Raw genomic sequence first — 144179 nt, 5'->3', positions numbered from 1 at the left:
TATTTCAAGAACGCCAACGAACATCTTTATATCTTCATTCAGCCCATCCTCGAAGCGTTTACACATAATAGCTTCGGACGAAACACATTCCCGAGCGTATTTGCTAAGTCTAACAAATTTTCGCTCGTAATCAGTAACCGACATGGAGCCTTGCTTAAGCTCAAGAAATTCCTTCCGTTTTTTGATCAACAAATCTCTGACTGATATACTTTTTCCGAAACTCAGTTTGGAAAAACTCCCAAGTTACTTGCTCTCGGGGCACAATAGAAGTCAGAGTACTCCACCAATAGTAGGCAGAATCACGTAGCAAGGAGATAGCACACTTTAGGCATTCATCGGGTGTACAAGATAGCTCATCGAGTACCCGGATAGTGTTGTCCAGCCAAAATTCAGCTTGCTCGGCATCATCGCTATCCATAGCCTTAAATTCAGTAGCCCCATGTTTTCGGATTCTGTCAACTGGGGGCTTATTTGACCTTATTTGGTCCGTTACCGGTGGTATTGTAGGTGCGGGGGTAGTATTTGTCGGGAATGGAGGTTGTGGAACAGCCATATTAGTTCGAATGTATTGGTTAAACCAATCATTCATCACGCTATAGAATGCTTGTCTAGCTTCATCATTCGGATTACTAGCATTAGGTTGAGAGTCTGCCGGCACTGTCCCTTGTGCGGGAGCAGGCGCTACACTCTCAAGATCATCAGCTACCTCTCGGTCACGATCGGGATCCATTACTATAAACACATTTACAATTGTCGGAAATCACCACACTATCAAGTAATCACATAAAATGGCATGTATGGCTAGACCCAACACATTACGGTAGTCCTAGAATCGACTAAACCGTAGCTCTGATACCAATAAAATGTAACACCCCGAACCCGAGACCGACACCGGAGTCGGACACGAGATGTTAACAAACATTGAAAAATTTTTCCAGACACTGCCCAGTCTGAGTACTAGTCGCTTCAAAAATCATATCTTGAGTTTCACAACTCAAAAATCAGTTTTGTGATTTTTCCCTGAAACTAGACTCATGTCCCCACCTATGGATTTTTTTCTAGAATTTTTGGTCGGGCCAATTAGTACAGTTTATTAGTCAAAGTCTCCCATGTTACAGGGGTCGACTACACTGACCTTTTACCATTACGACTGGGATATCTCTCTGCACAGAGCTTCAATACTGATGCCGTTTGTTTCTATGGAAACTAGACTCAGAGAGGAATCCATACATATATGGTATGACCCCTAATTATCTCTGGTCAATTTATAGTGAATTTCCAAAGGCGGAACAGTGAATCCAGAAACTGTTCTGGCCCTGTTCCACAAGAACCCGAATATCTCTTTCTGTACTGTTCCTATAATTGTTTCGTTACTTCCATATGAAAGTAGATTCATCAAGGTTCGATTACATAATTTATTCACTATTTAATTCCACTCCTACGAATTCTTGTGATTTTTCCAATCCACACCACTGCTGCTATCAGCTTCTGTTTTCAAAGTGAACCTTACCTAATTTGGGGTTTCATGGACCAACTAGGGCCTTGTCATACATAAGCCCACATATGATCATACTTAGCCATTCTAGTGGCTGATCATTTGCTCAACACTTCCATTCCAACATAGTTACATCATGAAACCATCTATACATTCATAAATACGAATGGTCTAATGCCATACTCCACTTCTACAAGCCATTTTCGCATGGCTGTACACTTATACATTTCATAAATTACTCGAAAGACAACAATGGGTAGTCCTATACATGCCATAACAAAATTCAACCAAAATAGTACCCAAAGAGCCTTTGATAGTGTGGGCGACTTCGACTTCAAGATCCCGAGTCCGATAGCTGGAGAACCAAAAATCTATAAAACAGAGGAGCAATGTAACGAGTAAGCAATTTATGCTTAGTAAGTTTGAGCAAGGAATTCCAGCATGCACAAATAATAGCACACATTTAGCTAAACGGAATATTTCATAATACGCAATTTACCGATATCAAACTTGCTTCACAACATTAACAACCCTTATGTACATACACAATAAACTAACTTGGCCGAAGGCCGGTAGCTCGTTTATCAACTGAGCGAACATTTATTTGTAAGGGCTCGATTAATATTTAACACATACGTAACATATCCCCATATTGGGATGTTTTTCGAGTATTCGCTGGAATTTTACAGCAAGCTCATTCATTACCAAATCACGTACCTTCGGGATTTAACCGGATATAGCTCCTCGTTCAAATGCCTTCGGGACATAGCCCGGTTTTAGTAACTCACACAATGCCTTCGGGACTTAACCCGGATTTAACAACTCGCACGAATGCCTTCGGGACTTAACCCGGATTTAACAACTCGCACGAATGCCTTCGGGGCTTAACCCGGATTTAACAACTCGCACGAATGCCTTCGGGACTTAACCCGGATTTAGTATCTCGCACAAAGGCCTTCGGATCTTAGTCCGGATATATTCACTTAGCACAAAGCCTTCGGGACTTAGCCCGGACAGCATTCAATTAATCATGCACATCTAACAATAATTCATGGCACATTCATATTTCATTTTCGTTTACGAAACTCAAACACAAGGCACATATTGTCCTTGTACATTCGGCTCAATAGCCACACATAGAGCATGATTTAATCACATCGAAATTTAAGCTCTCTTACTCAAGAACTTACCTCGGGTGTTGTCGAACGATCCCGCTAACTATTCGACCACTTTTTCCTTCCCTTTATCGGATTTATTTCCCCTTTGCTCTTGAGCTTAATCAAACAAATAAATTGATTTCATCATTTAGGCATCAAAAGATGAACACAAGGCACTTAGCCCATATTCATACATTAGACATTAAAGTCTCATACATGCAAAAATCATGCATCAACACAACATATTAGCTAATTTCTTTCCCCTTGGCCGACTATGCATGTCCATTTTTGGGGTCGATTTCAACACTTAATACACACATATACACACTAGTAAAGCATCCTCCCCCTTTTCATCGATTTAACACATGCATTGCTCATCAACATGCAAAGTTACATTCGGCCTTAGCACACATCTTGCTAGCCGATTCTTCTCCCTTTAGCAACCAATGCACATATGTGCTCACACAAAAATGCTAAAAAGGAGGTTCAAGAATCATCAAGCCATCATCACATGCATCATTAACAAGCTTCATATTTTGCATGCAATGGCATTAACACAACCTCCACCTAGGCCGAATCTTAACTCATCCTCATGCCTCATCACCACAACATCAAACACCAACCAAGAATGATGCATCCATGGTCAAGTTCCATTTCCATCACATAGCAAGATTTAGACCATGGGCTAGGTAGAACTCAAGCTAACAACTAAAACATGCATGCATCTCATGGAACATCATTAAACATACCTTGGCCTAGCTACATGCATGGCCGAATCTCTTCACCTTTCTTCTTCTTTCCTCCTTAAAATTTTTGGCCAAGGATGAACCAAAGGATGAGAAATTTTTTTCTTTGTTTTTCTTTCTAATTTAGGCTAAAATGGAGGTGAGAAAGGATGAACACAAACTTTTCTCCTTTCTTCTCTTGAGCTCACGGCAATGGGGGGGGGACAAACACTACACACACATTTTTTTTTCTTTTGTTTTCCATTTCTTTATTACCCATACTTCTTATTTATTCTTCACTAACAAAACATGTTTCATGACATGTTTTGCCCATCATTCTTTGTCATGGCCGGCCACTACTCATTAGGGGGGGAAATTTGACATGCAAGTCCCCCCTTTGTCCACATGCACTAGTAGGTCCTCACACATTGACCTATCACATTTTAGAATTTTCTCACATAAGTCCTATTGACTAAATTCACATGAAATCAACCAAATTGAAGCTTGAAATTTTCACACATTCATAATTACATATTCTACACAATAAGTATCACATTCAAACATTTCGGTGACTCGGTTTAGCGGTCCCGAAACCACTTCCCGACTAGGGTCAACTTTGGGCTGTCACATGAGACATGTTTGGAGAGATAAGGGAATTTGACCTAAGCTCCATTCAACAGGACATGTTTGGTGTGCTAGAGAGTGTTAGCTTTATGCTTCACTTTTTGGGATATGTTCAACTCTATGAGTCAATTGGTGTGTTAGTGATCCGTGTATCCGATGTTTGGTGGTAGAGCCTACTTTTATGTTTCATAGCCTCAAATGCCAAATCATTGTTTAAATGTGATCTTATTTATTGTGATAATACAATGTGAGAGGGTCACATAAACATGTAAATAATATGCTAAATAAGTTGATTTAAGTTCCATGAAAATGATAGTATATTCTCGTAGTAAATTGCATATGTAATTATAGTTTGGGTCATTTTCATTTAACTCGTGAATGCATGAGAATATATCAGCTAGACTTATGAGTTATTAAAGCATGTATACATTATTATTCTTGATGAATTATTGTAAAATGAATTATTTGAATATGAGTGGAATGTAGATATACGTGGGAGTATATGCTAGTTTTATGATTTAATGAAGCGTGAATATATTATCGTGACATGGTTAGGATATGGATGTGAACTTGTTATAGTATGCTCTTGTTTAACCTTTGATATTGTGTATACTTTGTGGTTACCCCGACATTCACTAAGCTTGTTAAGCTCACCTACTCCTTTTAAACCATTGCATATTAGTAGCATCTCGATAGGAGCGGTGTGGTTTCAAAGGATTGATCCAAGCAAGACTATTTTATTATCTCATAGGTTTTATTTATCCATTTTTATTTTAGGGAAATAAAGACAATGTGGCAGACTTTGTGCTAGTTCTTTCCATGATGTTTTGAATGTTCCATAGCTTAATTGCTCTTAGGATTTTGAGATTTAAACCGTGTTATGTTGATTGCTACTCGGACTGATTTTCGATGTTGAAACTATTATTATGGTCATTTTGATGTTTATTTGATGATGTGATAGTAACATGATGAATTAGTTCAAGTTAGAGTGATCTTTATGCTAATGTTTGTTGTATTTTTATGGTCTGGAGCAAAGGTATCTATATTCATGTTGGAAAAACGACACCTCTATGATTTTGAAATGTGCAGGAAGTCAGAATTTTAAATTGGTATCGATACCCTATCATGAGTATCAATACTCAGGGTAATTTTACCGATACATTTTCAATTATACCGATATTTTCTTGTGTTTTTTATTTAGACGAAAAACAAAATGCTGAGTTGGTACCTATTTTCCATACAATATCGATACCATGCAAGGAAAATATTAATACCTAAGTGAATTGTTTTGAAATTTTTCTAAATAGACCTTATGTGTGTTTAATTATTAGTATAATACTATCTGATGTATGATTAGCTAGTAACAATGATAACTAAAGAGTAAGATTGACTTAAAACCTATACGAATGATAATATAAAAGACATTTCTTTTATAATAAGTTTTTATTTGTTGTGTACGACATGAGACGGTGGTGTGGCATCCTGATATTCGATCTCGAAGACTAGGCCGAGAATAAGGTGTTACAATCATAACCATTTCATTTCATAATCACCATACAAAATTTTCTTGAGTCTTTTACGAGCTTATGTATGATCTAGAATTGAACTAAAACCGAACAATGACTAATTTGCAACATTTTCAAAATTTCAACTTAATGTAACGACGTGAAGGGATTGACTCACTGACTTGGCCTTATTGTGACAATTGGGTTTTTCGTCATGTCGTGTCTTAAAGTTTAGAGCTCGTCGCAATGATAAACGCTCGACGTCGTGAAGCAAACTCTATTTTTGGCGCAAATTAGGCCATTTGATGCTTATTTCAACCAACCAAACCAATTTTCACATTTGGTACACTTAGCACAACATTTCACTAGCACAGTACATGCCATAATACATACCAAAGAGCTCACAACATCATTTCAATTCAATCTACCCAACATATCTTCATTTGAACAACAAAACATAACAAAATAGCTTAATCAATTCAACTAATCATCCTTGCATTTTACCATTCTTTACCATAATTTTTACTACCTCATTTTATACTCATCTTGCCATCTTAAATGTCAAATGCAAAGTCATGCAAGTTACCAAAACATACATCTACATGTATGAAGATTAACATTTCATAATTCAAACATTAACCAAGTTCAAAACAAACTATCCAACCAACGTAAACTCATATATTAACACCTATGTACATGCCACATAACCGGACTATAAAATGGTCAAAAGACTATCGAGTCAGTAGTAGGATAGTGTGGTGTTCAAGCTGATCCAATCGACAGGTTCCACAAATCAACAATCTATAGGGGAAAGGAAAAGTAACGAGTAAGCATATCAAATGCTTAGTAAGTTTATAGGTATTTAAAAATAAATTTACCTTGATTTACAATTAAACATATTCAACTATTTATTTTGACAAAGTTTGCCTAACATAGCAAATCACTACAATAATGTGAGCTTCATTATATAATCAATCATATAATGTGCCAATTTTATAACATGTCAATACATATCATCTAAGTAATCATATCAATCTCATGTTATTCATGGATAAAGTATTAATACATGTATATCAAATATTTATATTCAAACCATTCATTAATATTGCATAGAACATCAATTACATTTTGTCACATTTCAATTTCTCATTCTTGTTATCAGTATTACCCGATAAAACTCAATAAATAAACTAGAATGCATTGGTACTAATCACATCTGATGCTCGTCTGTCATACCCTGATTTGGCCAATTGAATTGGCTCAAAAGACTATGTTGGTGAAGACCGCCTAGGTAACGAAACTTAGACCTGGTAAGTGAGAAAATTCATGGTGGAGTGCTACGAATAATTCGCCATTACTGCAGAGTATTATTCTAAGAGATAGTGGGATTGTAATTAGGGCGAGGACTTTATTAGGCTGACTTTTCTGCTAATAAGATCACCACTTGTGTTTTGGTGTCATTTCCTAAGTAAGTACGAAGGCTTGTAGGATATGTTTAAGTCATCTGGCATCTTAATGAAGGTAACGTGTCAGTAGTTAGAACACTTGTAGAGCCTCTTAGGATATGATTAATTAGTGGAAGTGTGTGATAAAGAGTAATGATTAGGATAATCCTGGTTGGGATTTGGACGAGGTTTATCTATAAATAGGATAATGTGATAGTGGAGAGAAGATTTCTGATTCATCTTCTCCATTAGACTTTGTTATCATTGAAGAAACCAGGAGAGTTCTTCTTTGCTAACAAAGGTGTTAACCGTAAAAACTTAGGGGAGTTTTTGTGATAGTTGTCTACTGGTAAATTCTTAAACTTTCCTTTAAAATTTTACTAGATAGATAGAAACTAATTTAAGAAAGGATTGGTAGGATTTCCTTGTATACTGGGTATGAAAGAAACTTCTACCCAAGAACTATTTGCATGTCTATAGATTCTTATTATATCATAAAGTTTTAGTTATTTTCGATTATTAAAGAAGTTGTTTTCTTGTTTTAGCCAAAGAGATAAGAGAATGTCTCAGTAATAAAAGAAATTAACTAGTAGAGTAGATAAAGCTTTAGTAAATTATTCTAGTGAGTTCCTTTATACCTTGTGTTTGAAATCTGTGTTAAATCATTACTCCTAAATACTGTACAACTAGGTAAGAGGTTTTGTCATTTGTCTTTGATGTTCATGTCTAAGGGAATTTATTCATAGATTCAGTATATGCAAGGTATCATACATATAAACAGGATGGAAAACCTGGTATATACATGGTGTGAGTACTCATTTCTTGGTGCACAAGCTCCATATCCATATTGGTGTAAGGAGGTAGTGGGGGGATGTTATGTATAATGTTTAAGAAGATGTAGGATAACTGATTTGCCTCTGGTATGGCATATTGATGCTAACCGTGATTGGAAAAGACCCGACCTTGTGGGGGACACTTATGTGTTCAAAAAAGGAAGAAATTTAGGAGGATATGGAGGAACGTTTGTTAAATAGCTCTGATGAGCAAATATGAAGATACAAGAAAAATGAGGTCTTTGGAAACTAGGATCAGAAGCTAGCACAAGGAAGGGTGTACAAGGGATAAGGGTGCATATGGTAGTGCACGTTGCATGAAAATGAAATTAGTAAGCATGACAATCATAAATGGTAGCCCACACGAATGACATATTAGCGAAGCAGATGTGCTTGTGACTATTACATATGAGTTTAGAAACTAGTGTTATCGATAGCATGTAGGTTTATTTCTGATAGTGTTTACCAACTAACCTCCAAATTAGAATAACGTATTTGCCAAAAATGGTGAGCTACTCTGATATATTCAGTTCCTGCTCTAAATTTCTGATGGTAATCTTAGTGGGTTTAGTCTTCCCAGGAACTCACTAAGTTCTCACGAACGTACTCAGTTTCCCTTTCCTTTCAAGTTTTTAGGTTGAGCATAGTGATTCAGGGGATATAACCAAATTTGCAGCCGTTTGCGAGCCTTTTTATTTGTGTGGTTAACATGTATTTGCTGGGGGTGTTAGGTCAACTGTTAGATGCAGTCATTTTGAAACAATTAATTTGTATTTGAATCGTTAATTAGAAATTATTGATCGATTGATCCAAGGCGTCCTTGGCTAAGAACTTTTATGAATTTTGAGAGATTGAATAAGTTGCCGCCAAAGGCTAAATTTTGCATCTTTAAATCTTTAATGTAGCTTTAACCTAATGGAATGCTACTATGGGAAAAAAGGGGTATTCTCCAAAATGAGTAATAGTTTAATAAGGTAAAAAAAGTGCATTTCCCACTCTGGTCAACCTGTGATGCTCCATACCCGGATTCGTCGATCGAGTTGGCATGGGGGTTACATTGTCTGAGCTGAACATATATTAATGTCAGGTTACCCGTCCAAGCTAAACCTTTGTAATGACACATCTAATAGCTTAGCCAAAGCTATGAATTTACGTATCAGGTTACCTGACTGAGCTAGACCTTTGAAAGAGACCAAGTTACTTGTCCGAGCTAAACTCGTATCACATGTATCTTCGAGTTCAAAATGAATGTTGGATATCAGTAATCGTCGATAACCACCCTGTATCCATGTGTACAAGACATCTACGTTGTTTCATCAAGGCAATTTTGACATTTAAGTTCATTTATGTTTCTTTATAATTTTGTCCAAATCTCACCTTTTGTACCAAATCATAACAACTCAAATTTCAATTAAACATACATATATTTACAATTTAAAATATATAAAAATATAAATTCAATACACCATATAAATTTACTTGATTAAATAAGCAGACAAGTTGAATTGAAAAGACTATTCGATAATTTTACCTTTTCCCTGGTTATCCTCGACTTGGTAAAATTCTCGATCTAAACAATAATTCAATTCCAAATACTTTATATCATACTATTATATGCATATGACAGTTCAATTTCATTTTTTGAATGTTCCCTAAAGTTTTATATTTTATTCAATTTACTCCATGAAATCGAAATTGTTGTAAATTTAAAATTTGAGCCTCAATTTCGAAACTGATCTCAATTCCATCCTTCTACGTCCCTCTAATATCTATAATTACATAAATTTAACATCAATTTCAAATTCTTTATGCTTTAGTCCCATGTTTAAAAGTAACAACTTTCACTTTTCAATTTAGTCATTTTCCATATCTAGGCTTAAAATCTAACAAATTAACAACAATTTCATCAAGCATTCAACCATGGAAACTTTAGAAAACTTTAACAGTTTTATAAATTGGTCTAAAAGCTAGCTAAATCAAGCTCATGGGACCTTAAAAACGTAGACATTACAAGAAAATGACTGAAAAATCACTTACCAAATGGAGGACCGAATGCTTAAGCTCATGAAAATGGCTTCGTATGTTTTTCTTAAGTGGTTTTGGTTGGAGAAGAAAGGAAATAAAGATGATGACTTTTAAATTTTAGCTTATATACATATGATTAAATTAATTAATCTTAATTATTTTAACTAAAGATTAACTAATTAATTCTTAAGCTTTATTAATAAATTAGTGGATAAAAATGTGCACCCACCACCGAATATCTATTTATAAATGGATCAATTACCTAATTGGTCTTTTAATTAATTAAAAATCAATAGCGATTAACTTTTACAATTTAGTCTATGTACCTTAATTGACTATCTAATTAACAAAATTAATGGAATACATTTTAATTAAATTTTACATTGACCTTGTAAATATTAAATAATAATATTTATGTACTCGATCATAAAAAATGGGGTTCCGAAACCTCCATTTTTGACACCTTTGAAAAATGGGTTGTTACAACTCTCCTCTAAGGAAATTTCGTCCTCGAAATTTTTGCCTGAGAATAGATTAAGGTATTGTGATTTCATAGCTTCCTCTTACTCCCACATAGCCTCCTCTACACCATTTCGATGCCATAATATGTTTACTAGTGATATCTGTAACACCCCTAACCCGTATCTGTCACCGGACTGTGGTTAAAGGCATTACCGGACAAATCGAAACATTTTACGAATAATTCATAAACTTCATTCAAAAATCTTAGTCATACATCACAATAGTGTCCCTTATATAGGTCATCAAGACCTTAAACATGCATTAGAAAAGGGGTTGGGACTAAATCGAGCTCATACAAAATTTTTCAAAACTTAAACATTTTTCAAAGTTGTACAGGCAACACGCCCGTCTAAACAGGCTGTATGCCTCACATGGCTTTAGACACACCCGTCTGTCCAGGCCATGTCAAAACAGGGCATACATACTGACTTGTCTACACGGCCACAAGACACGCCTGTGTGCCAAGCTGTGTGAAAATTAGGGAGGCTATTAACTTGGGTTACACGACCAGTCACACGCCCATGTGTCTAGCCCGTGCTTGAAACTGACTTGGCCACACGACATGCCCATGTGTACGACCATATCGTCTGCTTAGGCTCATTTCAAAATGGCCCTTGAGCAACACGGTTGAGATACACACCAGTGTCTCTGATCGTGTGGGCTAAAATATGCCAATTTGCCACCCATTAAGGGTCCTCCCTAGAAGCATCAAAACCACAACATTTTATACCAAATTCTCAACCATTTCACAACCAAATCGTACACCATTCATGCCATTACATTATCAACAAATTCCATTCTCAATTCACCAACCAAGTCATACCAAATCCAAACCAAAATCATACCAAAGCATATGTTTCGATACTTCAAATTTACATCATTCAATCTCATAACCAAAACTTACCACTTTCTCAAATAAACATATACCAATACTTACCAAAATGACCAATTTCTATAGCCATTCCAAAACACATTATATTGATCATATTAAATCACATATTTCATACCAAGAACTCATTCATATACACAACCATAATCAAGCCAAATCACATGGCTAGATATATACATCACTAAACATAATCAAAGTACTTCTAGCCTATACATGCCATACTTTAATATTCACATTTTCAAAAGGCACCAAAAAGAAGTTCGATAGTGTGGTGATGGTTCTTGACGATCCCCGAGCTCCCGATAGCTATGATATCTATAAAATAGTGCAAACACACACAAAGTAAGCTTTCAAAAGCTTAGTAAGCCATATACAAAAAAACATAACATTCAAAACATGAAAGCATCATCAAATTACATACACTCCATTGTCAAATACTATTACAAACCACATAATTCATATACATTTCTCATATACTCAATTTATTTGCACATATAGCATAATGTCTCATACTTATATCACATATCATCACTTGTACATATACTTACCTTTTATTCTCAAACATAGTATGCATTTCAAACGTACCTGAATTGAATACATAACTCATATATTCATTCAGTTCTCAAAATTCCTATTGAACCATTCAGAATCATAAGGATACGTAGCTAGCTCAAAAATCTCGTACAATGCCAATGTCCCAGACGTGGTCTTACATGTAATCAAATATCGATGTCATTGTCCCAGACAGGGTCTTATATGAAATCTAATACGATGCCAACATCCCAGACGTGGTCTTACACATAAATCATAAGTTGATGACAAACGTCCCAGACGTGGTCTTACACGAAAACATATCGGATCCTATGTCATGACATATGTATCCTAACTATTCCTATAGTTCGTACGGGGCTTTTCGAACGTTTGAACTTTGTAGGAACTTTCTCGGATTTCATATATTCAGCTCTGATATCCATTCACCACAATTGAAATATCATATAAGCAATAATAATTCAATTTAACACATTTATTTGTCAACTTACCTCGTACAGATTCAGATAGACGGAATCGACTACTCAACGACTTTCGACTTTCCCGAAGCTAATTCTGTTTTCTTTAGTTCTTGATCTATATAAATTGAAATTTAACCTTTTTATTCAAAAAATCATTCATATCAATCCACAAACACACATTTAGGGTATTTTACAAAATAGCCCTCATATTTTCATGTTTTGACAATTTAGTCCCTAATCACAAAAATCAAAAAATACAAAAAATTTGCATATACTTATGCTTAGCCAAATAATCATAGCACTCATCCAACTCCACATGTTTCATTTATTTTGCATTTTAGTCCCTCAATTTACAAATTTCATAATTTAGCCCAAATTACTCAAATTCATCAAAAATTCAAAGACAAAACTTAGTAATCTAACACATATCTTTAATTTACTATCATCAAACTTCATAAAGCTCATAGTTTCATCAATGGAATAACTCAAAATCATCAAAAAAATCAAAAATTAGGACATGGGCTTGATAGTATACTAAGAAACAATCATAAAAACGAAGAAATTATCAAAAACCAAACAAAACACATACCTTAATCAAGCCAAACCCTAGCAAACTTTTATCTTTTCTTTTTCCTTTGATTGTCGGCAATATAGGATGTTTATGGCGTAATTTCATACTTTGTTTTATTTAATTCTTATTAATATATCATTTACCATATTAACCTTACTAAATCATTAACTTATAACATATAAACCATGGAAATAAATGTCCATCAACCTATAAAATGGTTAAATATCAACATAAGGACCTCACAATTAATAAGCCAAATCAATTAAGCACTTTAACAAACAACAGCCAACTTTTGCATTTAACGCTATTTAGTCCTTTTATCAAATTAAACACACATACGATTAAATTTTCATATGAAACTTTTACACATTCTAATTCACATATCACAAACATAGAAAATAATATTAAAATATTTTTTTGACTCAGATTTGTGGTCCCAAAACCACTATCCCAACTAAGGTCTAAACCGGACTGTTACAATTATCCCCCCTTAGGGATTTTCATCCCCGAAAATCTTACCATTGAACAAATTTGGATAATGTCGTCTTATAACATCTTCAGGCTCCCACATAGCCTCTTCAACTCTGTGTTGATGCCACAATTGTATCACCCTAAACCCAGCCTAGAAGTTAGGCCCGAATCTGACATGTCACATTGAAGTGTTTTTCAAAAACCATGTTTTTATTGAAAATCTTTCTTATTTGAAAACTTGAGTAAAATCCCAGATACGTTAGTTTATTTTATAAAGTGGTACATTGAAAAGTTATTAATTCTATTCCCAAAATTTCTTTTAAGTTGCAGAAGCTAATTTTAAAAGTAACTAATTTACTAAAATGTGATGTTAAAAACAAAGTTGCAAAACCATTCCGAGAATGTTGCGGAAAAGTAGTGTTGTTTAAAAAAAGTTATAAATCGAAGTAATTAAAACCCAAAGTTAAAATCCAGAAACTTTAAGAGGTCTTATTGCAAAATTTGAAAACCCGAAATGAAATCTAAAACATAAATAAAGTCTATAGGCAGACGTGTTGCCATCTTCGAGTCCCTCGCAGCGCCGATCCTCCTAATTCTAGGGATTACCTGCACAGTTAATAAATGGGGTGAGTTTTATGAAAACTCAATGTGTAATCCCCTTACTAGAGTAGCAATCAGTATACAGAAACAGAAACCGGAACAGTTTGGGCCAAAGCACTTTTAACAGTAACAGTACAGTCCTGTTTAGAGCATACGTGGTCTGAAACCCACTAAAATATCATTTGGGTCACAGCCCATAATAGAATCAATTGGGCCTAGCCCAAACCAATAATAGAACAAGTGGGCCTAAGCCCAATACAGTGATAGAGCTCATAAACAGATATGCAACAGTGTGAGGATGCATCCCACCCCGATCCAGCCAACACACCATCCGAACCAACCCTACACTTACGTGGGGATAAAATTGACCCACCCAACCAGTACACCAATGTTAGCATTGGATGCATCACTAACTGAAATCGCAGTAAAGTTGCTAGTATATATGCGGCTCTAAGCCTTTAGTAGCGGTATTATAATTGGCACAAAGCCATAGGTAACTATATTATGTTTGGCACATAGCCATCAGCAATGGTAATATAATCGGCACACAGCCTTGGGTAAATATGATCGACACAGAGTCATCAATAAGTATGTTAGGCACATAGCCACGGGTAAATACGTTTGGCGCAAAGCCATAGTCAAGATGGAATAGAGCCATTTTTAGGTTGGCACAGAGCCATAATCAGATTACGTGACTTTAAGCCGTCCGTCGGTCCACAGTCGTCTTGTGTGACTCGTGCTACCTTAACAGATCAATACTGGGTCTACAGTCGTCTCGTGTGACCCGTGCGACCCTATCAGAACAGAATTTCCTCCATATCAATGTCCCAACCCCATGCAATATGTCATGTATATCATGCTCAATCATCATACGTGCATGCAGAATGGCCATACTCAGTAATAGTCATTTAAACATATATTAAAAGTATATCAGTCATATAACTACAGTCAAGTCAATTAAAATGCAGTCAGACATTCACAGTCAAATCAGTCATTTACCTACAAGGGAAAAATAATCATTTTACTCTTTAGGGCAAACGGTATTTTACCCTACAAGGGTATTTCGGTAATCCTACCCTATAGGCGTATTTCGGTAATCCTACTACACAGGGGTATTTTAGTAATTTTATAAATCAGGGGTATTTCAATAACTTTACAAGTCAAGGGTATTTCAGTAATTTCACAAATTAGGGGTATTTCAGCAGTTTTACAACCTGGGGTATTTTAGTAATTTTACAAAGTAGAGGTCTTAACGACCAACCAAGGGTCCATTATCACCCCGAGTGACCTAAGCAACCTAAACAGATACGGTGCAAGTGGGCCTAAGGCCCATTACTCGACCCAAGTGGGCCCACACACTCCTGTGACCCATTTAGCCCAAATTTAGATACGACTATGTGTACACCATAGCCCGATTCATTAATAGTCACTTATCGCAGATTTTATCCGTGTGGGCCCACGAGCCCATTGGGCCCTCACGGCCTATTTTGGCACATCAAGGCCCAAAATAACCTAAGTCATGTGCGCGACATGACAAGTCTATCTACTTCCCGCTTAACAGTGAAATTTACCCATTTAGGCCCACAAGCCTATTGGGCTCATACGGCCCATTTAACCCAGAACTATTCACAGCTGTACAAATGACGTAGCCCAATCCAAAACTTACCACATAACATACATTTTATCCGTATGGGTTCACAAGCCCATTGGGCCCACACGGCCCAGTCCAACGCAACGTGGCCCAGAACGGCCTATGCCATGTACGCGACATGACAAGCCCAACCATTTTCCACCTAGTAGCTGATTTGACAAAAATGGGCCCACAAGCCCATTGGGCCTATTCGACCCATTTCATGGCCTAAGTGGTCCACTACAGCCTAAGCCCCCGAATTCGCTTATGGTGGCCTTTCTGGTCATATGCCCACATTCCGTGAGCTCGGTTCACCACACGCGTGATTGCACACTTATGTGGCACCATACGCCATATTTTCAGTGTTTCGGCATTTTGCCGATCTACAGTCATAACAGAGTAAACAACGCACACATTTTTGGCTTTTTCAGTCGATTATCAAAACAAGGCATACGGTTACACACCTCTTCGTGAAGCCGAGGGAACTGCTCACACCTAAAGCCTTAACCGGAAGGAGTGTGGCTAACTACACCTAGATTGGTTAAAGCCGATCGCACGTACTCTAACACTTAACTGCACACATAAGAGATTAATAGATAGAACCCGCTAAGAAATAGCCTAAAACCCATAAAGATAATACTTAAAGAACTAAGAGTAATCGGCCTATACCCAAACAAACAAGGTACCGAGATTACTTTAACCCAATATTGGAAGACCGGGTTTTGATGCTTCGAGAACGTTCTGTACCCTTCACTCTTCAGTAATACCGATTCATCAAAACGCTTGTAGGTCGAAATGTTTGATCGATAGAAAAGGGAAAAAAAAGAATGAAGGTAGAGAAAGAGAGGTTGAATTCGGCTTACATTAAGAAGATTAGAAAACAGGGAAAAGAGAATAAATAAAACCAATGGGAAGAAATAAGTTTAGGTAAAGGAAGAAAAGAAGAATAAGTGCACGAAAAGAAAGACAATTCGACTAGATAAGAATAAAGTAATGAGAGAAGCAATATTGAGAACAAGGAGGAAAGGAATTTGGCACCTTATGACTTGGGTTTTGGCAAAGTGACCAATAGAAATTTGAAGATTACTAACCAGAGAAGGAGAAAGACCCGAATGGTCAAAACGCAAAACAATCAATAACTAGAATGACAAAACTCCAAAAGAAAATGCTCCCGAAACAAAATGGAAAACTACTTAATGACCTATACTAATTCGATACCCCAACACCCCCAAATTGCTGAAAAATGCACCATAATGGACCCTTAGCCGAATTTGCCTAAACAAACTTATGATATCCCGAATTAGGGCCTAAACAGAATAGGGTTTTGAAACCACAATTCTAAAGTAGAAAAATTTATCCCGATTAATTTATATAATTTATTGAGTGATTAGATGCATGTGTTAGAATATCGATAGAAAATTTCATGAATTGCATGTCTAATTTGCCTATTAGGACTTAATTGCAAAAGTTGATAAATATGAGTTTTAGATGTTAAAGGATTTAATTGAAAAACATAATTGAAGTAGAGGTCCTTAAATGATAATTATACCATTAGGTTTTCATGGACAAAAGTGGACATACATAGGTAGAAATAACCAAAGTTTTTAATGAAGGGTATTTTAGTCATTTGGTAATTAAAAGATTAAAAAAAAGGGAAAAGATGGCAAAATATGTCCATCTTCTTCATTAGGACGAAATTTCAAGGGTTCTCCATAGCTAGGGTTTGTTTCAAGCTTCCAAGCTCCATAGTAAGTGATTCCAAGCCCCGTTTTTAATGTTCTTTATGTTTTTTGGAGTCCCGGTAACTTGATTTAGCTTATTCTAGCAATAATTTAACCTAGGGTTTATATTTGAAAAAATACCCATAGATAAAATGTGTTTATTTTTATTTTTAATGGTAGAATATGAAGCTTTAAATTGTGTTAAACAACTTTTGCACAACGATTTTACGTGAAAACGAGTAAAATGACATAACCGGTAAAAATACCTAATGTTTATAACTACATGTTAGAGTGAGAATTTGATGTTGCCATAGAAGGGAAAAATGATCAGCATGCCATAAAACATAATAATTTTGGAAAAAAAATAATTTTTGAGCTTTGGGGCAAAAGTGTAAATAAGCAAAAGTTTAGGGGCAAAATTGTAATTTTTATAAAGTTAGAGTTAAGGAATATTTTGATAAATGTGAGTATTAAATCAGCTAAATGTGTTATTTTAGACTAAGAAAGACGTGGAATCGACCTTGATCGGGGAAAGGAAAAGATTATGGACTAAATTGCAAAATTTCTTTATTTTGTACCGAGGTAAGTTCAGGTGTAAATGTAGTAACATAATTGTCATTTTAAGTAATTTAATGTTATTTATATGATATGATGATTATTATCATGAAATATTATGCTTTGTGGATTATTATTTAGTAATATGCAAATTATGTGAGCTACTTAATAAATATGAAATGCTACCAAGTATCGGTTTCGATATTCCGTGGAAGACGGAAAAGATGTGTGATCGAGGAAAAAGCCCATTTGAACCTTGGGAATAGATCAGAATATAAGTGACATGTCACTAAGATATTTGAGTTCTGAGCTCGTTGAGTTGAGTCCGAGTTCGTGAGATGTAACTAGGCATCCGAACTCGTTGAGTTGAGTCCGAGTCCACTTATGGATGCGAACGCCCTAGCTTGTTGAGTTGAGTCCGAGTTCACTTATGGGCGGGTTACATGGTAGCTTGGCTACATAATTTCTGCAAGCTATTGAGTTTGTCTAGCTGCGGGTATGACACTTATGTGCATGAAATTCGTGTATTCGAATCATATTCCAATGTGTTCAACGGGTAAATCTTAAGTGGATAAGGGTGAGTACATAAAACGAAGGTGACATGTTGGTAAGTGTGGTGAATGAGAAAATTTGTATAGGTATTTACTTAGCCCTCGGGTTGAGACTTCAATATAACAATAATATGGTAGGATCATGAATGAGAAATATGATATGAATGCTTTGGTGATATTATGCAAATGTGGATTTCGTATTATTGCATGGTTATGTTACTTGCTATTTACATGTGAACTTACTAAGCAATTATGCTTACTCCCTCCTCTCTATTCTTTGTAGTTTTGTCAAGCCGTCTAGGAGATCAGGAACGGTCAGAGGCGCACTCACACTATCAACAAACTATTTCGGTATAATGACTTGTATATTTTGGGAATATGACATGTATAGCATTATAATCATTTTGTGTATATAATCTTATGATATGGCACATGGATGGCATGGAAATGTTTGAGAATGATTAGCTATTGGAGTGGCTAATCAAGATTATATTTGATAACACGTATGCTTTATGTGCTAACTAATCTATGGAAATCCATAAAATGGTGAAATTGGCTATAAAACAGAATCACACAGCAGCAGTGACGTAAGTTTGAAAAATCACTAAAAATAGTAGAGATAGAATTATATGATGAATAAAATATGGAATCGAATCTTAATGAATATATTTTCATTTGGAAGAAACAAAATAGGTAAAAGAGTTGTATTTTATTATATATTTACGTTTTGGTGAAATAGGGTCAGAGCAATTTCTGGATTCCCTGTTCTGACTTTAGAAATTCATCATAAATTGTGTAAAAATAATTAGGACTCAAACTTTATATGTATGGATTTCTTATTGAGTCTATTAGTAAGAGAAACAAATGACATGTTTCATTGGATCTTTTATAGGAAGAAATTTGATTTGTAGTGCACAGTGGTCAGAGTAGCCGAACCCTGAAACAGGGGAGACTTTAACTAATAAACTATACTAATTGGCCTACCAAAAATTCTAGAAAAACATTACTGAGTAGATATATGAGTTTAGTTTCAGGAAAAATTTACAGAATTTGATTTTGAGTTTCGTAACTTGAGATATGATTTTTTTAGTGACTGTGATGCAGATAGACAGTTTACTACGAGAATTGTTTGAACTTATTTTAAATGCTAAAATAAGTTTAGTAATGTCTCATGCTCGACTCCTGCGACGGTCTCGGGTAAGGGGGAATTACATTTAATGGTATCAGAGCTACAGTTTAGTCAATTCTCGGACTACTGTGGCGTATGTACGGGTTTGGCTATACATACCATATATATATTGTGATAGTGTGACAACTCCTAACTTTTAAAATGATTTTTTTTATAGTAAATGGATCCCGATCCAGCTGTGGCTGATGATGTAGAGAGCAATGCGCCAGCTCTTGCTGAAGGGGCAGTGCCGACTAAAAGTCGACCTCCTACTGTTGGTCAATGAGGAGGAGAAAGGGATCGGGAAGCCTTTCTCCAGATGATGAATGTATGGTACACCGAGTTCGTTCGTACGAACCCGAATGCTCAACAATCTCCCCCACCTCCCCCGATTCCTCAAGGTATGGATCTGATGAAATTTCATAGAACCCCAGTTGATAGAATTCGCAAGCAAGAGGTTGAAGAATTCAGGGCAAATGTTGATGATGATGCCAAGAAAGCAGAATTTTGGCTTGAGAATTCTATTCAGGTATTTGATGAATTGTCTTGTACACCTGAAGAATGCTTGAAATGTGCTATATCCTTGTTGAGAGATTTAGCCTATTATTGGTGGAAGACGTTGATTTCAGTGGTACCGAAAGAGAAAGTGACTTGGGAGTTCTTTCAAGAAGAATTTCAGAAGAAATACATCAGTGAAAGATTTGTTGATCAGAAGCGTAAAGAGTTTCTCGAGTTGAAACAAGGCAACATGACAGTTACTGAGTATGAAAGGGAGTTCGTTCGATTGAGTAAGTATGCTAGAGAATATATTCCTTCAGAGCCTAAAATGTACAAACGATTTGAAGATGGACTCAATGAAGACATTAAAGTACTTGTGGGAATTCTTGAGTTGAAATAGTTCGTAATACTTGTTGATCGGGCTTGCAAGGCTGAAGAACTAATTAAAGAAAAGAGAAAGGCTGAGGCTGAGACTAGAAATTTGAAGAAAATACCGATGAGCAGTGCATTTCCACCGCAATCTAGAAATTCCAGAGATACGTATTCTCGTTCTCATGTTTCGATCAGACATTCGTATGGGAATCGTAAGAAGCAAAATGTGGGTTTTAAATCCCAGACTACTTTTGTGGCTAGTGTGGGAAATTCGAGATTTGTTAGACTCCGAGTGCCAATGATATGGTAGAAGTCACCTTGGTCCATGTAGAACTAATGAATTTTATCAATGTGGTTCTCCAGATCATTTTATTAGAGACTGTTCTGAGAGAATTGAGAAAGAAAAATTTCAGAATGCAAAGCCTAGTGGTGCAGTTTCGAGAGGAAGATCTTCGAGAAATGCTGGGAATGAGGCAAGCAACAAGAATGTAGTCAGAGATTCAGCGTTTAAAATTGAAGCTAGAGCTCTGGCTAGAACTTATGCCATAAGGGCGCGTGAAGATGCTTCATCTCCCGATGTGATCACTGGTATTTTCTCTCTTTATGATGTTAATGTTATTGCTTTGATTGACCCCAGTTTTACTCATTCATATGTGTGCATGAAATTGGTGTCTATTATGAGTATACCTGTTGAGTTTAGGGAATTTATGATTAAAGTGTCAAACTCGTTAGGAAAATGTGTTATAGTTGATAAAGTATGCAAGAAATGTCCTTTGATGATTAGAGATCATTATTTTCTGGCCAACTTGATGTTGTTGCCGTTTGACGAATTTGATGTTATTTTAGGTATGGATTGGTTGACATGGCATGATGCTATAGTAAATTGTAAACAAAAGGTTATTGAATTAAAATGTGAAAATGGTAAATTTATACGGGTCGAATCAGACGAATCAGAGGCATTGCCTAGTATGATTTCTTCGATGTCGGCTCAGAGATATTTGAGAAAGGGTTATGAAGCTTATTTGGCGTATGTGTTGAACACAAAGGAATTTGATAAGAAAATTGAATCAGTGCCGATTGTATGTGAATTTACCGATGTATTTCCAGAAGAGTTGTCGGGTTTGCCTCCTATCAGAGAAGTAGAATTTCGTATTGAGTTGATACCAGGAACAACTCCGATCTCGATTGCTCCATATAGAATGACACCAACAGAGCTGAAAGAATTAAAGCCGCAGTTGCAAGAGTTGACTGACAAAGGTTTTGTGAGACCGAGTTTTTTGCCTTGGGGTGCTCCCGTTTTATTTGTGAAAAAGAAGGATGGTTCAATTAGATTGTGTGTAGACTATTAGTGGTTAAATAAGGTGGCAGTCAAGAATAAGTATCCGTTACCGAGAATTGATGATTTATTCGATCAGTTGAAAGGAGCGACATGGTTCTCAAAGATTGACTTGAGCTCTGGGTACTACCAGTTGCAAGTAAAAGAGTCATATGTGCCTAAAACTGCTTTTAGAACAAGGTACGGCCATTATGAATTTTTAGTTATGCCATTCGGTTTGACAAATGCTCCTGCCTTGTTTATGGATTTAATGAATCGTATATTTCAACCATACTTGGACAAGTTTTTTGTGGTATTTATTGATGATATATTAATTTATTCAAAAGATGAGATAGAGCATGTTGAGCACTTGAGAATAGTTTTGCAAACTTTGAGAGATAAGTAGTTGTATGCTAAGTTCAATAAAAGTGAGTTTTGGCTTCGAGAAGTCGGATTCTTGGGTCATATAGTTTCAGGTGATGGTATACGGGTTGATCCCAGTAAAATTTCAGCTATTGTTGATTGGAAACCACAGAAGAATGTAACTGAGGTTAGAAGTTTCTTGGGTCTAGCTGGTTATTATCGACGGTCTGTAAACGGATTTTTTATAATTGCTACTCCTATGACCAGACTACTCCATAAGGATGTTAAATTTGAGTGGACAGAAGAATGTCAACAGAGCCTTGAGAAATTGAAAAAGTTACTGACTGAGGCACCAGTGTTGGTATAAACCGAGTCAGGTAAAAAATTTGTGGTGTATAGTGATGCTTCTCTAAATGGCTTGGGATGTGTACTTATGCATGAAGAAAAAGTTGTGGCTCATGCTTCGAGGCAGTTGAAACCTCACGAAAGGAATTATTCGACTCATGAGTTGGAACTAGCTACTATAGTGTTTGCTTTGAAGGTTTGGCGACATTATCTGTATGGTGAAAAGTGCCGAGTATATACCGACCACAAAAGTCTCAAGTACTTGATGTCACAAAAAGACTTGAATTTGAGACAGCGGAGATGGTTAGATTTATTGAAAGATTATGAGCTTGTGATTGACTACCATCCGGGGAAAGCGAATGTGGTTGTCGATACTTTAAGTAGAAAGTCATTGTTTGCTTTGAGAGCTATGAATACTCAATTGATGGTGTCTGATGATGGTTAGATTTTAACAGAGTTGAGAGCAAGACCGATGTTTTTACAAGAGATTTGTGAAGCTCAGAAAAATGACCAAGATTTGTAAGCCAAGAGAAAGCAATGTGAGGCTGATACGGGATCAGATTTCAAAATCAGTTCTGATGGTTGCTTGATGTTTAAAGATCGGATTTGTGTACCGAAGAATGATAAGTTGATTCAGAAGATCTTGCATGAAGCACACAGTGGTTGTTTGTCAATGCATCCGGGCAGTACAAAAATGTATAATGATTTGAAAAAAATGTATTGGTGGAACGGAATGAAAAGAGATATTTCCGAGTTTGTATCGCGATGCTTGATTTGTTAGCAAGTAAAAGCTGAACACCAGGTGCCTTCGGGTCTACTTCAGCCTATCATGATTCCCGAGTGGAAGTGGGATCAAGTTACTATGGACTTTGTGTCTGGGTTGTCGTTAACTCCAAAGAAGAAAGATGCCATCTGAGTAATAGTTGATAGATTGACTAAATCAGCTCATTTTATTCCGGTACGTACTGATTATTCTCTTGATAAGTTGGCTGAATTATATATCAGTGAGATTGTTAGACTTCACGGAGTACCTTTGTCGATCATTTCAGATAGAGATCCAAGGTTTACCTTACGGTTTTGGCAAAAGTTGCAAGAGGCATTAGGTACAAAGTTAAATTTCAGCACTGCCTTCCATCCGTAGACTGATGGACAATCAGAAAGAGTAATTCAGATTCTTGAAGACATGCTCAGATGTTGTGTATTGGAATTCCAAGGTAGTTGGGAAAGATACTTAGCGTTGGTAGAATTTGCCTACAATAATAGTTATCAGACGAGGTTGAAGATGACACCTTATGAAGCATTGTACGGTCGTAAGTGTCGGACGCCATTGTGTTGGACTGAACTCAAAGAAAATCAGATTTACGGAGTTGATCTAATTAAAAAAACCGAAGAAAAAGTGAAAGTGATTCGAGATTGTTTGAAAGCTGCTTCAGATAGACAGAAATCCTATGCGGATTTGAAAAGAAAAGAAATCGAGTTTCAAGTCAGTGATAAGGTATTTTTAAAAGTGTCTCCATGGAAGAAAGTTCTTAGATTTGGTCGGAAAGGCAAATTGAGTCCGCATTTTATTAGACCGTATGAGATAATTGAAAGAGTTGGACCAGTAGCATATCGGTTAGCATTACCACTTGAATTAGAAAAGATTCATGATGTGTTCCAGGTATCTATGTTACGTTGGTATCATTTGGATCCTTCACGTGTAATTTTACTGACGGAAATTGAACTACATCCGAATGTGACTTACAATGAAGAACCGATTAATATTTTAGCTGAGAAAGTCAAGCAACTAAGAAATAAAAGTATCACTCTCGTGAAAGTATTATGGAAAAAGCATGGAGTAGAAGAGGCTACATGGGAGCCCGAGGAAACTATGAGAAATCAATACCCACACCTGTTTACTGGTAAGATTTTCGGGGACAAAAATCCCTAAAGGGGGGAGAGTTGTGATATCCTGAATTAGGGTCTAAACGGAATAGTGGTTTCGAAACCATAATTCTAAAGTAAAAAATTTATTCCGATTAATTTTTATAATTTATTGAGTGATTAGATGCATGTGTTAGAATATCCATAGAAAATTTCATGAATTGCACGTCTAATTTGCCTATTAGGACTTAATTGCAAAAGTTGATAAATATGATATTTAGATGTTAAAGGATTTAATTGAAGAGCATAATTGAAGTAGAAGTCCTTAAATGTTAATTATACCATTAGGTTTTCATGGACAAAAGTGGACATACATAGGTAGGAATAAACAAAGTTTTTAATGAAGGGTATTTTAGTCATTTGGTAATTAAAAGATTAAAAAAAGGAAAAAGATGGCAAAATATGTTCATCTTCTTCATTAGGACGAAATTTTAAGGGTTCTCCATAGCTAGGGTTTGTTTCAAGCTTCCAAGCTCCATAGTAAGTGATTCCAAGCCCCGTTTTTAATGTTCTTTACGTTTTTGGAGTCCCGGTAACTTGATTTAGCTTATTCTAGCAATAATTTAACCTAGGGTTTATATTTGGAAAAATACCCATAGGTGAAATGTGTTTATTTTGATGTTTTATGGTAGAATATGAAGCTTTAAATTGTGTTAAACAAATTTTGCTAAACGATTTTACGTGAAAACGAGTAAAATGACATAATCGGTAAAAATACCTAATGTTTATAACTATATGTTAGAGTGAGAATTTGATGTTTCCATAAAAGGGAAAAATGATCAGCATGTAATAAAACAAAATAATTTTGGAAAAAAATTTAATTTTTGAGCTTTGGGGCAAAAGTGTAAATATGCAAAAGTTTAAGGATAAAATTGTAATTTTACCAAAGTTAGAGTTAAGGACTATTTTGATAAATGTGGTATTAAATCAGCTAAATCTGTTATTTTAGACCAAGAAAGACGTGGAATCAACCTTGATCGGGGAAAGGAAAAGATTGTGGACTAAATTGCAAAATTTCTTTTTTTTGTACCGAGGTAAGTTCAGGTGTAAATGTAGTAACATAATTTTCATTTTAAGTAATTTAATGTTATTTATATGATATGATGATTATTATCATGAAAAATTATGCTTTGTGGATTATTATTTAGTAATATGCAAATTATGTGAGCTACTTAATATATATGAATTGCTACCAAGTATCGGTTTCGATATTCTGTGGAAGACGGCAAAGATGTGTGATCGAGGAAAAAGCCCATTTGAACCTTGGGAATAGATCAGAATACAAGTGACATGTCACTAAGATATTTGAGTTCCGAACTCGTTGAGTTGAGTCCGAGTTCAATTATGGATGCGAACGCCCAAGCTCGTTGAGTTGAGTCCGAGTTCACTTATGGGCGGGTTACATGGTAGCTTGGCTGCATAATTTCTGCAGGCTATTGAGTTTGTCTAGCTGCGGGTATGGCACTTATGTGCATGAAATCCGTGTATTCGAATTATATTCTGATATGTTCAACGGGTAAATCTTAAGTGGATAAGGTGAGTACCTAAAACGAAGGTGACATGTTGGTATGTGTGGTGAATGAGAAAATTTGTACAGGTATGTACTTAACCCTCGGGTTGAGACTTCAATATAACAATAATATGGTAGGATCATGAATGAGAAATATGATATGAATGCTTTGGTGATATTATGCAAATGTGGATTTCGTATTATTACATCGTTATGTTACGTGCTATTTACTTGTGAATTACTAAGCAATTATGTTTACTCCCCCCTCTCTATTCTTTGTAGTTTTGTCAAGCCGACTAGGAGATCAGGAACGGTCGGAGGCACGCTCACACTATCAACAAACTATTTCGGTATAATTACTTGTATATTTTGGGAATATGGCATGTATATCATTATAATCATTTTATGTATACAATCTTATGATATGGCTCATGGATGGCATGGAAATGTTTGAGAATGATTAGCTATTGGAGTGGCTACTCAAGATTATATTTGATAACACGTATGCTTTATGTGCTAACTAATCTATGGAAATCCATAAAATGGTGAAATTGGCTATAAAATAGAATCACACAGCAGCAGTGACGTGAGTTTGAAAAATCACTAAAAATAGTAGAGATATAATTAGATGATGAATAAAATATGGAATTGAAGCTTAATGAATTTATTTTCATGTGGAAGAAACAAAATAGGTAAAAGAGTTGTATTTTATTAGATATTTATGTTTTGGTGAAATAAGGTCAGACCAATTTCTGGATTCCCTGTTCTGACTTTAGAAATTCATCATAAATTGTGTAAAAATAAATAGAACTCACACTTTATATGTATGGATTCTTTATTGAGTCTATTTTTAAGAGAAACAAACAACATGTTCATTGGATCTTGTACAGGAAGAAATTTGATTCGTAGTGCACAGGGGTCAGAGTAGCCAAACCCTGAAACATGGGAGACTTTAACTAATAAACTGTACTAATTGGCCCTACCAAAAATTCTAGAAAAAAATTAGTAAGTAGATATATGAGTCTAGTTTCAGGAAAAATTTATGGAATTTGATTTCGAGTTTCGTAACTCAAGATATGATTTTTTAGCGACTGTGATGCAGATGGACAGTTTACTACGAGAATTGTTTGAACTTGTTTAAATGCTAAAATAAGTTTAGTAATGCGTTATGCTCGACTCCGGTGACGGTCTCGGGTAAGGGGGCGTTACAAAACTCCCCCAATCGGCTCCAACTTCTCCTATTTCAAAATCCTTCAAAAACTCCACCAATCTCTCCACCAAATTTTCTCCTTGATTTACTCCAACTCCCCATTCAAATTCAATTCAGATTCTTATGACCAATTCAACCACAGAGTTCCAGTCCAGTTCCAACACCTCCCCAGCTCAAGCAGCAAAATAAACATACAATTGTGCATGCCATGCCTCGAACCTCAAACTCCTTGCCATACATGTAGCACCACCTTGCCACTAGATCCCTTCTCTCTTTGTGTAATAAAATAGACCTGCTCATGGGTCGGGTTACCCGGCCTGGCCCGAAAGCCAGCCCAAAATGTGGGAGGATTTGGGCTAAAATATAGGCCCAAAAAATGGGCTTGGACAAAAAAATAAGGCCCGTTTAAAAAACGGGTTGGGCCTCGGGTAAGGTATTTTTGGCCCGAGCCTGGCCCGGCCCGACCCGAATTCATTAAATGACAAAAAAATCTACTTTTTTTAATGTTATTTTCTTGTTGTTTTCTCCATATTTTGCTACCATATTACTATTATGTTGCTACAATTTTGTTGTTATTGTTTGGATATTGTATGAAACTTATTTTATTATTAATTTTGTTATTATTTTAAAGGCATTTGTTAATTTTGTTATTATTTTAGAGGTATTTGCTTGTTAAGTTGCATCTATCTTAGTGCTATTTAAGTTTACATATTTTTTAAATTTTATTTTCAATTTTTTGGGAAATATTTATTTTGATTTTTTTAGTATTTTTGATGTATTATATATATTTAACAATTATATAAAATAATATAAAAAATTAATACGAGCGGGCCGGGCTGGGCCCGGGTTTTAGAATTTTTATTTGAGTCAGACTTGGGAAAAATTTTAGGCCCTTTTTTGGGCCCGGTCCAGCCCGAACCCAATGAATAGGCTTAAATTTTTAGTTGAGCCCGACCAAAACCCAATCTGACCCGGCCCATAAGCACTTCTATAATAAAACAAACACTAATTATTATAAGTCCTACAAGCTAACATCTAGTTTCACTTAAGAGCCCAAAAATTAAAATTTTGCAAACACCCAGACTTGAACCTAGGCTTCTCAAGCACTCCCAAGTATGCCCAAATACTTAGCCACTAAGCTACACATAATTTGTGATATTTCTCGCACACCTAAACTTTTATACGTTCCCACACTCAAGGCCCATTCTTTCTAGGCCCAAATTTGGGGCGTTACAACATTACTTTTACTAACGTAATTTTCTTATTTCTTAATTCTTTAATCTCACAAGCTAAAATACGAATCGGATCTTCTTCGTAGGTCATATCAGACTGTATCTCAATCTCAGACGAAGAAATCACATGTGATGGATCAGATCTATATCGTCGAAGCATCGATACGTAAAATAGATTATGAATCTTTTTCAGCTTTGGTGGCAACAACAATCTATAAGCAACTGGTTCGATACTTTCGATAATCTCATACGGCCCAATGAACCTCAAACACAATTTCCTTTTTTGCCAAATTGGGGTATTTTCCTCCACGGTGAGATTTTCAAAACACTTTTTCACCGATCTCAAATTCAATATCTTTTCGTTTCAAATCTGCATATGATTTCTGACGATCAGAAGCTACTTTCAAACTATTTCGAATCACTTTTACTTTCTATTCAGTCTCTTTTATCAAATTGACCCCATGTATCTTATTCTCACTGCGCTCAGTCCAATATAAAGGTGTATGGCATTTGCAACCACATAAGGCTTCATACGGTGCCATTTTGATGCTCGATTGAAAACTATTATTATAAGCGAATTCAATCAAAGGTAAATACCATTCCCAACTACCTTCAAACTCAAGAATGCAACATCTCAACATATCCTTGAGTATCTGAATAATCTGCTTTGGATTGACCATCCGTCTACGGGTGAAAAGCAGTACTGAAGTGCAATTTCGTACCCAGAGCATCTTGAAATTTCTTCCAAAATCCCGATGTGAATCTCAGATCTCTATCTGACACAATAGATAATGGCACACCATGCAACCTCACAATATAAAAAATGTATAACTCAACTAACTTATCAAGTGAGTAATTTAATCGTACCGGAATAAAATGGGATAATTTCATTAATCTATCAACCACAACCCAGATAGCATCTTTCTTTCTCGGAGATAGGAGCAAACCTGAAACAAAATCCATCGTCACTCTATCCCATTTCCACTCTGGAATCATAATCAGTTGTAAAAAACCAGATGGCACTTGATGTTTAGCTTTAACTTGCTGACAAATTAAGCATTTCGCAACAAATTCAGAGATATCATGCTTTATACCAGGCCACCAATAAAGCTGTTTCAGATCATTATACATTTTCGTACTACTCGGATGAACAAAAAAACAACTATTATAAGCTTCATTCAAAATCATCTGAATCAATTTTAGATTTCTTAGAACACAAATTCGATCTCGGAAACTGATACAATTATCTTTATCAAATCTAAATTCTGAATCAGAATCTAAATCAGACTAAGCTCGTTTTGCTAAAATCTCCTTATCAACCTTCTATGCTTCGATAATTCGTTGAATGAATAACGTCTCACTTTCAACTCAGCTAAAATCAAACCATCATTGGACACAACCAAATGAGCATTCATCACACGTAGAGCAAATAGTGATTTTTCGAATCAAAGCATCAACAACAACATTTGCTTTTCCCGAATGATAATCAATAACAAGCTCATAGTATTTTAACAGTTCTAACCATCTTCTCTGTCGCAGACTCAAATCTTTCTGAGTCATCAGATATTTCAAACTCTTATGATCAGAATAAATGTGACATTTCTTACCGAATAGATAGTGGCGCCAAATCTTCAAAGCAAACACAATCGTAGCTAACTCAAGGTCGTACGTCGGATAGTTCTTTTCGTGTAGCTTTAACTGTCTCGAAGCAAAAGCAATGATTTGCCTTCCTGTATCAAAACACATCCCAGACCGTTCAACAAAGCATCACTATAGATCACAAATTCTTTACCCGATTCGAGTTGTACTGACACTAGAGCTTCAGTCAATAGGGCTTTCAATTGATCAAAGCTTTTCTTCCACTTTTCAGACCATTCAAACTTCACATCTTTCTAAAGCAGTTTCGTTAACGAATTTGCAATCATAGAAAAGCCTTCGAAGACATTCCTCGGAGGCTTCCAATCCAAAATAGCTAAAATTTTGCTCAGATCAACTCGAATAACTGATGCTAATACAATATGGCCCAGAAAACTGACTTTTCATAACCAAGATTCACATTTTCTAAACTTCGCATACAATTGCTTATCACACAAAGTTTGTAGCACTATTCTCAGATGCTCGGGATGCTCGGATACATCACGCGAATAAATCAATATGTCATCAATGAATACGATAACAAATCGATCTAAATAGGGTTTGAAAATTCTATTCATCAAATCCATAAAGATAGCAAGCGCATTTGTTAATCCAAAAGGCATAACTAAGAATTGAATTCATAGAGGCCATACCTCATTCTGAATGTAATTTTCAGAATATCTGAGTCTTTTACTCGCAATTGATAATAGTCTGATCTCAAATCTATCTTCGAAAACATGGTAGCTCTTTTCAACTGAACAAACAAATCATCAATTCGAGGCAAAGGGTATTTATTCTTGATAGTCACCTTGTTCAAATGAAGATAATCAATACACATTCTCATCGTGACATCTTTCTTTTTCACAAACTATTCAGGAGCACCCCAAATTGAGAAACTTAGTCTAGCAAACCCTCTATTGGTCAACTCTTATAACTGAGACTTTAATTCTTTCAGTTTGGTCAGAGCCATTCTATACGGAGCTATCAAAATTAGAGTAGTTCCTGATACTAACTCAATGCCAAATTCAACTTCTCAGATCGGAGGTAATCCTGGAAGTTCTTTAGGAAACACATCAGGTAATTCACAGACAACAGGTTCTGATTCAACTCTCGTTTCTGACACTTTTGAATGAATCACATATGCAAAGTAAGCTTCACAACCTTTTCTCACAATACTCAGAACTTTGATTGATGAAATCACAGCCGGTAACCCATTTAAATCACTGGATTCAATTCAAACTATTTCATCATTCTTGCATCTCAAATAAATAGTTTTCTGTTTGCAATTCACAACAGCATCATGAAAAGTTAACCAATCCGTACTCAGAATTATATCAAACTCATCAAAGGGTAATAACATCAGATTAGCCGGAAAACAAATGTCTTGAAACATTAACGGACAATTCTTGCAGACTTTGTCAACTAAAACATTTTTACCTAGGGGGTTCGATACTCTAATCACGAATTCAGTAGACTCTATAGGCAAAGTCTTATTGGATACTACATTCATGCATATATACGAATGTGTTGATCCAGAATCTATCAAAGCAATCACAGAAGTATCATAAAGTGTAAATGTACCCATTATAACATTGGGAGACGAAGCTTCCACATGAGCTCGGGTGGCGTAGGCTCTGGCAGGTGCTCTAGCCTCAGATCGAATAGTAGTGTCTTTAGTCCCTTTTTGGCTACAACTCACATTTCCCAGATTTTTGGGAGGTCTACCTCGAGTTGAAGTGTTACTAGGTCTCGGGTTTTGTACAATTTCTTTCTCGACAGATTCGAGGCAATCACAGATGAAATGGTCTAATGATCTACATTTGAAACAAGCCCGATCATACAATCTATAATTGCTGGGATGTCTTTTACCACAGTGTTTGCATTCAGGGCAATTAGATCAAACATTTCCAACACTGGCAACAGATGTAGCTGGAGCTCTGAAACTCGAATGCGATCTCGTACGATCTTTACTCGAATGTCCCACATTAGCCTTTGAACGGCTATAATCATCTCGAAAGTTCTTTGATGCAGATTGAAATGGCTTGCTCGATGATCTCTTTCATACTTCATTAGCTTTTGAATCAGCTTTTCTTTTCTCTTTCCCGAGCTCTTCAGCTTTACATGCTCGTTCAACAAGCATTACAAACTCTTTTATCTCTAGAATCCCGACTAACAAACGAATATCTTCATTCAGACCATCTTCAAATCTTTTGCACATTATTACCTCAGTAGATACACATTCTCGACCATACTAACTCAATCTTACAAATTCTCACTCGTATTCTGTAACAGACATATGACCTTGTTTAAGCTCAAGAAACTCTTTACGTTTCTGGTCGATAAATCTCTGACTGATGTATTTATTTCAGAATTCAGCTTGAAATAAATCCTAGGTGATTCGCTCTCTTAGAACCACTGATATCAAAGTCTTCCATCAGTGATATGTCGTATCTCTCAAAAGTGAAACGGCATATTTTATGCATTCATCCGGAGTCAAAGACAATTCTTCAAACACTCGTACTGTATTCTCTAAACAGAACTCAGCTCTTTCAGCAGCATCATTTGTTGTAGCACGAAATTCTTCAACTCCATATTTTTTATCTTATCAACCGGAGGCTTAATCAATTGATTCAGATTAGCTTGTGACATAACAGGAACTTGCGGAAGATTAGTCGGGGTTGGGGGTTGTTGAACAGTTGGATTAGTTCTAATGTACTGACTGAACCAATCATTCATCATTTGATAGAAGGCTTGTCTAGCCTCTCCATCATGGCTACTCGTAGCTAGTCTAGAGTCGGATGGAACTGTCCCTAGCACGGGAGCAGGCGCATTGCTCTCGACATCGTCAGCTTCAGCTCGTTCGGGATCCACTTGCTATATAAAACACATTTTCATTGTTAGGATTCATCACATTATCACAGTTCATAAATATGGAATGTATAGCTAGACTCACATACGCTACGTTAGTCCTAGAATTGACTAAACTGTAGCTCTGATACCAACCAAATGTAACACCCCTAACCTGTATCCGTTGTCGAACTAGGGTTAAAGGCGTTACCAGACAAATCGAAACATTTTACGAATAATTCATAAACTTTATTCAAAAATAGTAGTCATACATCACAACAGTGTCCCTTATATAGGTCATCGAGACCTTACACGTGTATTAGAAAAGGGGTTTGGACTAAATCGAGCCCATATAAAATTTTTCAAAACTTAAACATTTTTCAAAGTTGTAAAGCCACACGCCTGTGTGAACAAGCCGTGTGCCTTACATGGCTTTAGACACACCCGTGTGTCTAAGCCATGCCAAAATAGGGCATACATATTGACTTGTCCACACGGCCATATGACACGCTCGTGTGCCAGGCCATGTGAAAACTAAAGAGGCTACTGACTTGGGTCACACGGCTAGTCACACACCCGTGTGTCTAGCCCGTGCTCGAAACTGAATTGGCCACACGGCCTAGCACACGCCCGTGTGTGCGACCGTGTGGCCTGCTCAGGCTTATTTCGAAATGGCCTATTTTTTCCCACACAGGCAGAGACATGGGCGTGTGTCTCAGCCGTGTTGCTCAAGGGCAAATTGAAAATGAGCCTGAGCAGATCATGCGGTCGCACAGATGGGCACGTGCTAGGTCGTGTGGCCAAGTCAGTTTTGAACACATGCTAGACACACGAGCGTGTGACTGGCCGTGTGGCCCAAGTCAGTAGCCTCCCTAATTTTCACACGGCCTGGCATGCGGGCGTGTCTTATGGCTCTGTCGACAAGTCAATATGTATGCCCTGTTTTGACACTGCCTAGACACACAGGCATGTCTAAATCCGAGTGAGGCACAAGGCCTGTTCACACAGGTATGTGGCCTGCACAAATTTGAAAATTGTTTAAATTTTGAAAAATTTTGTATGAGCTTGATTTAGTTCCGACCCCTTTTCTAATGCAAGATTAAGGTCTCGATGACCTATATAAGGGACACTATTGTGATGTATGACTACGATTTTTTAATGAAGTTTATGAATTATTAGTAAAATTTTCCAAATTTTCTAGTAACGCCTTTAACCCTAGTCTGACAATGGATACGAGTTAGGGGTGTTACAATATCCATTTGTTTCGCAATTCTTTCAGCTCCCATGCTAAAAATTTTATTGATTCTTTGAATATGATAAATATGGTTGGAGTTCTATTTCATTCGAAGATATTACATGAGATGGATCTCATCTATACCGTTGTAGCATTGATACATGAAAAACATTGTGAATCTTTTCAAGTTTCGGAGGCAAAACTAGTTGATACGCTATAGGTCTGGTTCTTTGGAGGATTTCATACAGCTCGATAAATCTTTGACTAAGTTTTCCTCTTTTGCTAAAACATAATACTTTTCTCCAAGGCAAGACTTTCAGAAACACTTTATCACTAATCTGAAACTCGAATCAATATACAATTTTTATGATCTTTGGCAGCTTTCAAATAATCTCATATAACTCTGACATTCTCTTCTATCTCGCATATCAGAGCAGTCCCTACCAGCTTCCTTTCACTCAACTCTGACGAGTACAATGGAATTTTGCATTTGTATCCATATAAATCTTTGTAGGTTGTCATTTTAATACTCAATTTGATAGTTGTTATTGTAGGAAAAATCAACTAATGGTAGAAATTTCTCCCAGTTACCTTAAACTCGATTATATAACATCATAACATATCTTCAAGTATCTAAATCACCCATTCTTATTGTACATCTTCCTGGGGATGAAAAGTTGTAATGAAACTTTAACTGTCTTTAATGGCTACAGTATAAATCTGAGTTATTATATTGTTTCATTAATTTATTTTATTCTTCACTATGTATGTAGCAATCCCTAGACATAATTGATTGTGCAGCATACCCTTAACTTAATCTAAATTCTGAAAAGGTTGGGTTAGTTGGACTGTGGTTGAATGATATGACCAAGTTCTCAATAGATACTTGTAGTAAACTCTATGTTTAGAGTAGTGATCATACAGGAGGTAATAGTACAAGGTGCCATATTAAATGCCCATAGACACAGGCAAGGTAACTTGAGGTTTTTGCTCTTGAAAGAGGTAGGTCACTTAAGAACTCTTCTGAGCAGTAGGTTAAGTATGATTTTGCTGAGGCATTGCTAATAGGAAAAATAGATTCTTAGTAATCTCGACCTTCACACTCAACATAACATAACCCTTATCTTTTTCTTAGTAGCTTTGCCATAGCATTCTTAGTATTTATTTATTCGTTGCATATTATTAACGTAGTTATTCTCATAATTGCCATTGCATTTCCAAGTCTTCATTAGTTCTACATATTGCATACATCATTATTCCTATTAATTGCCACTGCATACTTACCATAGCTTTGCCATAGCATTAATCGCATTTTATTATAATAACTTGGCCACTTTAGTTCCTCAATCCAATCCTCGTGGGAACAATACTCACTCATCACTTTATAGCTGATCCAACATGTATACTTGCACAATTTGCATATCATTTCACATGCGACAACGACCATGTGGGTTAACACAACCTAGATGGCCAGTCATGTGGTCCACACAGCCTAGCACACTCTCTTGTGGCCCTATTAAAATTGCATAGCCTATCATATGGCCGAGCACATGGTTAAGCATATGCCCGTGTGACTCAAAACCCAAAATAACACAGAGGGGTATGACACTTACAACCATACAAAACCTCATAAGGTGCCATCTAAATGTTAGACTGAAAGTTGTTATTATACATGAATTGAGCTAGCTGTAGATAATCCTCCTAATTACCCCGGAAGTCAATTACACAACTCCATAGCATGTCCTCCAAAATCTAAATAACTCGCTCAGACTGTCTTTCAGTCTGAGGGTGATACGCAGTACTGAAATCCAATCAAGTGCCCAAGGCCTCGTGAAGTTTCTTCTAAAATCTAGAAGTAAAACCAGGGTCTCTGTTAGAAATGATGAAAACCGGAACTCTATGCAATCTTACGATCTTGGAAACATACAACTTAGCGAATATCTAAAGCAAATAATCAGTCTTGACTGGAAGAAAGTGATCAGACTTAGTCAATCGATCTACAATGACCCGAACTAAATCCTTCTTAGTGGGTGTCAAAGGCAACCCACTAACAAAATCCATAGTCACACGCTCCCACTTTCAAAGGGAAACCTGAACTGGTTGAAGAAGACCTGAAGGTAGTTGGTGCTCAGCCTTAACCTTCTGGCACGTCAGATAATAAGAAACAAAGGCAGTTACCTCCCATTTCAACCCGGACCACCAATAAAGCCTTTGAAGATCCCTGTACATCTTATTCCCACCAGGGTGCATAGCATAAGGGCTACTATGCACTTCCTGCAATGTTGATTGACTCAACTCAACATAGTTAGGCACACAAATCCAACCCCTGAAACATAGAACCCCATCATTGTTTAATCCAAAATTAGAAGTCTAACTATCTTCAACCTGATGAAAACGAGAAACCAAAGACTTATCACTCAATTGTTTAACTTGAACCTAATCAACCCAGATCAGTTTAACTTGCAACTTGGCTAGGAGATCACCGCTATCAAATAAACTCAAACGTTGGCCAGAAGGTTGGCCTTACCGGGATGGCACTCTATCGTACAGTCATAATCTTTAAGCAACTCAACCCATCTATGTTGCCTAAGGTTTAGTTCCTTTTAAGTTAGCAGATACTTAAGGCTCTTATGGTCAGTGTATATGATACAACTCTCACCATACAAATATTGCCTCCAGATTTTTAGAGCGAAGACAACTGCAGCCAACACAAGGTCGTAGGTGGAATAGTTTCCTTCATGTGACTTAAGATGTTGAGATACGTAAGCCACAACATTACCATCTTGTATCAAAACGCAACCTAAACTGACATGCTAAGCATTATTGTAAATAAAAAATCTTTTAATAGATTCAAGTTGTACCAGAACAGGTGCCTGATTCAGAACTGACTTGAGCTTTTCAAAGCTCGCTTGCTGCTTATCAGACCATACAAATGGTGTGTTTTTACACAACAGCTTAGTTAAAGGAGCTGGGATAAGTGAGAACATCTCTAAAAACCTCTAGTAGTAGCCCGCCAGCCCAAGGAAACCCTGGATCTCGAACACATTCTTCAATTGTTTCTACTCGATCATAGTATCAATCATTTTAGTATTAACTTAGATCCTCTCATCAGACACTACATGACCCAACAAAGTGACCTCTTACAACCAAAATTCACACTTGCTAAACTTAGCATATAACTGTTTCTCGCAGAGTATCTGTAGAACTATATGAAGATGCTGATCGTGCTCACTCTTAGTCTTAGAATAAATTAGGATATCGTCAATAAAGGCAAAGACAAACTAATCCAAATATGGCTGAAATACCTAGTTAATCAGATCCATAAATACAAACGGAGCATTCATCAAACCAAATGGCATGACTAGGAACTCGTAGTGCCCATACGAGTCCTGAAAGCAGTCTTATACACATGAGTCTCTTTTACCTTGAACTAATGGTATCTAGAACGAAGATTGATTTTGGAAAATACAGATGCCCCATGGAATTGATCAAACATATCGTTGATCATCAGAAGCGGATATCTGTTCTTTACCGTCAACTTATTCAGCTGACAATAATCCACACACATCCTCATCGTGTTATCCTTTTTCTTGACAAACAGAAGGGATACTCAGTCGGATGAACCCTTAATTGAGAAGTTCCTGCATCTGGGCCTTTAGTTCCATAAGCTCATTTGGTGCCATACAGTAAGGAGAAATAGACACGGGAGCAATACCTGGTAGGAGTTCAATACCAAACTCAACCTCCCTATTCAGAGGTATCCTTGACAACTCCTTTGGCGAAACATTCGGGAAGTCCTTTACAGTAAGAATATCTCGAATAGAGAGTTTTGCAGAACCATAATTAGATGGAAGGGCCAGATATGCCTCACAACCTTTTTGGATTAGTTTTTCAGCTACAAGGGCAGATATTACATTAGAGAGGTAATCTCGATGCTCACTAACATAACAATCTCGGTATCTTGATCCAATCTCAGAGTTACTCTCTGAGAGGAACAATATAAACTAACTCGATGTTATACTAGCCAATCCATTTCCAAAATCAGATCAAACTCTCTGAACAAAAATTCCATTAGTTTAGTCAAAAACACAACACCCTAAATCTCTAATGGAACCCATCTATACACTTTATTATCTCAAACGGACTGACCTATGGGGCTAATTACAAAAATCTCTCTCACAGTACTCTCAGCAGATATACCCAGATTCATAGAAACAGTGCTAGCTATATACAAATGAGTAGAACCAATATCTATTAGAGCAAAATATGGAACATGTAACACTTTATACCCAGCCCGATTATCGAGCCCGAATATCAGGATGCCACACCACCATCTCACATCATACACAATATATCTTGTCACTTTAAGAAGGGAGTGTATTTTAATTTAACATTTGCATAGTTTTTGACTGAACATATTCATAATAATCATTAAAACATGCTAAACATACATCAAATGGTCTTAAAATAATAGTTAAACATGCATAGGGTCCATTAAGCAAAATTTTTAAAACTAGTATGTAGGTATCGATCTGAGACATAGGTATCAATATTTTCCTTGCATGGTATTTGTACAGATTGGAAAATCAGCACCAAAATAGCATTCTAGTTTTTGTCTAAAAGTTAAATCCTACAAAATATCGATACATTTATTAAAGTTCTAATGCCCTGAATAATTTATTTTTGTTTTTGTGAATAACTTACACAACTATGTATTTCCTTCAGTGGTTAAGTGTTCTGGGTGTGTGTGTGAGGTCTTGGGTTCAAGCCCCACATTTGCAAAGTCTGTTATTTTAGGTCCAAGCCTTATCCTGGTTGAGTGGGCTTAGATAAAATTGCCTGTTAATTTATATAAGAATAAGCCTGTAATAGCTCGATTTTAGCTTAAATTGGAATAGTGGTTTCGATACCACAAATATGAGGTCGTAAAATTATTTTAATATTATTTTTGGTTTTTATAGCATGTGAATATGTATGTGTGAAAGTTTCGTGTGCTAATTTTATCGTTTAAGTGATTAATTTGAGAAAAGGATTTAATCGTGTAAAATGCAAAAGTTGCATTCTACTTATTAATGTAACACCCCAAACACCGCCTAAACGTTATGGCCGAATTGGTGGTGTCACATTGGAGTGCTTTTTGAAAACTTGCTCTTGATGAAAAACCCGTTTGGAAATTTAAAGCCTCTTTGTTAGATCTCAAATCACTCTAGCTATTCGTTGTTCATTTTAAATTGTCATTACTTTTTAAACTCTATTTGTTATGGAAGCATTTCAAAAGCGTTGCAAAACGTAGTATTTTTAAAACAATTATCATTTTGGAAAACTGCGTTCTACATTCTCAACATATATCAATCATAGTAACCAAAAACCCAAATATAAAAAAGAAAATTTAAAGAGGCTTTATTACATAACCCAAAACGAAATCTAATAGCAAGTAAAAGAAAACAGAATCAGTAGTGTGGCTATCTCCGAGTCCCTCGCAACACCGATCCGCCTAAAGATTACCTACACAGTTAAGCAGAAAAGGTGAGTATGAAACTCAATGTGTAATCTCTAACGAATAACAGTCACACAATCGGTGTTGAACAGTCCGGGCTTAAGCCCATAACAGTACCAATATTAGTGTAGGCCTTAGCCCAATACAATACAGTATCAGTAATGCACAAAAAGATCCTACCCAACCATCCTCTACACTCGACTCCGTCCAGCCCTACACTCCATGTGGGGAATAATTCGACACACCCATCCCTACACTCCAGAATAAAGTACCGGTGTCAGCACTATAGTAATTGCAGCAAAGCTACCAGTAGTAGGCTTATAGCCTTTCAGTACACTTCCTCCAATATCATATATCCCACCCCATGCAATGCAACATAATATAATGATCATACGATAAGAATGGCATGCTCAAACAATCATACATCACATAAGGGTATTTCGGTCATTTACCTCATAGGGGTATAACAATCATTTCATATATTAGGGTCCAAGTATACTTATCGACCCCAGTAGTAGGTCTACATTCATCTTGTGTGACCTATGAAACCATAACAATTAAACAGCATAAATGGGCCCAAGCCCATATTAAGACCCATGTGGGCTCACACGCTTGTGTGGCCCAATAAGCCCAACTAATGACCTTGGCCGTGCAAACTACAAGGCCAGCCCAACAATCTCCACCTATACATGCGAATTACCCGTGCAGGGCCCACGAGCCTATGGAACCCACACTGCCCTTTTCAGCCCAAAATTGGCCTAAGCCTATGAACTCTCTCATGGTGGCCTCTTCGATCGAATGCCCATGTTTTGAGCATTCAGCTCAAAACATTTTTGGCTTTTGCCGATCCATTGCTAATGACAGTGTGACTATACACCTATTACAAAAAGAGTGCAATCCCCTCGAACTCCAACCTATATTCAAACACGTTCAAAAGTTGGTCCTTCATCGCTAGGATTACCCACCCTCTTATAAGCACTTTATTTCCAAGAGTATACAAGTTACCAACCTTGCTTGATTGAGTACGGTTTAATACTCCCTTAAACTGGTGACTTCGCTCGACTTCCCAATCCTTGGCAAAACTACATCACATTCCAATACTCTTACTTCCTATCATAACCGAACAATACCATAAAGTCTGAGACATACCACTACGTAGAAACTGAGAATAGTTGAGGGGAGTAATTGGCCTACCCACACAAGAGTCGAACACACAGCACAATTGAGACAACACGAAAAGGTCACTCCTTTATCAGGAAACCACCATAGAAGGAGATACCAAATCATGTTATGAATATAGCTAAGAGAAGAAAAGATTTATCATTTACCTACTTGAACAAAAATAGTAGTCCAGAACTGCCAAGAAGAAGAGCTGAGAGAGAGCCATAAATAGACAAGAGGAGAAGAAGATGCTGATATATTTGGCAGGATCTAAGAGGAGAGGAAGACGATATGAGAAGCAAGTAAAGGGAAAGGTACAGAAGAAAAAGAGAAAAGAGTTATTCGATTACCAACAACTAAAAGAGGAAGGGAAAAGATGGAAAAGTCAGCTCAGGAGAAAACCTGAAAAACTCACTTGACAATTCCCAAAAATGCAAGGAGAGAAAAACTAATTGATAAAATCGAATGACCAAAATGCGAACCCGAAAAAAAAACCCCTCAACACTAATCGGCCATAAGCAAAAAGAAACCAAAAACGACAACTCTTGAACACAAAACCTTAGCCTAATTTTCTAAAATCCACAATCCCCATTCGACACACTACCTCATCACTCCCCAACTCCCCACAATTCTCCTATAACTTCTCCACACATCACTCCACTTGATCAATATCCAAATCCTTCCATTATCTCCTAGATTGTCTCTCTCAACCACCTATTCAAACTCCTTCAAACATTCCAATTTCGGTCATTCTAGGACTCTACCATGGCACAACAACAAAAAGATCATCCTTGTGCACAACATGACTCAAACTCAAGACTTCCTAGTAGCTCCACATGCCCCTTGCCATTAGACTAACAAGCGTCTTATGCCATATTTTACCCAACTTAATTAAATAAAACAAATGATAAAAATTAGTGAGTTTGTCATCTTTTTCACTGAAACTCAAAGGAATAAGAAGCCATTGTTGGGTTTAAGGGTTCAGCAATTGCATTAACAAATTGGTATGTGATTTTTGCTCTTTTTTTATGATTTCTACGTTTTTTGTGATCATTTCTTCGTGTTCTAGCTAGCCCATGCTTCAATTTTTCAAAGTGTTGATAATTTTGAAAGTTTCCATTGGTGAATGCTTGAGTTCTTAAATGTTTGATGATGGAAAATGAGTATTTTTTGATAGATTATCATGTTTTGTAAAGTGATTTTTAGTGAAATTGCATAAAAGAGGTTAATTTGTAAAAATGTAAAAATGTAAAAATGTAGGGTTAAATGTGAATAAATGATAAATATGGGCTAATATGTACACTATGAAAATTCGGCTAGAATGAAATTAGAAAGAAATTGTGTAATTTGTGTTTTTGTGAAATAAGGACTAAATTGTAAGAAATGTAAAAGTTTAGGGCCAAAGTGCAAATTGGCTAGATGATGTGTTTGTGGATGAAATTATTTGAATTGTGATTAAATAGATTAATTTTGAATACGTATAGATCCTGAAAGAAAGAAATTGGATCTAGATCGGGGGAAATCAAAAGTTATCAAGTATCGATTCGATTCGTCTATTCTGACTACGAGGTAAGTTCATATGCAAATAAATTTCCTTAGATTGAATTATATGTGTTTACTTGATATTGAATTGTTATGAATGTTGAACGAGTAATTACAAGCAAGAATCTACGAAGTTACGACATTCGAAAGTCTCGTACGAACCTTAGGAATAGTATAGGATACGAATGTCATGACATTAGATTACCGAGATGTGATTACATGTAAGACCATGTTTGAGACATTGGCATTGTATTGAGATTACGTGCAAGACCATGTCTGGGACATTGGCATCGTTAATCGATTTCGTGTAAGACCCTATCTAGGATAATGGAATCAATATTAGATAACATGTAAGACCATATCTGGGATATGGCATTGTTCGAGCTTATGAGATTTTCTAGTATCCTTATCGATTTCAAATGGTTCAACAGGCAAAGTCAAGTTGAGAAAGATTATGTGAATGAGCTAAGTGACTCAGGTACGTACAAGATTCATACAAGTGTTGAGAAGTGAAGTAAATGATGAATTTGATTATGATATCAAATATGTGTTCAATGAGAAAGGTTTGTGAATTTATGTGTGACTAGTTATGTTTAGCATATTTGAATTGAAATGCAAAGGTTCATATGATAGCTTTATTTGTATATGGCTTACTAAACTTTTTAAGCTTAATTTGTGTGTGTGCTTTCCATGTTTATAGATTGTCAACGCTAGCTCAGACATCGGGGATCATTGGGAACTGATAAACCGTAATTTATACATATTTTTACCCCATGCTTAACACATTTTATGGATGATCTTTCCTTAGAATTGGTGAATTCGATGCTTCTAATGTTTTAATTTCATGTTTTATACTTAGATGAGCATAGGAGAGCGAAAGGAACGAGAAACGCACCAAAAATGGAGAAAATTGGCTAACGTACGAAATCAACACGGCCTGGGCTTCCTCACAGGGGCAGACCACATGGCCGTGTCAATTTGGCAGAATCGGAGCACGACTCACACGGGCGTGTCCCTGCCGAGCCCAAGTTGAGTACAATTCAAAAAAAGCTAATTTCGAGGGTTCTTAGGCATTCCAAAGCCTATAAATACACCCTAGAGGAGGAATAAGGGGGGACACACAAGGAGGAAGGAAGGAATTACACGAAGAAAGCTGATTGATCCATCTCAAAAGCCGGATTCATCATTAAGACTGAAGATCTCCCCTTAATTTTCCTTCAGGAGTTTTGGGTTTTCTTTATGTTTTGTATTCATTATTCTTCTGAGATGTTTTCCTTTTTAGTTATGAACTAAATCCCCTAAATACCTAAAGGGAATGAAACCTAAGACGAATCTTGTTATTATTTTCTGAATTGTATGATAAATATTTGACTTATTCTTAATTATGTTTTCTTAATTCTTGTTTTGATATTCCAGGATATTATTCAAGTTAAGCTCTTATTCAGAGGAGGAATAGAACCTGTCTAAGAGTACAATTGTCATAATTAAGCGGAGTTGATTGCGCGCCTAGAGATAGGGTGACAAGATTTTGCCAGATTACGGTGAAACCTAATAAGGGGATCCATAGATCAAGTTAATGCAACCTTAGGATGTTAATTAGAGAAAAGTCTCAATTATTCAATCTAGGGATTAGACGTTATTAGTCTTGAATAGGGATAATAACATAACTTAGGGATCTCTACGAAACAAGTTAAATGAATAAATTGTCTGATTTGGAGTCAGAATAACAAGTGAAGTCTAGGCGGATTCTTCCTTAGGTATTGTCTTAATACAATCGTTTTCCAAAAGTAATCCACCACTTCTATTTTCTGTGAATTCTTAGTTTAGATAATTAGTGAGTTAAAACAAAACCCCCTTATTCTTAGGCTAGATAATAAAAAGAGAATCATTACTAGTACTTTTAGTTCATTTGGGTTCGACAATCCGGTCTTGCTAAAACTATACTACTGTTCGATAGGTACACTTGCCTACATCGTGATAATAGTTAGTTTCAAGAACAATTAATTATAAATATATAAAACTTACCTGTCACGAAAATCGCGATCAAGTTTTTGGTGCCGTTGCCAGGGAACTAAGATATTAGGAACACTCAAATTTTATTACTTTAGCCATTTATTTTTCTTGCAAGTTAATTCTATTTTATTTTTATTATTATTTGTTAATTTACTTTTTCTTTATCTTGGCAGGTTTTTATAGTTTATGACTAGAAGAAACCCGTCAGGACCACTACTTTTTGACGAAGAAATCAATCGCACAGTTTGCAAAAACCAAAGTGAAATAAGGCAAAGCTTAAGATACATAGAGAATGAGCAAGAGGACGATGTTCAAACCCCAACCGAGGAGATGGCTGAAAACCAAGACAATCAGCTACCTCCTACGATACCCATGGAACTAGCAAATCAAAATTCTGCTCCTCGTACTATGTATGATTATGCTAAACCTACTTTAACAGGAACTAAGTCAAGTATAGTTAGGCCTGCTATTGCTGCAAATAATTTTGAACTAAAACTTAACACTATTCAAATGATATAGAAATTTGTTCAGTTTGATGGTTTGCAGGATGAGGATCCAATGTAACACCCCTATCTCGTAACCGTCTCCGGAATAGGTAAGGGGCATTACCGGACTTGTAACTCATGCCAGATCAGTAAAATTTTGAACATTTTCTTGAAGTAAAGATCATTCAATTGGATAATTGCTAGACACAACCAGGGATAAAATTTTAAAAATAACTTATAAAAGTAAACATTCAAAAGATGTCATATTCGCATAGCTTATATACATTAACCAAAATATCCTCCCACTACTAGTCTATTCTATACATGCCATAAGATAATCCAAAACATAGCAGTACCAAACAGTGGATAGTGATAGTGTGACTAGTTGCTGACGATCCCCGAGCCTGTAGCTTCCAGATAAGATCTATAAAACAGAAGAAACAAAGTAAACGGAATAAGCATTACAATGCTTAGTAAGTTTTAAGCAGTGTCAACAGATAACAATCAAATTATAACATAGTTGTTCGTATTTTTATTTCACTCTTCCTTCGGGCATACCATCCCTTTACCGAATATGCACATCTCATCATATATAATAGGCAGATAAATTCTCACTTGATAGTGATCTCTTATAAACATAGGTACATTACATATTTTCACCTAACTTTCCACATTGACCAAATGCACAAGAATCATAGAATAGTCTTATTGCTTTACTCACATATGCATCACATAACGACCTTGTGATTTAGTCCAAATCAAGCTTAAATATAATCTCAAAATACATACCTAACCAACTTAACGCATTGAACGTATTTATTACCAATTGCTACTGTGAAGTCGTATAATCTTATGCTTTACTCGAATCTTCAATGAAACCTTTAGCTCGAATAGTCCCCACACGTAGTTATCGGGTCTTACCCGGACAAAATCTCCACCCGTAGTCATCGGGTCTTATCCGGACATAATCTCCACACGTAGTCATCGGGGCTTACCCGGAATATATTTCCAAGTTTTATGTACATTTAATCACATGTTACAACATTGACATCGACTGTCATATTTGTAATTCATTTGCCTCATCAAATATCTAATAATACACACCTTTCACATTTGGTCATTCGGCCACAATATACACACATCTCCTACATATTTCACATTAGCCATTCGGATTTACCACATATATATATCTCATACATATTTCATGTTAGCCATTCGGCTTTACTACATATACATATACATATCTCATACATATTTCACATTAGCCATTCGGCTTTACCACATATATATATTTATCTTGTACATCAATTTCAGCAATAGCTTACAAGCAACTCAAATAGTTTCATCAATGTTTACAACAAAATCACATATTTAGTACAAGCTGTTTTCCTGAGCAATAGTCACTAAATTATTTATAATTGGAGTTACAAAACTCAAAATCAATTTCCGTTAATTTTCCCTGAATATAGACTCATATATCTTCCATCCATAAAATTTTCAGAATTTTAGGTTGGGCCAATAAATACCAGATTTTTCTTAAAGTTTCCCCTGTTTCACTGTTTGACTAATCTGACCACTCTTCACTACGAATCAAATTTCTCATTGTACAGAATTCAAAATATGTTCTATTTGATTTCATTTGAAACTATGTTCATTAAGGAGTCTAAGAATATAAATTTTATCTTATAACCATTTTTGTACAAATTATAATGATTTTCTAAAAACAGAACAGGGGATTTCGGAGTCATTCTGACACTGTCTCACACAACTTTAAATATCTCTTTATAGGAAATTTCTTTGCTTACACGGTCTCTTTTATAAGAAACTAGACTAATTAAGATTTGATTACATATTTTATTCAGCCTATAATTTCACACCAACAATTTATAGTGATTTTCTAAAATCACGTTACTGCTGCTGTCCTAAGCAAATTATTACAATTTGCTCTTAAATTTCCAAGTCCAAACACTTATGAACTTACCATTTGAGTTTAAGACATATCATGGCCACATCATATCTTATTAAATCAACTCATTATGTCCTATTATGATTGAATTTACTCAACGTTTAATCACATAAAACTTACCTCGGAAGTGGTCGACGACTAGATATCCACGGCTATTCGTTTACTTTCTCTTTTCCCCTATCCGACTTTGATCCTCTTTGCTCTTAAGCTTAAGTAAAACAATAGATTTGCTTAAGTACTTAACTAATATTATTCACTTAACAATCACATTTGGCAATCACATATCATTTAATCTATATCTAAACAATAGATTTCAATATGTATCATATTTAATAAAACATGCCATGACTCGATTTCATGCTTATTTAATTTATATCTAATTCACATTCACAAGCAAAGAGTCACTTGATTTATCATGCTTCCTTATACATGAATTTAATCATATTGCCGAATGTCCTTATGTGTACATGGTACATACATAAGGCATATATATATACCTATATATGACCATTACAATTTAAACATTTAATCATAATTGGCAAGCTTTATTTCAACTATTTAAGGTGCAAACCAATTATGTTATTCATTAACATTTTGTCATATTAAATCTTTGATTAACCAATTTAACACATACCAAAATCCAATCATACATCTAACCTTTATCTCAATACTAAACCGAGTTACAAGATTATACATTACACTAAGCATATCATTAAACATACCTATTCAATTTAGCTAATTTCATAGCCGATTAATCACCTTACCCCACATTACTCAATGCCGAATATCAACCCAACATCACAAGCATAATCACCATGAAACTTACCTTAATACACATTTTATCCCATTGCCGAATACATATATATATCATCAAACAAATATTTATTCACATAACAACAATTCATTCACATCTCTATAAATGATCATAATCGAACATTATAAACAAATCAACTAGTTTAGCATTCAAATTCTTCTAACCATTCCTCAATCACTTACTCAATGAACAACAATCCAAGCACATCAAAGCATAGTCGAATGTATCATTCTTCTTAAATTCATATTCGAACACTCAATTATACCTTAACTTATCCATTTCTTTCATTTAAACAACCCACATAACTTATTCATTCATGAACACATTCGGTACTATGCATGTTTACAAATTTCTTGGCACCTTTATCACATTTTCACAATCGGCATAACCATGTTACCAATCTAATACATCAAAATTTACTTATCCAAGACTACATTCAGCATATATATATTCACATAAACACAATAGCCGAACTCTTCATGAAGTTACCGAGACTCATCATTTTCCATTTCACACACACTCACATCCAATCCTTTTTATTAAACACTTAAAATCAACCATCTTCATGCCTCATCACAAAAACATCAAAACACCCACCAAGACACTCTACAACCCATAGCCGAATGCATCACTTCAAACCAATAACAAAAATTGAATCATGGGCTATGAAAGGAGCTTAGCAATTAACTCAATTTCACATAAATTATCAAGAAATAAAATTAAACATACCTCCAATTAGAATCACCAAGGCCAAATATCAAAGAGCCCTTTTGTTCTACCTTAGATTTTGAGCTTGCTCTATTGCCGAAATCCTCAAAGCATTTTTCTCCATTCTTTCTCAAACATTCGCATGAACAAGGCAAGGATGTATGGCCTTCTTTTTTTTTCTAATACTTATTTCCTATTATAAAACCATGTAGTCATTATAATATTAATACAAAATGCATATATTTTGTATCCCATACCATCATGGTCGGCCACTTCCTCTAAAGTGGGGAATTTGACATGCAAGTCTACATTTTCTTTCCACCATGCATTATTTGCCCACTACCATTTAACCTATCACATTTCCAAAGTTTCACACATAAGTCCTTTCTAATTAATTTCACATTTAAAAGACAAAATCAAAGCATGAAATTTTCACACACACACTTTCACTTATAATAGGCATAAAATATAACATTTAATTATTCTTGTGACTCGATTTTGTGGTCCCAAAACCACTTCTCGACTAGAGTCAAATTAGGGCTGTCACATCCAAACACTCACTTGGCAAATTTCCTGGAATTCTGCGATACATTTAAAATTAATGGCGTTTCTGACGATTCCATTCGTCTTTGGTTATTCCCTTTTTAATTAAGAACAAAGCTAAATAGTGGTTGAACTCGTTACCACGAGGGTCAATTACTACTTGGCAACAAATGACCGAAAAATTTTTGTTAAAATATTTCCCACCGGCTAAAACAGCCAAATTACATAATGATATCTCTTCATTTGTGCAGATAGACTTAGAAACTCTTTACGATGCATGAGAGAGATACAATGACCTACTACGAAGGTGTCCTCACCATGGACTACCTCTATGGTTGCAAGTTCAAACCTTCTACAATGGTGTGAACCCCTCGACAAGGCAAATGATTGATGCAGTAGCCGGGGGAACCATCAACAACAAAACACCTGAAGATGCTTACGAATTTATTGAAGAGATGTCACTGAATAACTATCAGTGGCAAGTCATGAGGACTAAGCCAACTAAAACAGTAAGCGTTTATAACGTCGATTCGGTTACTATGCTGTCAAACCAAGTAGAACTTCTAAATAAAAAGATTGATGGTTTACTTGGTTCTACTTAGGTACATCCAGTGATAAGGTGCGATTCGAATGGAGGAGGAGCATGCACAGAATATTAACCCTTCAACCCTAGCTTCGAGGAGGAACAAGTCCAATATATGGGTAACAATAACTCTAGATCCCAAAATAACCCATATAGTAACACTTATAATGCAGATGGAGGAACCATCCCAATTTCTCGTGGGGCAGTCAAGGAAATCAAAGACCACAACATCCTCCGGGTTTTCAATAACCACCCTATCAATAGGAAAAGAAACCGAACCTTGAAGAGATGCTGTCTAAATTTATCTCTGTGTCAGAAACCCGTTTCCAAAACACTGAGACAGCACTTAAAAATCAACAAGCGTCGATCCAAGGGCTCGAAACTCAGATAGGCCAGCTGTCCAAACTAATCTCCAAATGACCACAAGGTAGCTTGCCAAGTAATACTGAGCCCAACCCAAGGGAACAACTTAACGCAATTAATGTTTAAGATGAAGAAGGATCCGTTGAGCCTGAGCCAGAACCGAGGCAAGAAACTGTGGTGAGCAGAGGTCAAGGTGAGGTAGGTCATAATAAAAATAAATCAGTGAATGTCGAATATAAACCTCGTGTGCCATACCCCAACACAACAAGAAAAGACCACTCTGATGAACAATTTGGTAAATTCCTTAAACTCTTAAAAAAATTACATATTAACTTACCGTTTATTGAAGCTCTATCGTAGATGCCAAATGCAATGAAATTTTTAAAGGAGCTTTTAGTAAATAAGTAGAAGTTGGACGAGGCGTCGTATGTGGAGCTAAACATAGTTTGCTCAGCTATTCTACAGAATAAACTACCCAACAAACTAAAAGATCTAGGGAATTTTACGATTCATTGCTTAATTGGTAGTTTAGATGTTAATAATGCATTAACTGATTTAGGGGCTAGTATTAACGTCATGCCCTACAAAATGTTCAAACAATTAGGTCTTAGGAAACCCAAACAGACTAGGATGAGCATTCAATTAGCAGATAAAACTATAAGATTTCCTAGGGGTATTATTGAAGATGTACTATTAAAATCGATAAATTTATATTTCTCGTTAACTTCATTGTTCTAGACCTAGAGGAGGATAGCAACACTCTTTTGATTTTAGGACAGCCCTTTTTAGCAACTGCTAAAATGATTATTGATGTTGGCACAGGTGAGCTCACACTTCGTGTGGGAGACAAAATAATCACCCTTCAAGCTCGCAATTCTGGCAACACATCAAAAATTGAAGGTGATCGTATAAACCATTCTACTAAAACTGACAATATGGTGCAACCCACTTTGCAGGAGGTGAGTCTGAAGGAAGTACATGAGTCATTCTCAAGCAATAGTAGAGGACCTATTCATGAAGAACGAAGGCTACAAATCGAGGAGCTAGATGAATGGCGGATGCATAAACCGAGAACACACGATAAACCAAAACTATGCCAGAAGGAGCTCAATACCTTCCCAAATCAACTCAAGATTGGAGATAAAGTATTATTAGATGCCGTAGATCCTCACATTTTTACTACCAAACCGAATGAAGAAATCCCTCTTACAGTACTTAGCATTTTCCCATTCGGTACAGTCGAGGTAAGTCATCCCAAGTTCGGCACTTTTAAGGTAAACAATACCCGTCTAAAACCTTATTTTGATAAGAATGATAGCAGGAATGAGGAGTATAAAATCCTTGAACCACCATGACCATTTAATGGAGAGATAAGTCGAGCTTAGAATATAAATAAGCGCTTCTTAAGAGGCAACCCGAGCACTAACTGTATTAACTTCTTTCAATTTTAGTGTTTAACACCCAACTTACTGACAGAGCTCTTGAATATAGGTTTACCACACAGACACAGCCAAGCACACGGGTGTGCTTATGACTGTGTAGAAACAGGGCAAAGATTTCCCCAACACGGGCTGTGGGCGAACCTACCAAAATAGCACAGGCGTGCAACACGCCCGTGCCTTAAACCCGTGGTCGAACCTATCAAATTAACACGAGCGTGCGACACGCCCGTGCCAAGCAACAGTGGTCGAACCTATTAAATTAACACGGGCGTGGGCCTATATACACGGGCATGGGAGAAGTGAACGAAGCCAGACACGGTTGTGCGACACGGCCGTGTGCACCCACACGCCCAAGGGACACGATTGTGGACAAAATGTCAAACGCGCCCAAATTCAAAATTCTCGAGTCACACGGGCAAAAATTGGGGAAGATGGGTGTGTTCCCTGGCCGTGTGCCCCAAAATCTATAAATAGGTTGCACTGTTCATTGTCTTTTTCACCCAAAAACCCTAACCCTAGCCACTGCAAGTCCACACGCCCTCCTTACCATGCTCGTGCGCTGCTTCCCACTCTATTTTTGACGTTCAATCTCTCTCCCTTACCTTTTGTTTACTCCCTTCACTTCTATTTTACTTATTTCTAATGCTTATTATCAAAATAATCTTCATTTCTCTCATAGTATTTTTCATTTTGCTCATTATTCTCTCATTTAATTTGCATTCTTAGGTTATTTATCATACATTTCATGTTAAATCGAGTTATTAGGCAAACCTCATACCCATGACATTATTATGCTCATTCTCATGCTATTACCATTACAATTGCACGAAATTAGGCTATCAAATTGATTATTTTGGTTGAGTGTGCTATGTATTAGTAGTTTTGGCTGAAATCGTTAGTTCAAATTCATGGCTTTTTTTCTTTTCAAATTCGTTTACCTACTATCATTATTCTTTATATTGCAGGTATACAATCTCGTCTTCACGAGAAAATAAGACTGTTGTCCCTATTTCAAAGAAAAGGAAGGGAGCGTCATCTTCCTCGGGTCCTACTGCGGAAATTTGCCACCCTTTCCTGCAATTCCCCATCAGGGCCCAAGAACAACTTTTCCAAATACTCCGGGCCCGACCTCTAATTGCGGGCCACTACATCGACTGGGCTGCAGTAGAACAAGTTCAGTTGTCTGATGCAATTCGGGCCCTCCTAACCATCGACCCTTGGGAGATTTTCTTTGGGATCATCGAGCCAACATATCTCGAGCTCATGGTGGAACTATGCTCAACATTTCATCTTCAGACCGTAATGACGAACTACAATGATCTTGGCACGGTTCAATTTCACCTAGGTGGATTAGTCCGCAAGCTAAGCGTCCCAGAATTCGGTACTACACTAGGCTTATATACGGAGGAGTTCAAGGAGGAGAATGACTTAGATACTCTCAACTGCCATATCCATCGTCCTCCTTCACGGTGCTGGGACGCACTAGTACCAAGTTCAGCCACCTATAATCCTAGCCGCTCCAAGGCATCGGCTTTCCCTCCATCTCTGAGGTACCTTCACGCCATTTTGGCTCACACGATTACAGGAAGGCGAGAGAGCACTGGCGTCGTCAACACTCACGACACCTGCTTTCTATGGTGTATGTCGAACAGGTACGTCGTCAAACTTGCCTATTTCATTGCCCTCGCCATTTAACACCAGACGGAGCTACATAGGAAGGGGGTTATCTCTATAGGGCCCTATGTTACTCGGTTGGCTCGACACTTTAGGCTCCTCAACACCGCGGCCCAGGAATCATCTTTGACCCTCATTGGCTAGATGTCTCCACAAGGCATCTCGATCATGCTAAGCATGAGGATAATTGAAAAGCGCAGAGGAACCTACCCTCTTCAATATCGTCTCGCCCAATCTACCAAGGAGCAGGCCCCCGAGGACATTACTAATGATGTCCCCCCACAGCACGAGGAGCCACCGTCTCAGCCACCACCACCCTCTCATCCAGTTCATGTGGCGGCTTCATATGCTGACATTTCTAAGCACCTCACTCGATTCGAGCAGTAGTGTTTTCAACGATTTGACAACATTGATGCTACTCTATAGTAGATCTGTCAGCACCTCCACATCTCATTGCCACCCCCACCTCACGAACCATCTAGCGATGAAGATGTTTAAAAACTTTCATTTATTATTTTATGTTTTTACTTTTATTTTATTTTAAGGCTACTTTTTATTTTTCTTTCATCTTATTTTTATTAGGATTTATAATTTTTATTTAACAATTTTGAATTTCGGCTATTTCCTACCGAGTAATCATTCTTCCTTATATATTTTCTAACAGAGTTCCTGATGATATCACAGTTATAAAAAAGCTCATCATCACATAGGAACTAAAAACTCCACCGGGAAAGGTTCTCCACGACTGCCTTGTCCTGCTTAACCACGACCATAGCCACCACTAGATATAATATTCTTTTGGCGCAGGACTTATGGACTAATGAACCTCTACTACAGCCGGAGTATCCTCCTCCACTCTCGCACCGATTATTCTCCAAAACTCCAGTTCAAGGAAATTCATTTATCACTCAGGAAGTTTCACTTCTCTCCCTATCTTTTTTTATATTCTTATATCTCTCTTTGTACATTGAAGGCAATGTATATCTTAAGTGTGGGGGGTATTCATTTCATTATCAGAAAAATCCCTGAATGACTGCCTTGTTCTCTTGAAAAGCTTTCATATCATATTTAGGATAAATTTTAATTGATTTATGATTTTGATTGATATATCTTGAATTAAAACATAGGCATTTATGCATTGATTGTTTAAACTTTAAGACATTAGGGAACGGAGCATGATAAGTTGACTTTTAAGAATCTAAAATATTTAGGTTGTTTCCCCAAGTCTAGGTATTATCTTAAATTAGAATTCACAAGTTTAAACATCAAAAAGCCATAATTTTTGTTGAGATTTTTTGAGCCTTTTGAGCATCTATTAATTCTTTCATGCTCACTTTTATTATTGCTTTGAGTGCGTCAGTATTGAACTGTTATTCTAGAACTTTCTTGATTATGCATGTCAAGACCACACCATTTGATTTGATATATCAAAATGATTAAGGCACTTAGGATTAACCCACTCATGTCATGAAAAGCCTACCTCCACGATTAACCCTTAGTGAACCCCCTTGAGCTAACAAGCCATTTCTTGTATTACCCTTAATATTAACCCTTAACCCATTATTGTTGAAATCCCTTAAATTAAATTTGATCCCTATTTTTGTTGAGATTTGAATTGAAATAGTCGCTCAGCTATGTCTTGTTCTTAATAGTTAGTCCATGTTATTTAACTTGTTCTTAAAAAAAATGTGTATACACATTAGTAGTAATCTTTTATTTTTGAGCTTAAGTATTTAAATTCCATATTCTAAAAAGAAGCTCTGTTGTATACAAGTGAGATTAAATCTTTTTCTAGTTAAGTGATTTTTCAATTCAATCTCGATTCTAACCGTTTCTTTCAGCTTGTGACCACACCCCCTAACCAAAGCCATGTTACAACCCTCTAAAGACCTTTTGATTGATGTCTCATCTCAATTTATAATGGTGGAGATTTGATTTTCATGCAAGCTTATGGTAATAACTTTTCATATTGACTGATGAGTGCTACTTTCATTGTCCTTAAACACTTTGAGTGATTTGAGTGAATTTTTAGTGAGGATGTTAAACTCCGTGAGATTTCGAATTGAGGTAACCACTTAGATAAGGGGAGATGCCTAAGTTTTGCGTGATTAAATACTCAACTTGGAATGTTTGAAGCTCTAATGTTCTTTTAGTTGAATTCTCAATGTATGATTACCTGTGGATTATTTTGAGATATTTTCGATAGAGATTATAAGTTGAGAAGGATTTATTTTGATTAGGAGTTGAGGATTTTGCTTGAGGATAAGCAAATCCTTAAGTGTGGGGGTATTTGATAAACCATAATTTATACATATTTTTACCCCATGCTTAACACATTTTATGGATGATTTTTCCTTAGAATTGGTGAATTCGATGCTCCTAATACTTTAATTCCATGTTTTATACTTAGGTGAGCATAGGAGAGCGAAAGGAACGAGAAACGGGTCAAAAATTGAGAAAATGGGCCAACGTACGAAATCAACACGGCCTGGACTTCCTCACACAGGCAGGCCACATGGCATTGTCAATTTGCCAGAATCGAAGCACGACTCACACGGGTGTGTCACACGGGCGTGTCCCTACCGAGCCCAAGTTGAGTCCAATTCAGAAAACGCTAATTTTGAGGGTTCTTAGGCATTCCAAAGCCTATAAATACACCCTAGAGGAGGAAGAAAGGGGGACGCACAGGGAGGAAGGAAGGAAGGAATTACTAGAAGAAAGCCGATTGATCCATCTCAGAAGTCGGATTCATAATCAAGACTGAAGATCTCCCCTCAATTTCCAATCAGGAGTTTTGGGTTTTCTTTATGTTTTGTATTCATTATTCTTCTGAGATGTTTTCATTTTTAGTTATGAACTAAATCCCCTAAATACCTAAGGGGAATGAAACCTAAGACGAATCTTGTTATTATTTTCTGAATGTATGATAAATATTTAACTTGTTCCTAATTATGTGTTCTTAATTCTTGTTTTGATATTCCAGGATATTGATTCAAGTTAAGCTCTTATTTAGAGGAGGAATAGACCTAGTCTAAGAGTACAATTGTCATAATTAAGCGGAGTTGATTGCGCGCCTAGAGATAGGGTGACAAGATTTTGCCGGATTAGGATGAAACCTAATAAGGGGATCCATAGATCAAGTTAATGCAACCCTAGGGTGTTAATTAGAGAAAATTCTCAATTATTCAATCTAGGGATTAGATGTTATTAGTCTTGAATAGGGATAACAACATAACTTAGGGATCTCTACAGAACAAGTTAAATGAATAAATCATCCGATTCAGAGTCAGAATAACAAGTGAATTCTAGGTGGATTCTTCCTTAGGTATTGTCTTAATTCAATAATTTTCCAAAAGTAATCCCCCAATTCTATTTTCTATGAATTCTTAGCTTAGATAATTAGTTAGTTAAAAAAACCCCTTATTCTTAGGCTAGATAATAAAAAGACAGTCATTACTAGTACTTTTAGTTCCTTTGGGTTCGACAATCTGGCCTTGCTAAAACTATACTAATGTTCGATAGGTACACTTGCCTACATCGTGATAATGTTAGTTTCAAGAACGATTAATTATAAATATATAAAACTTACCTATCATGAAAATCGCGATCAGGAACTATCATCACACTATCGACTACTTGTTGGTACTTTTGGAGCTTTGCATATATGTTATATGGAATGTATAGGCTAGTGACATTTTCGTATAATTTGAGGCATGAAATAGATGATAAGTTGAAAGGTAAATGCATTTAGAAGTTATGCAAGTTTTTAATGAATTTGGCATATTGAAATGGTATGTTTTGGTTGTGGAATTGAGTAGTTGAAATGGTTGTGAATAAATGGCATGATATGAGTATGAATTGGAATGTTTTAGGATGCTAAAAGATGTAATGAATTGGTGCTATTTTGGTTGCTAGGTGTGCTTGTGGAAATGATGGCAAATTGGCTTATTTTTGTCTACACGGGCAGAGACACAGGCGTGTGTCTTAGCCGTGTGCGACACACAGTCATGTTACATGGCCGTGTGTCCCCTAGGGTAGCCCTACAAATTAAGTCAATATACCCTACAGGTTTGGCATGGCCTAGACACATGGGCGTGTCTACTGGCCATTTGTATCACACGGGCTCACACACAGGCGTGTGATTGGTCGTGTGATATAAGTTAGTATACCCCATTAAATGGCACATGGCCTAGCACACGGACGTGTGTGGCCATTTTGAAGGGTACAGGGGCTAGACACACGGGCATGTGGTCGGCCGTGTGACCCAAGTCAGTAACCTCTCCAATTTTCCCACGGCCAAGGCACACGGGCATGTCTCCAACCGTGTGATACAAGTCTGTATGTATGCCCTGTTTTCACACAGCCTGTACCACGGACGTGTCTGGTGGCTTGTGTGAGGCACACGGCCTGTTCACACGGGCATGTGACCCTTGAATGTTGGAAAATTTTCTATGTCTCCCAATGTTTGCAAATGTTATCAGTTTATTCTCGAACCATTTTTAAGCATGTTTTAAGGTCGAGTAGAGCCTTATAAGGGACATTGTGAATTAATTGAATAGATTTTTATTATGAAAGTATAATTGTATGCAAATGATGTGTATTATCTGGTAATGCCTCGTATCCCTATTCCGGTGTCAGATACAGGTTAGGGTATTACATTTATTTGATCAAAGCTACGGTTTAGCAGATTCTAGGACAAACGTATTGAGTGAGAGTCTAGCTATACATGCCATATATATATGACTGCGATAATGTGATGATTCCTGACAGATATAATGTGTTTTTCATATGGCAAATGGATCCCGAATAAGCAACAGCTGACGATGTTGAAAGTAATGCGCCCGCTCTTACTCAAGGGATAGCGCCGGCTGAATCTAGGCCGATTTCTAGTAGCCAAGATGGTGAGGGTAAGCAAGCCTTCTTCCAAATAATGAGTGAGTGGTTCACGAAATTCGTTTGAACAAATCCAGCTGCTCAACAACCTCCACCCCACCTGTTCCTCAACAAGTCCCGGTTGTGCCACAAGTGATAGATTTGATTTGATTGAGTAAGCCATCTATTGATAAGATTCGTAAACACGAGGCTGAAAAGTTTCGGACTATAGTTGATGATGATGCTGAGAGAGTTGAGCTTTGGCTCGAGAATGCGATCAAAGTATTCAAGGAATTGTCCTGTACTCCAAAAGAATGTATCAAATGTGTAGTATCTTTGCTTAGAGATAATACATATCATTGGTGGAAAATGTTGACATCGGTGGTTCCTAGAGAACAGGTTACCTGGGAATTTTTTCAGACTGAGTTTCGAAAAAAGCATATAAGCTAAAGATTTCTCGATCAGAAACATAAAGAGTTTCTAGAATTGAAACAGGGCTGAATGACTGTTATTGAGTACAAAAGAGAATTCGTACGGTTAAGCAAGTATGCCCGAGAATATGTTTCCACTAAAGAAATCATGTGCAAATGTTTCATAAATGGATTGAATGAATATATAAAACTTCTAGTCGGGATTCTGGAAATCAAATTTGTTGTTTTAGTTGAAAGGGCTTGTAAAGCCGAAGATCTCAGCAAAGAAAAGAGAAAAGCAGATTTTGAAGCAAGAGATTCGAGAAAAAGATCAACTAGTAAATCTTATCAGTCTGCACCAAAGAAAGTTTGAGACTCGTATAATCGTTCTAATGCATCTGTGGGACATTCAAACAGAGATCGTGAAAAGCAACCTGTGAGTTCCAAAGCCCAAACTACATCTGTTGCTAGTGTTGGCAGTGTGAGACCTAGCCGACCTAAATGTAAACATTGTGGTAAATGACATCTCGGTGATTGTATATTGAATGATAGGGCTTGTTTTAAATGTGGATCATTGGATCCTTTTATCCGTGATTGTCCGGAGTTGGCTGAGCAAGATACAGTACAGAACACGAGGCTAAGTAACACTGCAGCTAAAGGTAGACCACCCAGAAACACTGGAAATATGAGTGGTGGTAAAGGTGTGACACGGAGCACTGCTGCGAGATCTGATGCTAGAGCACCTGCCTGAGCTTACGCTATTCGCGCTCGTGAAGAAGCATCATCTCCAGATGTTATCACCGGTACTTTTACTCTCTATGATACTAAAGTTATTGCATTGATAGATCCAGGATCAACTCATTCATATGTATGTGTGAATTTAGTATCTAGGAAGACTTTGCCTGTAGAGTCTACTGAATTTGTAATTAGAATATCGAACCCCTTAGGCAAGTGTTCTTTGGTTGATAAAGTGTGCAAGAACTGTCCACTAATGATTTGGGATAATTGCTTTCCGACCGATTTAATGTTGTTGCCATTTGACAAGTTTAATATAATCCTGGGTATAGATTGGCTAATGTTGCATGATGCTATTGTGAATTGCAAAAGAAAGATGATAGATTTGAGATGTCAGAATAATGAGATTTTCTGAATTGAGTCAGATGATTTGAATGGTTTACCAGTAGTGATTTCTTCAATGTTAGCTCAGAAAAATGTGAGAAAGGTTTGTGAAGCTTCTTTTGCTTATGTGCTTGATACAAAGTTCATTGAAAAGAAGATAGAATCAGTGCCAGCTGTATGTGAATATCCGAATGTGTTTCCTGAAGAGTTACTGGAATTACCACTGATCCGATAGGTTGAGTTTGGCATTGAATTAGTGCCGGCAACAACACCGATATCGATAGCTCCATACAGAATGGCACCGATAGAATTAAAAGAATTAAAAGATCAGTTGCAAAAATTAACTGATAGAGGTTTTGCAAGACCGAGTTTCTCACCTTGGGGTGCTCCCGTTTTGTTTGTGAAAAAGAAAGACGATACTATGAGAATGTGTATAGATTATAGACAGCTCAACAAAGTGACGATCAAGAACAAATATCCTTTGCCAAAAATAGATGATTTTGATCAATTTAAAGGGGCTACAGTGTTTTCAAAGATAGATTTGAGATCGGGTTATTATCAGATGCGAGTTAAAGACTCTGATGTGCCAAAGACTACTTTTAGAACGAGGTACGGGCATTATGAATTTTTAGTAATGCCTTTCAGACTGACGAATGCACCTGTTGTCTTTATGGACTTAATGAACCGAATTTTTAGACCGTACCTAGATCGATTTTTTGTTGTATTCATTGATGACATTTTTATTTATTCACAAGATGAAATCGAGCATGATGAGCATTTGAGAATTGTATTGCAGACTGTAACATCCCTTACCCGTATCCGAAGCCGGGACAAGGTTCGAGGCGTTACCGGACTTAAACATTCACAAACATGCAAAACCGGGCCATAAAATTTCATCCAAATTAAAAATTTTCAAACACATGTACATCGTACCTTATACAGGCCTTCGAAGCCTAACACATGCATCAGGGTGGCTCGGGACTAAACCTAGGACTTTAGAAAGCTCTGGGAAAACTTAGAGAAATTTTCATGAAACAGGGTCACACGCTCGAGTGGACACAGGGATACGCTCGTGTGTCTTCAACACGCCCATGTCCTCAAGCCGTGTAACTCTCTGTTTATGACATCAGCAAAACAAATTGATCCACACGGCCAAGCCACACGCCCGTGTGCTAGGCGTTGTCCTCCACACGGCTAAGACACATGGCTGTGTCTCTGCCCGTATAGCCAACACTTAGGCTATTTTCCAAGCCTTATGTTGTCCTTAATTCTCTCCCATACTTATACACATTATAGACACACATTATAACATCAATTTAATGGTTAATCATCCTTTAGTAAAATTTCGTTAAAGCATTTACATGTTGTCATACATGTGTTTATTACCTATACTCATGTTACACCAAGTTAGACATTCCAATTCACATTATACAATTGTCCATATTCAATCATTATCAACTTACTACCATGCCAAACATTCATTCCAAGGCCACGACCACCTCGAATGGTCTTAGAGCATTCATCATGTACATGTGTTATACTAATCATTCATAACAACCAATTATAAACACATCACAAACATTAATACATAGCAAGAATAATTAGGCTTACAAGCCATAACCATTTAAGCCACATCTCATGGCCATATACAATAAATCAATATAAGCCGATACATTTGCTTAATCATAACAACATCTAACATAAAAACTAGTACGTATACATGCCACTCACTTGAAAGTATTTAATACACATATGACAACACTCCGGAGTTGTTGGCTTGATAGTGTGATGCTGCCTTCGACGGTCTCCAACCCCGAGCTGACCTGAGAACACTAACGAAATGGAGAGGAGGGAGTAAGCTTAAAGCTTAGTAAGTCCATATGAAAATAATAAGCAAATTATCAACATGATTCCATGAAAATGTAATCATAATTACACTTTTGTTGATTTTCTGGTCATGTTATTTTCTCGAGTCATAGTTACTAATTTATTTATATCTGGAGATACAAAACTCAAAATTAAGATCCGTTAATTTTCTTTGAAACTAGACTCATATATCTTATTGCCATAAAATTTTTATAATTTTTGGTCCAGCCAATAAGTACAATTTATTCATTAAATATACCCTTATTTCACTGTCAAACAGTTCCAACCTCTCTTGACTAAAAAGTATTTATCATGGTACGGGACTCCACATTGAGAACTGATAATTTTCCCAGAAAGTAGACTCACATATATTCTTACCAAAAAAAATTAGAATTTTTGGTTTAGCCAATTAGTACAGTTTATTCAATAAATAGACCCCTGCTTCACTGTCTGATAGTTCCAATCTCTCTTAACCATTATCTCATGGTAAAGCTCTCAGATGTTCTCCCTATCAATTCCTCTTGAAAATAGACTCATTAAGGATTTTAGGAATGCAAATTATGACCCATAATTATTTTTTAAATATTTTGAATGATTTTCCCAAATCAAAATAGGGGATTCCAAAATCATTCTGACCCTATCTCACAAATATCCAATTATCACAGAATATGAAATTCTTTTGCCTTCACCGTTTCATTTATGTGAAAATAGACTTATTAAGATTTAATTTCATATCTTATTCAACCTCTAATTAAATTTATACCATTTTTGGTGATTTTTCAAATTCACACAATTGCTGCTGTCCAACATTGTTTTATTACAAAATTTCGCTTTTACATAATTTCACTTACTCCATTCTATCTTACCAAACGATTCGCTCAACTATCGAGCACATTGCTCACAACTTTTCACATAGATATAATTGCACTTATTCATCACATAGTCATGTACATATGTATTTTCACTTAGTAAATTTCCCATTGAACTCATCGGAATAATAACAGATACTCGGTGGCCTGTGCATATACCACCCTTGTGACCAAAGATCTTTGGTACGCATAGTAGCCTGCACTTAGTACTACACATATGACCTATCAATCTGGTACACGTAGTAACCTTCACTTAGTACTACACACGTGACTTAACCATCTGATACACGTAGTAGCATGCACTTAGTACTACACACATGATCGAAGTTAACAGGTACGCATAGTAGCCTGCACTTAGTACTACACATGCGACCTATCAATCTGGTACACGTAGTACCCTGCACTTAGTACTACACACATGATTGCAGTTAAAGGGTACACATAGTAGCCTGCACTTAGTACTACACATGCGACCTATCAATTTGGTAAATGTAGTAGCCTACACTCAATACTACACACGTGACTCACAACGGATCATTTGTATCTCTTTCTATTCCGAAGGTTCAATTGGGAAATTCTTCACTTTTCAACATTTTACTAACTCGTTCTTAGTCAATTCCTATTCCTAGTTTATATCAATTGATCATTCTATAAGCGACCACATATAATATAATAACAAAAGATAATAACATAAAAAGAATCGAAATATTATTTACTTACAAACTTACTCATTTCAAAGAAACATCATATTCCATCAAACTTCCAAACCTTGACCAGACATACCAGAATTGTGGCTTCATTCACATAGCAATATCTCATAATCACATGGCATTGCAACATTTTCATCATAATAGTAAACATCAAGAACATGTTATATCATCAAAATAATCACATAATATCGAATTATTCACATATATATACTTACACTCGTGTAATATTGAACCATTAGCATTCAAATACAGTATTGCATTATTAAAATCACATGAACTTACCCGAGTACGACTATATATTCTAATTTAGTCCATAATATCATTCATTTTCAATCTATGCTCGAATCTCATTTTCCTTGATCTATACTACCACATTTAGCTTACTAATTAGTCACATTATTCATATGGGTCCAAAAATCATACTTTTACAAATTTTCATTTTGACCCCTAAACTTTTACATATTTGCACTTTGGCCCCTAGGCTCGTAAAATGATTTTCATTCAATTTCCTTACATTTTAAGCCTAGACGAATCATTTTCATAACTGTAGCAGCCCCTAATTTCCACTAAATCACACTTTTATGAAAAATTTTGTAACTTTTATAAAACGGTCCTTTTTGACAATTTCACCGAAAATCACTTAGTAAGAGTCGTTTATTACACACCGAGCATTCATATTCTACCATTAGACATCAAAACACATGCATGTCATCCGTGGGTAAATTTTTAAACACAAACCCTAGCTCAAAATATGGGTAGAAATGAGTAGATCTTGTTACGAGGATTTCAAAAACGTAAAAATCATTAAAAATGGGGCTAGAACGGACTTACAATCGATCTTGGAAGCTTGAAAAACCCTAGCTATGTCTTCTCCATGAAAATTTCGGCCATGGGTAGAAGATGGAAAAAAATTGGCTTTTAATTTTGTTTTTAATTCATTTTAATTACTAGATTACTAAAATGCCCCTAACTTAAAAATATTCTATTTCACCCATTTCATGTCCATTTTTGTCCAACAAATTATCCAATGGTCTAACTATTATTTAAGGGCCTCCAAATTAAAATTTCATAACAATTAGACACCTCTAACATGTAGAACTCAACTTTTGCACTTTTTATAATTTAGTCCTTTTGACCAAATTGAGTGCCCAAACGTCAAACTTTTTGAACGAAATTTTCACGAAATCATCCCGTGAAATTGTAGAACATAAAAATATAATAAAAATTTATTGTGTGAGAATTGTGGTCCCGAAACCACTCTTCCGACTAGGCCCTAATTCAGAATGTTACAACTCTCCCCCTTAAGGGATTTTCGTCCCCAAAAATCTTACCAGAAGAGTGGTTCAGTTTTCACATAAACTCCACTATCTCATAATCATTGTTGAAGAACAGTTACTCAGGCTATGTTTAATACTTAGCTCTTTAATTTCTCATACTAAATTCATGAACAATTCCATGTTATACGCGCATCAATCGAATCTTGACTTCTACTAGAGAACTCATGTATACAAGGGTCGAACCCATACCGTCATACAATATGTATATACACATCATACTTGAATCCTCTCATATTCAAATGGCGTAGCTAGCCCGATCATCATGGCCTTAAGTTCTCTATCATTTTATATAGCTCGATAGTTCACTAGTTCGACCTCTAGTCATCATTAAAATTCAGAGCCTCAATTAGCTTTTTCAATAATTCACGATATAAATCCCTGATCTCAATCCGATTAACAAAAACTAGCATTTTAATTAATTCAACAATCTCAAAGATACTTAATCCCATAATTCTAATGAGCGAAAATTCAGTAATTACCGACATGATTTGCAGATTTATCAATTACTTAACAAAAATTCATATGACATCTTTCTCTTTCAAAGATAGGAATAATTCTAATATGAAATCTATAGTAATCTCATTCTCAAAGATCATACCATAACTATCTTATCATCCTTTAACAATTCAAGTCAGCTACACTATCTCAACTTAAGTCTTTCTATCACAGCAGATACTTTAAGCTATCACACTGCCCTTCTTGTCTTAAAACACATCATTGAAAATCGAGAAGTCTTTGCTCAATGCAAACTAAACCAGTTTTAAGGCTTCAGTTGACAATATTCTCGTATATTCAAATCGTTACCAACATGTAGTAGACCATTCAACTTTCACAAGACAAAAAATTTATCATTCAAAGCAATTTTAAATCGTATCAAAGTCTTCTAAAATATATACACTTTCATTCAGACTATATGTCTTTTACCCGGAGAGATAAAATCTTATTCTCAGACTTGGGAAAAAATTCAGACATAAATATCCCATTAATCTTTCAAACAGTAACCCATACAAACTGAACAACCAAGTCGGTCTTAATTATTACTTGATAAAGTTTCAGGAAATCCTTCCTTTCAGTTGTCAAAACGATTTAACATGTAATCATGCAAAATTCACTCATCATACTAATCAAAGTTCATTTCAATTGCATTAGCTCAAGGTAGTATAAATGTTCCCAATCGAAGGCATTAACTTGATTAACTTTCTTGAGAAAACAAATCCATCATATAAGCTGATACTAGCAATTTCACCACTTATGCCTTTGCCGATGTCAAATCCTTCACGAAGATTTAGAGAAATCCAGATACTAGAATTACCATATTACTATGATCAAAGAAGAAGCATAGTCACACTTGACATGATTATCAAAACTGAAGAACACACTGTAGATATGAGTTGTGATTGATAAATTTTGGATATAGGTAACAAGAAAACCAGGATTAAGAAGTCCAAGATAGAGAAATCCAAGATCAAGAAATCCAAGATACAATATCATAATGAAAGACCCAGAACAAAGCTCATAAGAAAATATGGAAGATTTCGATAATTTCTCAGAAAAAAGAAGTCCAAAAGAATACATCATTCAAGCCCACTGGAACTAAATGCAACAAGGATAATGTACCTTCCCATATATATATATCAAACAGGTCATCCATTAGAAGGAACAGAATCATAACATCAGGTACATTATCTCATAAAATCCCAACAGACGAAATGTAATAAAATGCTAGAGGGAAAATAGAGCAATACAGATTATATACCAGTCAGACTATTAATACTTTTATCTTATTCCAAGATTAGAAAACATTTTCGCACGATAACAATTTATCTAAAAATAGATAGCCCCAGTAATACTTTCGAGAGTAAATGAACTCATAGAGTACCTCAAAAGAGACAATCATAATCTATTTACTATAATTACCGCATTCTGATATCTTACATGTCAAGATTTATTCCTCCAACTATTTCTATTATTACAAATCCCACATTATGATTTTTATTGAAGAAGATTGGTTCTGAAGAAATTCCAGCTAATACGTTTCTCGATATTGCACTTTACTAGCTCTGTCTTTACTTATCAATCCAATTAATCTTTGATCATAGTTATAATTATTCTATAGATGAACTCTTTGGTCTCATACTTGTGAGCTTATTCAACACCGATCTTATAAAATCCTTTACAAAACACCACTCTGGTAAGGGGGTGGGGTTGATAAACCGTAATTTATACATATTTCTATCCCATGCTTAGCACATTTTATGAATGATTTTTCCTTAAAATTGGTGAATTCGATGCTCCTAATGCCTTAATTTCATGTTTTATACTTAGGTGAGCATAGGAGAGTGAAAGGAATGAGAAACGGGCCAAAAACGGAGAAAATGGGCCAACATACGAAATCAACACGGCCTGGACCTCCTCACATGGGCAGACTACACGGCCATGTCAATTTGGTAGAATCAAAGCACGACTCACACGGGTGGACCACACGGTCGTGCCTATTTAACAGGCTTGACCACGGTCTGAAGTAATCGCACACGGGCGTGTCCCTGCCGAGCCCAAGTTGAGTCTAATTCGAAAAACGCCAATTTTAAGGGTTCTTAGGCATTCTAAAGCCTGTAAATACACCCTAAAGGAGGAGGAAAAAGGACACACAGAGAAGGAAGTAGGGAACTACTCAAGGAAAGCCTATTGATCCATCTCAAAAGCCGGATTCATCATCAAGACTGAAGATCTCCCCTCAATTTCCCTTCAGGAGTTTTGGGTTTTTCTTTATGTTTTGTATTCATTATTCTTCTGAGATGTTTACCTTTTTAGTTATAAACTAAAACCCCTAAATACCTAAGGGGAATGAAACATAAGACAGATCTTGTTTTTATTAGCTGAATTGTATGATAAATATTTGACTTGTTCTTAATTATGTGTTCTTAATTCTTGTTTTGATATTCCAGGATATTGATTCAAGTTAAGCTCTTATTTAGAGGAGGAATAGACCCTGTCTAAGAGTACATTTGTCATAATTAAGCGGAGTTGGTTGCGCGCCTAGAGATAGGGTGACAAGATTTTGCCGGATTAGGGTGAAACTTAATAAGGGGATCCATAGATCGAGTTAATGCAACCCTAGGGAGTTAATTAGAAAGATATTTCAATTATTCAACCTAGGGTTAGACGTTTTTAGTCTCGAGAGGGATAATAATATAACTTAGGGATTTCTACGAATCAAGTCAAATGAATAAATCGTCCGATTCAGAGTCAAATAACAAGTGAAGTCTAGGTGGATTTTTCCTTAGGTATTGTCTTAATTCAATAATTTTTCCAACAGTAATTCCCCAATTCTATTTTCTATGAATTCTTAATTTAGTTAATTAGTTAGTTAAAACAAACCCCATTATTCTTAGGCTAGATAATAAAAAGACAGTCATTACTAGTACTTTTAGTTCCTTTGGGTTCGACAATCCGGTCTTGCTAAAGCTATACTACTGTTTGATAGGTACACTTGCCTTCATCGTGATAATAGTTAGTTTCAAGAACGATTCATTATAAATATTTAAAACATGTCACGAATATCACATATCAGGGGTCGTAAGGTCCCTAACTCTTCTCTCATACACATATACATATAACACTATTTTATCATCATAGTAACATTTTCAAGCATGTCATCCACTTCAGACAAACTATTATTCACGTCCATATGACACGAACTTTTCAGTTATCTTATTTAAACCAGTGCATTTATGCATGCATTCTATGGATTTTGAATAACTTTACTTATCCTATTCATTCAATCAAACAAGTCATGCACATAACATCTTATGAGGGCCAAACAAACATGAATAAGTATGTCACAATCAAAACTTTTATCTGGCACTTCATCATATACATATCATTACATTCATATGAATCAATCCATCAGTTTAACGTAAACCAGATCATTACATTATAATCATTTGTCTTATTTAAAGATATCGTTAAAATTCATCAACATTCAACGTCCAATCGGGAAAATAACATTTTTATCCATAACATGATATTATAAACCTTTATTGATACCTTTATGAATTTCTTTTTATCACATTCACTTAATCAAACAAGTCAAGTGCACAACACCGTATGAATATCAAACAAGCATGAGTATTCCTCGTAACATAAACTTTTATCTCCGTATGAATATCAAACAAGCATGAGTATTCCTCGTAACATAAACTTTTATCTCACATGTTATCACATACATATCATGAACTTTTATTCATACTTTCTTGAGTCTAGGCTCATCATAACTGTACTTTACCTGATTACCTTAGCTTCACATTTAACATGGTCGGTATAGCTCTATTGGAGAGTACCTCTGTCTAAACAAGATGGTTCTCATTCCCGTCGGGAGACATCACACCATCACGGATTGGTGGCATGTATAGCTAGACTCTCGTTCATGCCAGGTTAGTCCAAGAACTGACTAAACCATAGTTCTGATACCACTAAATGTAACACCACTTACCCGTATCCAAAGCCGGGACAGCGTTCGAGGCATTACCAAACTGAAACATTCACAAACAAGCAAAACAGGGCCATAAAATTTCATCCAAATTAAAAATTTTCAAACACATGTACATCGTCCCTTATACAAGCCTTCGAGGCCTAAAACATGCATCGGGGTGGTTCGAGACTAAACCAAGGACTTTAGAAGGCTCTAGGAAAACTTAGAGAAATTTTCATGAAACAGGGTCACACGCCCGTGTGGACACAAGGATACCCTCATGTGTCTTCAAGTCCCCCGTGTCCTCAGGCCATGTAACTCTCTGTTTATGACATCAGCAAAACAAATTGATCCACATGGCCAAGCCACACGCCCGTGTGTTAGGCCGTGTCCTCCACACGGCTGAGACACATGGCCGTGTCTCTACCCATGTAGCCAACACTTAAGCTATTTTCCAAGCCTTATGTTGTCCTTAATTCTCTCCCATACTTATACACATTATAGACACACATTATAACATCAATTTAATGGTTAATCATCCTTTAGTAAAATTCAGTTAAAGCATTTACATGTTGTCATACATGTGTTTATTATCTATACTCATGTTACATCCAGTTAGACATTCCAATTCACATTATACAATTGTCCATATTCAATCATTATCAACTTACTACCATGCCAAACCTTCATTCCATGGCCACGACCACCTCGAATGGTCTTAGAGCATTCATCATGTACATGTGTTATACTAATCATTCATAACAACCAATTATAAACACATCACAAACATTAACACATAGCAAGAATAATTAGGCTTACAAGCCATAACCATTTAAGCCACATCTCATGGCCATATACAATAAATCAATATAAGCCGATACATTTGGCTAATCATAACAACATCTAACATAAAAACTAGTCCTTATACATGTCACTCACTTGAAAGTATTTAATACACATATGGCAACACTTCGGAGTTGTTGACTTGACAGTGTGATGTTGCCTTTGACGGTCTCTAACCCTGAGCTGACTTGAGAACACTAAGGAAATGGAGAGGAGGGAGTAAGCTTAAAGCTTAGTAAGTCCATCTAAAAATAATAAGCAAATTATCACTTTTACATAATTTCACTTACTCCATTCTATCTTACCAAACGATTCGCTCAACTATCGAGCACATTGCTCACAACTTTTCACATAGATATAATTGCACTTATTCATCACATAGTCATGTACATATGTATTTTCACTTAGTAAATTTCCCATTGAACTCATCGGAATAATAACAGATACTCGGTGGCCTGTGCATATACCACCCTTGTGACCAAAGCTCTTTGGTACGCATAGTAGCCTGCACTTAGTACTACACATATGACCTATCAATCTGGTACACGTAGTAACCTTCACTTAGTACTGCACACGTGACTTAACCATCTGATACACGTAGTAGCCCACACTTAGTACTACACACGTGATCGAAGTTAACGGTACGCATAGTAGCCTGCACTTAGTACTACACATGCGACCTATCAGTCTGGTACACATAGTAGCCTGCACTTAGTACTACACACGTGACTCACAACAGATCATTTGTATATCTTCTATTCTAAAGGTTCAATCGGGAAATTCTTCACTTTTCAACAGTTTACTAACTCGTTCTTAGTCAATTCCGATTCGTAGTTTACATCAATTGATCATTCTATAGGCAGCCACATCCAATATAATAACAAAAGATAATAACATAAAAAGAATCGAAATATTATTTACATACAAACTTACTCGTTTCAAAGAGACCTAATTTTCCATCAAACTTCCAAACCTTTACCGGACGTAACCGAATCGTGGCTTCATTCACATAGCAATATCTCATAATCATATGGCATTGCAACATTTTCATCATAATAGCAAAACATCAAGAACATGTTATATCATCAAAATAATCACACAATATCGAATTATTCACATGTATATACTTTCAACTCGTGTAATATCAAAGCATTAGCATTCAAATACAATATTGTATTATTAAAATCACATGAACTTACCTCGGGTTCGAGTACGACTATATATTCTGATTTAGTCCATAATCTCATTCATTTTCAATCTATGCCCGAATCTCATTTTCCTTGATCTATACTACCACATTTAGCTTACTAATTAGTCACATTATTCATATGGGTCCAAAAATCATACTTTTACAAATTTGCATTTTGACCCCTAAACTTTCACATATTTGCACTTTCGCCTCTAGGCTCGTAAAATGATTTTTATTCAGTTTCCTTACATTTTAAGCCTAGAAGAATCATTTTCATAACTGTAGCAGCCCCTAATGTCCACTAAATAGCACTTTTATGATAAATTTTGTAACTTTTATAAAACGGTCCTTTTTGACAATTTCACCGAAAATCACTTAGTAAAAGTCGTTTATTACACATCGAGCATTCATTTTCTACCATTAGACATCAAAAAACATGCATGTCATCCATGGGTAAATTTTTAAATACAAACCCTAGATATGGGTAGAAATGAGCAGATCTTGTTACGAGGATTTCAAAAACATAAAAATCATTAAAAACGGGGCTAGGACAGACTTACAATTGAGCTTGGAAGCTTGAAAAACCCTAGCTATGTCTTCTCCATGCAAATTTTGGCCATAGGGTAGAAGATGGACAAAAATTGGCTTTTAATTTTGTTTTTAATTCATTTTAATTACTAGATTACCAAAATGTCCCTAACTTAAAAATATTCTATTTCACCCATTTCATGACCATTTTTGTCCAAAAAATTATCCAATGGTCTAATTACCATTTAAGGGCCTCCAATTTAAAATTTCATAACAATTAGACACCTCTAACATGTAGAACTCAACTTTTGCACTTTTTACAATTTAGTCCTTTTGACCAAATTGAGTGCCCAAACGTCAAAATTTTCGAACGAAATTTTCACAAAATCATCCCGTGAAATTTTAGATCATAAAAATATAATAAAAACAAATTTTATTGTGTCGAATTTGTGGTCCCAAAACCACTATTTCGACTAGGCCCTAATCAAGATTCTACACATACTTTACGTGATGAGAAATTATATGCAAAGTTCAGTAAATGTGAATTTTGGTTACGCGAGGTTGGTTTTTTAAGGTTTATTATGTCAGAATCGGGTATTCGAGTCGATCCGAGCAAGATTTTTGTAATATATATTGTATGCCTCCGAGAAATGTATCCGAAGTTTGTAGTTTTCTGGGACTAGCTGGTTACTATATATGATTTGTGAAGGGCTTTTCGATGATTGCGACTCCGTTGATGAGATTGCTTCAGAAAGATGTAAAGTTTGAATAGCCCGAGAAATGTCAGAAAAGTTTTGATCACCGGAAAACTCTTTTGATTGAAGCTCCAGTGTTAGTACAGCCAGAATCATGTAAAGAATTTGTGATTTATAGTGATGCATCATTGATTGGTTTGGGCTGCATTTTGATGCTGGAAGGCAAAGTCATAGCTTATGCCTCGAGACAACTAAAACCACATGAAAAGAATTACCCGATGCACGATTTAGAGTTAGCAACCATTGTGTTTACGCTAAAGACTTGGCGCAATTATCTGTTTGGTAAGAAATTCCAAGTTTATTCAGATCACAAGAGGCTAAAATATCTGATGGCTTAGAAATATTTGAATTTACGAAAGCGGAGATGGCTAGAATTGCTAAAAGATTACGAATTAGTGATTGACTATCATTCAGGAAAAGCAAATGTGGTTGCTGATGCATTAAGCCAGAAATCTTTATTTACTCTACATGCAATGAATACTTAGTTGGTTCTATCTGATGACGGCTCAATTGTAGCTGAGTTGAAAGCAAGACCATTGTTTTTATAGCAGATGTGTGAAGCTCAGAATGTTGATAATTAAATATTAGCAAAACGAGCTCAATGTGATTCAAACCCTGATTCAGAGTTTCAAGTTGATTTAGATGATTGTTTGAATTTTAGAAATCGAATATGTGTTCCAATAAATTCAGAACTGATTCGAATGATTTTGAATGAAGCACATAGTAGCCGTTTATCTGTTCATTAGGGAAGTACAAAAATCTATAACGATTTAAAATAGCTTTATTGGTGGCATGGTATGAAACGTGACATTTTAGAATTTGTTTCTAAGTGTTTGATTTGTCAGCAAGTTAAAGCTGAGCATCAAATGTCATTTGGTTTATTACAGCCGATTATGATTTTCGAGTGGAAATAGGACAAAATCACGATGGATTTTTATCAGGTTTGCCCCTATCTCCGAGTAAGAAAGATGCGATATGGATGGTTGTTGATAGACTGACTAAATCGTTTCATTTCATTCCGGTACACACGCATTATTCACTTGATAAACTTGCTGAGTTGTACATCTCTCAGATTGTGAGATTGCACTGAATACCTGTTTCTGTTGTTTTGGATAGAGATCCGAGGTTCACATCGAGGTTTTGGAAGAAATTGCAAGATGCACTGGGAACAAAACTACATTTTAGTACCACATTTCACCCACAGACGAATGGTCAATCTGAATGGGTTATACAAATACTCGAGGATATGTTGAGATGTTGCATTCTTGAGTTCGAAGGTACGTGGGAAAAATATTTTCCTTTGATTGAATTCGCGTATAACAATGACTTCTAATCGAGTATAAAGATGGCACCATACGAAGTTTTATACGATCATAAATGTAGAACATTGTTATACTGGACTAAGCTAAGCGAGAATAAGATTCACGGGGTTGATCTAATCAGAGAGACTGAAGAGAAAGTAAAAATAATTTGTGATAGTCTGAAAGCAGCTTCGGATTGTCAGAAATCGTATGCAGATTTAAAAAGAAAAGATATTGAATTTCAGATCAGAGATAAATTATTTTTGAAAGTTTTTTCGTGGAAGAAAATACTTCAATTTAGTCGTAAAGGCAAATTAAGTCCAAGATTTATCGAGATGTATGAAATCATTAAGCGAGTCGGACCAGTTGCTTATCGGCTAGCATTGTCGTCTAAGTTAGAAAAAATTCTTAATCTATTTCATGTATCGATGCTTCAACGATACCGATCTGACCCTTCACATGTCATTTCCTCGACTAAGGTTGAAATTCAGTCAGATTTATCGTACAGTGAAGAACTGTTCTAAATTCTAGCTCGTGAGATCAAAGAGTTAAGAAATAAAAGAATAGCGTTAGTGAAAGTATTGTGGCATCGACACGGGATTGAAGAAGTTCGTAGGAACCCGAGGATGTGATAAGAAAGTAATATCCAAACCTATTCCCTGAAAAGATTTTCGGGGAAGAAAATCTCTAAGGGGGAAGTTGTAAAAGCCCGATTTTAGCTTAAATCAAAACAGTGGTTTTGGTACCACAAATTTGAGGTTGTAAAATTATTTTAATATTATTTTTGGTGTTTATAGCATGTGAATATGTATGTGTGAAAGTTTCGTGTGCTAATTTTATCGTTTAAGTGGTTAGTTTGAGAAAAGGACTTAATCGTGTAAAATGCAAAAGTTGCATTTGACTTGTTAAAGTGCTTTAATTGCTATGAAATTTAAATGTGTAAGTACTTATGTGGTTATTTGACCTTTTGTTAATGGGATGGACAAATATAGTCATCTAATTGTTTTATAATGTTTAATTAAGGGTTATTATAGTAATTTATATATTAATGGCTAATTAAATAAAACATATGATATTAAAAAGAAATTGTGTAATTTGTGATTTTGTGAAATTAGGACTAAACTGTAAGAAATGTAAAAGTTTAGTGCCAAAGTGCAAATTGGCAAAATTATGTGCCTGTGGATGAAATTGTTTGAATTGGTGATTAAATAGATTAATTTTGAATACGTATAGATCCTAAAAGAAAGAAATCGGATCTAGATTGGGGGAAATTGAAAGTTATCGAGTAATCGATCCGGTTCATCTATTCCGACTACGAGGTAAGTTCATATGCAAATAAATGTCCTTAGATTGAATTATATGTGTTTACTTGCTATTGAATTGTTATGAATGTTGAACGAGTAATTACGAGCAAGAATCTACGAAGTTACAACATCCAAAATTCTCGTACGAACCTTAGGAATAGTGTAGGATACGAATGTCATGACATTAGATTACTGAGATATGATTACATGTAAGACCATATCTGGGACATTGGCATTGAATTGAGATTATGTGTAAGACCATGTCTAGGACATTGGCATCATTAATCGATTTCATGTAAGACCCTGTCTGGGATAGTGGCATCTATATTAGATAACATGTAAGACCATATCTGGGATATGGCATTGTACGAGCTTATGAGATTTTTGAATATCCTTATTGATTCTGAATGGTTCAACGGGCAAAGTCAAGTTGAGAAAGATTATCTGAATAAGCTAAGTGACTCAGGTACGTACAAGATTCATACAAGTATTGAGAAGTGAAGTAAATGATGAATTTGAATATAATATCGAATATGTGTTCAATGAGAAAGGTTTGTGAATTTATGTGTGATTAGTTATGTTTAGCATATTTGAATTGAAATGAAAAGGTTCATATGATAGCTTTATTTGTATATGGCTTAGTAAGCTTTTTAAGCTTACCTTGTGTGTGTTCTTTCCATGTTTATAGATTGCCAAAGCTAGCTCGGACATCGGAGATCATCGAGAACCATCATCACACTATCACTACTTGTTGGTACTTTTGGAGCTTTGTATTTATGGTATATGGAATGTATAGGCTAGTGACATTTTGGTATAATTTGAGGTATGAAATAGGTGATAAGTTGAAAGGTAAATGCATTTAGAAGTTATGCAAGTTTTTGATGAATTTGGCATATTGAAATGGTATGTTTGGGTTGTAGAATTGAGTAGTTGAGATGGTTGTGAATAGATGGCATGATATGAGTATGAATTGGAATGTTTTAGGTTGCTAAAAGATGTATTGAATTGGTGCTATTTTGGTTGCTATGTGTGCTTGTAGAAAGGGTGGCAAATTGGCTTTACAAATGGCCTATTTTTGTCCACACGGGTAGAGACACGGGCGTGTGTCTCAACCGTATGCGACACATGGTCATGTTACACGGCCATGTGTCCCCTAGGGTAGCCCTATGAATTAAGTCAGTAAACCCTACAAGTTTGGCACGGCCTAGACACACGAGCGTGTCTACTGGCCGTGTGTATCACACGGGCTCACACACAGGCATGTGACTGGCTTTGTGATGTAAGTCAGTATACCCCCCAAATGGCACATGGCTTAGCACACGGGTTAGACACACGGGCGTGTGGTCGGCCGTGTGACCCAAGTCAGTAACCTCTCCAGTTCTCCCACGGCCAAGGCACACGATCGTGTCTCCGGCCATGTGGTACAAGTCAATATGTATGCCCTATTTTCAAACGGCCTGGGCCATGGGTGTGTTTGGTGGCCGTGTGAGGGACACGACCTGTTCACACAGGCCTGTGACGCTTAAATGTTGGAAAAATTTCTGTCTCCCAAAATTTGCAAATGTTATCGGTTTAGTCCTGAACCACTTTTAAGCATGTTTTAAGGTCTCGTAGAGCCTTATAAGGGACATTGTGAATTAATTGAATGGATTTTTATTATGAAAGTATAATTGTATGTGAATGATGTGTATTATTCAGTAATGCCTCGTAACCTTATTTCGGTGTCGGATACAGGTTAGGGGTGTTACAAAGCTTGCTGGTTAAAGTGGTAAGGAGTTAGTGTGTTAGAGGTCCTGTGTTCGAATCCTTGCGCGAGCGTGGGTGTTAATTTCTGCTCGGTTGTCTGATAGAGTTTTGGTACAGCTAAAATTCTGAGGATCAAGTGGTTGGTTAGTGGGGAGTTGAGATTTAGAAGGATTTTGGTTTAAATTAAATTAAGCTATCCTATTTTATTTTTTTCCCAAAAATCCCCTTGTTCCTGACGTTCATCTTTTTTCCAAATAAAAATCCCCTTTTAATGTTCTTTTCTTTTTCTTCTCTCTACTCTCTGACAAAAAAATAATAAACTTTCTTTTCTCTACTTTCTATTTCTGTCACTAATCCTTGCTATTGGGTGTTTCAAATCCTTGGTTTTTGGAGAAAACAGTGAAGTAGTAGTTCCACTTCAACGGTCTAATCTGTGCAAGTGAACGGGTGTGTTGGTGGTTTCGAAAGGCTCGGGATTGTTTTCGCATCAAAATTGTACCAAGTGTGTTCCTAAAATGCAAATAATGGAGTTTCAGTGAAAGTTGAAAAAGCATTTTTTCGATGCCACACGAACGTGTGCCTGGCTGTATGGTTCGCCATGTACTAGACACGATCGTGCGTCTGACGAAGGTGCGGCCGACGAAAGTGCGGCCGTACACAAGATATGGTTGTGTGGTGGTGTGAGTATGGCTGTGTGGGACACACGAACTAGGCCAAGTAGGGCGTGTGGGCCCACATGAGCATGTGGGCCAATATTTTTGAAATTTTCCCTAGGGTCGCACGGGCTATTCCAATCGACTGTGGGCCTACAGTAGGGTAGGTAAGGGCTAACCGAACCCTTGATTATATGATCTGATATTCTGATAGATTGCTCTGAGTAGGACACTGCTATGCATGTCTGATTATTCTGTTATATATATCTGATATCTGTATGCGAGCATGCTAAGCATAATATTTCTGTATCTTTATTTTGTATTTATGATTGGGGTGGGAATCATATATGTGGAGGAAGGGTTCTGTATGGCGACCTGTGTCACACCTTTCACTCGTAACGTCGAAATAGGGTTACGGAGCATCACCAAACTTATCACACATTTAAACATACATTTCTCATACGAATAGTCAATTCAAATACAATTAATTTACAATCAAATATTATGTCCCTAATATAAGCCTACAAGGCCCTAAACATGCATTGGGAGTGGTTCGAGACTAAACCAATAACTTTGGAAACATTTATAACACTTAGAAAAATTTTCTCAAAACACACGCCTGTATGGCCCGACCGTGTGTCTCACGCGGCCAACAGACACGCCCGTGCCACAGGCCATGTAGACATTCAAAATGGGAGCACATTATCATGCCCCAACCTGTGTCTGACCCCGTGTAACTCTCTGACTTGGGTCACACAGCCAACACACACGCCCGTGTGCCCTAAAAATGGCGATACACGCCCGTGTGTCAGCCCGTATGCTAGGCCGTGCCAAACCTGTAGGGTATACTGACTTATGCCACATGGTCAAGTCACACGCCCGTGTGTAAAGCTGTGTGGAGCATACTAACTTGATTTTAATTTCAACACCAGGGGACACAGTGTAACACCCCTAACCCGTATCAGTCGCCAAAATAAGGTTTCGGAGCATTACCAGAACATTCAGAAACATTTACAAATAACTTATATAAATTACTATTCATTTACCAAGATTATTTATAATCAAGCCCTCAAGGGCCAATATAAACATTAGAATCGATTCGGGACATAATCGAGAACTTTAGGAATTTTTCGTGACTTTTCAAAAAAAAATTCAAGGTACAGGGCTCACAAGCCTGTGTGGTCCAAGGGACATGTCTGTGTGACCCTCGGACACGCCCATGTTGGAAGCCGTGTTTGACCTAGTGTAACTCTTTGTCTTGTACACACGGTCATGCCACACGCCCATGTGCTAGACCATGTGGTTAATTAATTCAATTCGAAAATAGGTGTAGGTTTCACACGGCCATGTAGCACACATGGCTGAGACACATGCCCGTGTCTCTACTCGTGTGCTCAATTCTGAGTATTCTATTTCTCAAAATTAGGGTGCCGCGGACACACGGCCTAACCACATGCCCATGTTACCAGACACACGCCCATTTGTCTACCCGTATGGACAAAATGAAGCCATTTCTAGCTTTATTTCTCACCCAAAATTTCACCCAAGACTTGCACTTGAAACACACAACCAACACCAACCATTCAAAGCATTTATAATAGGCAAATTCATCATTTAACAAGGCATACCATTACATGCATAGGTGGTTATAAACTTACCTTGGATAAACTTAGGCAATAGCAACCTTTAATAACATATTCATAACATAACACGTTTATATGTATATCATAAAAATCTACTTATTCATACAAAATAAACCATTACTAGCCATTCTAATGGCTAGATTACTGTAACGCCCCACGCCCGAGACCATCGCCGGAGTCGAGCTTGAGGGGTTACCAAACAATATTTATCAAATTAAGAACTTCAAATCATTTATTTCTACATTCACAGCTTTCTAACTACCCACGTCACAGTTACAAGAAAAATCATATCTTGAGTTACGAAACTCAAAATATATATCCGTAAATTTTCCCTAAATCTAGACTCATATATCTATTTACTAATATTTTTCTAGAATTTTTCGTTGGGCAAATTAGTACATTTTATTAGTTAAAGTCTCCCCTGTTTCAGGGTTCGACTGCTCTGACCTCTGTGTATTACGAATCAGATATTTCTCTATACAGAAATTAAATGACTATGATATTTATTTCTCTTAAAACTAGACTCAATAAGGAATCTGTAAATATAAAGAAAAACTTCTAATTATTTTTGTAAAATTTATTATGAATTTTTAAAGTCAGAACAGGGGATCCAGAAATCACTCTGGCCCTATTTCACAAAAGTTTAAATATCTCATAAAATATAATTTATATGCCTGTTTTGTTCAATCCACATGAAAATATACTCATTAAGCTTAAATTTCATAACTTATTCATCATTTAGTTCCATTTATACTATTTTTAGTGATTTTTCAAATTCATGTCATTGCTGCAACAATATTCTATTTTAAGGCAAGTTTCATCTTTCCATGAATTTTTATGAACTAGATAACCTATTAAACTTCCATAATATCAAACATGATCTAAATTAGCCATCACCATGACTTATCAATATCAAACATTTTCTCAACCAAACATGACCATATCATAAAATTATTTACACAAAATAAGTATATTGCTATACATGCCATACTTAAGTTTTACAAGCCATTTACCCAGATGAAAGTCCTTTGGATAGTGTGATCGAACCTTCGACCCGTCCCGATTCCCGAGCTGACTTGTTCAAAACTACAGTAAATAAAGAGGAGGGAGTAAGCATAAATGCTTAGTAAGTTTATATGTAAATAACAAGTAACATAACAATACAAATATACCAAACAACTTTAGCATGGTACCACCAAAACATATATCACATCTTTAAACATCATTCATCATCTTACCACCTTATCGTTGATGTATCTATTTTCAACCCGAGGGTTAAGAACATACCTGTCCAAAGTGTCCATTTCACAACACTTACCCAAAATGTCACTTGCATCTTAAGTGTTCTTCCATTTCACTAGAAATTTCACCCGTTGAACACATCGAAATACAACTCGGATACAGGGATAATTTGCACATAAGTGCCTCATATGTAATCAAGAAATCATGTAACCCGCCCCTAAGTGAACTCGGACTCAACTCAACGAGCTCGGGCGTTCGCATCCATAAGTGAACTCGGACTCAACTCAACGAGTTCGGATGCCTAGTTACATCTCACAAACTCGGACTCAACTCAACGAGTTCGGACATTTGCATCCATAAGTGAACTCGGACTCAACTCAACAAGTTCGGATGCTCAACCATCCTAGTGACATGTCACTTGTATCCTAATCTATTCCTAAGGTTCAAACGGGCTTTTTCCCTCGATCTCACATTTGCCGTCTTCCATGGAATATCGGAACCGATACTCGGTAGCAATTCATATTTATCAAGTAGTAAACATAATTTGCATATTACTCAACATTAACCACAAAGCATAATATTTCACAATTAAAAATCAGCGTATCATATAATTAACATCAATAACTTAAAAATAACAATTATGCTACATTATTTACACATGAACTTACCTTGGTACCAAAATATAAAGATTTTGCAATTTAGTCCACAATCTTTTCTTTTCCTCGATCGCGACTTGAATCTCATTTCTCTTGATCTATAATGCCAAATTAATCTTATTTAATACATACATTCATCAAAACAGCATTTAATACGAACTTTGGAAACATTACACTTTTGCCCCTAAACTTTTGCATAATTACACTTTTGCCCCTAGGCTCGGGAATTAAACTTTATTCCTTTTCTTATGTTGTATAACATGCTGATCACTTTTCCCTTCTATGGCAACATCAAATTCTCTCTCTAACATATACTTGTGACTATTAGGTATTTTTGCCGATTAAGCCCTTTTACTCGTTTTCACTAAAAACCGAGTGGCACAAGTTGTCTAACATAATTTAAAACCCCATATTCTATCATAAAACATCAAAATACACAAATTTCACCTATGGGTATTTTTCCAAATATAAACCCTAGGTTGAATTATTGCTAGCGAGCTTCCGGGATTTCAAAAACGTAAAGAACATTAAAAACGGGGCTTGGAATCACTTACTATGGAGCTTGGAAGCTTGGAATAAACCATAGCTATGGAGAACCCTTGAAATTTCGGCCTAATGAAGAAGATGGACAAAAATTGGCTTTTAATTTTGTTTTTAATTCATTTTAATAACTAATTGACCAAAATACCCTTACTACTAAACTTTCCAAAAATTCCTTCGATGTCCTAATTTTGTCCATGAACTTAAAATTGGTCAAATTGCTATTTAAGACCTCCTCATTAATATTCCAAAACAATTTCATACTAAAAACTTCTAGAATGCAAGTTTTGCAACTTATTCGATTTAGTCCTTACTTTCAATTTAAGCACTTTAGGCATAGAATTTCATCACGAAATTTTCACACAATCATGCAATCATATCATAATCATCAAAATAATTATAGAATAATTGTTTCTATCTCAGATTTGTGGTCACGAAACCACTATTCCGATTAAGCCCTAATTCATGATATTACCAACTCTCCCCCCCTTTTAAGGATTTTCGTCCTCGAAAATCTTACCGGTAAACAGGTGTGGATATTGGTTTCTCATAGTTTCTTCAGGTTCCCATGTAGTCTCTTCTACCCCATGCTTTTGCCACAACACTTTCACAAGTGCAACACTTTTATTTCTTAGTTGTTTGACTTCTCGAGCTAAAATCTTAATCGATTCTTCTTCATAAGTCATATCCGGTCGTAGTTCAACTTCTGTCGGTGAAATTATATGTGAAGGATCCGAACGATACCGACGTAACATAGATACGTGAAACACATCATGAATCTTCTCTAATTCAGGTGGTAGCGCTAGCCGATATGTTACCGGTCCAACTTTTTCAATTATTTCATACGGTCCAATAAAACGCGGACTTAACTTGCCCTTTCGTCCAAATCTAAGGACTTTCTTCCATGAAGACACTTTTAAAAATACCTTATCACCAACTTGAAACTCCATTCCTTTTCGTTTCAAATCCGCATAAGATTTCTGTCTATCTGAAGCAGCTTTCAAACAATCTCGAATCACTTTCACCTTTTCTTCGGTTTCTTTTATTAAATCAACTCCATAAATCTGATTTTCCTTGAGTTCAGTCCAATACAATGGCGTCTGACATTTACGACCATATAATGCTTCATAAGGTGCCATCTTCAAACTTGTCTGATAACTATTATTATAAGCAAATTCTACCAACGGTAAATACTTTTCCCAACTACCTTGAAATTCCAATACACAACATCTGAGCATGTCTTCAAGAATCTGAATTACTCTCTCTGATTGTCCATCAATTTGTGGATGAAAGGCAGTGCTGACATTTAACTTTGTACCTAATGCCTCTTGCAACTTTTGCCAATATCGTGAGGTAAACCTCGGATCTCTATCCGAAATGATTGACAAAGGTATCCCATGAAGTCTAACAATCTCTCGGATATACAATTCAGCCAACTTATTAAGAGAATAATCTGTACGTACCGGAATAAAATGAGTCGATTTAGTCAGTCTGTCAACTATTGCCCAGATGGCATTTTTCTTCCCTGGAGTTAACGGCAACCCTGATATAAAATCCATAGTAATCCGATCCCATTTCCATTCAGGAACCATAATAGGCTGGAGTAATCCCGAAGGTACTTGGTGTTCAGCTTTCACTTGTTGACAAACTAAGCACTTTGATACAAACTCAGAAATATCTCTTTTCATTCCACTCCACCAGTATATTTTCTTCAAGTCATTATACATCTTCGTACTGCCCGGATGAACCGCTAAACAACCATTATGTGCTTCATGAAAAAATTTTTGAATCAACTCATCATTTTTCGGTACACAAATCCGATTTTTAAACATCAAACAACCATCAGAACCGATTCTGAAATCTGATCCCGTATCAGCTTCACACTGTTTTCTTTTGGCTAGCAAATCTTGATCATTTTTTTTAGCTTCAGAAATCTCTTGTAAAAACATCGGTCTTGCTCTTAACTCTGCTAGAATTGAACCATCGTTTGAAATTTTCAACTGAGTGTTCATAACTCTCAAAGCAAACAACAACTTTCTGCTTAAAGCATCGGCAACCACATTCGCTTTTTCTGGATGATAATCGATAACAACCTCGTAATCTTTCAATAACTCCAATCATCTTCGCTGTCTCAAATTCAAGTCTTTTGTGACATCAAATATTTAAGACTTTTGTGATCGGTATATACTCGGCAATTTTCACCATACAAATAATGTCGCCAAATCTTCAAAGCAAATACGACCGCAGCCAATTCCAAATCGTGAGTAGGATAATTCATCTCATGAGGTTTTAACTGTCTCGAAGCATAAGCCACCACTTTTCCTTCTTGCATGAGTACGCACCCCAAACCATTTAGAGAAGCATCACTGTACACCACAAATTCTTTACCTGATTCGGGTTGTATCAACACTGGTGCTTCAGTTAATAACTTTTTCAATTCTTCGAAACTCTGTTGACATTCTGCCGTCCATTCAAATTTAACATCCTTTCGGAGTAGTCTAGTCATAGGAGCAGCAATTATAGAAAATCCATTTACAAACCGCCGATAATACCCAGCTAGCCCCAAGAAACTCCTAACTTCAGTTACATTTTTCGGTGGTTTCCAATCAACAATGGCTGAAATTTTACTAGGATCAACCCGTATACCATCACCTGAAACAATATGACCCAAAAATCCAATTTCCCGGAGCCAAAATTCACTTTTACTAAACTTAGCATATAGCTGCTTATCTCTCAAAGTTTGCGAAACTATCCTCAAATGCTCAGCATGCTCTGTCTCATTTTTTTGAATAAATTAAAATATCATCTATAAACACCACAACAAATCTGTCCAAATATGGCCGAAATATGCGATTCATTAAATCCATAAACACAGCAGGAGCATTTGTCAACCCGAATGGCATAACTAAAAATTCATAATGACCGTACCTTGTTCTAAAAGCAGTTTTAGGCACATCTGACTCTTTTACTCGCAGCTGATAATACCCAGATCTCAAGTCAATCTTTGAAAACCATGTCGCTCCTTTTAGTTGATCAAACAAATCATCAATTCTCGGCAACGGATACTTGTTTTTGATTTTCACCTTGTTTAACTGCTGATAATCAATACATAATCTCATAGAACCATCCTTCTTTTTCACAAATAACACGGGAGCACCCCAAGGTGAAAAACTCGGTCTCACAAAGCCTTTATCGGTCAACTCTTGCAACTGCGACTTTAATTCTTTCAACTCTGTTGGTGCCATTCTATATGGAGCAATCAAGATCGGAGCTGTTCCCGGTATCAAATCAATACCAAATTCTACTTCCCTGACTGGAGGCAAACCTGGCAATTCTTCTGGAAATACATTCGCAAATTCACACACAACCGGCACTGATTCAACTTTCTTTTCAACTTCTTTTGTATTAATTACATACGCCAAATAAGCTTCATAACCCTTTCTCAAATATCTCTGAGCCAACGTCGAAGAAATCATACTAAATATTGCCTCTGATTTGTCTGGCTCAACCGCAGAATTTCACCACATTCACACTTTAATTCTATAACCTTTTCTTTGCAATTTATTATAGCATCATGCAATGTCAACCAATCCATACCCAAAATAACATCAAATTCATCAAACGGCAACAACATCAAGTCGGCCTGAATCATTAAAGGGCATTTCTTGCTTACTTTATCAACTATCACACATTTGCCTAACGGGTTCGACACTCTAATCATAAATTCTGTGTTCTCAACAGGTATATTCATACTAGACACCAGTTTAATGCATACGTATGAATGAGTAGAACCAGGATCAATCAAAGCAATAACATTAATATCATAAAGAGAAAATGTACCGGTAATCACATCGGGTGAGGAAGCATCTTCACGCGCTTTAATAGCATAAGTTCTAGCCGGAGCTCTTCCCTCAGATCTAACTGATGCATCTCTGGCTACATTCTTCCTGCTTGTTTCACTTCCAGCTTCTCTCGGATACCTTCCCCTCAAGTTTGCACCACTAGCTTTTACACTCTGAAATTTTTCTTTCTCAGCTCTCTCTGGGCAGTCTCTAGTAAAATGATCCGGAGAACCACATCAAAAACATTCGTTTTCTCTGCACGGACCAAAATGATTTCTACCACACCGCTGGCACTCGGGTTTAACAAATCTCGAGTTCTCTACACTGGCTGCAGAAGTATTCTAAGATTTAGGACCCACATTCTACTTCTTAAAATTTCCATATGATTGCCCAGCTGAAACTTGGGAATGAGGATTCATATTTCTTGACTTTCTGGGTTGCTGTGAAGGTGCCTTACTCATTGGCCTTTTCTTCCAATTTCGTGTCTCAGCCTCTACCTTCCTCTTCTCTTTAAGTAGTTCTTCAGCCTTACAAGCTCGATCAACTAGGACTACCATTTCTTTCAGTTCAAGGATCCCGAAAAATACCTTAATGTCTTCGTTGAGCCCGTCTTCAAATCGTTAGCACATCTTGGCTTCTGTAGGAACATATTCCCTGGCATACTTACTCAATCGAACAAACTCTCTTTCATATTCTGAGACTGTCATATTACCTTGCTTCAGCTCAAGAAACTCTTTACATTTCTGATCAATAAATCTTTCACTAATATATTTCTTCTGAAACTCTTCTTGAAAGAATTCCCAGGTTACCCTCTCTTTCGGTACCACCGAAATCAAAGTCTTCCACCAATTATAGGTTGAATCTCTCAACAAAGATGTAGCACATTTCAAACATTCTTCAGGTGTACAAGATAATTCATCAAATACCTGGATAGAATTTTCAAGCCAGAACTCTGCTTTCTCTGCATCATCATCAATATTTGCTCTAAATTCTTCAGCCCCTTGTTTACGAATTCTATCAACGGGGGTTTTGTGAAATTTTATCATATCCACTCCTTGAGGCATTGGAGGCATAGGTTGAGGAATTGGGGGAGGTGGGGGAGGTCGTACATTTGGGTTCGTACGAACGAACTCAGTGTACCATGCACTCATCATTTAGAGAAAGGCTTCTCGATCCCTTTCTCCTCCTCCCTGACCAACAGTAGGAGGTGGGTTTTCAGTCAGCGCTGCCCCTTCAGCCGGAGCTGGTGCATTACTCTCTACTTCATCTGCCACAGCTGGATCGGGATCCATTTACGATATAAAAATTCATTTAAAAAGGTCAGAAGTCATCACACTATCACAATTCACACATATGGCATGTATAGAAAAATCCGTACATACAACACGTAATCCGAGAACCGACTAAACCTGCTCTGATACAACTAAATGTAATGCCCCCACGCTCGAGACCATCGCCGGAGTCGAGCTTGAGGGGTTACCAAACAATATTTATCAAATTAAGAACTTCAAATCATTTATTTCTACATTCACAGCTTTCTAACTACCCACGTCACAGTTACAAGAAAAATCATATCTTCAGTTAAGAAACTCGAAATATAGATCCGTAAATTTTCCCTAAATCTAGACTCATATATCTATTTACTAATTTTTTTCTAGAATTTTTGGTTGGGCCAATTAGTACAGTTTATTAGTTAAAGTCTCCCCTGTTTCAGGGTTTGACTGCTCTGACCTCTGTGTATTACGAATCAAATATTTCTCTATACAGAAATTAAATGACTATAAGATTTGTTTCTATTAAAACTAGACTCAATAAAGAATCTGTAAATATAAAGAAAAACTTCTAATTATTTTTGTAAAATTTATTATGAATTTTTAAAGTCAGAACAGGAGATCCAGAAATCACTCTGGCCCTGCTTCACAAAAGTTTAAATATCTCATAAAATATTATTTATATACCTATTTTGTTCAATCCACATGTAAATAGACTCATTAAGATTCAATTTCATAACTTATTCATCATTTATTTCCATTTATACTATTTTTAGTGATTTTTAAAATTCATGTCATTGCTGCAGCAATATTCTGTTTTAAGGCAAGTTTCATCTTTCCATGAATTTTTATGAACTAGATAACCTATTAAACTTCCATAATATCAAACATGATCTAAATTAGCCATCACCATGACTTATTAATATCAAACATTTTCTCAACCAAACATGACCATATCATAAAATTATTTACACAAAATAAGTATATTGCTATACATGCCATACTTAAGTTTTACAAGCCATTTACCCAGATGAAAGTCCTTTGGATAGTGTGATCGAACCTTCGACCCGTCCCGATTCCCGAGCTGACTTGTTCAAAACTACAGTAAATAAAGAGGAGGGAGTAAGCATAAATGCTTAGTAAGTTCATATGTAAATAACAAGTAACATAACAATACAAATATACCAAACAACTTTAGCATGGTACCACCAAAACATATATCACATCTTTAAACATCATTCATCATCTTACCACCTTATCGTTGATGTATCTATTTTCAACCCGAGGGTTAAGAACATACCTGTCCAAAGTGTCCATTTCACAACACTTACCCAAAATGTCGCTTGCATCTTAAGTGTTCTTCCATTTCACTAGAAATTTCACCCGTTGAACACATCGGAATACAACTCGGATACAGGGATAATTTGCACATAAGTGCCTCATATGTAATCAAGAAATCATGTAACCCGCCCCTAAGTGAACTCGGACTCAACTCAACAAGCTCGGGTGTTCGCATCCATAAGTGAACTCGGACTCAACTCAACGAGTTCGGATGCCTAATTACATCTCACAAACTCGGACTCAACTCAACGAGTTCAGATGCTCAACCATCCTAGTGACATGTCACTTGTATCCTAATCTATTCCTAAGGTTCAAACGGGCTTTTTCCCTCGATCTCACATTTTCTGTCTTCCATGGAATATCGGAACCGATACTCGGTAGCAATTCATATTTATCAAGTAGTAAACATAATTTGCATATTACTCAACATTAACCACAAAGCATAATATTTCACAATTAAAAATCAGCGTATCATATAATTAACATCAATAACTTAAAAATAACAATTATGCTACATTATTTACACATGAACTTCCCTTGGTACCAAAATATAAAGATTTTGCAATTTAGTCCACAATCTTTTCTTTTCCTCGATCGCGACTTGAATCTCGTTTCTCTTGATCTATAATGCCAAATTAATCTTATTTAATACATACATTCATCAAAACAGTATTTAATACGAACTTTGGAAAAATTACACTTTTGCCCCTAAACTTTTGCATAATTACACTTTTACCTCTAGGCTCGGGAATTAAACTTTATTCCTTATTCTTATGTTTTATAACATGCTGATCACTTTTCCCTTCTATGGCAACATCAAATTCTCTCTCTAACATATACTTGTGACTATTAGGTATTTTTGCCGATTAAGCCCTTTTACTCGTTTTCACTAAAAATCGAGTAGCACAAGTTGTCTAACATAATTTAAAACCTCATATTCTATCATAAAACATCAAAATACACAAATTTCACCTATGGGTATTTTTTCAAATATAAACCCTAGGTTGAATTATTGCTAGCGAGCTTCCGGGATTCCAAAAACGTAAAGAACATTAAAAACGGGGCTTGGAATCACTTACTATGGAGCTTGGAAGCTTGGAACAAACCCTAGCTATGGAGAACCCTTGAAATTTCGGCCTAATGAATAAGATGGACAAAAATTGGCTTTTAATTTTGTTTTTAATTCATTTTAATAACTAATTAACCAAAATACCCTTACTACTAAACTTTCCAAAAATTCCTTCGATGTCCTAATTTTGTCCATGAACTTAAAATTGGTCAAATTGCTATTTAAGACCTCCTCATTAATATTCCAAAACAATTTCATACTAAAAACTTTTAGAATGCAAGTTTTGCAACTTATTCAATTTAGTCCTTACTTTCAATTTAAGCACTTTAGGCATAGAATTTCATCGCGAAATTTTCACACAATCATGCAATCATATCATAATCATCAAAATAATTATAGAATAATTATTTCTATCTCAGATTTATGGTCACGAAACCACTATTCCGATTACGCCCTAATTCATGATATTACAATTACAAAATATCATTTTCAAGCCACTATTGTCCAAGTTGTCCTATACATGCCATTATACCAAAATGATTTTACTAAGTCTACCCAAAAAGACTAGTTGATAGTGTGACGATACTCCAGTGATCTCCAACCCTCGCGAGCTTTCAAGCACTATAAAACAAGGGAAAATAAAACAGTGTAAGCATTACATATCTTAGTAAGTTCGTATAACGGAAACTAAACTTACCAATCTTGTTTATTAAATCTAGGCATACAATGTTATGTTTCCATCCATTTGGCTAATTTGCCTAATCTCATTCATCCAATCAAGCATGTTGGTCACCAAAATCTTCATATTAATCAAGTAACATAGATGAGCTCACGATGCAATACTCTTTCAAGACATTATCAATTCATCTTAAAGTTCTCATGCCATGTCAAGAATTTTATGTCCGTTGAATCATTGAATTCCGATGGATGCTTAAGTAGTACACTTAAAGTGTAAGATTCAATAATTGGTCAATTTTTTTATTCAAGGGTACCCCTTAGGGAAATTAACCAAGAAACACTCTCTCGAGCCACTTATCGTATAACAGGATTACCAGTCTAGGCTAAATCCTTTATATAACTTATGCTCAGAAGAGTTTCGATTAGGATTACCAGTCCAAGCTAAACCCTATTCATAACGTATGCTCGAGTGGTATTATATCGGGATTACCCATCTGGGCTAAATCCTTTGTATAACAAGGTCAATAGGATTACTGGTTTGTGCTAAATCTCATCTGCAACAAATGCAAGACCTTATTAGTTTCGGAAAGTGCTTATAATCATCGAAATTCACATTCAATTGGGACTTAACCCTTTATCACCATTTCAAGCATGTATCAATTTTCCATCATAGCATACATTTAAAGCACATCAACATAAATCACATTGCATACAAACACAACATTCAATTAACATAATTACATGCCCGATTAAGTTACATGAACCTACCTCGACACTTGTTCACGTATAAAGCCTGCTAATTTGAAACTTTTTCTTTTCCTAGATCTAACCTCGAATTAGTGTTGTTCGGATCTAAATAAATGAATTTAACCATCAATTTCACAAATTTTATATTTAAATGGACTTAATTTACGTCCTAGGCAAAATTACCATTTTGCCCTTAACTTTTCCATAAATTTTAATTTTGTCCTTATGCCCGGAAAATGAAACTTGTGCAAATTACTCCCTATTCCAAGCCTAACCAAAGCCCCATTACAAATTTTCCAGCACATATATTCATAAAATTTTAGAATTTTTCATCAAATTTTACAACTTTTCATTTTAGTCCCTAAATCATGTTTTCATCAAAAATCACTTTGTAAAAGTTATTTATCTATCAATAAGTTTTCATTTTCTACCATAAATTTCTAATTTCTAGCATATACATCCATGACCCATTTTTCATAACTTGATAACTTTTCAAATTAATCCCTCAAATAGAGAGATTAAGCTATCCCGGTTTCAAAAATACCAAAATTACTAAAAACGGGATAAGAGAACTTACCCAATTAAGCCTTGAAAGTTTCCCCTCTCTCCTAGGGATTTCATAGAATTTTAGGTCGAAGATGATGAAAATAAGATGATATAATTTCTTTTCATCTTTTAATTAATTTAATTATTTCAAATTCCAATTTAGTCCTTGCCCTTTTCTAATTTTTCCACGGATGAGTTACCAAGAATCTACATACTTTTCTTTAATGGTCTAATTACCATATACGGACCTCTATATTTGAAATCCATAGCTATTTAATCCTTATAGCTACGAGAATTCAACTTTCACATTTTATGGGATTTAGTCCTTCTCGTAATTAAAAACTTAATCGACAAAATTTTCGTATTCAAAATTTTCACACGACATGTCTATTATAGTACGGGCCATATAATGAAATAAAAATAAACCTTATTTTTGGGTCGGATTGTAGTCCCGAAACCACTATTCCGTCATTGAAAAATGGACTGTTATACATACGACCGTGTAATGTCACCGTGTGTCACACACGGCTGAGACACACGCCTATGTCTTTGCCTATGTGGACAAAAATAGGCTACTTACCAAGCCATTTTGCCACCCAAAACGTCATATACCAACAATAACCTAATTGGCACAAAACATGGCACATATAAGCATTCAACTACTCTCAATCAAACATCATTTAAACAATTTCAAACACCAACCAATGCAAAAACATATCAATACCACAATATACCATTCAATTCATACAAAACTTCACTTATACAATTCAACTATGTAAGCATTTATAAACATGCATCTTTTTGCTCAATTTTACAAGCATATATCTTCTCAAATTTCTATTATTTGGCTGCCACAATATCTACTATCCATAAACATTTCAAAGCCAACCTCAAGTTCATAACATAAGCCACATACATACATTTATATACATATTCAAACCAACCAACATAAGCCAACTCTCATGGGTATATATATACAAACCAAAGCATAAGTATTTACAAGCCATTTCAAATGGCACAACACATTACCAAATATACCAAAATAACCAAAGTCCCTATACATGCCATATACTTAAAACTAAGCTCAAAAGTACCAAATTGATAGTTGGATAGTGTAACGATGTCTCCGACAATCCCTGAGTTCGAGCTAACTTTGAATTCATTATAAAACATGGGAAAATAAACAAAGTTAGCTTTATAGCATAGTAAGCTCGTATGAAATGGACTTAATATAACCATAAACACGTAATTCATCAATTGAATATAAACACATATAATTCATATTAACTAACAAACCTTTTAAATACTCATTCAGAAAACTTTATGTATTCTTCGTCGTTTCTTCGATTTAAGGCTTATATGATTTGTGTACATACCTGTACCATCTCGTATCAATCTCATACTCAACCACATCTCTCATTTACTTGTTGAACCATTCGAAATAAATTTTGAAAACTCGACAGTCTCGCACCCTAAGTGCCAATATCATGGCTCGAAGCGAAATCAATAAAGCTTGCACCCGAAGTGCCAATATCGAGGCCCGAAGCCAAATCAATGTAACTCGCACCTGAAGTGCCAATATCATGGCCTGAAGCCAAATCAATGAAGCTCGCACCCGAAGTACCGATATCATGGCCCGAACCCAAATCAGTGAATTCCCTAATGACATGTCACTAGTTTCCTAATTTATTCCTATGGTTCAACCGGGATGTCGTATGCAAAATCGTCGTCGAATTACCATCGAACATATCTGTAATCCCGTTCACATTTTATGTGATATCAAAGAATATAAAATACTTTTTTAAGGAAACTTATTACATAGGAACTTACCTCGGATATAAAAACGGCTAAATTGATCGATTAGTCGAGAACTTTGTCTTTCCCTCGATCTAGATCCGATTTTTAGTTTTCTTGATCTAATGTAATCAAAATTAACTTATTTAATTATATTTCTATTCAATTTAATCCAAAATTCACATTAAAGCACTTTTACACATTTTTCCCTAATGTTTCACATCTTTTACAATTTTGTCCTTATTTCATTAAAACACAAATTCATGCAATTTAACCACAACCCATGCTAGCCGAATTACAAATAAGTCCCTAGCAGCCCATATTTCTCATTTATTTCACATTTTAACCACAAAATTTCCACATTTCACAATTTAATCCCTAATTTGCATTTTCACTAAAAATCACTCAATAAAACTTACATAACTATCATCAAACATTTATAATCCATCATAAAACATCAAAATACTCATATATTTATCAATGGAAACATCTAAAATTTTTAACAATTTTGCAAAATAGTCCCTGGGCTAGCTAGACCTAGTTCCAACGATCTCAAAAACGTAGAAATAATAAAAAAAGAGACAAAAACGAACCTACAATTGAGCTTGGCTGAATGAAAAAGCTCAAATGGCTTTGAAAAACCTATTTTCAGTTGAAGATGGAGAAATAAAGATGATAATTGGCTTTGTTTTATTTATTTTATGTTTATTAACAAATTTACTAATTTAACCTTGATTAAAAACCATCAAAATTCATGATAATATTTTCATATATTTCCACTCATGTTTCAAACGGTCTAATTACAACCTAAGGAGCTCTAAATTAAGATTTCATAGCTATTAGATACCTTTAGCTAATGGAACTCCACTTTTACACTTTACGCGATTTAGTCCTTTTTCTCAAATTAACTAATCAAACGATAAAATTTTCTTAACGAAAATTTCACACAAACATATTATCATGATGTAAACGCTAAAATAATAATAAAATAATTATTTTGACTTCAGATTTTTGGTCTCAAAACCACTATTCTAATTTGACTAAAAACGGGCTGTTACAACTTTCCCTTCCTTAGGGATTTTCGTCCCCGAAAATCTTACCAGCAAAAAGTTTAGGGTACTGTTTTCTCATAGCTTCCTTGGGTTCCCACATGGCTTCTTCGACACCATGTCGCTGCCACAAAACCTTCACCAAAGCTATTCATTTATTTCTCAATTCTTTAATCTCTCGAGCTAGAATTTTGATCGGTTCTTCGTTGTACGTCATATCAGATTGAATTTCAATCTCTACTGGAGAAATTACATGTGATGGATCTAATCTATATCAATGAAAAATCGATACGTGAAACACATTATGGATTTTCTCTAACTCAATCAGTATAGCTAACCGATATGCCACTAGACCTATTCTTTCAATGATCTCATATGGCCCAATAAAACACCGACTCAATTTGCCTTTGCGACCAAATCTAAGTATTTTCTTCCATGGAGATACTTTCAGAAACACTTTATCACTGATCTAAAATTCAAGGTATTTTTGTTTCAAATCCGCATACGATTTCTGTCAATCTAAAGCTGCTTTCAATCTATCGCGAATTACTTTCACTTTTTCTTCAGTCTCTCAGATTAAATAAACCCCATGAATCTTTTTCTCACTCAGCTCAGTCCAATACAACAGAGTTCTGTAACACCCCTAACCTGTATCCGTCGTCAGACTAGGGTTAAAGGCGTTACTAAAAGAATCAGAATATTTTACGAACAATTCATATACATCATTCACAATCATAGTCAAACATTACCATAGAGTCCCTTATATAGGTCATCGAGACTTTAAGCATGCATTAGAAAGGGGTCAGGATTAAACCAAGCTCATACCAAATTTTTCAAAACTTAAACATTTTTCAAAGTTGTGAACAGGCCGTGTGAACAGGCCGTGTCAAAACAGGGCATACATACTGACTTGTCCACACATCCACAAGACACGCCCATGTGCCAGGCCGTGTGAAAATTAGGGAGACTACTGACTTGGTTCACACGGCCACAAGACACGCCCGCGTGTCTAGCCCGTGCTCGAAACTGACTTGGCTACACGGCCTAGCACACTCATCTGTGTGTGACCGTGTGGTCTACCCAGGCTCATTTTGAAATGGCCATTGAGCAACACGGCTGAGAACACACGCCCGTGTCCCTACCCGTGTGGGCAAAAATAGGTTATTTACAAAGCCAATTTGCCACCCATTAAGGGTCCTCCCTACAATCATAAAACCAAAGACATTTTATACCAAATTCTCAACCATTTCTCAACCAAAACATATACCATTCATGCCATAACATTATTCATCAATTTCATACTCAATATATATACCGAAACATACCCAAAACCTAAGCCAAAATCATACCAAAACATAGGTTTCATAATCACTAATCACACAATCAAATCTCATGCCAAGTTCTTACCAAATTTCATTATAGGCACATATCAAAACTTACCAAACTGACCATTTCTGTTGGCCAACCAAATGCACATCATAATGACACACTTGCATCACATATCATATATCATAATCAAACCATAAGTTCAAACACAAACTAACCATATCACATGGCATGGTATATACATTACTAAACATATCCTAATACTTCTAGCCTATACCTGCCATACTTTCATATTCACAATATCAAAAGGTACCAAAATAAGGTTAGATAGTGTGGTGACGATCCTCGACGATCCCTAAGCTCTTGGTAGCTTCGATATCTATAAAACAGTTGAAAAACACATAGAGTCAGCTTTCAAAAGCTTTGTAAGCCATATACAAATAAACTTATCATTCAAAAAAGCATCATCAAATTACATATACTCCCTGGCCAAATACTATCTCAAACTACATAGTTCATATACATTTCACATATTCCAATTCATTTACACATATAGCATATTTTGTCATACTTATAACACATATCATCACTTGTACATATACTTACCTTTTATTCTCAAACAAAGTATACATTTTGAACGTACCTGAATCGGATATACATCTCATATAATCATTCGTTTCTCGAAATGTCCGTTGAACCGTTCAGAATCATAAGGATACGCAGATAGCTCGAAAAGCTCATACAATGCTAATGCCTCAAACGTGGTCTTACATGTAATCAAATATCGATGCCACTGTCCCAGAAAAGGTCTTACATGAAATCAAATACGATGCCAACGTCCCAGAGGTGGTCCTACATATAAATCAGAAGTTGATGCCACGTCCCAAACGTGGTCTTACACGATAACACATATCAAATCCTATGTCATGACATATGTATCATAACTATTCTTATGGCTCATGGCTTTTCGAACGTTGGAACCTTGTCGATACTTTCTTGGATGTCTCATATTTCTCAACTCATATAATCATTCATCATAGTTCAATAGCATATAACCGATAGTAATTCAATTCATACCACATTTATTTGTATATAGACTTACCTCGTACGGGTATGAATAGAAACGAACGGCTATTCGACGAATTTCGACTTTCCCCGATCTAATTCCATTTTATTTTGTTCTTGATCTATATAAATTAAAATTTAACTCTTTTATTCACCAAATCATTCAAATCAATCCACAAACACGCATTTAGGGCATTTTACAAATTAGCCCTCACATTTTCACAATTTGACACTTTAATCCCTAATTCACAAAATCACAAAATACACAAAATTTCCTTATGCATATGCTTAGCCAAATTTTCATAGTGTTCATATAAGTCCATATATTTCATTTACTTCAAATTTTGTTCCCCCAAAATATCATTTTTAAAATTTAGCCCAATTTACTCAATTTCATCAAAAATTCAAAGACAGAACTTAGTAATCTAACACATATCTTTCATTTACTAACATCAAACTTCATAAAGCTCATAGTTTCATCAATGGCTCAACTCAAAATCATCAACAAAATTAGAAATTAAGACATGGGCTTGATAGTATACGGAGCAACAATCACAAAAACATAGAAATTATCAAAAATCGAACAAAATACATACCTTAATCAACAAATCTCTTAGCTGAACCCTAAAAGCTTTTATTTCTTTCTTTTTATTTGTATTTTATGCACAAAATGGATGACAATAGCCAATTTCATGTTCTTGTTTTATTAATATTAACATAAATATACATTTTACCATTTTGACCTTATTATAAACATATAATAAACACATAAATAATGGTCATTAATGTCCATTAACCATGTTAATGGTCCATTTATAACATAAGGACCTCATATTTTAAAAGTCATAGCAAATAGACACTTTTAACAAATAGAAGGCCACTTTTACATTTTACGCGATTAGGTCCTTTTTACAAATTAAGCACACAAATGATCGAATTTTTATACGAAACTTTCACACATGTTAATTCACATATTATAAACACAGAAAATAATATTAAAATGTTTTTCTGACCCAAATTTGTGGTCCTGAAACCACTATTCCGACTAGGGTCTAAACTAGATTGTTACAAGTTCGGCATTTGCGACCATACAAAGCTTCGTACAGTGCCATCTTTATGCTCGATTGAAAGCTGTTGTTATACACGAATTCAACCAATCGTAAAAATTTCTCCCAATTGCCTTCGAATTCAAACACACAAGAACGAAGCATATCTTCGAGAATCTAAATTTCTCTCTCAGACTGACCATTGGTTTGCGGATGAAATGTTATACTAAAATTCAACCTTGTGCCTAGAGCTTCTTGCAATTTCTTCCAAAATTGCGATGTAAACCTCGGATCTCTATCCGAAATAATCAAAATTGGCACCCCGAGTAATCTAATAATCTCCGATATGTACAATTTAACCAATTTATCAAGTGAATAGTTTGTACATATCAGAATGAAATGTGCAGGCTTCGTTAGTCCATCAATGACGACCCAGATAGCATCTTTCTTTTTCAGAGATAGGGACAAACCCTATACGAAATCCATCGTAACTCTATCCCATTTCCATTCTGGTATCATCATAGGCTGTAGCAATCCTAAAGGCTCTCGTGTTCGACTTTGACTTGCAGACATACTAAACATCTTGATACTAATTCAGAAATGTCTCATTTCATACCCGACCACCAGTACAATTGTTTCAAGTCATTGTACATTTTGGTACTCCCCGGGTGAACAGATTAACAACCACAATGTGCTTCGTGTAAAATTTTTTGAATGAGTTTGGAATTTTTTAGTATGCAGATTCTATTTCGAAACATTAAACAATCATCGTCTTTGATTTGATAGACTGAATCACTATTCGACTTACATTGCACTCTTTTAGCTTGCAACTCATTATCACATTTTTTAGCTTTACAAATTTGCTGAAGAAAAACCGATTTAGCTTTCAACTCTACTAGAATCGAACCATCATTAGACAAAGTCAGTCTCGTATTCATTGCTCTCAAAGCAAATATAGATTTTCTACTCAAAGCATCTACGAATACATTTGCTTTTCCCGAATGATAATCAATTACTAACTCGTAATCCTTCAATAGCTCGAGCCATCTCTGTTGTCGTAAATTCAAATATTTCTGAGTCATTATATATTTCAAACTCTTGTGATCGGTAAAGATATGGCACTTTTCTCCGTGCAAAAAATGTCGCCAAATTTTCAATGCGAAAACAATAGCGGCCAACTCTAAATCATGCGTCAGATAGTTCTTTTCATGCGGTTTTAGCTGTCTGGAGGCATATGCTACAACTTTTTCTTCTTGCATCAAAATGTAAGCCAAACCATTCAATGACGCGTCGCTGTAAATCACAAATTCTTTGCCCGCCTCAAGTTGAACTAACACTAATGCCTCAGTTAACAATACTTTCAACTGATCGAAACTCTGTTGACATTTCTCAGACCACTTAAACTTCACATCTTTCTGTAGCAATTTGGTCAACGGTGTAGCAATTATCGAAAATCCCTTAACAAAACATCGATAATAACCAGCTAACCCTAGAAAATTGTAACTTCGGATACATTTCTCGGTGGTTTCCAGTCAACAACTGTAAAAATCTTGCTCGGGTTAACTCGTATGCCTTCAGCTGAAACAATATGTCCCAAAAATCCAACCTCTCGGAGCCAAAACTCATATTTTCTAAATTTAGTGAATAGTTGCTTATCTCTCAAAGTTTGTAGCATAATTCTCAAATGTTCGGTGTGCTCAGACTCATCTCGTGAATAGATCGAAATGTCATCAATGAACATAACAACGAATCTGTCTAAATACGGTCTAAAAATTTGATTCATCAAATCCATAAAGACTGCAGGAGCATTAGTTAATCCAAAAGGCATAACAAAGAATTCATAATGTCCGTACCTTGTTCTAAAAGTAGTTTTTTGCATATCTGAATCTTTAACTCGCAACTGATAATAACCAGACCGCAAATCAATCTTTGAAAACACTGTTGCGCCTTTCAGCTGATCAAATAAATTATCTACTCTCTGCAACGGATACTTGTTCTTTATTCTAACCTAGTTGAGCTGTCGATAGTCAAAACACATTCTCATTGACCCGTCTTTCTTCTTTACAAACAACACTGGCGCATCCCAAGGCGAAAAAATAGGTCATGCAAAAACTTTATCTGTCAATTCTTGCAACTGAGATTTCAACTCTTTCAATTCTGCCAGGGCCATTCTGAATAGAGCTATACATATCAGTGATGTTCCGGGTACTAACTCAATAGCAAATTCAACCTCTCTAATCGGTGGTAACCCTAGTAATTCTTCTAGAAACACATCCGAAAACTCACAAACACTGGCACTGATTCAATTTTCGATTCAGACACCTTTGTATCTAGCACATATGCAAGGTAAGCTTCGCAACCTTTCCTCACACATTTCTGAGCCGACATAGATGAAATCATTATAGGCAATTGACTCAATTCATCTAATTCAATTCAAATAATTTCATTGTTCTCACATTTCAACTCAGTATAATCTTCCATCTACAATTTACAATGGCATCATGTAACATCAACCAATCTATACCTAGAATTACATTGAATTCATCAAAAGGTAGTAGCATCAAATCAACCAGAAAATAGTAACCCCGAGCCATTAAAGGACAGTTCTTGCAAACTTTATCAACTAGCACACACTTGCCTAAGGGGTTCGATACTTTAATCACAAACTCAGTAAACTCAATAGGAAAATTCTTACTAAACACTAATTTCATACAGATATACGAATAAGTTGAGCTAGGATCAATCAATGCAATCACATTAGTGTCGTAAAGAGAAAATGTACCAGTGATAACATCAGGTGACGATGCCTCTTCGCAAGCGCGAATAGCATAAGCTCTAGCAGGTGCTCTGGCCTCAGAGCTTACTGTAGAATCTCTCATAGTACCATGATTACCACTCGTATTTCCCGCATTTCTTGGTAGCCTCCCTCTAATGGTTGTGTTACCTGGTCTACCATTTTGAATATTATCTTTCTCTACCAGTTCTGGGCAATCCCATATGAAATGATCTTGTAAACCACATTTGTAGCAAGCTTTATTACTTTTATTCCAGCATTCTCCAAAATGTAGCCTCCCACAATGTTGAAACTCAGGTTTATTGTTTCTCACACTGCCAAGACTCGATACTGATATAGCTTGACCTTTAGGACTTGAGAATTGTTTTCCACGATCTCTACTTGAATGCCTGATTGAAACATTTGGACAAGTGAACGAATCTCTAAATTTCTTTAAAGAAGATTGATATGGCTTACTCAACGATCTTTTTCTCGAGTCTCTAGCCTCTGAATCTACTTTTCTCTTTTCTTTACTAAGCTCCTCGGCTTTGCAAGCTCTATTAACCAGGACAACAAATTCTTTCAATTCTAAAATTCTAACTAGAAGTTTAATGTCCTCGTTCAACCCATCAACGAACCACTTGCACATGATTTCTTCAGTGGAAACATAATCCCGAGCATACTTCCTCAACCGTACAAATTCTCTTTCATACTCAGACACAAACATTCGGCCCTATTTCAAATCTAGAAACTCTTTGTGCTTTTGATCAAGAAACTGCTGACTTATATATTTCTTCTAGAACTCAGCCTAAAAGAATTCCTAGGTCACTTTTTCCTCGGTACCACAGATACTAAGGTATTCCACCACTGATACGTAGTGTCCTTCAATAATGAAATAGCACATATCAAACACTCAGCTGGTGTACACGACTGATCGCGAGGTTTCTTGATAGGTTTTAAATATTTATAATTACTCGTTCTTGAACTAACTATTATCACGATGTAGGTAAGTGTACCTATAGAACAATAGTATAGTTTTATCAAGACCGAATTGTCGAACCCAAAGGAACTAAAAGTACTAGTAATGACTATCTTTTTATTATCTAGCCTAAGAATAAAGAGGTTTTGTTTTAATTAACTAATTATCTAAACTAAGAACTCACAGAGAAAAGAATTGGGGAATTGCTTTTGGGAAAAATCGATTGACTTAAGGCAATACCTAAGGAAAAATCCACCTAGACTTTACTTGTTATTCTGGCTCCGAATCAGACGATTTATTCATTCAACTTGTTCTGTAGAGATCCCTAAGTTATGTTGTTATCCCTATTCAAGACTAATAACGTCTAATCCCTAGATTGAATAATCGAGACTTTTCTCTAATTAACACTCTAAGGTTGCATTAACTCGATCTATGGATCCCCTTATTAAGTTTAACCCTAATTCGGCAAAATCTTGTCACCCTATTTCTAGGCGCGCAATCAACTCCGCTTAATTATGACAAAAGTACTCTTAGATAGGGTCTATTCCTCCTCTGAATAAGAGCATGTCTTGAATCAGTATCTTGGGATATCAAAATAAGAATTAATAACACATAATTAAGAACAAGTTAAATATTTATCATACGATTCAAAAAATAATAACAAGATTCGTCTTAGGTTTCATTCCCCTTAGGTATTTAGAGGTTTTAGTTCATAACTAAATAAGAAAACATCTCAGAAGAATAACGAATACAAAACATAAAGAAAACTCAAAATTCTTGAAGGGAAATTGATGAGAGATCTTCAGCCTTGATGATGAATCCGGCTTCTGAGATGGATCAATCAGCTTCCTTGGAGTAATTCCTTACCCCCTATTCTCCGTCTCCCTTTTCTTCCTGCTCTAGGGTGTATTTATAGGCTTTGGAATGCCTAGAGGCCCTCAAAATTAGTCTTTTCCAAATTGGACTCAACTTGGGCTCAGCAGGGACACGCCCGTGTGACACGCCCGTGTGCGATTACTTCAGGCCGTGTTCAAGCCTGTTAGAATGGCACGGGCGTGTGCTATACCCATGTGAGTCGTGCTCCAATTCTTCCAAATTGACACGGCGGTGTGGTCTGCCTATGTGAGGAGGTCCAGGCTGTGTTGATCTCATACTTTGGCCCATTTTCTCTATTTTTGGCCCGTTTCTCATTCCTTTCGCTCTCCTATGCTCTCCTAAGTATAAAATATGAAATTAAAGCATTAGGAGCATCGAATTCACCAATTCTTATGGAAAATCATCCATAAAATGCGTTAAACATGGGGTAAAAATATGTATAAATTACGGTTTATCAATGAAAGTTTATCAAATACCCGAATAGTATTTTCAAGTCAAAATTCAGCTTTCTCAGGATCATCATCAATTGTAGCTCTGAACTCTTTGGCCTCACGTTTTTGAATCTTATTAATTGGAGGCTTATTCAATCGTTGAATTCCAAAACTTGAGGAGCTATGGTAACAGGTTGAGGATTAGGTGGGGGGGAGGTTATTGAGCAGCCGAATTTGTCTAGACAAATTGCGTGAACCATTTGTTCATCATTTGGAAAAAGGCTTCTTTAGCCTCTCCTCCGTGACTACTCGATACATTTTTAGATTCAGACGGCGCTGCCCCTTGAGCGGGAGCTTGCGCATTACTCTCAACATCGTCAGCTACAGCTCGATTGGGATCCATTTACTATACGAAAACACAGTTTTAATTGTCAGGAGTCATCATACTATCACAGTTTATATATGGCATGTATAGCTAAACTCTAACACATGCTACAATAGTCCGAGAATCAACTAAACCGTAGCTCTGATACAAATAAATGTAACACCCCTCACCTATATTCAACATTAGAATAGGGTTACGGAGCATCACCAAACTTATCACACATTTAAACATACATTTCTCATACGAATAGTCAATTCAAATACAATTCATTCACAATCAAACATTATGTCCCTAATATGAGCCTACGAGGCCCTAAACATGTATTGGGAGTGGTTCGAGACTAAACTAATAACTTTGGAAAGATTTAGAACACTTAGAAAATTTTTCTCAAAATAGGGGACACACACTCGTGTGGCCCAACCGTGTGTCTCACACGGCCAACAGACACGCCCGTGTCACAGGCTATACAAACATTCGAAATGGTAGCACCTGGTAGCATCCCAACTCGTGTTCGACCTCGTGTAACTCTCTAACTTAGGTCACACGGCTAACACACACACCCGTGTGGCTAGCCCGTGTGCCCTAAAAATGGCCATACACGCCCTGCGTCAGGCCGTGTGCTAGGCCGGCCAAGTCATGCGTCCATGTGTGAAGCTGTGTAGAGCATACTGACCTGGTTTTAATTCAACACTAGGAGACACACAGCCGTGTAATGTAACCGTGTGTCACACACGGCAGAGACACACGCCTGTGTCTCTGCCCATGTGGATAAAAATAGGCTATTTACCAAGCCATTTTGCCACCTAAATCTTCATATACCTACAATAACCTAATTGGCACAAAACATGGCACATATAGGCATTCAACTACTCTCAATCAAACATCATTTAAACCATTTCAACACCAACCAATACAAAAACATATTAATACCACAATATACGATTCAATTCATACTAAACTTCACTTATACAATTCAACTATATATAAGTATTTTTAAACATGCATCTTTATACTCAATTTCACAAGCATATATCTTCTCAAATTTCTATCATTTGACTACCATAATATCTACTATCTATAAACATTTCAAAGCCAACCTCAAGTTCATAACATAAGCCACATACATACATTTATATACATATTCAAACAAACTAAAATAAGCCAACTCTCATGGTTATATATATACAAACCAAAGCATAAGCATTTACAAGCCATTTCAAATGGCACAACACATTACCAAATATACCAAAATAACCAAAGTACTTATGCATGCCATATACTTAAAACATAAGCTCAAAAGTAACAAATTGATAGTTGGATAGTGTGACGATGTCTCCGACAATCCTCGAGTCCGAACTAACTTTGAGTTCACTATAAAACATGGGAAAATAAACAAAGTAAGCTTTATAGCTTAGTAAGTTCGTATGAAATGGACTTAATATGACCATAAACACATAACTCATCAATTTAATATAAACACATATAATTCATATTAACTAACAAACCTTTTAAATACTCATTCAGAAAACTTTATGTATTCTTCACCGTTTCTTCGATTTAAAGCTTATATGATTTGTGTACATACCTGTACCATCTCGTATCAGTCCCATACTCAACCACATCATTCATTTACCCGTTGAACCATTCGAAATAAATTTTGAATACTCGGGAGTCTTGTACCCTAACTGCCAATATCATGGCCCAAAGCCAAATCAATGAAGCTCGCACCCGAAGTGCCGATATCATAGCCCGAAGCCAAATCAATGTAACTCGCACCCGAAGTACCAATATCATGGCTCGAAGCCAAATCAATGAAGCCCGCACCCGAAGTGCCGATATCATGGCCCGAAGCCAAATCAATGAATTCCTTAATGACATGTCACTAGTATCCTAATCTATTCCTAAGGTTCAACTGGGATTTCATATGCCGAATCATCGTCGAATTACCATCAAACATATTCGTAGTCTCATATTCACAGTTTATGTGATATCAAAGCATAGAAAATACATTTGTAAGGAAACTTATTACATACGAACTTACCTCGGATGTAAAAACGACTAAATTAATCGATTAGTCGAGAACTTTGTCTTTCCCTCGATCTATATCCGAGTTTCACTTTTATTGATCTAAATGTAATTAAAATTAACTTATTTAATTATCTTTATATTCAATTTAATCCAAAATTCACATTAAAGCACTTTTACACATTTGCCCTCTAATGTTTCACATCTTTTACAATTTAGTCCTTATTTCATTAAAACACAAGTTCATGCAATTTAACCACAACCCATGCTAGCCGAATTACAAATAAGTCCCTAGCAGCCCATATTTCTCATTTATTTTACATTTTAACCACAATGTTTCTACATTTCACAATTTAATCCCTAATTTACATTTTCACTAAAAATCACTTAATAAAACTTGTATAACTATCATCAAACATTTATAATCCATCATAAAATATCAAAATACTCATATATTCATCAATGGAAACATCTAAATTTTTTAATAATTTTGCAAAATAGTCCCTGGGCTAGCTAGACCTAGCTGCAACGACCTCAAATACGTAGAAATCATTAAAAACGGAATAAAAACGGAATTACAATTGAGTTAGGAAGCTTGGCCAAATGAAAAATCTCAACAATGGCTTCGAAAAACCTATTTTTGGTTGAAGATGGAGAAATAAAGATGACAATTGGCTTTGTTTTATTTATTTTATGTTTATTAACTAATTTACTAATTTAACCTTGATTAAAAACCATCAAAATTCATGATAATATGCCCATATATGTCCACTCATGTTTCAAATGGTCTAATTACAACATAAGGACCTCTAAATTAAGACTTCATAGCTATTAGATACCTTTAGCTAATGGAACTCTACTTTTACACTTTACCCGATTTAGTCCTTTTTTTCTCAAATTAACTAATCAAACGATAAAATTTCTTAACAAAAATTTCACACAAACATATTACCATGCTGTAAACATTAAAATAATAATAAAATAATTATTTTGGCTTCAGATTTGTGGTCTGACTAAAAACGGGCTGTTACAACCTTCGCCTATATTTTGGCAGCTTGACTGCATATTATCTTATATGTGTCGTAATGGCACGATATGGTGTGTAGGGTTGGGTGGGTGTTTTTAACCCCACATGATGTGATGGGATGGTCGGAGTTGGTGTGTAAAGGATGGGGGTAGGATTTTGTATATCTGTTCTGCATATCTAATTCTGTTATCTATATCTGGAATGGACTTTAGTCTAAATCTGAATATGACTGTATATGTGATTTCTGTATGTATTGCATGTCTATTTTCGTTGGGTTACACACTGAGTTTACAAAAACTCACATCTGTTGACTTTTCTGTTCAGGTAATCCACGGACTTAGGTGGATCAGTGTGATGGAGTCTCATAGTGACCACGAGTTCGTAACTATTTAATATTATGATTTTTATTTATTTAATTTAGGAATGTTTTCTGGGAGTTTTATAATTTATGAACTCTGCGGAGTGTTTGATTTTATTTTGGGATTTGTGTTTTTTACTTGTCTTTTTATTTGCGACGATTGGTTAAAAACATGGTTTTTACTAAAATAAAGGTTTTTCAAAAATTGAAACGGGATTTCCAAATCTAACATTTTCTATGACTTCCACTTTAATTTATGTTTTGGAAAGTGAATTAATTGAATAATTCTTCTGATAATGGTTATAAACAAATATGAGTTACAAATAATGATTTATCGAAACGACTCAGTTTTTCAAAAACCCTTTTTTGTGACATATTTGGATACAGTCATAATGTCTAAGCCGGGTTTGGGGTGTTACAAAAGTATCAATTATTTTACCTTGAGTATCGATACTCGTGATAAAGTATCGATACCAAATTACAATACTAACTTCCTGCACAACGAAATATCACAAAGGTATAGTTTTTAAAACCCAAATATAAATATCACTGCTCCAGACACAAAAAATACAGTATAATAAAGCAACTAATCCATCCCAATCATAAACCATTCAACATGTAACTAATACATTGTCAAATAAACATCAAAATGACTACAATAATAGTTCAATCGTTGAAAACATGTCTGAGTAACCAAGCGACATAACAAGACAAATATCCATAAATCCTAAGAATTAATAAACCATGAAAATAACCAAAACATCATAGAAACATTTATGTAATAGTTTTACCACATTGCCTTTACTTCCCAAGTCAAAAACAAATAATAAATCACCAATAACCTATTACTAGAGGCTCGCTTAGATCAATCCCTTGAAATCACACCGCTCACACCGAAATGTTACTAATTTGCAATGGATTAAAAGGAGTGGGTGAGCTTTACAAGCTTAGTGAATGATCAGAATAACTAACATGCAAACATGTTGTCATGCATTAAGGAAACAACCACATAGCATAATTACAATAGTCCCAACTTTAATTTCATATTATACTTAATCATATTTACCTTATTGGCTCATTTACATGCTAACCACATTCACTTTTAAGAATATATCACATTACACATAGAATCACATAACATTTAAGCATAAATCACAATATTCATAAACATATTTATTGATAATTTGGCACTTGAGCTATGAAATGTAAATGTGGGATCTATCACCACTCATTGGATACACGGATCTCCAGCATACCAAAAGACTCATAGAGTCGAACATATCCCAAAAAGTGAAGCATATACCTAACACTTTCCATCACACCAAACATGTCCCATTGAATGAAGCTTAAATCACATTCCCTTATCTCTCCAACATATCTTAGGGCCACAACACCCAAATCACAGAACACATATAGGTGAGTACTCACAATCCTATGGCATGCCAACTATATCCAATGGTCTCAAGGTTCACAGTGCCAAAATATCCATTATTAACACACACATTTACTTACCGTTCACTGTATTTTATCTCTGCATAAACACATTATAAGCAAAACATATTCACTGTCATATGGCACATATATCATGCCCACAATCAACTCTTTCACAATAGCCATCATAAACTTATTACACATATCACAATGTCACACTATAATCCAAAAATTCACAACACATTTTCACAGATAAATTCATAAGTATGAGAAAGCTTACACTCAGAATTTAGATTATGGGTTTAGGCTACTACTAAATTTCCAACTAATGCATTGAATCGTATTCACAAGCAGCTATTCTAAACACTTACCAAATATACTTTCGTTGAAATGCCAAAAGCCCAAACTAGCCTTTCCTTAACTTATAAATGGTCTTAATGAATCCAAAGCTTTAACACAAAAAATCACACAACAACATATTCAAAAATTAGCTAAGGACTCAACTCAAGCAATCAAAACATAAGCCTAAGCTAAGTTTTCAAGTAACTGAAACCTTCAACATAACAAGCTTAAATTCCAAATATCTCGATCTATACTTAATCTTTTCATCTAAAACTAATTTCATTCATCTATTTATTCACTTATGACATATTCTAAACCTTTAAACTATACAAAACCACTCAATTCATGATATCAAAATTTTCAACATGTTCATGGCAATTTTCACGAAATTCATTTAAAACCTAAGAAATATTTAACAAAACTTCAAAGTAAGTTTAGAAACCTTTTAATCTCATCAAAGCTTATTGAAAAACACTTTGAAACCATGTTTTTACTCAAAATCCAGAAATTCATCATTAATGAGCCAATTTTTGGCTTTTATTCAAAATATGTGATTTGATGGCTAAAAATTTGATTTTAAAGACTAAATTACATTTAAAGCTATTTAGGATTTGAATAGTTACCTTAGATGATGAAAACCGGAGCATTTGATCAAAAATCTAAAAAACCCAAAGACTTAACAATGGAGAAATCTATGGTGATTTTAGGTATTTTTCTTGATGTTTTATGGAGGTTTATGGTTTCGGTGATAATAGAAATCAAAAGGAATTAAGTTCGTAAAAGAAAATTGATTAGGAGAGACTTAGGAGAGTAATGGATGGCTAGACAATTGAACGGGAAGAAAAATAACGTGAAACTTGTAGGTAGGGGAAGATATTAGGTTGATTTTAAAGTTTTGGTTTAACTATTTCATAAACGCATAGAATTTTACCCTTTTTACAAATCAGTCCCTATTTCAAAATTAAAAACCTTTTTAACATTATTTCCAAAAATTGATTGGATTTTCTAAATACCATAAACAAAAACATATTCGAATATCATGCTAACGAAATTCTCGAGCACACTAAAGCTATAATCCCTAAATTACCCCTAAAACTCCTAAGTCCTATTTTGGGGTGTTACAGAACATAATGGATAAAAAAATGTACCCACTATAACGTCTGCGTTGTCTCTATCCTCACAGCACCTCACCGCATACACAAGAGCAGGTTGTCATACCTCATCCTGACCTGCATCTCTGCCCAATACTCTCTGACCTCAATTAGAACCATTATCACCCTTGACCGTACCACGGCCTCTAGGTGGTTGTTGTGTAACACCCCTTACCCGTACCCAAGATAGGGACTAGGTACGAGGCATTAATGGAATTTACTCGAACATTTTCGAGAAATACGGGTTATAAAATTTCATTCCAATATAGAACCAATCAAGATACATCTTAATGTCCCTATTATTGGCCTACGAGACCCAAAATATAAGTTGAGAAAGGTTTGGGACTAAACTGAGAACTTAGGAAGGCTTCGAGAAAATTTCTAGGTTAATGCCTCACACCCTCGTGTGCTTCGGGACACGCCCGTGCCCCCTACGCATGTGGAATTAATTGAACTTATTTTCTACATCAAACCTACAGGGGTTTTCACACAGCCAAGACATGCCCGTGTCCTTGGCCCGTGTCTTTCACACGACTTAGACACGCCCATGTGATCGCCAGTGTCCAAAAACTCGAGCATTCTGTTTATGATGTCAACATGCATTTAGGGGCACACAGCCAAGACACACGTCCGTATGCCAGGCTGTGCCCTCCACACGATTGAGACACACGGCTCTGTCTCTACCCGTGTGTTTACTACCATGCATTTTGACTTAAAATATTAGGTGCAGGGCACACACGGCCATACCACACGCCCATGGGGCGATCCGTGTGTCACACACGATCTAGACACACGCCCGTATGTCTACCCGTGTGGACTTTATTAGGCTATTTTCCAAGCCTTCAGTCACCCTCTAACGTCCATTCTCCCTTACGGATTCCATAATATAGATATATAACAAGGCCTGATTATATACTCAAATGTCCTCGATAAACCTCATTGCACGTAAACCTCATTTCATCGGTTTTACACATGCTAAGTTATTTCCCTTGTATCAAGGATTTCTATACTTTAGGACACATTCAAGATTGGCTCATTATTATAACTCATTGCCAATTGTGACCTAACCATCCCATGTGATTTGGTCATAATACATGTGTCTAAATATGAAATTTCCATATTTTATCCTCACTAGAACAATTGAACATAAGAATGCATAAATTTGTAGGCCATAACCTACTTCAAAATGAGCCAATTCCCATGGCCATATACAAGTGAATATGTATACCTTTACATGCCTTCATTTTGGCAAATCAAATAACACATATAACAAAATAAACAAAAGCCTTATACATGCCATTGAACAAAATAAAAGTGTATATATACCAAAGCTGAACTAGTTGATAGTGTGTTGACTCTCCAATGGTTTTCCAATCTTTATGAGTTCTCGAGCTCTGTAAGACAAGGAAAAGAGAGAGGTAAGCATTTACATGGTTAGTAAGCCCGAATAACTGGAAAGTAAACTTACCAAGTAATTAGCATTCAACCAATAGACATGGAATGATTTCCCTATCACATGCACTCAATTCACAAGTTAGTCAAACAACAATACACCATATAATTAATCTTAGATGAGCTCATCATTCAACATTTTCATATACTCATATAACTCATATTAGTCTCGTTGAGTTTCATGGAGATCTCGATGGATTATCCATTTACCGTTAGGTCATAAGAGCGATCATATCATGTATGCTCTCCCGTAAACCTCACATCATACGGCAGGATTACCAGTCCAGGCTAAATCCCTTATAGCGACAAACACCCTTAATGAGCTCGGATCTGAATTACCAGTCCAGGCTAAATTCAGACCCTAATCGGATTACCCGTCTAGGCTAAATCCTTAATGCACATATATTCTTCGGGAGGTTTAATCACTCAAGGAGCACCCGTCCAGGCTAGATCCTTTCTATATTGAGATCAATGGATTACCCGTTTGGGCTAAATCCTTTTCTGCAACACATGCAGGATCTCAAAACATGTAAGCCATGGTTTATGCATCGAATTTCCCTTTTTAACTTCAACCGGGACAATTATCATCTCGTCATATTTATTAATACATTTCATGAGTTTTCATGCCATCATCATATACAATTATCATACATTCATAAAACATGCATTTAGGCATATTAAGAGTTTACTTTAAGTTATTCGAACTTACCTGGTACTCGTTCTGGTATCGTGTTTGGTTATTCCGAAACCTTTCGTTTTCCTCGATCGACCTTCGAAATTTGTTCCTCGGGGTCTATAACAATAAAGATGAATCATTAGCACCCCACATTATTCTTTTCAATTCTAAATTTCACCCCCGAACAAAATGATTGTTTTGCCCTAACCTTTCACATTTTTACGATTTAGTCCCTAGGCTCGTAAAATGAAATGCATGCAATTTCTACCTTACCCAAGCCTATCCGAATGTTTTTCCCTCTTATGGCAGCCCACATTTTCCATTATTTCACATTTCTACCACATACTTTACACCTTTTTCCAAAAGGTCCCTTTAGGGGTTTTTCATGAAAATCACCTAGAAAAAGATGTTTAACACACATCGAACTTTCATATTCCTCCATAAAACATCAAAGAACAAACATGTCACTCATGGGTCACTTTGCAAACATGAACCCTAACTCAAAATATGGGTAGAAATGGAGAGAGTAAGCTACCAAGATTTCAAAAATACGAAGAACATTAAAAATGAGGCTAGGGAGCACTTACTATTGAGCTTCAAAATGTTGAAAACCCTAGCTATGGAAGCTTGAGAAATTTGGCTGGACAAGGGAGAAGAATGGCTGATTTTTGGCTTATTTTTCCCATTTTATTTCATTAATTACCCAAATGACCAAAATACCCTTTAGCCCTTTCTTTCAAATTTCATCCATACATGCCCATTTTTGTCCAAAAACTTAGAAATTGGGAAAATTGCTATTTAAAACCTTCTAATTAATAATCTAAAACAATTTCATGCAAATTTCTTCTAGAATCCAAGTTTTACAATTTATCCAATTTGGTCCTTATTTTCCAATTAGACACCTTACTCATAGAATTTCTTCATGAAACTTTAACACATGCATATTCTCATATTCTATACCTCATAATAACCATAAAATAAATATTTCAACGTCGGATTGGTGGTCCCAAAACCACTGTTCTGACTAGGCCCTATTTCGGGATGTTACATGTTGAGTTGCCATCGGAGGCTGAACGAGACCTGGAATCAAAGTCAGTGTAAGAGCTTTCACCTGATCAGATCGGAGAGAGCAATTCTGAACACGGTGCTCCATCGACCCACATTAAATACAAGCCCCCAACTTCCTCTAAAACTCATCCAGATGGCTTCTTCCACAGTTATTACAAATTTGAATCTCAGTCGATGCAGCTGGTGCCTCAGTCCTCGGAGACCCATCAAACCTAGCCCCTTTCTTAGGGCACTAAACAGAACTGAATGGACCCGAATCCCTCTTAAGCTTACTCTGACCTTTCTCTCAGTCTCTCTTCTCGCGCTCAATTCACTTCACCTCTTCTGCTATCTTCGCCTTGTCAACCAAGGCCACAAAACTAGCTCCGTTTAATGAGCTATCAAAACTCTCAGATCATACCCCAATCCTTCCATGAATGGAATAATACTTTCATAATCGTTCAGAACTAGACTGCAAACATACCGACTCAATCTCATAAACACGGCCACAGACCTCTCACCTTGAACCAAGCCCATAAACTCGCGTCTACGAGCCTTTATATAACTCGCCTCTACATACTTTCTCTATAACAGCCCGATTTTAGGTCTAGTTGAAACAGTGGTTTCGGAACCACAAATCCGACATAGAAAAATGTGTTTTTAATAAATTTTTATGGTATACATTTTTATGGAATTATTTTGTATCGTTTGAAAATTTTGACGTTTGGGCACTCAATTTAGTCAAAAGGACTAAATTGTAAAAAGTGAAAAAGTTGAGTTCTACATGTTAGAGGTGTCCAATTGTTATGAAATTTTAAATTGGAGGTCTTTATATGGTAATAAGACTATTGGTAAAGTTGGTGGACAAAAATGGACATGGTTAGGCATGTTTCCAAAGTTTTTCATTAAGGGCATTTTGGTTATTTAGTTATTAAAATGAATTAAAAACAAAATTAAAAGCCAATTTTTGTCCATCTTCAACCCCTTGGCCGAACTTCACATGAGGAAGACATAACTAGGGTTTTCAAACTTCCAAGCTCGATTGTAAGTCTATTTTAGCTCTATTTTTAATGTTCTTTCCATTTTTGAGATCCTCGCAGCTCGATTTACCTATTTCTACCAATATTTTGAGCTAGGGTGTAACATCCCAAAATAGGGCCTAGTCAGAATAGTGATTTTGGAACCATAAATCTGGCATAAAAATATTTATTTTATTATTATTATGAGGCCTAGAATATTAGTATATGGATGTGTTAAAGTTTCATGAAGAAATTCTAAGTATAAGGTGTCCAATTAGAAATTAGGGACTAAATTGAATAAATTGTAAAACTTGGATTCTAGAAGCAATTTGTATGAATTTGTTTAGATTATGAACTAGAAGGTCTCAGAAAGCAATTTGCTAAATTCTAAATTTTTGGACAAAAATGGGCTTGCATGGATGAAATTTTAAAGAAATGGCATAAGGGCATTTTGGTCATTTGTCATTTTAATGAATTAAAATGGGAAAAATCAAGCCAAAATCAGCCATTTTCTCCTTTATCCAGCCAAAAATTTAGGGTTCTCCATAGCTAGGGTTTCCAAGCTTTCCAAGCTCAATAGTAAGTGCTCCCAAGCCCCATTTTTCATGCTCTATGTATTTTTGAAATCCCGGTAGCTTGCTCTCTCCATTTCTACCCATATTTCATGCTAGGGTTCATGTTTAAAAATTTACCCATGCATGATTTGGTTGTATTTTGGTGGATTATGGAAGAATATGAAAGATGAATGTGTATTAAACATCTTTTCCTAGTTGATTTTCATGAAAAACCCTTATAAGGACTATTTTGCAAAAGATGTAAATGTATGGTAAAAATGAGAAAATAATGGATAATGTGGGCTACCATAAGAAGGAAAGGTGTTCAACTATACTTGGGTAAGATAGAAAGTGCATGTGTTTCATTATACGAGCCTAGGGACTAAATCGTAATAATATGAAAGGTTAAGGGCAAAACGGTCATTTGGACTGGGGTAGATATTAAACTTGAAATGCATAATGTAGTGTATTAATGAGTTAACTTTGTTGATATAGACCCCGAGGAACAAATTCTGGAGGTTGATCGTGGTAAACTTAAGGTTTCAGAATAACCGAAACATAACTCTGAAACGAATACCAAGTAAGTTCGGATAACTTAAAGTAAACCCCTAATATGTATAATTGTATGAATTATGAATGCATGATGATTGCATCTATTATCGGTACGAAATATCATAGAAATGCATATTTGATGATAACATGTGAAAAATGTCTCGGTTGAGGTTGAAAAAGGGAATTCGATGGATAAACCCTCATTTACATGTGAACTGAGATCCTGCATGTGTTGCAGTAAGGATTTAGCCTGGACGGGTAATCTGTGATCTCAAGTATGAAAAGGATCTAACCTGGATGGGTGTTCCTTTAATGATCAAGCCTCCCGAAGAATATGTGTGCATTATGGATTTAGCCCGGACGGGTAATCCGATTAGGGTCTTAATTTAGCCTGGACTGGTAATTCAAATCCGAGCTCATTAAGGGTGTTTGTCGCTATAAGGGATTTAACCTGGACTGGTAATCCCGACATCATCTTATGAGTTCATGATATGGGGGATTTAGCCTGGACTAGTAATCCTGCCATGAGATGTGAGGTTCACGGGAGTGCATATATGTGAAATGATCATTCGTAAGAATTGACGGATAATGGGTATTCCATCGATATTTCCTAGAAACTCAACGGGATTAATATGATGTATGTCAATAAGGTGATGAATGATGATCTCATCTACATAAATTACATGATGCTTTGACATGTAACTAACTCATTGATTGAGTGCATATGATAGGGAACTGTTTAATAATTGATGGTTTCATGATTTAAATATGGATGTATGCTAATTACTTGGTAAGTTTACTTTCCAGTTATTTGAGCTTACTAAGCATGAAAATGCTTATCCCTCTCTTTTTCCCTATCTCACAATGCTCGAGGACTCATAAGGACTGGAAGACAATTGGAGAGTCAACACACTATCAACTAAAGAAGCTTTGGCATGAAGACTCTATTTATTTTGTTCAATGGGATGTATAGTATTTTTTTTTAGTATTTTGTTATATGTGTCATTTGATTTTCCAAATGAAGGCATGTAAAAATATGTTTATCTCTTTGTATATAAGCAGGCTGTGACCTATGATTTTATGCATGGTTTTTAATTACAAATTATGGGTTGCTATCAATTGGCAATGAGTCACATTAATGAGCCAATTTCGGATGGATTAAAGTAACATGGGAACCCATAACACTAAAGGAGAAATAATCATTTATGTATGAAACCAATGATATGAGGTTTCCATACAACTATTTTCATTAAGATTATTTACAAGTGTAAAATTATGTTTTCTCTCAAACTTGGTAACCACTAGGCACAAGTAGTAGAAAGGGGTGACTAAAGGCTTGGAAAATAGCCTAATAGAGTCCACATGGTTGGATACACGGGCGTGTGTCTAGGCTGTGTGTGACACACGGTTCCCTCCCATGGGCATGTGTCATGGTCGTGTGTCCCCTGCACTTAAAATTTTAGCACAAAGTTGTACACGGGTGTGCCATACAGGCGTGCGCCATGGTTGTGTTAAAATGACAGTGTCGTCCACAGGCAGGCAGCATGGGCATGTGCCATGGCCGTGCTGATAAGTCAGTGTCACCCACAGCTGAAGGGCATGGGCATGCCCCAAGTCACATGGGCGTTTGAGTCCACACGGCCCACCTACACGGGCGTGTGACACTTTATGTTACGAAAAATTTTCTGAGGAGCCCAAGGTTAATCGAACGTGCCCGTATTTGTCCCGCACTGCCTCTTGATATGTTATAGGTCCTGAAGGCCTATATAAGGGACGAGTGTTCATGGATGACAAGCTTAAAATTTGAGTAAAACTTGGTGACCCAATTTGGTACGTTTCAAAATGAAAAGTCCTGGTAATGCCTCAAACCCTATCCCGGCGTCGGGTACGGGTGAGGGGTGTTACATAGGGTTTATATTTAAAATTTTACCCATGGATGAAATGCATGTATTTTGATGTTTTATGGAAGAATATGAATGTTTGGACTATGATAAACAACTTTTACTAAGTGATTTTTGTTGAAATTGCATAAAAGGACTAGTTTGTAAAAAAGTGTAAAATGTGTGTAAGTGTGTGATTTAATGCATATTGTGGACTACTATAGTTATGAAAATGGTTCAGCTAAGCTTAAAATACAAGGAAATTGAATAAAAATCATTTCCCGAACCTAGGGGTAAAATTGTAATTTTGTGAAACTTTAGGGGCAAAATTTTAAATTTTTCCATAGGATGTTTTTGGGTTAATTTGAATAATGTGAGCATTTTAATAAGCCAAATGTGTTATTATAGACCAAAAAAGACATGGAATCGACCTTAATCGGGGAAAGGAAAAGATTATGGACTAAGTTGCAAAATTTCTATATTTTGTACCGAGGTAAGTTTGTATGTAAATAATATTTCGATCCTTTTTTTATTATCTTTTGTTACTATATGAGATGTGGCTGCCTATAGAATGACCAATTGATGTAAACTACGAATTGGGATTGACTAAGAAAGAGTTAGTAAAATGTTGAAAAGTGAAGAATTTTTTCGATTGAATCTTCAGAATAGAAGAGATACTAATATTTCGTTGTGAGAACACATGTGTAGTACTAAGTGCAGGCTACTATGTGTATTAGATGGTGAGGTCACGTGTGTAGTACTAAGTGCAGGCTACTACGTGTAGCGGATCGATAGGTCGTATGTGTAGTACTAAGTGCAGGCTACTATGCGTACCCGTTAACTTCGATCACGTGTGTAATACTAAGTGCAGGCTGTTACATGTATCAGATGGATAAGTCATGTGTGTAGTACTAAGTGCAGGCTACTACGTGTACCACTTTGATAGGTCGCATGTGTAGTACTAAGTGCAGGCTACTATGCGTACCAGAGAGCTTCGGTTACAAGGGTGGTATATACACAGGCCACCGGGTATCTGTTATTATTCCGATGAGTTCAACGGGAAATTTACTAAATGAAAATACATATGTACATGACTATGTGATGAATAAGTGTAGGTATATCGATGTGAAAAGTTGTGAGCAATGTGCTCGATAGTTGAGTGAATCTTTTGGTAAGATAGAATGGAGTAAGTGAAATTATGTAAAAATGAAATTTTGTAATAAAACAGTTTTGGACAGCAGCAGTTGTGTGACTTAGAAAAATCACCAAAAATGGTAGAAATTGAATTAGAGGTTGAATAAGATATAAAATTAAATCTTAATGAGTTTATTTTCTCATAAAAGAAACGGTGAAGGCAAAAGAATTTCATATTCTTTGATAATTGGATTTTTGTGAGACAGGGTCAAAATGATTTTGGAATCCCCTATTCTGATTTGGGAAAATCATTAAAAATTGTAAAAAAAATAATTATGGGTCATAATTTACATGCTTAAAATCCTTAATGAGTCTATTTTCAAGAGGAATTGACGAGGACAGCATCCGAGATCTGTACCATGAGATAAATAATTTTTAATGAAGAAAGATTGGAACTATCAGACAGTGAAACAGGTGTATCTTTAATGAATAAACTATACTAATTGACTAAACAAAAAATTCTAAAATTTTTATTGTACTAATTGACTGAACCAAAAATTCTAAAAATTTTATGATAAGAATATATGTGAGTCAAGTTTTTTGAAAAATTAACGGATCTTAATTTGGAGTTCCATATCTCTAGATATAAATAATTTAGTGACTGTGACTCAAGAAAATAGCTTAACCTGAAAATGAGTAATTATACAATTATGATTGTTTTACCTTGAGAATCATGTTGACAAATTGTTTATTATTTACGTACTTACTTACTAAGTTTTATGCTTACTCTCTTTCCTTTCTTATTTCTTATAGTGTCACCAAGCCAACTCGGGGTTCGGAGATCGTTGGAGATCCATTCACACTATCAACACTCTTTTGGTATTTTGAAAACAATATTTTGGATTATGGCATGTATAGAGGACTTAGTTATTTTGTTTTATGTCATAATTAATTAGGCCTAAAATGTTAGCCATCAATATTTGATAGCTCATTTTGTATATGACCATTGATATTAATTAATATCGCTCAAGCTATAAAGTATGAGGGTGCATGATTAAGTATGAAATTTGAATTGTTTTAACTTGGATATATAAAAAAAATTCTACGTTATGGTTTCGTAGGATTGCATGTGTTATGTTCCGATAAGATCTCGTACCTTGTTCTGGCGTAGAACATGGGTAACGGGCGTTACACTTTAGTGGTCTCAGAGCTATAGTTTAGTCGGTTCTCAGATTTACGTAGCGTGTGTGAAAATCTATCTATATATGCCATAAATATACTGTGATAGTGTGATGACTCCTGACAATTTAAATTGTGTTTTCATATAGTAAATGGATCCCGACCGAGCTGTAGCTGACGATGTAGAAAGTAATGCGTCGGTTCCTGTACAAGGGACCACGCCAGCTGAGAGTAAACTTGAGACACTTGATCAGGGAGATGGGGCTCGGGAAGCCTTTCTTCGTATGATGAATAATTGGTATACAAAATTTGTTTGAGCACATCCGAATGCTCAACCTCCTCCACCCCCACCTATTCCCCAATCGATTCCTGTAGTTTCTCAAGGTACCGTAATGGTAAGATTGAACAAGCCTCTAGTTGATAAAATTCGAAAGCAAGAAGCTGAAGAATCCAGGGCTAATATAGATGATGATCCCGAGAAAGCAGAGTTTTGGCTTGAGAATTCTATCAGGTATTTGATGAGCTTTCTTGCACTCTTAAAGAATGTTTAAAATGTGCTATATCTTTACTAAGGGATTCAGCATATCATTGGTGGAAGACACTGGTATCCGTGGTTCCGAAAGAAAAAGTTACATGGGATTTTTTCCAAGAGGAATTCAGAAAGAAGTACATAAGCCAAAGGTTCATTGATCAGAAACGAAAAGAGTTTCTCGAGCTGAAACAAGGTAAAATGTCTGTGGCAGAATATGAACGTGAATTTGTTCGACTTAGCAAGTATGCCCAGGAGTGCGTGTCTACCGAAGCTATTTTGTGCAAAAGGTTTGAGGATGGGTTAAATGAAGACATCAGACTATTAGTTGGGATCTTAGAGTTGAAAGAGTTTGTGGTATTGGTCGATCTAGCTGGTAAAGTCGAAGAACTGAACAAAGAAAAGAGAAAAGCTGTGATTGAAGCCAGAGATGCAAGAAAGAGGCCAATGAGTAAGTCATTCCAATCTCAGTCAAAGAAGTCCAAAGAGATGAATTCTCGATTGACGGTTTTAGCCGGATATTCGCACTGAGATTGTGGGAGATCATATTCGGGTTCTAAAACTCAAGCTACTTCAATGGCAAGTGTGGACAACGTGAGGCCTAATAGACTTGAGTGTCAACATTGTGGTAAGCAACATCAAGGTGAGTGTTGGGCAATTAGCCAAGCTTGTTTCAGGTGTGGTTCTCGAGAACATTATATCGAAGACTGTCCAAAAAGGGTTGAAGAAGAAAAATATCAGAATGTGAGATAGACTAGCACTACTAATAGAAGTAGACCTCCAAGAAATACTGAAAGTGGAGCTAATAGTAAAAGTGTGATGAAGGATTCAACTAGGAGATTAGAAGCTAGAGCACCTGCTAGAGCTTATGCCATACGTGCTCATGAGGAGGCATCATCTCCCGATGTGATTACTGGTACATTTTCTCTTTATGATACTATTGTTATTGCATTGATTGATCCTGGATTTACCTATTCCTATGTTTGCGAGAATTTAGTATCTAGTAAGATTTTGCCTGTAAAGCTTACTGAATTTATGATTAAAGTCTCAAACCCTTAGGCAAATATGTATTAGTAGATAAGGTTTGCAAGAATTTTCCTTTGATGATTCAAGGTCACTATTTTCTGGCTAATCTAATGTTGTTACTATTTGATGAGTTTGATGTCATTCTGGGTATGAATTGGTTGACATTACATGATGCCAAGGTAAGTTGTAGACAGAAAACACTTGAGTTGAAATGTGAAAATGGTGAGATACTTTGGGTTGAAACAGATGAATCAAATAAATTGCTTATGGTGATTTCGCACATGTCTGCTCAAAGATACATGAGAAAAGGGTGTGAAGCTTATCTTGCATGTGTATTGAATACCGGGATGTCTGAGTCGAGGCTTGAATTAGTGTCGGTAGCCTGTGAATTCCTGGATGTATTTCCAGAAGAATTGCTTGGGTTGCCTCCGATTAAAAAGGTAGAGTTTGCCATTGATTTGTTGCCTGGGACTGCACCGATCTCAATTGCTCCGTATAGAATGGCTCCGACTGAATTGAAAAAATTAAAGGCTCAGTTGCGAGAGTTAACAGATAAGGGGTTTGTGAGACCGAGTTTCTCTCCCTGGGGTGCTCCCGTATTGTTTGTAAAGGAAAAAGACAGATCTATGAGACTTTGTATTGACTACCAACAGCTCAACAAAGTGACTATAAAGAACAAATATCTGTTGCCAAGAATTGATGATTTGTTCGACCAGTTGAAAGGGGCAACAGTGTTTTCAAAGATAGATTTGAGATCCGGTTACTATCAGTTGAGAGTTAAAGAGTCAGATGTGCCAAAAACCGCTTTCAGAACGAGGTATGGACACTATGAATTTCTTGTGATGCCTTTCGGTTTAACTAATGCTCCGACCATTTTTATGGATTTGATTAACTGAATTTTTCGGCCATATTTGGATAAGTTTGTGGTTGTGTTCATAGATGACATATTGATTTATTCTCGAGATAAGTCCAAGCATGCCGAACACTTGGAACGGTATTACAGATTTTGAGAGAAAAGAAATTGTTCGCTAAATTCAGTAAAGTGAATTTTGGCTCCATGAAGTTGGATTTTTGGGACATCTAGTTTCAGGTGATGGTATTAAGGTTGATTCGAGCAAAGTTTCAGCGATTGTTGATTTGGAACCTCCAAAGAATGTAACCGAGGTTAGAAGCTTTTTAGGTTTACCCGGATATTATCGACACTTTGTTGAGGGATTCTCGATGATTGCCTCTCCTATGACTAAGTTGCTGCAAAAGAGTGTTAAGTTCTATTGGACTGAAAAGTGTCAGCAAAGTTTTGAGAAGTTGAAAGTGCGATTGACAGAAGCACCAGTGTTAGTGCAACCCGAGTCGGGTAAAAAGTTTGTGATCTATAGTGATGCGTCATTAATTAGTCTTGGTTGTGTGTTGATGCAAGAAGGTAAAGTGGTAGCTTATGCCTTGAGACAGTTGAAACCACATGAGAAGAATTACCCGACGCACGATTTGGAATTGGCTGCCATTGTTTTTGCTTTGAAGATTTGGCGTCATTATTTGTACGGTGAGAAATGTTGAATCTTTACTGATCACAAAAGTTTGAAGTATCTAATGAATCAAAGGGATTTGAATTTGCGACAACGAAGATGGCTCGAACTATTTGAAAGATTATGAGCTAATGATTGACTATCATCCGAGGAAAGTGAATATAGTCGCACATGCCTTGAGCAGAAAATACTTAGTTGCTTTGAGAGCAATGAGTACAAGTTTGGCTATGTATGATGATGGTTCGATTTTGGCCGAGTTGAGGGCTAAGCCGTTATTTCTTCAGCAAATTTCTAAAGCTTAGAAGAATGACAGTAATTTGCAAGCCAAGCGAGCTCAATGTGAATCGGGTTGTAACTCAGAATTTCGAATTGGACCAGATGATTGCTTAATGTTCCATGATCGAGTATGCGTATCGAAAAATACTGAATTGATTCAGAAGATTTTATATGAGGCACACAGTGGTAGTTTGTCAATTTATCCTGGCAGCACAAAAATGTATAATGATTTGAAGAAATTATATTAGTGGCCGAGTATGAAAAGAGATATTTCTGAGTTTGTATCAAAGTGTTTGATCTGTCAACAAGTGAAAGCCGAACATCAGGTGCCTTCGGGTTTACTTCAGCCAGTGATGGTTTCCGAGTGGAAATGTGACAAAATCATGATGGATTTTGTGACAGGTTTGCCTCTGACTCCGAAAAAGAAAGATGTCATTTGGGTTGTGGTTGATAGATTGACGAAATCGGCTCACTTTATACCGGTACGTACCGACTACTCACTTGATAAGTTGGCTAAATTGTATATTGCTGAAATTATGAGATTGCACGGAGTACCTATGTCTATTATTTCGAATAGAGACCCAAGATTTACTTCGAGGTTTTGGAAAAAGTTGCAAGAAGCCTTGGGTACGAAATTGAATTTTAGTACTGCGTTTCATCCCCAAACTGACGGTCAATCCGAAAAGGTAATTCAAATTCTTAAAGACATGCTTCGATGTTGTGTTTTAGAATTCGAAGGTAGTTGGGAGAAATACCTACCACTAGTTGAATTTGCTTACAACAACAGTTTTCAGTCGAGTATAAACATGGCACCTTATGAGGCATTGTATGGCCGCAAGTGCCGAACACCTTTGTATTGGACCGAGCTTAGCGAGAAACAGATTCACGGAGTTGATTTGGTTAAGGAAACCGAAGAGAAAGTAAGAGTAATTCGAGATTGTTAGAAAGCTGTTTCCAATAAACAGAAATCATATGCAGATTTGAAAAGAAAAGAAATTGAGTTTCAGGTTAGAGATAAAGTATTTTTGAAAGTGTCCCCATAGAAGAAAGTTCTCAGATTTGGCCGGAAAGGCAAGTTGAGTCCACGTTTTATTGGGTCGTATGAGGTTATTGAAAGAGTAGGGCCAGTGGCATATCGGTTAGCTTTGCCGACAGAGTTGGAAAAGATCCATAATGTGTTTCATGTGTCGATGCTGTGACGTTATCATTCCGATCCTTCACATGTGATTCCTCTAACAGAGATTGAGATTCGACCGGATATGACCTACGATGAAGAACCGATTAAGATTTTGGCTCGGGAAATTAAACAGTTGAGAAATAAAAGTATAGCCTTAGTAAAAGTATTGTGGCAAAGGCATGGAGTAGAGGAGACTATGTGGGAACCAGAGGAAGCCATGAGGAAACAATACCCAAATCTCTTTACCGGTAAGACTTTCGAGACGAAAATCCTTAAAGGGGGGAGAGTTGTAACAACTCGATTTTGGGTCTAGTCGGAACAGTGGTTTCGGGACCACAAATCTGACATAGAAAAATGTGTTTTTATAATATTTTTATGGTCTACATTTTTATGGAATTATTTTGTAAAAATTTCGTTCGAAAATTTTGACGTTTGGGCACTCAATTTAGTCAAAAGGACTAAAATTGTAAAAAGTGCAAAAGTTGAGTTGTACATGTTAGAGGTGTCCAATTGTTATGAAATTTTAAATTGGAGGTCCTTATATGGCAATTAGACCATTGGTTAAGTTGGTGGACAAAAATGGACATGTTTGGGCATGTTTCCAAAGTTTTTCATTAAGGGCATTTTGGTCATTTAGTTATTAAAATGAATTAAAAACAAAATTAAAAGCCAATTTTTGTCCATCTTCAACCCCATGGCTGAATTTCACATGAGGAAGACATAGCTAGGGTTTTTCAAACTTCCAAGCTCGATTTTAAGTCCGTTTTAGCTCCGTTTTTAATGTTCTTTACATTTTTTAGATCCTCATAGCTCGGTTTACCTATTTCTACCAATATTTTGAGCTAAGGTTTATATTTAAAATTTTACCCATGGATTACATGCATGTATTTTGATGTTTTATGGAATAATATGAATGTTTGGAGAGTGATAAACAACTTTTACTAATGATTTTTGTTGAAATTGCATAAAAGGACTAGTTTGTAAAAAAGTGTAAAATGTGTGTAAGTGTGTGATTTAATGCAAATTGTGGACTGATATAGTTATGAAAATGGTTCGACTAAGCCTAAAATACAAGGAAATTGAATAAAAATTATGTCCCAAACCTAGGGGAAAAATTGTAATTTTGTGAAACTTTAGGGGCAAAATTGTAAATTTTGCCATAGGATGTTTTTGGGTTATTGAATAATGTGAGCATTTTAATAAGTCAAATGTGTTATTATAGACCAAGAAAGACGTGGAATCGACCTTGATCAGGGAAAGGAAAAGATTGTGGACTAAGTTGCAAAATTTCTATATTTTGCACCGACGTAAGTTTGTATGTAAATAATATTTCGATCCTTTTTTTATTATCTTTTGTTACTATATGAGATGTGGCTGCCTATAGAATGATCAATTGATGTAAACTACGAATTGGGATTGACTAAGAACGAGTTAGTAAAATGTTGAAAAGTGAAGAATTTCCCGATTGAATCTTCGGAATAGAAGAGATACAAATGATCCGTTGTGAAAACACATGTGTAGTACTAAGTGCAGGCTACTACGTGTATTAGATGGTTAGGTCACGTGTGTAGTACTAAGTGCAGGCTACTACGTGTAGCGGATCGATAGGTCGCATGTGTAGTACAAAGTGCAGGCTACTATGCGTACTCGTTAACCTCGATCACGTGTGTAGTACTAAGTTCAGGCTACTACGTGTACCAGATTGATAGATCGCATGTGTAGTACTAAGTGCAGGCTACTATGCATACCAGAGAGCTTCGGTTACAAGGGTGGTATATGCACAGGTCACCGGGTATCTGTTATTATTCCGATGAGTTCAACGGGAAATTTACTAAGTGAAAATACATATGTACATGACTATTTGATGAATAAGTGTAGGTATATCGATGTGAAAAATTGTGAGCAATGTGCTCGATAGTTGAGTGAATCTTTTGGTAAGATAGAATGGAGTAAGTGAAATTATGTAAAAATGAAATTTTGTAATAAAACAGTTTTGGACAGCAGCAGTTGTGTGACTTTGAAAAATCACCAAAAATGGTAGAAAATGAATTATAGGTTGAATAAGATATTAAATTAAATCTTAATGAATTTATTTTCTCATAAAAGAAACGGTGAAGCAAAAGAATTCCATATTCTGTGATAATTGGATTTTTGTGAGACAGGGTCAGAATGATTTTGGAATCCCCTATTTTGATTTGGGAAAATCATTAAAAATTGTAAAAAAATAATTATGGGTCATAATTTGTATGCTTAAAATCCTTAATGAGTCTATTTTCAAGTGGAATTGACGAGGACAGCATCCGAGATCTGTACCATGAGATAAATAATTTTTAATGAAGAAATATTGGAACTATCGGACAGTGAAACAGGTGTATCTTTAATGAATAAACTGTACTAACTGGCTAAACAAAAAATTATGAAAATTTTATGATATGAATATATGTGAGTCTAGTTTTTGTGAAAATTAGCGGTTCTTAATTTGGAGTCCTGTACCATGAGATAAATAATTTTTAGTGAATAGAGGTCGGAACTGTTGGAAAGTGAAATAGGGGTAACTTTAATGAATAAACTGTACCAATTGAATAAACAAAAAAATTTTAAATTTTTATGGTAAGAATATATGTGAGTCTAGTTTCTTGGAAAATTAACGGATCTTAATTTGAAGTTCCATAGCTCCAGCTATAAATAATTTAGTAACTGTGACTCAAGAAAACAGCTTAACCTGAAAATGAGTAATTGTACAATTATGATTGTTTTACCTTAAGAATCATGTTGACAAATTGTTTATTATTTACATACTTACTTACTAAGCTTTATGCTTACTCTCTTTCCTTTCCTTTGTCTTATAGTGTCACCAAGCCAGCTCAGGGTTCGAAGATCGTTGGGGATCCATTCACACTATCAACACTCTTTTGGTATTTTGGAAACAATATTTTGGATTATGACATGTATAGAGGACTTAGTTATTTTGTTATATGTCATAATTAATTTGGCCTAAAATGTTAGCCTTCAATATTTGATAGCTCATTTTGTATATGACCATTGATATTAATTAATATCGTTCAAGCTATAAGGCATAAGGATGCATGATTAAGTATGAAATTTGAATTGTTTTAATTTGGATATATATATATAAAAACTACATCATGGTTTCGTACGATTGCATGTGTTATGTTCCGGTAATGTCTCGTACCCTGTTCCGGCGTAGAACACGGGTAAGGGGCGTTACATGCTTTGGAAGGCACTCTTGAAAAAATCCCAAGTGATCTGTTCGGGCTAGGCGCCCTGCTCAATAGTCAACCACCACTAGTAAGCCTCATCTCGGAGCAGAGATACAGCACCTATCAGTTTCTGTGCAGGAGTGTAGTCAATGTCATTCATAATATGCTCGATGACCTCTAACCAGTACTCGGCCACTATAGAGGCGAATCTAGTGACACCCCTAAACAACTCAGCACCATTTGGCCGGAGTCATTCAATAACCAACCATCGGCTCCCGAATCCCGAAAAGGTCCCATTGACCATTTTCTAACACACGCAACATAGCCTAGGACAGTACATTATCTCTGACTATAGAGTTTGAGACCCAATCTCAGTAGTAGGAGTACCAACTGTCTCGCTAGTCTCCAGATTGGGCATTCTACCCATAGAGGATAACTCTGTTCAAGCTCATCCTCAACACCAACGAGAACCACGTCCACAACTACCGTGTAAACTCATTACCTCAACTTATCTACAATACCAAAAATTCACAAATCAGTTCAAAATTCTCATCAAATATCTTATTTCACAGTTCATATCACAGTTTTTAACTAAAGCCACAAGTTTAGTTACTACAGTATTTTCTAACTAAATAGCATAACTAAAGCAGAAAACTTACAGGTCCGGCACCAAAGACTCGGTTTTTTATAGCTTAAATTTTCAGAGTTACTCGAATAAATTTTTTGTTCAAAACACTTTTCGACAGCTATGTTTTTCGGAGTTCGAAATTCGCAGAAAAACAAATTTTCGTTATACACCTGATGCCGAATCAACGTAGAAGAAACAAGAATAACTTCGAATCCTAACAATGAACAACCAATGACCAATTCAACAATTAATTCCCAAACAAATGCTCAGAAAGTCGAACAAAATAGAGTTATGTTGAAAGCTTCGACAAAGAAACCCCAATCTCGAAAATTCACACCCTCACCTCTCACAAAACAGCAATATACGGAACTAACGTGTTGAAGAAGTATTACCTTCGGGATCCTCGCCTAAAAAGACAATCAATCGCACACTTAAATAGAGCAAAAGAAGCAAAAATCAATTTTTGGCAATTGACAAACAAGAACAATTAATAACAGAATTTCATCAACACAACTTGCGCAATTATACCTTCAATTGAAAAACAACATACTATGGAACCCTCCCTGACATAACAACAACGAAATTTGACAAAATAGAACAGAAAGATGAGGTAACAGAGAAGAAAGAACGACAGTAGAAGAAGAAGAAAGAAAAAATAATAAAAAGAGAAACATAAAGAAAAAGAAGGAACGGAACTAATCTAATCAACTTAAATTAAACCAATTTTTTTGCGGACCAGCCTAAAAATTTATTCGCCCCACGCTTACGCAAAGGGTGTCGTCGGGAGGGAAGAGATCGAGGCAATGGTAAAGAAAATATTTGATGAAGGGAGAAAAATAAGAGACAGAGTGAAAAGTTGAAACATAGTGCAGAGAAGGCTTGGATGAAGGGTGGATCTTCGTATAATGCACTTGCTGGATTGATGAAATGATGTCTGTTTTTGAATAACTAGAAGACAGAAGCAGAAAAAATCACAAAAATTAGCAAATCTAAATCATTTACAGGGAAAAAAAATCATGCACTTAGAGATTCGCAGACAGGTTGAGTATGCCAATTCATCTCATCTTTATCCACCAGAGACAGACAAATGAAATTTCTTTTATTAAATCAAAGCTTGTGGTGAATTACACAATGGAAATTATACAAACCAAAAATCCCGATGGCCACATATGATACATCTTATTTGATAAGACAAGACACAAGAAGATCAAATCATGTACATCTTTCTCAACTGAATGGAATTGACAAAAAGAAATGGTGAAATAAATACCAATATAAGTGACATCTCTCATGCTGAGAAATGGCAAGACCAAGGACAAATTCAAACACAATTCACCTAATGAACAATCAACAAAGTATGCGACCCTCAAGTGTGGGGAATGTCAAGCTTGACAAAGCCTCTTGACCACACCAGCCATGTACTTTCCCTGATGCTCTGCAAGCCCAAGCTCAGTTTCAGTTGGTTCTCTTGTGCCATCACCTGCATAAACTCCAGCACCGTACGGAGAACCTCCTCGTATGGAATCCATCTTGAACATACCAGCTCCAAAAGTGTAGCCAATAGGAACAAACAGCATTCCATGGTGTGCCAACTGCGTTATTGCCGTCCAACTGAACCAGAGGGAAGCACAAGAAATGCATAAATCTTCTTAAATATTTTACATACTACATTGGTCAAGGACCAAAAAAAAAATCACAGGAAGAGATAATCCTGATGTACAAATTGTATGAAAGCTGATAAGTGATAAATTAGGACAAAAAGCGCCATGAATCCTCTGGAAATGCAGAGAGCATCTTGTATTGATAACAAACCAATAAAGTATAAAATACTGAAACACAAAAGAGAAGGAAAGCAATAACACTATAGAAAGAAACATCCACTCAACATTTTCAAGCCTAAAAGGCTTCTATAGATCAGATTAAATTCTCATGTCAGACAAACTTCATCTTCCAGTGAGCATAAACACCGACATTAAAATCATCTACTTTAAATGGTAAAAACCTAGCCATGAGTAAAACTGGAAGCAATTGTCTTACGTTTTAATCTAAGCTAAGTGTTAAACCGTAGTTGTTTAAAATAAAACCTACAAATTAAAGGATTCAGCATACTTGTAATAGAAAGAACAAAGCCTCTGAAATGCAACCAAAACCATCCAACTTACGCAGATTCAAGATAAATCTTAGCACTTACAAGTAAACATAAATTTATAGGATAAGTTTACTATTATAGCCAACTTGTATCTTCATCTATTTGATTTCATGAGACATCTACCACAACTTGTAACCTCTAAGCTAAACGATAAACACTTTGTTCAACTCTAGATGTCAAACTAGGTAACATGAATCATCTACGAGGTATTTTCCATGATCCAACTTTCTTAGATTTCTCTTGTGAGATAACAAATTCAGGAAAGAACAAAGGTAAAGAGAAGGAAAACGACATTATTGATGAAAATTTCTCTGCTGATGTGGAGGGGTTTGGGGAGCAATGTATTATCTAAAGTAACCAAATTTATGGAAATTGTCTACCATTGCAACAAAAACAGAGAAAGTTAATCAAAATTCCAACTTACGCGGTGGCCTCTTGGCCGCCTCCTTGAGTTCCAGTACTAACAAAGAACCCAGCTGGCTTCCCGGCCAGAGTCTGCTCCTTCCAAAACTGTCCACTGGAATCGAAAAACGCCTTCATCTGAGCCGCCATACACCCAAACCTCGTCGGAAACCCAAACAGAACCCCATCCGCCTGCGCCAATTCCGCCGCTTTAATCTCTGGAACCTCGGGGTTTTTCGACGGCACCTTCATATGGTCCAGCACATCAGCCGGGAGCGTCTCGGGAACCCGATAAAGAACCGCTTCTACCCCTTCCACGCCGTCGACCCCTTTCTTCATCCGCTTGGCCAGTTTCTCCACGTGACCATACATGGAGTAGTAAACAATAAAGATTTTTAAAGTGGCGGTAACTGATTGCGCATTCGTAGGATTCACAGCTACACTGGCAGTTTCGTGAGTTTCTTCATCGGCTTCGATGGGTGCGTTGTTGGTGGCGGTAGTGGCAGTGGCAGTGGCAGAGCCTTCGGCAGAGGAAGGTTGTCTCTTTTTGCTTGGGACACAACCTCCGCCTTTGCCCATGGAGGATTAAGGGAAACTGGGAGTAGACTTATGGGCAAAAATAAAAGCTTGAGGATTAATGAAAAGGCTTAACCTTACTTTCTTTTTGTATTCAAACTCCAAACATAGATGATGAAGAAGATTCGCTGTTTCGCACGCTTTTTTACCAACTTATAAATATAATATCTATTTGGCTTAAACATTCAAATGGTCCCCCAAGTTATTCACTATTATCACTTTCATACCTAAAAAGTTTTAGGATATTACTTGAAATTCACCACTTTTATCATCCCTGCATCTAAGCCGTTTATATTATATGTACACTTATTTTTTATTATTATAAATATAATCTATGACTAATCTAAATTAGTATTCAACCACTCAATTGAGTTATAGTTTAGGGAAGTTTTATGCATTTAGCCTTAAAATGTATTAATATTCTTTTTTGACACAATTAATAATATCGTTTTATTTGGTTAAAATATGTCACAACTCCATGTATTTTTCAAAAATTAGGAATTTAGTCTCTGTATTTATATTTCATGGAATTTAGTCCTTCTACTTTTCAAATTTCAAAATTCATGTCCAACTATTAATATTGTTAAATTTGTTGTTGTGATATTTTTCAAATAAAAAAAATATTCACTTGGTGACCATGTAATTAAAAAAGTGACTTTATAATTAACTTGAATTTAACAAAAAAAGTTAATGGTGTTACTAATTGGACCTAAATTTTAAAATATAAAAAGTAGGGAGATTAAATTCCATAAAATAAAAGTATAATGAATAAATTTCTAATTTTGAAAAGTACAAAGACTTGTGGGGCATTTTAAGCTTTTCAATTTTGCAGAAATTAGGTGAGAAAAATAAATAGTTTTAGTTGTAGATTTAAAGACTTCGTAGTTCGACGCGTGTCTTGAATTTTTTTAAGTATAACGATGTTGTTTAATTTATTAATTTCGACAAATTTTAACTTTATAATAAGTTGGTGTAGGACTTATCCTCCAATCACATCACCATTGACTCGGAGTTGAGTTGAAGCTTTGCTTTTAAATGGTTGGATTTTAATTTTGATTACTTTTTTGTCACGTTAATCAAGATTGAGTGTATCATGTTCATTAAAAAAAAAAGAACAAATGAAATCACCTACTCTTTTGTCTATAAAATATTTTAGGTTAAAATACATCCATATTTCAGTAAATTTAGTCCCGATTTCAAATTTTAGATATAATTATTAATACTATTAAAATTATTTTATTAAATTAAAGTTCATTACAATATCTCTTTTTAATTATATTGCTACTAAATAGGTATTTCTTTTATTTTAAAATTTCACTCCAATGAATTTAAAAAAAAAACTTAACTGTTTAATAATTGGATCTGAATTTTAAAAAAAAGTAAAAAGACTAAATTCCTACAAATAAAAGTACAGAGATTAAATTCTAAATTTATAAAGAACACAGTAACATATGACATATTTTAACAATAAAATTTATCGTTAATTAATGAAAATAAATTATATGAGATTGGTTTAGCTGTTTAATATAAAAATTCACGCATATAAATATATAACAATATCCAACTTTAGTTGTAATTATACTTTTTTGTTAAAATACACCATAAGTCTTGTTCATAAATTTTGAATTACTTTTCAAATTTTAAAAATAGAATTTAATTGTTAATATTATTAAAATTATTTTGTTAAATTCAAGTTCATTACAACATTGTTATTTTAGTTACATGACTATTAAATAAGTTTTTTTTTATTTTAAAATATTACACCAACAAATTTAACGAAAGAATTTTTAAAGGTATTAATAATTGGACCTGAAATTTGAACTTTAAAAAATTGAGTGACTAAATTTTTTAAAACAAAAATACAGGGATTAAATTCTAAATTTGTGAAAAGTTTAAGGATTGATGGAATATTTAATCCAATTTTGTCCATCAACAATCTCAGTTTTCTAAGTTATGATTATAATTAGTGTTGTACGAATAACAATAATCATAAATAACATTAAGTTTCTGTTTTCATACAATCAGAAACAACTTTAGTTAAAGTTGGATATGAAAACCAATATAAGAAAAAGTACAACTTCCCTACGGATTTAATACCAATTGGACATAACCAAACTTGGGTCAAACACAAAAACCTAATATTAGGTCCTATATTTGTAAGGGCTGTGACTTGTGTGATTATTACTAAATAATGCCCCTTCCTTTTATGAGAGAACTTCACCCAACCCTATTGAAGTCTCTTAACCACAGCAGCCCCAGGAAGGTTAACTAGGCAACGGTCCATTGCCCCCCAACAGTAAATTATATCTAAGGTTCAAGTAGTTGGTTGAGGCTTGACTATTGAGACTGCGATTTAAGTCAAGATAATGAGTTGCTCTCTTATTCATATCCATCAACTCTCATCTGCCCATTCTCAATGCAATTAATTTCAGTTTTCCAAAACTTTCCAAAAGTTTTATTCTACAACATAATTAAATTATATATATTTTTAAAACTACAAGCAGTGTTCGAACACAATATACCAACCTAAACTATCATCAATCCATGTATTATTAAGAATTGTTAATCCAATATTTGATCGATGACTAAATTAATCTATTTATCCAACTTAAAATAGAATAGAGAGGGAATAATATGAGTGGTGGAGTGTAGAAAAAAATTGGTTCTAAAATGAGAGAAAGATCCTCTCCTCTCCATCTTTCTCACATGAAAAAGGCCTTAGTAGAACCCGCGTAATGATGTGTGTAGAGTAGTTATAGAGTGAATTGGTGTGATAGGATAGATATTATGTACAATAAAAATATAAAGTATGATGGATGAGACTTTATAGAGTTATTGGTTAAAGTGGAGGTATTGCTTGAGCACTTAAAATCATATCTCATCATGTGCAATTACAATATGTAAGTCTCTAGTTTTAACTTGTGCATATGCCATAAATGAGTTTTGTTCAGTTTTTTGTCTACTATACTTTATAATAGTTTAATTTTGTGTTATAATTTTTCAAATATATTTGTATTTGTAGTATACATTTTTATAATAGTAAAAGAGGTATGGTAAGAAATTTATAAAAATAAAGCCCATGCAATTAGCAAGTGCAGAAATGCTGTGTGTAAAGCATGGGCCATGCCTTGGAAGAGGAATGGGCTTGAGTTCTAAAACAATGGTAACATTATTCCATTAAGCTGAAGCAGACGAGAGTAGGGGTAGAAGTCATAAGGAAAGCCATATATTTAGGAATTGATGGGCTTGAGTTTTAATATCATGGTCAATCTTACTGGAACTAAAAGATAAAGAGTCTACCTGAACGGGCCTTTAAAATTAACAAAAAAGCCCATGTTGTGGATAGGTGATGGGCCGAAGTATTAAAACAATGGTCCATAAACATATGATGCTGCGTTTACAAGTTGTAGGATGCATTTATCAAAAAGTAGAAAGGAAAAAGATTGTTTTTAGGCATACAATCATATGCAATATATATGCTTTATATCATACAGAAGTGAATAACAAGTGGAATGGAATATATAGGAAGTATCAAAAATCACTTAATACCATACCTCTAAGAGAAATGTATGCAAAAGAATAAACAACTTGGTTGTCACAAAATTGGAGAGTAAAGAATGCTATACCAACAATTTAAAAAAAAATTTGAAAATTACATCCATTTGAGCATTTTGTATTATTAATTGCAATCAATTTAAATTTTGAATTTATTTTTCTTTTTAAAAAATTACATAAAAAATTCTAAACAACTTTATAAAAATTATAAAAAATAATTATTTTTTTTAATTTTCTTTACTAGTTTAATTTAAGCCATTAAAAAAAACATGCATTAATCTTATATAGTAAAAAATAATAATAAAACCTCTAGATAAATAAGTGCACTACCTATCTGATTTAAAATACAGATTGTAATAGGCCAATTTTGGCCTGGGCCCGAAAAAGAAAAATAATAACCGAATAAATAAAGCCAAAGAATGTAATCAGTTGAAAACAAGTCAAAAAGGGCCAAATTGAAAGATAATCATTAAATTGGGGCCAAATCAAAAAGATGGAGAAAGCCAAGAAGTTATCAAATTTTGTTGACTTTGTAAAAAGCCAAAAATAAGAAGAAATTATTTTATTTTATTTTATTTTATTAAATTAATTAGGCTATTTTTAGTAAACTCCATGTATATAAATAGGAGTATTTTGTTCTTTGAAATGATCAATTACTTTTGTATTCCTACTTTAATTTGGAATTGGATTATTCTCTTTTTTCCTATTTCTATTTGAATTGAATTATTTTCTTTTCTCTTTCAATTTGACTAGGAATTTTGTCCATTTCATTTCAATTTCTTTGTTTTTTTCTAAATTCGTCCAATTGCTTTTAGCTCTTCCTCTTTTTTATTGTTTTGCAATTAACTTTGGCCCTAAAATTTGTTTTGATTGCATTTTGGTCCTCCTTGAAGCTGTGCGTTTTAGAGGGTGGGGATTATTTTCCTTTTGGTCCCTCCTTATTATTCGCATGTTCAAATTGGTCCATTTCCTTTTATTTATTTTTGATTTGCCCCAAAATTTTGCTTTAAGGTTCGATTTAATCCTTTTTTTTTATTTTTGCTACTAACTAATTTAATATATTATTGCTATTATTATTATGTTTCTATTTATATTTATTTTGTTATTCTAATACTATTATTATTTATCTAATTTTTATTTATCTATTAATATTTCTACTATTATTATATTTCTATTTATTATGTTTCTATTTCTATTTATATACTAATATTATTTTCATTATTATTTTTCTTATATATGTTTTTTTTACTCTTGTAATTAACATTTTATTTATTTATTTATTTATATCGTGTTGTTATTTATTTATTTATATCCTCTTATATGATTTTAGAACTTTTATTTATGACGGGTAACTTTCAACCTCTTTTCTTCAACTAAGTTCATTGGATCCTTCTGCTTCATCCAATTCTTGACTTAATCGAAGCTTGGAGAAAAGGAATCTTGATTTCAATGGGCAAACTGCTTCAATTCCGTAAACTAATGAAAAAGGTGTTGCCTCGGTGAAGGTTCTGGCCAACGATCGATAAGCATAAAGGGTGAAAAATGACTTTCTATACCAATATTTACAAGTCTCGGTCATTATCCCCACGATCTTTTTTTTTTGCTGTCTCTGCTGCACCATTCATTTTGGGGTGATATGGTGTCTAGTCTTAAACAGACTGCGAACTTTTGATATCATACTATTGTGCATTGTTAGATACGATCCTTTCTGACATTCATTGTCGGTACATGATCTTTTCTTTCTTTTTCTTTTTTTTTTACGGAATTTGATGACTATCGACTTTGTAACATTGGCATATGAAGCGACTTTCACCCATTTAGTGACGTAAATATGGCGATGTCTGCTAGAAGCTTTTGACAAGATCAGCCTAATTACATTTATGTCCCACATAGAAAAATCTATAAAGGAATGAAGGAGGCATATGAATCTTGTCTCGATAAATTTGGTATTTACGACATAACTGATGCGATCACCTTTCATGGTGGACCAGCAGTACTCGAACCTTATGATTTGCCTAGCCATTGTAAAACCATTAGGATGTGTTCTTCATACACCCTTATGGACTTCTTCTAAGATTTTCTTAACCTTAACAGCATCCACATGTCTTAGTAGCCTAGGCGTATCCTGATACGATCATGCGAAAACATCTTTGAATTCTTGGAATAACTCAATGACGCCTCGCTTTGCCTCTATGGTGATATAGGCTCCGATCTTCACCTCTTTCTCCTCTCCTAGGCTCGCGAGGTCCATTGACCCTTTGTAAGATAGGATCTATTTTTCTGCTTGTTCTACCATCCTTAACAAATCAGGAGATAGGCTACAATTGTAACACCCCCTACCCGTATCTGTCGCCGGAATAGAGTACGAGGCATTACCGATGAGTACAAAAACACTTACAGATAATTTAAATATATTTTCATAACAACTTGTCTCGATTTCATACTATTTCATATTTAAGCTTTACTCACCAAAGTATTTGAAATATCATCTTTATGCAAATAGCACACATGAGGTACATAATTCCATAGTTAAGAATGAACACATTTATCAAACATATTCCACATTCATATATCAATGTCTTACATTTCCATATATCAATAACCGTTATTTTTCTTGTTTTTCAGATAATTATGTGTAACCATTGATAAGCATGTAATTCACTGTTTCTTCCTGTCAATCACAATTTCAAATGACAAATTCGTGTGAATCAGCTCAACCTCATTAGGTGTTTAAATCCTGTCACTTTGATTCATATACTCATAATTTACTAACATATCTTGTCAAACACAATCTCTGAATGATAAAATCACATAATTGAGCTCAATAATAATAATGATAACATTACTTACATTTCTTTTTCCACATGTTACATTTACGACTTACCAACTTGTCCATCCAAGGAATAGCTTACGGATTTGAGTACATCGTGATCTGAAGCCCGAAATCTAACTGAAGCACATAAGTGCTAAACGGCAGCCCGAAGGCTAACTGAAGCACATAAGTGCTAAACAGAAGCCCGGAGGCTAACTGAAGCTCATCAGAGCTGAGCTGAAACCCCAAAAGGGTTAACTGAAACTCATATGAGTTAACGGAAGCTCGTAAGAGCTAAACGGAAAGCAAACACGAGAATTCGCAACAAATGCTGAATCTCGGTTTACTTGGGTAATTTACCGTCAATTCATCTATTTCACTGAAAGATTGTACTCATTTCCTGCGTTCCGTTCCTCCAAAATTCTCAGTTTAATTTCATAACTTTTGTACATAATTTACTTATTTTCAACAATTAACATACATAAATATTAATCATCATTCATAAAATAATATTGAAATTTAATAATATTAACAAATTGTCACTAAATTTAGTTACATAAACTCACAAGTTCGATTTTTGTATTATAGTGATAATCATAATTTTATAATAAATATTCCAAATAAAATATTATATCGTTTCTAATTCAACACTTATCGATTATAATTGGGCATGTAATCAATTTATACACGATTCATTCATATATTTTTGTATATTTTCCTCCTCCTCCTCTCCATCCACATCCTTAGTATAAACAACACACTTGTAGGTAACATTATCTATAATTTTCACTATCTATTTATGTGAATATTCAAGCTGTCCATCTATGTCATAGTCACTAAATTATTTTTATCTTAAGCTACAGAACTCAAAATTAAGATCCATGAATTTTCCAAGAAACTAGATTCACATATCTTATTACCATAAAATTATCATAATTTTTGGTTGGGCCAATTAATACAGTTTATTCATTGAAGTCTCCCCTGTTCTGCTGTCTGACAGTTCCGACCCTTCTTCACTAAAAATTAATTATCTTCTCGTACAAGATTCTAATGATATCCTCGTTTGTTTATCTTGAAAATAGACTCATTCAGGATTCTAAACATATAAATTTAAGCCTCTAATTATTTTTATCCAATTTTTTATGATTTTCCAAATTCAAAACAGGGGAACCCGAAATCATTCTGACCTTGTCTCACAAAAGTTATTGTATCTCATGATTTAAAATTCCATTGCTTACATAATTTCTTTTATAAGAAACTAGACTCAATAAGATTTAATTTCATATTTTATTCATCCTCTAATTCCATTTCTACAATTTTTGGTGATTTTTCAAAGTTAGACTACTGCTGCTATCCAAAACAGTTTTAGTGCAAAATGTTGATTTCCATTTTGCCCCAAATTTCACAATTCATACAATTCAGTCCTTGCTCAATTAACCCCTCAATTAAGATAATTTTCTCAATTAATACTTTTCTTAAACATTATAAGTTATTTCATAACTATTTAAATTCATAATTTCCACATAAAACTCTAACTTCAAACTCTTTTACAATTAGGTCCCAAACATTCACTTTCTATTCAATTCTTACAATAAAATCAACATATAAACAATTTAAAACTCTAATTCCATGCCAAATCATCATATACTTCCAGCACATATGTATATAAACTTTCAATTTCTTTCATAGAATCAAAAACTAATGAATTCAACAAGTGGACCTAGTTGTAAAAGTTACAAAAACACAAAAATTTCAAGAAATAATCAAGAATTGAACTTAGTTGGAGTAAAAATATGAAAAACCAGCTTAATATAACTCCTCCATGGCATTTTTCTGATGAGAATGCAGAAAAATAAAGAGAAATCTAGATAATTCCACTTTAGTCCTAGCTTTATTAAGTAAATTTTGCAATTTTTCAATTTTTCCCTTAATTTTCCTTATTTTCTTATTGATTTCATGCCCTTGTCGTCTAGCCCAAATAGACCTTGGGTCTATTTTCCTTTTAAAACCTCTTTCTTTTATCAATTAAGTTATTTAATCATTTCCCACAATTTTGTATTTGATACAATTTAGTCCTTTTTGTTCAATTAACTATCAGAACTTTAAAATTTCTTGACGAAACTTTAATACTAACATATTAACACTCCAAAAATATTTATAAAAATATTTATGGCTCGATTTAAAATTATTGAGGTCTCGATACCTCGTTTTCGATTCTAATTATTTTAATATTTATTTTTAGTACACTATTCACTATTTTCAAATTTTTTTTAACTTCACATTTAATTTATACTCACTAAATTAATAATATTTCCTACTCATTTGTCAGATTTAGTGATCTTGAATCACTGTTCCGACACCACTGAAAATTAGACTGTTATAACAATTTCTATCATCTTCAAAGCCTGAGATTCCTCTAGGCACATATCTTGCTCAAAAAGGGGATTCTGGGTCAGTAGCAGTATCGCTCATGTCGTTGATATCTGGAGACCTGTTGTAGGTACAAAGGAATATTCCAAAGAATAAATGAATATAAGAATAATTATTTGTGTAACACCCCTAACCTGAATCAGATCGCCGGATTAAGGCTAAGAAGTATTACCGAACTAAACATTTAAAAATAATTCACATATAAGTACATAATACGTACCTGACCATCATAATGTATCATACATAATCAATAGTAGTTTACCTCGAAATTTCGAATTCATAATCTTACTCGAATCACCAGCGTTAAGCCAGCTAGGTTTAAAACCCGAATCCAGTCACCAGCATAAAGCCTGCGGGACTTTAAGCTCGGATATAATACCAGCACTAAGCTTGCGGGATTTAACCCGGATATATTACCAGCACAAAGCCTGCGGGATTTAACCCGGACCAGCACGAAGCCTGCGGGATTTAACCTGGATATATTACCAGCACGAAGCCTGCGGGACTTAACCCGGATATATATCGAGTGCTAAGCATATTTACTCACATGATAACTCAATTTACATAACATATCACATCACTAAATCAATTTCTTCACTCGAATATAAGCACAAAAAAATACACCTTCAACATAACTTTCGGTTTAATATTCATACACAAGAACACATAACCATTTCACTATCTCAGCTTAACTCCTAATAACCATTCGGTTACATGCCATATACTCAATTTATTTATCAAACAACCTCATTCAAGTAGAGACAATAGATCGCAATTCATCTATCATACTTATCTCATGACATCATCAATTATATAATAAATGTGATTACTCCAAAACTTACCTCGGATATATTTGAACGGTTGCGGAAAGGCTACTCTATTACTTTCTCTTTTCCCTTATCTGATTTTGATCCTCTTTGCTCTTGAGCTTAATTAAAACAAATAGATTTGTTTAATTACTTACTCAACTTTATTTTTTTAATAGTCACATTTGACAATCATATATAACTTCAATATGTATTATATTTTATAAAATATGCCATGACCCGATTTCATGCTTATTTAATCTATATCTAATTCGCATACATAAGCAAAGATTCACATAACTTATCATGCTTCCTTATACATGAATTTAACCATATTCTCGAATGTCTCTATAAGCACAAGGTACATACATAAGGCATATATATATATACCTATATATGACTATCACAATTTAATCATTTACTCATATTTATGCACAACCGCGTATACACATGCATATATATAATGCATGCTTTAATATCATATACTTTTATTTATTTTTCAAATTACACTATAGATCCAAGACATATAGCTAACTCCAAATGTCAACTTATTAAACATTTACCACATTACCAATTGCCATTTATCATCAATGCTGCACACACAAATACATACATACTCATATGCAGAAAATCCGTTTATGTTTAATCTATAACCCATTCGGCCTTAACTACTCAAACTTAGCCTTCATATTTAATTCCATTTTATGACCGAATGTAACAAATTCATATAGGTTTCACCTATGCCAAACAATGACCGAACCATTTAATCATGCTTATAGCCGATTATCATATTAACACGAGACACACAAACATCAATATCCAAGTATGCTAATATATCACACCATCAACTAAATCATACATATAGAAACATAAAATTCATTTGACCTATTATACTTTCATGTGCACATTTTTAACCATGTAGCCAACACCTTAATAAACAATTTAAATACATATCACCTACCAATTCACATCTCTAAAATCCCCGATACAATCATTTTTTTATCATAACCGAATGCCACAAAACAAGGCATCCAAATCTCAAATCACTTTATATAATCCACCCTTAGTACATTCGGCCATAACATAGGCACATATACATTTAACTTGATTTCTTCATGAAAAATAAAGGCTATAACCGAATAGTCTTTAACCATTTAAAACTACAAAGCACAAATTATAACTTCAATTTACAAGCTTATATCAGAAGAATTTCTCCATTATAATTTTCAAAGTATATTCGGCTATAACACAAGCACACTTAATTATTACATTTACAAATTCAAACTTTTTTAAACTTAACATACTTTTATAATTTCAACCAAATGGAGTACTTTTATTAATTCAAAACAAAACATCAAAGTATCATTTCTAAATGAAAAATACTCTCATGACCGATTGCTCCCATAGCTACCAAAATGAAAATTTGCACATGGGTTATGGAGGAACTAAGAAACTATCCTAAAATACACAAGTAATTTCTTTCAAAACACTTCAAACATACCTTAATCAAGACTAGAAAGGAGTAGCCGAATGCTTGTTTCCCTTCCCTTCTCTTCTTAGAATTTTCGACCAAAGAAATAAAAAGATGAACACCTTGTTTTCTTCACTCATTTTCTATTTTTAATAATCATTATTCTATAATATAAAGCCATTTAATTGAAATAATGCTAATAGAAAATACATATATTATATATTAAATAACAACATGGTCGGCCGCTATCTAAAAATGGATAATTTGACATGCAAGTCTATTCTTTTTATAACATGCATTAATAGACCATTATAATTTAACTTATCACATTTCAAAATGCCTCACATAAGTCCTATTTAATAAATTTCACATACAAATGACAAAATCAAAGCATAAAACTTTCACACATGCATTTACACATATAATAAGCATAGAATATAACTGTTAATTATTTTTTTGACTCGGTTTTGTGGTCCCGAAACCACTTTCCGACTAGGGTCAAATTAGAGCTGTCACAATTTGTATGGTATGATCATGAATGAAAAATAAAAGAATACTTGAAAGAAAGTCCAAATAACAAAAGAATCTAAGAATAATTGTTTGTATAAAATAAAAGAATATTTGAAATGATAGCAAAGATGCATTTGAAATAAAGATTTTGGACACAAGCCTATTTCACAAAAGGATTCTTATTGCTTCTAGGCTTAAAGCGACAAGTGTGTTTTGAATATTACTCTAAATTGGCTCTAAGAAATACAAAGATCTCTTCCATAGTCCCATTATTCAAAACACTCTTAAGTACGTAAGGGCAGAAGCTTGGAAAATTCTATTCCTCGGTTCCCTCTTTGATATGTTGTTAATGTTTAGATTCTCTAACATTCCCACCGGGCCTTCAATATCTTCATAAAATTTGATTTCTTTATTGTCCATCATGTCTTGCACCAGAGCCCCGAACTCGATGCATTCTTGAATTTCATGCCCCTCTTCATTATGGAACTCATGCTACATTGGGCGCGGATGAGTCGTCAAACTTCACAATGCCCATTTTAATAAATCTTTCAATTAGCTTTTTGAATGCAGTGCAATTTTCGATTGAATGCCCAATGATTCCAGCATGGTATTCGCACTGAGCATTTGTATCGTACCATTTAGGAAAAGGAGGTTGCATCGGTTCTAGGTAGAAAGGGACACCATGTGTGCATCAAATAGGTTCTGATACAACTCTCCATATGTCATGGGTATAGGTGTGAACTGTAACTTTTCTGCTTGTCTCGGGGGGCATGATGGTTGGTGGTTATTGTCTTCGACTGGCTCACAGTAATCGACTTTGAATGACCCTTGTTGTATGTGCTCATGTTATTCACCTCATTTTCCATCTTTCTTGGGGTTGATCTCTTGGTGCTTTCCCCCGCTTCTATTTTTTCGCACCTTATCTTATTTTCTATCATTTCACCGGACATTACTATGTCCGAGAAACTCTTGGTTGTGCTTCCCAGTACGTGATTAATAAATAGAGCTTCAAAGTATTAATAAAGAACATGGTTGTTCCCTTTTCTAGCAGAGGTGGTTGGACTTGTGTGGCAACTTCCCTCTACCTTTGGGCATACTGCCTGAAGCTCTCGTTTGATTTTTTTCTCCATATTTTGCAAGGTGATTCTGTCAGGTGCCATATCTGTTACGTGGCTATATTGTTTCATGAAGACTTGTGCCAGATTCTTCCATGAATTGATTTGGGCACAGCTCAGTAGACTGTACCATTTGGCCGTTGCCCCGGTCAGACTATCTTGGAAACAATGAATTAATAACTGATCATTATCAATATAGCCTGTCATCATTTGACAAAATATTGTAACGTTATATTTCTCAAACTCTGGGGTCTTAAACTTGGGTGGGAGCACCAGGTCTAGAACCAAGCTCAAGCATTTGACATCAATTCCATAATGGTAATCAGCACTTTCCAATGCATTGAACTTCTTCTCCAGCCATCTGCATCGTTCTTCGAATTATTTTGGGAGCTCCACTCTCGCTCTTTTGACTTCCACCATGTCATCCAAATCAGGGACTATGGGATTAGTTAGGTTATCCCTTGGATTAGAGTTTAAGCCTGCTTGATAGTTAATTGGCATTGAAGCACCAGCCTAAAATTGTTGGTGTCTGATTGTAATGGATGGCCTTCGCGTGTACCTGAGTCTGAGCATTTGTCAAGGTAAAACTAGGAGGGTAGATAGGATCTTCATTGTCATCACCAAAATTGACCATATGACTTTTTTCTTTTCCTTGCCCCCCAGTCAACAACTGGGCCAATTGGTTCATCATGTTCCTTTGGGACTCCAACACCTGTTCCTTCATATCCTGTTGAATCTTTGCCAACTGTTCTTACATCTGTGTTTGCATCTGCTATTGCATTTCCTTTTGCATTTGTTTCAATCTTTCCAATCTTTTATCCATTGTTTTAGTTCTTCTTCGTGTATCGTAAGAATGCGTACTTGGTAGATTTTTGTCGGTTTCCAGATTACTGAAATGATTTTTTTAATCAGTGTCCTTTTATGAAAATCTAATACATGTGATGCAAGGTAATGCAGATGCATGTGATGAATGCAAAAAGAAAGAGAGGCATTGATTCTGAATTCAGTTCTATCAGAACAACTTTTCTAGAAAACAAATCTCTTTACATAAAACGGAAATATATACAGCCTTGCCCTCATACTCTAGGCGAAGGTATCAATCCCTTTCTTCATATTCGAATGTTAAGATCAAATCTCGCGAACTTTCCAATGGATGCCTAGCTCCTTTTTACTTGATGTGGGCTGCGACCTATAGCTTACTCATCCCTAGGAGGCTTGTTAGCTTCTTTAAGAAAGTCGAGACGTTGACAGCTCTTGAATAATATTGGTTGGCTTGAATCCTCGGGCAATGAAGCGAAGTCTTGTATTTCTCCACGGGCTATCACCCTTCTCTCGTTGTGCTTGCTCGGACCATATTCGGTCGGCCATATTGTACTCCACTTTATCAAAAAATCCATTTTCTATGACAAGCTCTCTATTTAGTAACTAAACGTGAATCAACACCTCTTTTCTATGATGATGCAATGCAATGTAATGTAATTATAAAAAAAAATAAAACACGTTAGTGCAGAAGAAATAAAAAACAAATAGAGCACCTATTCGGGTGACCTCTAGGGGTTTGGTGGTTCTACCTAGGGTAGGCTCCTAAAGCTCACTATATGTGGTTTGGTTCTAAAGAAAAGGGTACTCGAACTAGCAGATTCCTCGATCCTTACCCATTATAGGCTCATACGGATCGAGTTCAGTTCAGGGGAATACATTTCCCTATGGCTACACGGAGATGAAAATCTCATGAAGATATAGGTACGGATGTATCCCAAAAGTGATCCACTATCCTACACGGAAGTGAAGACCTCACGAAGGAATAATTTCTCACTCCCACTTAAAAGGATAAGATCGAACGGATATGCAATGCAATATGCGAAAACATTCCAAGACTTGAACTGATAAAGCAAATATCACAAAAAATGATGAATGAAATGCAACGAGAGGATCTTAATTTTAAACCAAATTTCTAATTTTCAACAAAAAGATAGAAAATAATCAATTTGCGGCTTGACTCTCTTATTTGTCCCCAGTGGAGTCACCAAGTTGTTGAAACTATTTTTTTGAAAAACGGGAATCGACTTTTTAAAACGAAAGTCTGGAGTCGCCACCGATCC

At 35.6% G+C, this 144179-nt stretch overlaps 2 protein-coding genes and 1 non-coding gene across 3 annotated transcripts; all 3 read right to left on the bottom strand.

The window, feature by feature from the left end:
- Positions 1-37607: 37607 nt before the first annotated feature.
- On the bottom strand, positions 37608-100100 carry LOC121209993 (uncharacterized). Its single transcript, XM_041082048.1, has 4 exons — positions 100012-100100; positions 99383-99783; positions 38131-38232; positions 37608-37966 (listed from the first exon to the last, which is right to left on the bottom strand). Exons 1-4 carry the CDS (start codon positions 100098-100100, stop codon positions 37608-37610), a joined length of 951 nt encoding a protein of 316 aa, XP_040937982.1.
- Positions 48930-49035, bottom strand: LOC121210203 (small nucleolar RNA R71). The gene has a single exon (XR_005905327.1). It is a non-coding gene; the product is annotated as a small nucleolar RNA R71 (small nucleolar RNA).
- Positions 100101-127329: 27229 nt separating the features above from the next.
- LOC107888732 (probable NAD(P)H dehydrogenase (quinone) FQR1-like 2) lies at positions 127330-129568 on the bottom strand. The gene is made up of 2 exons (XM_016812920.2): positions 128825-129568; positions 127330-127862 (listed from the first exon to the last, which is right to left on the bottom strand). Exons 1-2 carry the CDS (start codon positions 129379-129381, stop codon positions 127634-127636), a joined length of 786 nt encoding a protein of 261 aa, XP_016668409.1. The 5' UTR covers positions 129382-129568; the 3' UTR covers positions 127330-127633.
- Positions 129569-144179: the final 14611 nt, after the last annotated feature.

The sequence above is a fragment of the Gossypium hirsutum genome, chromosome A11, assembly GCF_007990345.1.
Source record: "Gossypium hirsutum isolate 1008001.06 chromosome A11, Gossypium_hirsutum_v2.1, whole genome shotgun sequence".
In the NCBI taxonomy this organism is placed as follows: Eukaryota; Viridiplantae; Streptophyta; class Magnoliopsida; order Malvales; family Malvaceae; genus Gossypium; species Gossypium hirsutum.
This window is presented reverse-complemented; position numbering and strand designations above follow the sequence as displayed.

What these genes read in the sequence shown, in the direction of transcription:
- LOC121209993 (XM_041082048.1), bottom strand. Translation starts at nt 100,100, where the DNA reads ATGTTTGTGTCTGAGTATGAAAGAGAATTTGTACGGTTGAGGAAGTAT. An exon ending in GAAGAAATCATGTGCAAGTG is followed by an intron (nt 99,784 to 100,011) that starts GTTCGTTGATGG and finishes TGTTTCAATCAG; the next exon opens with GCATTCAAGTAGAGATCGTG. An exon ending in TTTTGTAATTAGCCCCATAG is followed by an intron (nt 37,967 to 38,130) that starts GTCAGTCCGTTT and finishes TGTTCCTCTCAG; the next exon opens with AGAGTAACTCTGAGATTGGA.
- LOC107888732 (XM_016812920.2), bottom strand. Translation starts at nt 129,381, where the DNA reads ATGGGCAAAGGCGGAGGTTGTGTCCCAAGCAAAAAGAGACAACCTTCC. An exon ending in GGCGGCCAAGAGGCCACCGC is followed by an intron (nt 127,863 to 128,824) that starts GTAAGTTGGAAT and finishes CCTCTGGTTCAG; the next exon opens with TTGGACGGCAATAACGCAGT.